The sequence below is a fragment of the Antechinus flavipes genome, chromosome 3 (genome assembly GCF_016432865.1).
Source record: "Antechinus flavipes isolate AdamAnt ecotype Samford, QLD, Australia chromosome 3, AdamAnt_v2, whole genome shotgun sequence".
Taxonomy (NCBI): domain Eukaryota; kingdom Metazoa; phylum Chordata; class Mammalia; order Dasyuromorphia; family Dasyuridae; genus Antechinus; species Antechinus flavipes.
Genome location: NC_067400.1, coordinates 586427405 through 586569040, shown reverse-complemented (window position 1 = coordinate 586569040; position 141636 = coordinate 586427405). Strand labels below are relative to the sequence as shown.

General features: G+C 49.1%; 3 protein-coding genes across 4 annotated transcripts; all 3 read right to left on the bottom strand.

Moving 5' to 3' along the window:
• Positions 1 to 12899: 12899 nt before the first annotated feature.
• Positions 12900 to 21629, bottom strand: TAS1R2 (taste 1 receptor member 2). The gene is made up of 6 exons (XM_051990837.1): positions 21379 to 21629; positions 20023 to 20323; positions 18947 to 19720; positions 16576 to 16788; positions 15872 to 15992; positions 12900 to 13828 (listed from the first exon to the last, which is right to left on the bottom strand). Exons 1-6 carry the CDS (start codon positions 21627 to 21629, stop codon positions 12900 to 12902), a joined length of 2589 nt encoding a protein of 862 aa, XP_051846797.1.
• A 13686-nt stretch (positions 21630 to 35315) lies between these two features.
• Positions 35316 to 66391, bottom strand: ALDH4A1 (aldehyde dehydrogenase 4 family member A1). The gene is made up of 15 exons (XM_051988370.1): positions 66277 to 66391; positions 59748 to 59841; positions 51380 to 51472; positions 48523 to 48570; positions 48092 to 48247; positions 46176 to 46325; positions 46020 to 46094; positions 44824 to 45011; positions 42826 to 42899; positions 41827 to 42023; positions 41227 to 41274; positions 40255 to 40407; positions 38899 to 39020; positions 38145 to 38263; positions 35316 to 37442 (listed from the first exon to the last, which is right to left on the bottom strand). The coding sequence occupies exons 1-15, from the start codon at positions 66333 to 66335 to the stop codon at positions 37330 to 37332; spliced, it is 1689 nt and encodes a 562-aa protein (XP_051844330.1). The 5' UTR covers positions 66336 to 66391; the 3' UTR covers positions 35316 to 37329.
• Positions 66392 to 80247: 13856 nt separating this feature from the next.
• On the bottom strand, positions 80248 to 135505 carry IFFO2 (intermediate filament family orphan 2). 2 transcript variants are annotated; one of them, XM_051988371.1, is made up of 9 exons: positions 134832 to 135505; positions 97623 to 97683; positions 95951 to 96046; positions 93490 to 93630; positions 91351 to 91490; positions 86858 to 86978; positions 86373 to 86465; positions 85827 to 85957; positions 80248 to 84994 (listed from the first exon to the last, which is right to left on the bottom strand). In XM_051988371.1, the coding sequence occupies exons 1-9, from the start codon at positions 135488 to 135490 to the stop codon at positions 84889 to 84891; spliced, it is 1548 nt and encodes a 515-aa protein (XP_051844331.1). In that variant the 5' UTR covers positions 135491 to 135505; the 3' UTR covers positions 80248 to 84888. The 2 variants fall into 2 exon arrangements, with proteins under 2 accessions (XP_051844331.1, XP_051844332.1); XM_051988372.1 differs by lacking the exon at positions 93490 to 93630.
• Between the last annotated feature and the right edge of the window lie 6131 nt (positions 135506 to 141636).

The following is a 141636-nucleotide window of genomic DNA, read 5'->3' as shown; positions in this document are numbered from 1 at the left end:
GGCTGCTCTGAGAAGGGAAGTTCAGAAGAAGGGTGAGTTTGAAAGGGAAAGATTATGCGTTCTGGTCATGTCAAAAAAAATGGCATCATGTAGAGTTATACATAACTGAAAAAATAACAAAATATCGAGAGGGAGAGACAGACAGACAGACAGAGACAGATAGAGAGACAGGCAGATAGAGACAGAGAGAGACAGACAGACAGAGAGACAGAGAGACACAGACAGACAGAGACAGATAGAGAGACAGACAGAGACAGACAGACAGATAGACAGAGAGAGATAGACAGATAGACAGAGACAGACAGACAGAGACAGAGACAGAGAGACAGAGACAAAGACAGAGAGACAGACACAGAGACAGAGAGAGAGAGAGAGACAAAGACAGAGACAGACAGACAGACAGAGAGAGAGACAGAGACAGAGACAGACAGACAGAGAGACAGAGACAGACAGAGAGAGAGACAGAGACAGAGAGACAGAAAGACGAAGACAGAGACAGATAGACAGACAGAGACAGAGAGAGAGACAGACAGAGAGAGAAAGAGAGGGGGGGAGAGAGATGCCTATGAAATATTCACTTTGAAAGATGCAATGAGTGGCTCATGATCCAAGGTTAGAGAGAGGCCATTGAAACCATGGGCACTGATAAAGTCATCAGTGAAAGAAAGAAGAGGAAAAAAGGAGAGGCTGCAGGAGAGAGCTTGGGCTGGCTTCCTACCTGTTCTTCCTCTGGAACACCAAATTAAGGATGTATGTCAACCTCTGTCTTGCAAATATTATCAGATTTGAATGGTGCAGTTGCTTGAAATGCTTTTCCCCCCTCCTTTTTGTATTCTTTGTTAAAAGAAATGCTTTGCTGGGGAAGGGAAGGAGGAGGAATGCATGCAGAAATGAAGGCGATGTAAAAAAAGAAAGATATCAATGGAATTGTGAAATGTAAAAATCAGCCATATTTTTATATTGTTTTAAGGTTTACAAAATGCTTTCTTTCCCATAATCCTATTTGTCACGGAGTATCGTTACTTCCATTTTACAGAGAGAAATCCAAGACTCTGAGGAGGCAAGTAGTTTGCCTGTGGTGTCCCAAATAGTAAGGCAAGATTTGAATCCAAGTCCCTTGTCCTTAAGTATTATGTTCTGAATCCTATGACATGTTACCTGGAAGAAAGACTCTTCACCAGACTCCAGGATATTCCGATTAGGGAACCCCCACAGAACTCTTAGGAGGTAAGGAAGAGGAAGTCCCACCTCAGACTATGGGGAATAACCTTATGGATCTTGTTACCACAAGATGGAGTCCAGGCCAAAAGCATAAATCAATTCAATAAGAGTTCAGAGAAATGCGTGATGATGGATCTGTATTTTATTATTAAAGGAAGCTCAGCAGGTTTGGCCCACATCCCCATCTGGAATGCCTTGCTCCCCTCAGCTCTCTACTCCCAAGGCCAGCTGAAGTCCCATGTCCTCGGACGATAGCTTTCGGGTCAGAAGAACTAGTATTCTAATTCCTGCTCTGCTTCTGACTGCCTGGGAGAACTTGAACAAATATTCCCCTCCTCTTCACCTCGGTTCCTTTTCTATAAAATAGGATAATTTCTGAGATCCTTTCCAGTTCTTAATCTATGACCCTACACTGGCCCCTTCTAGGCAAGGGAGCTAATAGGAAGTGTAATTTTTCCCAGCTGGCAGCGAGCACTGAAGGATGATGGGAGGCAAAAGCTATGAGGATGGGGGGAGAATCTGGGAATTTTGGAACTTTGCTGAGAAGAGAGGCTGGGGCTGCAGAAAAAGGGCAGTGGCCAACCACCGGCCAGGTGAAGGACAGTGCTTCCCCCAAACTGAGACTCCAGCAGCCCTCTCTGGCTCACTGACCAGCTGAAGGGATGATGGGCCAGGACAGAATATTGTTGGTTCCTCTGGATGTGATGGCTACAGGCAACTGGTGAATTTATCCCTATTTCCTCCTCCCCTTCCCCTGTCTGCCATCATAACTAGCTCGCTGACATCTTACCCCTTAAAGCTTGAATTTTATCTCCAGACAAAAATGAGCTGATCTTCATTACATTTTTATTTTTATTATTTTTTTTTACTTTTGCCTTAAAGGAGCTGACCATGCAATTAGGGAAGGATAAAAGAGAATCTATTACTCCTAGATTTAACTACAAGCCCATAGGGAAGTGTATTCTCTCTGTCTCTGTTTCTGTGTTTCTGTCTGTCTTTGTCACTGTGTGTGTGTCTCCCTGACTGTTTCTGTGTCTTTGTCTTTGTCTCTCTCCATGTGTCTCCCTGTCTCTGTTTCTGTGTCTCTGTTTGTCTCTTTCTGTGTCTCCCTGTCTATCTTTATCTCTTTCTGTGTCTCTCTCTCTCTGTGTCTCCCTGTCTGTTTCTCTGTGGCTGTCTGTCTGTCTGACTGCCTCTGTGTGTTGGGAGGGAGGATTCTCCACAAAAGGGACCTTCACTATTATCCTAAGTGCCATCACCTCCCTGTATCTGGCACATTTTTGTTGTTCAGTCATTTTTCAGTTGTCTTCCTCTTTGTGATTCCATTTGAGGTTTTCTTGACAAGGATACCGGAGCAGTTTGTCATTCCCTCCTTCGGCACCTTTGCCTTAATGGAGGCAAACAGGGTTTGTGACTTGCCCCGGGTCACACAGCTGGCAAGTGTCTGAATTCACAAAGATGTCTTCCTGATTCCCAGCCCCGAGCTCTTTCCGTTGTAGCAGTAGCTGCCCTTGCTCAGCCCTTAGGGTTTAAAATCTGCTTGTCGAATAACTGACCTTCCAAGGGGCAATTTCTTTATCTTTAAAATGCGTGAGCTGGATTAGGTCATCGCTAAGGTCATTTTAAGCTCCAGATTTTTGATCAAAATATTAATGTGAACTTGGGCTCCATTAAATGGATCATAGATGCCAGAATGAGGAAGAGGAAGTCCCCCTGTCCTCTGCCTCAGTAGACCTCTCTGGAGCATCTTGCTCTGCTCTAAGGACACTGATAAGCTAGTAGCATTCAGAGCATGTCTTGTACCTATGTGGTCTGAGGATTAGATAAAGATTAGATATTGGATCAGTGGAAAGACCACTGGGTCTGGAGTCAGGAGGATCTGAGTTCAAATGCAGCTTCAGCTACCAGCTGAGTGACATGGACAAGTCATTTAACTTTGCCTCTGTTACCTCATCTGTAAAATGAGCTGGAACAGGAAATTACAGTATTTTTGCCAAGGAAACTTCAAATGGGGTCAAAGCATGACTGAACACACACACACACACACACACACACACACACACACACACCTTGGAGGAAACTCCAGAGGGACATGGTACCTCTCTCTTTTCCCATCAGACAGACTTCCAACTAGCATTTACTGAGTGTCTCCTCTTTTCCAGACATTGTGCTCAGCACTCTGGATACAAAAAAAGCAAACAATGATAATTCTCCAAGAATTCAGTTAAATGGGGAAAATGCTATTTTGTAAACAACTCTGTACGAACAAGCAAAGGGGCAGATCTGGAAGGAAGATGCTGAAATTAATGAGGACGGGAGAAGAGTTCTCGAAGCAGATGGGCCGTTAGCTGAAAGGTGAGGGAAGGCGGGGAAGGCAGAAGGGAGAGATGAGAAGGGAGAGAATTCGGGGGGCGGGGCGGGAAAGGCCAAAGAAAATGCCTCGTCACAGATGGAGTTTTCAAGGAACATCTGAGAGGCCAAAGTCACTAGATCACAGAGGATGTGGAGGGCATGGAAGGTCTAAGAAGACTGGAGAGGTAGGAAAGGGCCAAGTTAGGAAGAGCATAAAAAGCCAGATAGATGATTTTTCTATTTCATTCCTGGAGTTAAGAGGGAGCCAATGTGAAGGGTCATCATCTAGAGGAAGAAATCATTCTTTTTGGTCTCAGAGGGCTGAGTGAGTAGAAACAATGGGTATAAGTGACAAAAAGGTAAACTGAGACTAAAATGTCAAGAAAAATTGACCAAGAAGGAGAGCTGCCTGGAGAGGCCAGGGGTCCCATCCTTGGAAGTCCTTAAGCAGAGGCTGGATGACTCATTGTCAATGATGTTACAGAGAGAGTTCCTTTTGGGTATAGATTAAGCTATATGGCTCTGGGGTCTTCTCCAGTTCTAAAATTCTATGCTCTTCTTCTCCCCCCCAGAAGATTTTTTTATTAAAGTTTTTTTATTTTTCAAAACATATGCATGAACAATTCTTCAACATCAGCCTTTGCAAAATCCTGTGTTCCAGTTTTCTCTCCCTTTCCCCACACCCTCTCTTAGATGGCAAGTTGTCCAATACAGGTTAAACAGGGTAGAAATATATGTTAAATCCAATATATGCATACACATTGATACAATTATCGTATTGCACAAGAAAAAAAGAGAAAAGCAAAATAAAATGCAAGCAAACAACAACAAAGAGTGAGAATGCTATGTTGTGTTCCACACTCAATTCCCACAGTCCTCCCAGAGAGAGGACTCTCTCTGGGTGTAGATGGCTCTCTTCATCACTGAACTGGTTTGAAAAATCTCATTGCTGGAGAGGGCCTCATCCATCAGAACTGATCATCCTATAGTCTTCTTATTGCTGTGTACAATGTTCTCCTGGTCCTGCTCATTTCACTCAGCATCAGTCCCTGTAAGTCTCTCCAGACCTCTCTAAAATCATCCTGTTGGTCATTTCTTTCTCTTTTTAAAAAAATCTTAATAGCTTTTTATTGACAAGTTTTATTTGACGAGTTATATGCATGGGTAATTTTACAGCACTGACAATTGCCAAACCTTCTGTTCCAACTTTTCCCCTCCTTCCCCCACCCCCTCCCCCAGATGTCAGGTTGACCAATACATGTTAAGTATGTTAAAGTATAAATTAAATACAAAATAATTATACATGTCCAAGCTGTTATTTTGCTGTGTGAAAAGAATCAGACTCTGAAATATTATACATTGTTAGTCATTTCTTACCGAACAATAATATTCCATAATATTCATACACCACAATTTACCCAGCCATTCTCCAATTGATGAGCATCCATTCGTTTTCCAGCTTCTAGCCATTACAAACAGGGCTGCCACAAACATTTTGGCACAGGTGGGTCCTTTTCCCTTCTTTAGTATCTCTTTGGACATAAGCCCAGTAGTAATACTGCTGGGTCAAAGGATAGGTACACTTTGATAACTTTTTGAGCACAGTTCCAAATTGTTCTCCAGAATGGCTGGATGTGTTCACAATTCCACCAACAATGCATCAGCATCCCAGTTTTCCCACATCCCCTCCAACATTCGTCATTATCTTTTCCTGTCATTCTAGCCAATCTGAGAGGTGTGTAGTGGTGCCTCAGAGTTGTCTTAATTTGTATTTCGCTGGTCGATAGTGATTTGGAACACTTTATCATATGACTAGAAATGGTTTCAATTTCTTCATCTGAGAATTGTCTGTTCATAACCTTTGACCATTTATCAATTGGAGGATGGCTTGATTTCTTATAAATCTAAGTTAATTCTCTATATATTTTGGAAATTAGGCCTTTATCAGAGCCTTTGACTGTAAAAATATTTTCCTAGTTTATTGCTTCCAGAAGATTTTCCTGAGCATCCCAGTTCACCATGTTCTTTCCTACTTTCAGGCCTTAGTTTGGGTTCTGAGTATTAGAGATGGAAGTGAAGCAGGCTTTGGGAGCCAAGGAATAACAATAGCCATAATTAATAGTAATAATAATACCATTTCAATTTTCAATCAGGCTTTAAGTCTTTTAAACCATTTTCCATAGATGATAGATTTGATCCCCACAACAGAAGGCCTGAGGATTTAGAGATAGAAAGACTATAAGAAGTCACATGATTATAGTCTCCTTCTCCTCACCTTTACATCATGAAATCCTTAGTTGCTTTCAAGGCTCAATATAGACCTTTCCTGATTCCTCCTAAATATTAGCGCCCCTTATTTAACTGCCCCTCCCAAAACGTTTACTGTATGTGTGCTTCTATATATTTTGGGTTATCTATTTATGTACATGCCATTTCCCCTAATAGGATGTAATCTCCTTAAAGTCGGGAATTCTTTCCTCATCTACGTTGTTATATCCCCAGCTCCTTTCATGGTACCAGACACTTAGTAGACACTTAATAAATGCTTGGTGATTTAGATTGAACTGAGGTTGACAAATAAGGAAACTGAGTCCCAGTGGTTGAGCCATTAGCTTTCAAGATGGTGTTCCTAGGCTCTCTCTGGAGTCCTCAAGTGGATTCCTGCAGTAATTTGTATTCTTTTCAAAGTGGAAGAGATGACTTTTGAATTAAGTATATTTGTGGGGAAGATAGTACCTGTCTCTAGTCATTAGTAAAGACTGTTGTCAAGATGGAATCTCATGGATTTATTTGTTTCAAGATGGCGGTCAGCCCAAAAAAGGTAAAACACTTTACTAAAGGCTTGGAGAAATCCATGATGATGAATATGCAATAGGAACATTGAAGGCTCAGCAGGTTTGATCTGCAATTTAGGATGTAGGACTGGAAGATCCCACAGATTATATTTAACGCATCCCCTTTTTTTACTGAGAAGGAAACCAAGACTGAGAGAGGAGAAACTTGTGTCTCACAGGCTGGATCATAAAATAATAAGATTTATTTTTAAAGCTGCAAAGCTATCCAGGCTAACCTCCACCCATCATTTTACAGATGAAGAAACTAAGTCCCAAAGGAGAAGAGACTTACCCAAACTCATTTAGGTAATGAGTAAAAGAGCTGGGATTAAAACCTGAGTCATCTGGCTCCGTATTTGGTGAGTGTCCGTACCAATACACCCATGTGGAAGGCTCTGCTCCCTCCTTTCATTTATTTGTTTCCTTCAAGGGCATGGGCTTCCATTTTTAGATTCCAACAACGTTCTCTTTGGAAGTTCAAGGAGGCAATGATTGTGGATAAGAAACAGCAGCAGCTGGAAAAAAAAACAGTTCTTCACCCCCAAATTCCAACCCCAATCCCAGAGATCTTGGGGACAATGTTTGAGAAGAATGCTTTGGAAAGCTGTTCTTTTAAAGACATCTTCTTCTGTTCGGTTCTGCAAACATATATTGTATCTAGGATATACTGCAACATATCCAGCATATATAGGACTGCTTGCCATCTAGGGGAGGGGGTGGAGGGAGGCAGGGGAAAAATCGGAACAGAAACGAGTGCAAGGGATAATGCTGTAAAAAAAAATTACCCTGGCATGGATTCTGTCAATATAAAGTAATTATTAAATAAAAATTAAAAAAAAGAAAGAAAGAAAGAGGGAATGCAGAAGAAAAAAAAAAGACATCTTCTTTTAACTCCCTGTGCCCAGGACAAGGGTGAGGGCATCCACTTTGGGAAGCACTCTGCAGATGGTAAATTAGTGATTTTTTGTTATGATTGTTATTGTTATTTCATTACTATTATTTTGCTGCCATTACCCTCATTCTCATTCTTTTCAAATGGATATAGACCTTAAATGCAAGCTACTGTCCTACCATTTTTTTTATGTTTTGTGCATAGTGGATCATTCTGCAAGTGGATACTATTTTTTATTTATAATTGTTATCATTTTGTTATTATTGCCATGTAATTTTGCCAAATACTATCTTTCTCTTCACCTGGGACTCCACTTTTATCTGTGTATAGAAGATAAAAGAATCCAACTAGGGGCAACTAGGTGGTGCAGTGGATAGAGCCCCAGCCCTAAGGTCAAGAATACCTGAGTTTAAATCTGGTCTCAGACACTTAACACTTCCTAGCTGTGTGACCCTGGGCAAGTCACTTAACCCCAATTGCCTCAGCAAGAAAAAAAAAGAATTCAACTATCTATTTTAGAAGCCCAGGTGGCAGAGGCACATTGAGATCTCAAAAGACCTGAGAATTTTCATGCACTGTTAGCTCCCATGGCATTGCTACCAAGAATGGAGAGTATGTGATAGCTCCATTCTACTCTGCCCTTGTCAGATTTTGTATGAAGTGCTGTGTTCCATTCTGGATGTCATGGCTTAGGAAGGTCACTGATAAGTTAGATACCGGCTTCTTGAACTATGGTTCACTGCCCCATATGGGGTCTTGTAACTAAAACTGGGGGTTGCAAAATTATGATTTATGAGGAGTAAATTTTTGACTTGTATACCTATTTTATATACCTGGGATCATGTAGAAATTTTGGGGGTGAAAAAGGGTCATGTGTGTTGGAATCTTTACAAATTGTTAAGCCATTAGAGTTGATAGAGACAATAATTATCTAATTTAGCATGTTTCAGTATCACTGATCTGATCTTACAAGGAGATGTTTGGGGCCAGAACCTGAAACAAGTTATTAAGTAGAACTAATTGATACAATGCTTGTGTTCACACCTTTAGAGAGCTCATATAAGCAAGAAGTATTTAAGTACTCATTGAGAATTCACAAGTATGAGAGATTCACAAACTAAACTTTGTAACTTTGTGAATTCACACCTCCCTTGAAGCTCTTAAGGCCAGAGAGCACTCTGGGAGAAAACCCATAATCCCATTCTCTCAGAAGAGTCATATATAAGCCCACTTAAGGGAGTTCAGCTGAATTTAGATTGAGAGGGGAGCATCAAGTGTGTTCAGCCAGAAGCCCTCTCAGAGGCAAGACAGATTCACCTTTGTGCTGGCTGGAGGCTGAAGAAAGCAGAGGCAGAAGCAAAGGACAAAGCTGCAAGAGCTCTTAGAACTAAGCAGAAAGATAGACCTCTAAGAAAAAGTAACCGGGCTATTTTGGAAGGAGAAAATAAACATTTGCATTTTTACCAGCTGGCTGCATTTTGGGTGATTATTATTCTTAACTGAAATTAAGGCTGCCTCCAAGAAACCTCCCCAAGAAACCTGCTTTCTCCCAGAGAGAACTATTATATTATTTTAACGAAGAGAAAAACACCACAATGTGTAGGAAAAGTTTAAGAAGCCGTGAGCTTCTTAAATGTCCAGAGAAAGGCAGCCAGTAAGGTCATATAATGAAGTAGGGATATTTAATCTAGAGAAGAGAAGACTCAAGGGAAGCATCATAGATCTGTTCAAATATTTGAAAGGCTGCCTTATGGACCTCGAAGAGCAGAACCAGTAACAATGGGTATAAGTTGCTAAAAGACCAAAGTAGACTGATGTCGGGAAAATCTTCCTAATGATTAGAGCTGCCCAAAAGAGAAGAGCCCTATGAATGTTGTATAGCACCCACAACATTCCAGGTCCTGTGCTAAACACTTTATAAATTGCCTTTGATCTGCACAAAAACCTTGGGAAGTAGGTGCTGTTATTACCCTTACTTTATAGGTGAGGAAACCAAGGCAGGCAGAGGTTAAGTAATTTAGCCAACTTCAGTACCACCTAGTTGCCTTTCCATTCTTTCTGTTGTTTGCTTACATTTTTGATTTTCTTCCCAAATTATTTTTACCTTTCTAAATCTGATTTTTCTTGTGCAACAAGAGAACTATATAATTATGTACACATTAAAAAAAAGAATATAAACTGCTTGAGGGCAGGAATTGTTGTTTCTGCTGTTTTATCCCTAGAATTTCTATCCCTAGAAATCCTTGTATGTGTATAAGCTTCTTAAGGGCAGAGATTATCTTTCCAATTGTATTTTTATTCCCAGTCCTTAACACAATAACTGAAATATAGTGTTTAATAACTGCTTGTTGCCTTGATTTTACGAGACTTCTGTCACCAAGATGTCTAGAGAGGGATTTGTGTTATGAAGTAGGACTTCTGAGGAAGGGACACTTAGAGTGAAATCACAAATCCTTGAAGTATCCCAAAAGATGATTCATTATTGCCACTGTGATAATTATGGTTGTTGCTGTTGTTAATTTTCCTGGGAGTCTTTCAGTTATAGGCCAGAGCTTTCAAGGGTGACCTGTACCCAAGATATACCTAGGAAATGCTACTTCATCTCAATGTTAGTCCGGGTCAGGGAGGATAAAAATTGAGTGCCTGAAGAGCTTTGTCCTTTCAGGCAAGGCCAGACAGGTGATGTCTTCTGCATTATCCGAGGTCTGCTACTATGGTTTCCTTCCAGCATAACTAAGAATTGCCTCAGTGGTTCATTCCTCCTCTCGCCCTCTCCCTATGGCTTCTATGTCCCTATGAGGATCACAGCTTTTGAGAAAGACAGTCATAAGACTAATTAACAGTGCTTAGAATGTCCTTTGGACAGTTCCTCTGGATTTCCAAAGAATGAAGGTGGCCCAAAGGATGGACAAGGGCAGAAACCAATCCCCAAGAGCCAGCATCCCACATATCACACACTTCTTAGATCAGTTAACTGCCCTTAGCCTCTGAGAAAAACAAAAAGAGGAAATTCATTTCTATAACAGCAAGTGAGATTCAAGCTAGACATGAGAAGCAACTTTCTGTTTTTCAATTCTACATTTAAATGTACTTGGAAAGAGAATCCCTTCCAGTTGTAACAGTTGGTTACAATAATTGGCTCATTTTAAGTTTAGGAGGCTCTTAAGATCCACTTAATCCTCTCCTGTTTGCCTTTGGGAAGTTTATTTTAAGTGAAAAAAAAAAATCTAAACTGTTCTGAGACCCCAGTTAGGAAAATTCTTATTTAGGCTAGAGGTTGGGTTCTCTGTCTAACCCTATCTCTATATCTATCTTTATTTGACCTCTTTGTAGCTGAGACAAAATTCAATTTATTTGAAGTTTATGAGCAATGAAACAGCAACTATTCCTGCATATAAGCAGGAACTGGGAAGCTATGCTGAAGAAAGAGCTGTCCTTGGGATTTCCTTTAATGGGGGTACTCCTCTCATCTCTTCTCTGCTACCTCTATTCCATTTGTTCTAACCCCTCCAATTCAGGCACTGAGAATCTTCTTTCTACTCCCCAATCCTGACATAACTTTTCCCTTTTCTACAGATTGCTTAGGACCCATTTTGCTCACTGACTGACTTTGATCCATTTAAAAAGGTACACAGGCCCTGTTCATATTCAATGTCATCCAATCAAAAGCCTCCTCAAGGCATCAGGCCAAAAAGGATGCTTCTGATCCCTCCTTTACCCAAAGAGAGCTTAAACAACAGCATAAACACAGGTCTGTTTGACAAGCATTTATTACATGTCTTTTTCAAGATCAGGACTGTACAAATCACTCTTTAAAGAGAAGACAAGGCCTCCGTCCTCTAGAAGTTTGGGAGAGAGACCAATATACAAGTTACCAAAGCAAACTCTACAGCTTTTCCACCTTTATTTTTTTTTATTATTATTATTTTTTTAATTTTTTTTAATAGATTTTCCACCTTTAAATAAAGCAACAACAAGAGTTTGCATTCAAGAGCGCTTTTAAGATCTTTTAAGCACTAATTATCACCTTAGATCTTTTTGATTACAGGAAAGGATGTCCTACAATCTGCTTCTACTGACTTGAGAGAGCTGATGATTAAATTTTCAATGTGACCATTTACACCTCAGCAAGCTACAAACTAAGGTCTGAGGTATGGTTTTGCTGATTTTTTAAATTTAAATTGATGGAGAAAATATTAATAACATAGATTAAAATTTTAAAGTACGTCACGTGCATGTTTGTTTGCTTTTTTTTAGGGAGCCAGTTCATTAAACATTTACCGGCACACCCTTAGCTACAATATACCCTGGGAAGGGAGACTCCCTACCTGTGAAATGTGGAAGACCCTTAGCCACCCTGCCCATCTTGGAAGCCTTGATGGAAAGCAGAAGGGAAAGGTTCCCTACCTGTAAAACGTGGAGGTTGGATTAGGTTCCTTTTAGCTCTAGGGCCTATGAGCCCTGACTAGATCATTTAAAGAACCCTCCAGTTTGGTTAACTATAAAGTGTCACCGCCCACCCCCATCACCAGCCGGCAGTTTGGCCAGCCCCATTTAATGAAAGTCCCAAAGAGCCCAGGGTCCTCAAAGTTCAAAGTTCATCTCCTTATGAGAATGGCACTTTGCTCTACGTCACTGATGGACCATGGATCTTCTCTAGGGCATCCACGGCCAACCAGTTTCCACTTGAAGACCTCCAGTGATAGGGGACTCACTAGCGCCAAAATTAGCCCATATTTGGACTCTTCCTCCGAGACTAATTGGGAGAAAGGGAGTGTTAGTGCACAAGAGGATGGTTTTGATGAAATTTGAATAGGGAAAAGGAGGTTTAAGAGTTAAAGGAGGGGCAACTAGGAGGCGCAGTGGATAGAGCGCCAGCCCGGAAGTCAGGAGGACCTGAGTTTAAATGTGACCTCAAACACTTAACACTTCCTGGCTGTGTGACCCTGGGCAAGTCACTTGACCCCAATTGCCTCAGCAAAAAAAAAAAAAAAAAAAAATGCTTCCTATCTTAAGGGGGGGATGGGGGGTGGGGGGGAACGGAGGGGAGGGAGAAAAATTGGAACTCAAATTTTTATATAAAAAATAAATATGTAGGGGCAGCTAGGGGGCGCAGTAGATAGAGCGCCAGCCCGGAAGTCAGACACTTCACACTTCCTGGCTGTGTGATCCTGGGCTTCACTTTACCCCAATTACCTCAGGAAAAAAAAAAATTTAAAGCGTTAAAGGAAGATGAGGTCATTCCTAACCCTCCGGGAAAGGTCCGGGAGCACACAAGCCTGCGCAGAGCACGCCCCGGCGTTAAGGGCTTCCTGCCCCCCTGGCCCGTCCCTCTGGTCCCGCCCCCGGTTCCATCCCTCTGGCCCTGCCCCCCGGCCCGTCCCTCTGGCCCCGTCCCCCGGCCCATCCCTCTGGCCCCGCCCTCTGCCCCCATCCCTCTGGCCCCGCCCCCTGTCCCATCCCTCTGGCCCCGCCCTGGCCCCGCCCCCTGCCCCATCCCTCTGGCCCCGCCCCTGCCCCGTCCCTCTGGTCCCGCCCCCGGCCCACCCCCTCTGGCCCCGCCCCCTGTCCCGTCCCTCTGGCCCCGCCCCCCCGCCAGCCTACTCCTTCCTCATGGTGTAGCCCTGGATCACGCTGTTGAAGTAGGCCGCCGTGTTGCGCTCGGGGTAGAAGAGGATCATGTAGCACTTGGGCCCGAAGTAGCCCACGCTGACGCCCAGCAGGTTGACCACGGTGACGGCCATGTCGAAGATGGTGACCAGGACGCCCTGGTAGACGGACATGAAGGTGCAGAGGAAGACGGAGGAGACGAAGTAGAAGGTCATGCTGAGCGTGATGAACTTGGCCTCGTTGTAGTTGGTGGGCAGCTCCTTGCCCATGTAGGAGAAGCCGAAGCCCAGGACGGAGAGCACCAGGTCCAGGCTGGTGTTGAGCAGCAGGGCCCGGCCGTAGTGGCCGTTGCAGTTGAGCATCATGACGCGGGCGTCGTCGGGGTCGTAGCGCACCGTGAGGCTGGTGGGCGTGAGCAGGACGTTGGCCGTGACGATGGCCGCCTTGAGCAGCGCGAGCAGCCCCACCGACACGTAGGGCCCGCGGTAGCGCACCCAGCAGCTGTAGGCGCGCGGCAGCCGGCGCGCCATCTTGAAGACGCAGACGATCTGGAAGGAGCGCACCGTGATGCAGGCCATGCAGACCGTGAAGCACAGGTTGAAGAGCACCTGGCGGCAGAGGCAGGTGGGCACCGAGGGCCGGCCCACGTACACGGGCACCGCGCCGTAGGCCACCAGCAGCGGCGTCAGCATGAGGAAGCACATGCGGCCCCCCGCCGAGCGCACCACGGGCGTCTGGAAGTGCGCGCAGAAGATGGCCAGCGCGCCCAGCGTGCCCAGGAAGCCGAGGCCCGCCAGCAGCGCCACCAAGATGGTGGCCGGCTCCCGCCACTCCAGGAAGCGCAGGTGCCTCCGGAAGCAGTGCGTGTCCCCCTCCTCGGACCACTCGTTCTGGGGGCAGGACTGGCATTCATAGTCATCTGCAGGGAGCAGGTTGGGGCGAGAGAAGAGTGAGTGCCTTGTCCCAAAGTTGGCCCCTGCCCGTGGGGTGGGCGGTGCCCGACCACGCCCTCACAAATCCCCCTTCTACCGGGGCCCCCACTTCTGCTTCTGCCCCTGCAGCTCCTCGCGGCCCACCTGGCCAGCTGCCGTCCTGCTGCTCTCCCCAGGGCTCACCCTCCGGGTCTGTTACACACACACACATTCATGCAAACGCATGGGAATACATGCGTGCTCAGCATTGCACACGCATGCAAACATAATTGTACAATGCACACACTGTCACACATACACATGTGAGAATACGTGTGTGCAATCACACTGCAAACACATGCACAAAAGCCTGAACACTTATGTAATCACACACGTGCACACGCATAAACACATGCACACCAAAATGCATGTGCACAATATACACATGCACACACTCATGCACACATGAGAATGTATGTATTACACAAGGATACACGTGTGCTCACTCATGCAAACACATGGAGATGCCTCATGCTCACATCTGTGCACACAGAAGCACACATTCATACATTCATGTTTCATGCAACCACACATATATGTACATGAGAACACATGCATAATCACACACATGCACATGTAAACACGTGCACACATAAGATACTATGCCCACGCTCATGCACACATGGGTTAGCTCATGCAAACATGTACACATACACAATGCACCCCCATGCAAACACACTGAGAAAACCTGTATATTCACACATGTGCTCACTCATGTACACGCGTCCTCCCCCCGCCCCCAATCTCTGTTCCTCTTGCTTCCTTTTGCTTTTCCATCCTTCCAAGCCAAGCTTCCATTCTGCCTCCTCTGGGAATACTTTCTGGGCTTTCTAAAACCCACCATGAGCTCCCCTTTCCCTGATTTCCCCAAGGACTCACTGTCTATACTGATTAAGCATGGCGGCCATAGTGTACAGTGGAAAGAGGACTGAGCCTGGTGTCAGGAGAACTGGGCCCAGTTCCTTGGACAGTCACTCACCATTGGTCCTTTTGACCCCTGGCCTTCAGTTTTCTTGTCTGTAAAATGGGGCTGATACTACCTGTACTACCTACTTCTTAGGGCTGTTGTGAAGAAAGTATCAGGGAAACCACACGGGATTGTAGAAAGGGGAGGCTCTTCTTCATAAACGATAATTCTTTGAGTCTCAGAATTTTCCACGTAAAATGGGGCTAGCCTCTGCCCAGCTGACAGTCACATTATAACCTACTTCATCTAGTTATGACAAGGCTCCCATGGGCCCGCAGATAGGAAAGGGGCTGGATAACAAAAATGATAAGTATTTTTTATCATATCATGATCTCTGAACCCTTTCTTCCTCTGTAGAGTGGGCACAATAATGCTTTGGCTCCCTAGCTCTCAGGGTGGCTTTGTAGAAAGTTTCTAGGAAACTAAGAAGTGTCAGGTGACTGTTGTCTTCACTGAGAGGGGTCTGGGGGCCAGCTGGAGGAGGAGTTTGGACAAATTCCCACTGGCCTCTGGGCTGATTTCCATTGCATAACGCTCCCCATTTTAATGACGTGAAAGCTGGAGCAGGAAAAGTAGAAGTGCAGGAGAAGAAGAAATGGGGGCCTGGAAACTGTCCTAGTGATCGCGGTCTGGGGAAAGCACTTGGGACATAGCTCTCCTGCTCCTGCACTGATTCCGGCCTTCTGGGCTGTGGATGCTCTCAGATAGGCAATAGGACGCCAGCCCACCTTCCCCTCGCCATCCCCCAGCCTGTCAGAGGCAGCTGGGAGGGCTGAGACTGGTGCTTTCATCCACAACTTCAGGAGGCTTCCTCCTATGGCTCCATGTGCCCGCAGGTAAAACCCAGCTTCAGGCTCATCCCATCCCTGCACCCTCCTACCAATGCAGCTGAGAGGGGCCCGCCCTTGGGGCTCTGGTCTGAGGGCCTGGCTCACTGTGCCCTGCCTGGGTGTGGCCCGCTGGGCTAGCCTGGCCATCTGGAGCAGGAGCCTCTGGGATGGTGGGGGCAGCAACAGGCTCCTACCTGATTGGTTGAGGTAGGTCCCAGCAGGACAGTTGATACACTCAAAGCAGCAAATGTGCAGCCCCATGGGCTTCTTCCGCTGACCCTGCTGACAGCTGTTGGAGCAGACAGAGAAGGGAGCCTGAAAGAAGGAGAGCCGGGGTCCTGAGCCACCCTGCTGGAGTTCTCCTCTTCCACCCTTCCTACACTGAGTGGAGACCTTCATCACCTGGACTACTGTGAGGCTCTGATTTCTCTGTCCCCAGTCTCTCCCTTCCTCAACCCAGCCATCTTTCACATATTTATAATCATCCCACTATACATCTCTGACCATGTCACTTCCTGCTCAAATACTGTCTATAGCTCCCTATTGTCAATATGTTGAGCACCTGTACAATCCCTCTTTGCTAGCCTTTATTTAATACTCTATCTCTTCATGAGCTCTACACTCCAGCCAAACCGAACCATTAGCTTTTCCCCAATCTCAGCCTGCCCTAGCCCCCTACCCAAGCCTCCATCTCTCAACTTCCTTGTCCCTGAAGGTCGTGTCTGTCCCCCATAGATTGCCTCTTTTAGAATGTACAATGGAACCTGGGCAAAATCTTCCAGTTTTCTCTCTTAACAAAAAGCAGGGTTCTGACTAGATTATCCCCAAAGCCCCTCTCACTTGTCTGTGGGCCAGGTCCCCAGGCACCCTCACACGTCCAGTCTCCCCCAGAGCTGACCGAGTTGTTGGGGGTGTTCCAAGAGATGTTGGTAGCCACGTTGGACAAGTTCTGCTGGGCTGGATTGTAGAAGGCGATTCTTTCAAAAGGATTGTGACCCTCATCCCATTGCCACTGAATGATCTCCAAGCCCATGGGTGGATCCCCATTCTTGTCAAAGTAGATCCTGTGGCCCAATAGGGTGAAGTTCACCTTCCGAATCTCCTGAAGCAACTAGGCCGGGGAAAAGCCAAGAGCAAGAATGGGCCAGTGAGCACAAGGAAGGATAGCCCAGTGCTCTGTCCCATCCCCATGTCCCAGGGTCTGGATCAGTCGGTCAAAAAGCATTTATTCAGCACTTATTTATGTGCCAGATATTCAAAGAAAGCTGAAGAGACTATACCTTCCCCCACGGAGATCCTAATAAAATAATACTATATAATAATAAACACACACTATTACAGTAAAAAGAACATTGGGTTGGGGGTCAGAGGTTTCAAAGAGAAGGGACATCATGGCCCTGCTCCTTCAAGGATAGGAGGCTCCAGGAATGTATCTTTAAATCCAACACAAGAGAATATCCTAACTATATGAGGACACTAGAAGGAGTTACCAAAGAATAAAAGGGACACGTGTAATTTTGGATGCTCCCTTCTCTTGACCTCAGTTTCCCCATCTGCAGGTCAGCCCTACTTGGTTTGCCCACCCTCCTCTTCTTCTGTTGCCAAACAAATATTCCAAAATACAACTCTGATGTCCCTTCCACTCTACTAAAAAAAAAAAAAAAATTTCCAAATGCATCTACTTTCCTTAGCTTGGCACTGAAGGCCCTTCCCAATCTGGTCCACCTACCTTTCCAGGCTTATTTATAGTTCTCTACTCACCTACCCCCCTAGTCCACTCACATTGATAACGGTCCCTTGTGTGTGGCTGCCCATCTCCTAATTTAGCATCTCTGCACCATGTGGAGTTCCATGTCTGGGGTGAATCACATTTCCTCCTCATCTCTGTCTCATTCCCAACTTTTCCTGATTCCCTCCATTACTATCCCCTCCCTTCTAAAATTATTTTGTGTCGTTCATTCATTTTACATCTCCAACTCTCCAAGTCCCCGTTTGGGGTTTTCTGGGCAAAGCTACTAGAGTGTTTGCCATTTCCTTCCCTAGCTCATTTTATGGTTGAGGAAACTGAGGAAAACCAGATCACTTACCCATGATCACAAAGCCAGCCAGTGAGGTCAGATTGGAATTCAGGCCCCAGGGCAGGTTCAAGAAAGCAGCCATGGTAGCAGAGGCCACAATCCCTCAAAGGCAACGGAGCCAATAAGCTAGATTTGTTGCTGCCTGATTCTGATGATAATCCTGGGTGCTTTTATTAGCCCTACTTCACAACCTACTGTTTTGTGTTTCATTTATGATTTCTTGAAATAGAGCTTTGGACAAACCAGGCTCTGAGAAAGTCCTTTGGGATTCAAGTGGAGCTTCTTGAGCCTCTTAAACCCAAACCCCTGGCTCTCAGCCATTGGCCAACAGTAGGCCCCAGGCCAAGCTTCACCCGCTCACTGTTCAGGTTGGGATGGCTTTGAATGAGTGTGAATAGCGATTGTTTCTACTCTGGACAAAGGGTCTTCTCCTCCTGGACTGATTTTTTTTTTGTTTCTGAGTAAGCAAACTAGGCCGTGTTTTTACCCAGACTGGAATCTCTGAATGAATATCGCCTCAAAGAAGCAGAGACCTGTGAAAGTCATCAGCTTAGAAAGGCCCAGGCCCCCCTGCACTCAGAGCCATCTCTGGTCATCCTGATCTATACTTTACCACTGGACGCAGATGGCTCTGAAGGGGAAAGTGAAGCTGGTGACTGCACAGCCCCTCCCACCCCCACTCGCATCCAAGTCAAGACATCACCCTCCCGATGTCATTGGTCCCCTCTGAGGAGGAAGGACGAACTACAGGGGCTACTACAACAATTTTACAGAGAGGGAAACTGAGGAAGAAAAAGGCTAAATGATTTTCCTGGGGTCACCCGGTTAGTAAGCGTCTAAATCAGGATTCAGATTCAGGTTTTCTGGCCTCCAAATCCGACACTCCATCCCCTGCACAGCCCTGTGGGTCAGACTTATTGCTACCAGAGATAATAGTTCACATTTGTAGGAAACTTTGAGGTGGGCGGGACAATTTCCTTATATGTAAGGTACCGTAAAGGTAAATGCTGATATTTCCCCTGTTTTGTAAATGAGGAAACCGAGGCTACAAGAGAGGGAGTGACTTTCCCAGCATCACAGGACTAGAGACGCGGGTCCCTGAGACAGGATTTGGGCTCAGCCTTCCCCACGGGTAGCCCCCCTCGCTGCCGGGAAGGTGCGTCCGTCCCTGCCCTCCGAGAGCCGGCTCACCTTCCAGGGGTACACCGTGTCCTTGGCGCAGCTGGTAGCGTTGCAGCCGAGCAGGCGGTGCAGAGCGTGGGCCACGGTGTAGACGGCCGAGTAGACGTTGTAGGCCACGCGGTCCCCAGAGCGGGTGAGGATGGCGCTGTAGGACTGCAGGGTGTCCGGGCAGGTGTCACACTCCTGGTTGCAGGTGGGCCCCGAGCGCTTCTTGTCCGTCGCCGGCCTCCCCGCGGGGGTCCGCCGCACCCTGAAGTCGCTGAAGCCCGGGATGGGGATGTTCTGGGTGCTGATGCCCAGGAAGGTCCCGATTTGCTGGATGCGGGAGATGCCGTGGATGACGGGGTCGATGGACCAGGACTCGGAGGCGATCCACACGTAGCCCGCGACGTTCTGGGAGATGGCCTCCTCGAAGAAGTCATAGAGCGCCAGATCCAGGGACAGCACCACCACCACCTTGGCGGAGCTGTTCTGGATCTTGTCCACTATGGTCTGCAGCCTCCTCTTCTCCGAGGGCAGCAGCGTCTGGTTGCCCAGGGGGACAGGGAGGGACTCCTGGAAGGCCACGCAGATTTTCTGCCCCTCCAGCTTCTCGTTGAAGAGCTGGCTGTTCTCCCGGCCGTAGTCGTCGCTGCTCGCGATGACGATCACCCAGTTCCAGCCGAAGTGGGTTATGAGCTGGATCATGGCCTTGATCTGGTGCTCCCCACTGGGGATGGTGCGGAATAGAGCCGGGAACCGGCTGTTGTCCCGAAACTCGTCGCTGATGGCGCTGTAGGTGATCTGCGAGGGCGAAGAAGAGCTGCCCTCATCGTCCCTGACGGGAGCAGTGAGAGCAGCCGAGAAGCAGGAGGGGAAACCTGGAGGTCTCCGGCTCAACCCTCCCGATTTACAGGCCCAGGGATGTTCAGGGACCAAGCAACGCAGCTCAAGCCTCAGACTTTTACAGATGAGGAAACCGAGGCTCAGAAGGGTTAACTGGTTTCCCAGGGTCCTAAAGCTAGTAGGCGTCTGAGGTCGGATCGGAAGTCAGGCCTTCCTGAGTCAGGTCCAATGTCGCGGTCCTAGGGAGAAAGCCCGCTCACCTGCGGAAGGAGGAAGAGGGAGAGGAGGTTGCTGACGGTGATGACAGACTCGGAGGTGTCAGGGCCGATGACGGCCACCACCCGGGGCTCGTAGCTGCTGTAGTCCTGCTGGATGGGCAGGTTGAAGTTCTCCTTGGCCAGGAAGTAGAGGACAGGCTGGATGTTGTTCGTGACGTAACACACGTCCACAATCTCGTAGCCCAGCGAGACCCCGGGCAGCAGGCGGCTGTCGTTATTAATCTCTTCCACGGCGAAGCGCATGGCCTGCATCAGATTGTAGCCCAGCACCTTGACGTCGTAGCTGAGGGCAGGGGCAGCCGCGGGGATGCGGGGAGACAGACAGAGAAGAGACAAAGAGGAGACAAGACAGAAAGATAAAGAGAGACCCAGAAAGAGAGGAGATGGATGATAGAGACAGGCAGAGAGACGGGAACAAAAAGACAAAGAGACAGAAGGAAAAAGAAAGAGGGAGAAAGATAAACAGAGAGAGAGGGAAGAGACAAAAAGAAAAGCAGGAAGAGGAGAAGGAGGAGGAGGGAAGGAGGAGGAAAAGGAGAAGGAAAAGAAGAAAAGAAAAGAAGAAAGGAGGAGGAGGAGACATACAGAAAGAAGACAAAGACAGAGACAGAAAGACAAGCAGAGAGAAAAAAGAGAGACAGAGAAAAAGAAACAGAAAGAAAAAGAGAGAGAAAAGAAGAACAACAAGGAGGAGGAAGACAGAGACAGAGAGAGGGAAAAAGAGACAAAGACAGAGAGAAAAGAGAAAGATTGAAAAAAAGAGAGCGGTTGAGAGAAAGAAGTTGGATCAACCCATTCTTACTTTCTATTGTAAAATGAATACAGTACTCAGAGCACCAGCTATCGGAGGAATTCTGGCTTTTTTTTTAAATCAAATCCATACTCCCCACTAAGACCCCCATCCTTATTTTCCTTGTTCTCATCCCCATCCTCACTTCCACCATCCCCATCCCTGGCCCCATCTCCACCTTCACGTCAACACTGAACTCCACTTTTATTATTACTATCAGCACTCTGACCATCGAGGACTCTCACCCTTCTTCCCATCACCATCTCCTCCTTCATGATCCCCATTTTCACCATCAGCATCACTCTCACCACTTTGCTCCCACTTTTTGCCAGTTCTGTCCCCCTCACTGCTACCACAACCAGCACTTCCAGGCCTCTCTCCCTCACATTCCCATTACCACCATTGTCACTTTCACAGCAGTCACTCACCATCATCAGGACACCCCAGTGATCAATCGCCATCATCCACATTCCCATCAGCTCTCTCCTGATGCTTCTGGTGCCCATCCCCACCACTGTTACCTCTGCCCCCCCCTCACATGCACTCACTCTTTGCACCGGGGCACCTGCATATAATTGAGATGAGATATGCCCTTGACGTTGGCATGGAGGGTGAACAATCCCCCCAGGAGGTAGTCCCCAGCCAGATGGAAATCAGAACTGTCCCGGACCTCCACAGGCATCACCAGGAGGAGAGGGAGCATCCAGGAGACAGTGGTCCCCATGGGTCTGTCCTGTTCTTCCTCGCCACCTTCTGTACCTAAACGGGGTCCAGGTGCCTCTGACTGGGACGGCCCCATCCTCTCTTTATTTGAACAGCCTCTAAGAAGTGGCATTTACATAGTCATGGAAGAAAGAGAATAAGCGGGTGGGGCCTGGACAAGAAAGGGGAACTAGTCTGGGATGGGAAAGCAAGGAACTTCCCAAGACCCGGAGTCATGGACATGATTGTGCTGAGGATGAAGGGGTCAGTGCCAGGAAGGGAGGGGGAAACTAATCTGTCTTTGAGAATGTATATGCTTCTGGGAGAGAGATAAAGAGAACAAGAGATGAATTCTGACTGGGATGTTTTCTTTATTCTATAGAATCTCAGGGGCTGGAAGAGAGAATGTCAGAGCTGGGCAAGCCCTTCTTACGACCCAGGATGGCAGAGCCGAGAAGCCCCTTAGAGCCAGGATGTCAGAGCCCCTTAGAACTTAGAATATGGGCCCTTAGAATAGAAAAAAAAAAAAAAACTAGGCTAGGGCCTTAAAGATCATTTAATCCAATTTCCTCAGTGACAGGGGTGAGGTTCAGGGAGGACAAATGATTTTCCCAACATCTCCAGGCAAGGCCCACTTATTCTGGAGAAGAATGTCCTCTGTGAGAAGAGACTTGCACACTTCCCAAGTCTTCCCTGAATGAGCCCCAGGTTCAAAAGGAATCAGTCTGGACAGCCAAAGCGGGAGATAATTCTCTTTTCCTCTTCCCCCATTGGAGGGGGACACAGGGCCTGCGGTCTCGCTCTCCATATCCCGGCACCCAGCAGAAGTCCTTCTACATCCAGCAGGAGCCTAAGAAATGCTTGTTCACTGCAAGTGGAATCTCAGAGGTGGCCAGGCTGAGAACGCTGCAGCTTGTCTGTCTCCAAACACTGATCACCTCCCTCCAGCCTCCAGCAGCCAGCGGAAGACCCTCAGTCTGGGGGAGGTGAGGAAGGGCCCGTGACTGCAGCCGTCGCCCTGATCACGGGCCAGCAGAAGCATGTTTCTGGGCAGCTGTGGGTCTGATGCCCATGAGAGTGAAAGCTCTGGGAGGGCAGGAGCCAGGATCACAGATTTGTGAGCTCACTTGGTGCCCTCTTCATTTCCCAAACTCAGGAAACATGACCTAATGCCTCAAGTTAGCAAGTGACCCCTAAAGTAGCTTTCAATCCGTGATCCAAAATTGCAAACCAGAATTCAAGCCCAGCCACGCCTGGTGCTGCCATCGATTCTAAAATGAGGGAAACTTAGAAAACTCCCCGACTCTGTCCTTGCGGTGAACGAGACCTGCCACAAGATGGCGCCATTTACTCCAGCCTGGGCACAATGGCCCCAGCCCAGACTTATAACCATGGCAGAAGTGGAAGGGCTTTTAGGAGATTTTGAGTCCAATGACCTCATTTTACAGATGGGTAAACTGAGGCCCAGCCAGACGAAGAGAATCGCCAAAGTCAAACAGGTGAACCGGGGCTCACATCTTTCCAAGAAGGCAAAGAGCTTTGGATCCATTTCATAGAATCAAAATGTCAGAGCTGAACCTTAGAATAGAACTTTACTCCACCCAGAGACCCCCGGCTCTGACATCCTGGGTTCTAAGGGTCCCCCCAGCTCTGACATCCTGGATTCTAAGGGCCCTCCCAGCTCTGAAATTCCCTGTTCTAAGGGCCCTTCCAGCTCTAACCTCCCGGGTTCTAAGGGCCCTCCCAGCTCTGACCTCCTGGGTTCTAAGGGTCCTCCCAGCTCTGACCTCCTGGGTTCTAAGGACACCTTCCAGCTCTGACATCCCATTTTCTAATATAGGGACTAAAACTTTAGAAATCACTAGCCCAGCTTCCAGTTTTACAGATAATGATTGTTCATTGGTTTAGTGCAATTTGCAATTGCTGTAAGACTTTAGAGAAAGGGAGATTCCTCCAGCATGGGATGATCCAGGAAAGTTACCTGAGGCAGGCAGGACCAAAGCTGGACTTTCAGGATTTATTGTTCTAGCTGGTGATCACAGACCTGCAGGAGGGTACCAGGAAAATCCAGGGGAAGCCCAACTCATAAAAACGAGCAGAGGGAGTACCCAATGGGGATATGACTGTATGAATTCTGACTCTGCCACCTTTTAGCTGTGGGATGTTTAACTCTTCCTAAGTCTCATCTTTTTTTTGAGAGAATTGGACTAAATGGTCCCTGAGATTCCTTCCAATCAATCAATAAGTCAATCGACAAATATTTGCTTGGAGATATTAGTATTGCACAAAGAATGAAACAAGCCCTACTAAAAGTTCTTCCAGCTCTGAAATCCTGTGCTCTAACACTTGCTCGCAGAAAGGTAAGTTAGTTTTTCTCACTTGTGTTTAGCTTGGTATTGTTTCGTTTTATATTTTGTTTGCTTTTTTAATGGAGGTGATGTGGAGGATGGTTGCTTCAGCAATGGTCCTGAGAACTGCCTTTGAGAACTTACAAAACACTTCCCTTCCAGCCGACCCTCTGGCCCATCATCCTGGCCCCGGTAGCCAATCCAACTCCATAGGCAAACAGTTGCACCTGGAGGCCTCTGTCCTCCGGTTGCCAGGCAACAGAAAGTCAATGCAAAGTGATGGGGAAAGAGGAAGGGGGCGGGGTGCTGAGCCAGGGAAATGTGGGGGTTTGAAAAAGCCAAACCATTTGCCTAAGGATTTGTTTGTCAAGATACTAACGGGAAAGAATTTTTTCCTGTTTATTTTTAGCAAAAGGCAGTTTGGGGTGAAGAAAGGAGATAGTAGCCATGAGCACATGATGAGAAGATGGGACTCATTGAAAAAAAAAAAAAAACCAACAACAACCCTGATGTTGGGAAAGATTGAAGCAAAAGGAGAAGGGACAGCAGGGGATGAGATGGAGCGATGGTGTCATGGATACAGTGAATGTGGACAGATTTGGGGAGACAGTGAAGGATAGAACAGCGTGGAGCTCCAGGCTAATTACTGATCAGCCACAAACAAAGCCACCTTCAGTGTCAGACTGTGGGACTGCAAACCTTGACAGGAGGGTCCATCAGAGTGCATAGAGAGGAGCAAAGGGTCCCAGCTCTTACCTTCTCCTACCACCCCAAGCATCATATTCATTTTATGTAGAATTGGAAGGGAGCTTTTCGAGAGTTTATAGTCCATCCCCCCCTCCACAAAGCCTTGAAGGATTGGAGGCTGAAAAAGAAGTATAGATCTTCATTGGATCCTCAATGGCACCAGCTGGGAGTTGGGAGGGAGTCCAGAGACCCAAACCTGAAACGCTCTCCCACTCTACAACACAGAAGAGAACACCTCCAATGTGGAGTAAAGGGCTCTCTCCCAAAGCAGCTCAATCCACTCTAATCATTAAGGCAGTTTCCCTCACATTGATCCTAAACCTGTTTTTACACTACAATTCATTATGGCTCTGGAGCCAAGCAAAAGAGCATGGAGCTAAGAGCTGGGAGCTGGGAGCTGAAAGGGAAGATGGTGTGTCTTGTACAAGAAACAGCATGAAGTCAATGTCCCTAAATTGTAGAGCACTCAGAAGAAGATCACATCAAGCCTTGAATGTGGCCATCCCTCCCCTTCCTTGCCATTAAGACTGAAATTGGGTTTTAAAAAGGAGCCCAGAAAAAAGTCTTGGAGCTTTTTGGACGATGGATTGGAGAGGGGGAAAACTTGAGGCAAGAACACCTGGGAGGAATTATCTCTTTCCTCCTCATCTCTCGCTTCTGGCTTCCCTAAATCCCAAATATAATCCCATCTTCTACAGGAAGCTTTTCTTGATCTCCATGAATTCTAGTGCCTTCCCTCTGTTGATTATCTCCAATTTATCCCAGTTGTCTGCTTGTTGTCTCCCTTATTAGAATATAAGCAGAGACTGTCTTTAAACTTTCTTTGCACCCCCAGTGCTCAGTATGTACCTGGCACATAGTAGGCGCTTAATAAATGTTTGTTGATCAATTGATTTCCCCTATCCTTGCAGACCTCTCTCCAAGACCCCTCCTGTACTTTATTTTTTCATCCTTCTTCCAACTCTCCAGAAGCCTGTGTCATGTGGTTAACCATTCACTAGTAAATGGCCCTGATCTCTCTTCCATGACTGATTAGTCCATTAGAATACAAGAATAAATAGGAAGTGATTCTCTGTACAAAGGTAGATTTGAGTTTTATGGGAGGAAAACTATATCAATAAAATATGTTGAGTTTTAAGAATATAATAATAAGCCCAGTAGAGTATAAGCTCTATGAAGGCAGGTACTATTTCATTTTTGTCTTTTTTTATGCCCAGAATCTAATGCAATGCCTTATACAATGTGGTAATAAATAGCCTTAATTTTTTGTTAATTTTTAATATTTGAAATATAAACATTAAAAAATTTAAAATAAATATTAGTAAATATTTGTTAAGTTAAATCAGATTGGATTCAGAAGAGAGTTTAAATTTAAGAAGTAAACAGCTAGTTAAGAGCTAGCTTAACTCTGAGAATAGGAAGTGAGTTTCTGGATTGTGGCTTAAAATACTCAGATAAATTCCTGGACTAAGGGCACTTAACAAGGGCTGATAAGATAATATTTGTCTGTAGTGTTATAAATCTAATCAAGTGGATGTAAAACAGAAAAGAAAGAGAAAGGAAAAAAATGAGCCCTTATATGTCCAACAAAGGGCAGCTAGGTGGTGTAGTGGACTGGGAATCAGGCAGATTCATCTTGAGTTCAAAACTGGCCTCAGACACTTAGAAGCTGTGTGATCCTGGGCAAGTCACTTCACCCTCTTTGTCTCAGTTTCCTCATCTGTCAGATGAGCTAGAGAAGGAAATGGCAAACCACCTCAATATGTTTGCCCAGAAATCCCAAATGGGGTCACAAAGACTCAAACAGGACAAATTGACTAAACAGTAACAATATTTCCAACAAGTTAGATCCTAGCTTCTTACACTGTGGTTCATAATCTCATATGGGGTCTTATAACCAAAAGTGGGGGTTGCAAAACTATGATTTATTATCAGTAAATGTTTGGTTTATATATCTATTTTATATGTTTACATATCTGGGATCATGTAAAAATTTCTTTGGTGAAAAGAAAGCTTAAGTGAAAAAAGTTTAAGAAGCCCTGAACTAATTATCAGCCAAAAAAAAAAAAAATGGGAAGAATAACAGCTGAAATATTCAGAAATTCACAGATATAAAATCTAAGAAATGAGTCAGGATTTCCTATGGCCTCAACTGTCTAGATACAATTCACAAAGTATGATAACAAGTCCAATGAATTCTAGAATCAGAGCTAGAGCTGGAAGGGCCCTTAGATACCATAGAGTTCAATTTCCCCATTTTACAGATGAGGAAACTGAGACCCAGAGAAGAAAAATTCCAGAGCTGAGATTAAAACTTAGTTCCAGTGATTCCAAGCTTATCATTCTCTTTTCACTTCAACCTGCCTTCGTCTATAAAAATCTTTTTCTCAACCACATTATCTTCCTCTTCCTGATATTCCAGAGACATTACTTCTTTCCATTGGATTCACTAAAGACCATTGGGTACAAGATCCAGTTTGTCTAGATGTCCTTCAAGCTCTTCTTGTGGAAAAAATGGAGGAGTCCGGTCTAGAGGGGAAGGGGATACAGTTAGTGAATGCAGAAGTGGTTGAACAACCAGGTCTCAAGAGTAGTTGCTAATGGTTCCATGTCAGCTTGGAAGATCTCCAATGGAATGCTTGGCCCTAAGCCACTGAACATTTTTATCAATGATCTGGAGGGTGGGGGGGAGCACATAGATGACCTACTTATCCAATTTGCAGCATGGGAAAGAAATCTGGGACACAAATCTGGAAAGAATAGCTAACAGATTAGATGACAGAATTAGTATTTGAAAATATCTTAACGGGCTAGAACAATGGTGTCACACTGAAATAAGAATGGAGACCGTTAAATCATACATAAGGATCCATGCGAGCCACGTATTGCCTTAGAAACTACCATTTATTTATTACTTTTTTTAAAAAAATGAATACATCAATACGAAATCAGATAGGAATTACGTTTTAATCTGAGGTTCTCACTTGGGGGTGTCATGGACAGCACTGGGTCAGAGTATTAGGTCAAATTGAATGAGTTAAAAATAAATTAGGGACTCAAGGTTTTGCACATGGGTTTTTTTAAATGAGTTTCATAAGTATAAAATGGAAAAAGAGGAGGAGTGTTTTGGAAATATTTTTTCTCTGAAAAAACTGAATTCTACTGAACCATATGTTCAATCTCAGTGCAATATGACAATCTTAATCTGCATCAAAGGAGACATAATATTTAAAAACAAACTATGATGGCTTGGTAGAACAGCTAGGTGGCACCATAATGGATAAAGTGCCAGGCCGAGAATTAGGAAGATTCAAATCTGACTTCAGACACTTCCTAGCTGTGTGACTTTGGCCAAATCACTTAACCCTATTTAATCTCAGTTTTTTCACCTGTCAAATGAGCTGGAGAGGGAAAGGCAAACCCCTCCAGTACCTTTGCCAAGAAAAGCCCAAATGGGGTCACAAAGAGCTGGCCAAGACTAAAAAGACTAAACGACAGGAACAACTCTACTCCTGTCAGACCACATCTGAAATACTGAGTTCAGGGCCGAGCTTAGAGAGTGTCCAGGGGAAAGCAACCCACAGACAAAGGGGCCTTGAGCTCCTCAGTAGAAGCAAGAGTGCTCATTTAGCCTGGAAAAGGGAAGGTCCAGCAGCAACATGGTGACTGAAAAGCTTACACTGCCAAAAAGATTAAACTTGTTTCCCCTGACCCTGGTTGGCAGACCTGGGTGTAATAATTGGAAGTTATAAGGAAGGCAGTACAATACAGGAAAAAGAGAACCAGATCCAGCATCAAAAGACTTGAATTCAAATCCTCCTTCTGATGGTTGCTATCTGTGTGACTTGAACAAGATCCTTAATCTTCCCTTGCTCTGTTTCTTTATCTGTAAAATGAAGATCTTGGATCAGATGGCCTTCTTGACACTATGGTCTGCTAGTGATTGGTCCCCAAATGGGAAGGGCTGCACCAGGAGATGGCAAGTTCCTTGTTACTAGGAACGTTCAGATAGAAGCTGGATCAAGTTCTCATTAGGGAGGCTACAAAGGGGTCTTATGTCCCACTCATCTGTTATACTAGACTAGACATGTCCCCCACACAGTTGCCTGAACAAAATTAAAGTGGAAGCATTTAACAAAATTAATAGATAGTAAAATACAGGTCATAGTATCACATTTTAAAACTAAGACAATATGCCACCCTAGGGATCCTTATGTACAGATTAGCAACCCCTATTCCTACTGGGTAAAATGGTACCAAATGATCTCACTCTTCCTGTTCTGACATCCCAGGTTCTAAGAACCCTCCCAGCTCTGACCTCCTGGGTTCTAAGAGCCCTCCCAGCTCTGACCTTCTGGGTTCTAAGGGCCCTCCCAGCTCTGATATTCTGTGTTCTAAAATTCTTCCAACTCTGACACTATGGGTGTAGGATCTCTCTCAGCTCTAACATTCCTTATTCTAAGAGTTCTTCCAGCTCTAAAATTCCCAGTTCTGCCATTCTGTGATCTAAGGCCTTCTCAGACATTCTTTGTCCCAAGGTCTCTCCAAGCTAACATTCTATTTCTCTTCCAACTTCTAAGTTGCTTCCCAGTCCTAAGTCCTATTTTTTGCCTGTTGATCTCTTCAAAGACAGTACTTTAAAAGACCACTTTGGAAGCAAAGTGGAGGAAAAATGGGAGGGAAGATAGGCATGAGACCAAAAAGCCAATTAGGGAGTTACTTAGTGATAAACCAGACAAGAATGATGAGCAGCTGAACTCTGGAGGATGTCCTGTGAGTGTAGAGAAATGGATAGATGCAGTGACTGTGGGGGAAGATTGACAAGACTTAGCAACTGCTTATAGGGTGGCATGGGATGAGGAAGAATAAGAAGTCAAGCATGGTTCTGAATTGGTAAATCTGGATAGTAAATCTAGAAGGATGGTCATAGTCTCAACAAAAATAAAGAACTTGGCTCTGGAAGAAAGTTGGGTTTGGAGGGAAAGAACGAGTTCAGCTTTGGACAGGTCGAGTTCAAGATGCCTATGGAAGATCTGGTTTGGGATGTTCTCTAGCTGCTCATGTTGAGGGACAGGAACTCAGGAGAGAAGCCAGGGCTGGAGATCTGGAAATTATATTCCTGTTGGTAATGGTTGAAGTCAAGGAGATTGCTAAATGAGAAGAAGGGAAGGGGAAGAAGAGAGGAGCTCAGGACAGAGATTTGGAGGAGTCCCAGAATTAGGAGCTGGATTTGTATGAATCTAGCCGAGGAGACTCAGGAAAGGTCAGGAGTGTAAGGGGAGAATCAGGACAGAATAATGCCATGAAAACCCACAGAGGAGATGGTATCAAAGAGAAAAGTTTAGGGGCACTTGTGTCAAATGATCCCGAGTTCGAGAAGTATGACATTGATGTTCCCCAATTGATAAATGGTCAAAGGATATAAACAGACAATATTCAGATAACAAAATTAAAGATATCCATAGTCATATGAAAAAAATGCTCTAAATGACTATTGATCAGAGAAATGCAGAGAAATTAAAACAATTCTGAGGTACCACCTCTCACCTCTCAGATTGGCTAAGATGACAGGAAAAGATGATAAATGTTGGAGAGGTGTGGGAAAACTAGGTCACTAATACATCGATGGTAGAATTGTGAAATGATCTAGAAACTGGAAATTGAATGGATGCCCATCAATTAGAGAATGGCTGGGTAAATTGTGGTATATGAATGTTATGGAATATTATTGTTCTGTAAGAAATGACCAGCAGGATGAATACAGAGAGGTTTGAAGAGACTTACATGAACTGATGCTAAGTGAAATGAGCAGAACCAGGAGATCATCATATACTTTGACAACGATATTGTATGAAGATGTATTCTGATGGAAGTGGATTTCTTTGACAGAGACCTAACTGAGTTTTAATTGATAAATGATGGACAGAAGCAGCTACACCCAAAGAAAGAACACTGGGAAATGAATGCATTTGCATTTTTGTTTTTCTTCCCGGATTATTTTTACCTTCTGAATCCAATTCTCCCTGTGCAACAAGAAAACTGTTCGGTTCTGCAAACATATATTGTATCTAGGATATACTGCAACATATCTAACATATATAGGACTGCTTGCCATCTAGGGGAGGGGGTGGAGGAAGGGAGGGGAAAAATCGGAACAGAAGCGAGTGCAAGGGATAATGTAAAAAAAAATTACCCTGGCATGGATTCTGTCAATATAAAGTTATTATTAAATAAAATTAAATTAAAAAAAAAGAATTGTGAAATGATCTAACCATTCTGGAGAGCAATCTGGAACTGTGACCAAAGAGCTATCAAACTATGCATGTCCTTTGACCCACAGGGACATTACTGGGTCTGTATCCTGAGGAAATCACAAGAGAGGGAAAAGGAACACATATGCAAAAATGTTTGTATGAACTCTTTTTGTGGTAGTAAAGAATTGGAAAATGAGTGGATGTCCCTCAATTGGGGAATGGCTGAACAAGTTGTGTTGTATGAAGGTGAGGAAATATTGTTCTATAAAAAATGATAAACAAGCTGATTTTAGAAAGGCCGGGAAAAATTTACATGAACTGATGCTGAGCAAAACAAGCAGAATCAGGAATACACTGTATACAATAATAGCAAGAATGTGCGATGATCATCTATGAAAGATTTGGTTCTTCTCAGTAGTTCAGCAATCCCAATAGACTTTGGACAGAAAATGCCATCTGCATCCAGAAAAACAATTAAAGAGACTAAATGTAAATCAACACATGCTGTGTTCACTTTTTTTTTTTCTGTTTTGTTTTTCCCTCCCATGGTTTTTCCCTTTTGTTCTATTTTTCTCTTCCAATGTGATCCATAAAGTATTATGTGTATTAAATGTATATTTAAAATAATTAATTGAAAGAAGAAAAGAAAAAACAAGTATGCCATTGAAAAAAGGTTATCAGATTTGGCAACTAAAAGATTACTAAGAACTTTGGAGAAAGAAATTGCAAAGGTTTGAGTGGATGGGAGGAGAGAAAAGTATCGAAAAGTATAGATAGGTTTTTCTAGAAGTTGGGCTGATAAAAGGAAGAGCGACATAAGATATTAATTTGAAGACATGATAGAATCAATTCAAGATAAACTTTAAGGATGAGGGAGACCTGATTGCAGGTAGATATCAGGGAAATTGTCAGGATATAAAAAGGTTGCTAATGAGAGAAAAACCTCATCAACTCCCATAGGATCAATTATCATTTCTCTGCAGATTTTCATTTTCAGTCCTAACTTCTCTCTTGAGCTGCCATCTACCATCACCAATTGCATCTCAAACTGGATAACCTTTTGGTCATCAAGGGCACCACTATTTCAGCCCTCCCAAGTTCATCAAATCTCATTTCTATCTCTAGTCCACATCCTTTTCTCCATTCATAGTCACTCAACTGGACAAATGCAATGGTCTCTTTGGTCTCTTTATCTTGTTTCTTCCATTCCTTCTGCACCCTCCATATAGCTAAGAAAGACATCATCAGTTCCCATAGGCTTAATAATTATCCAAAATGATTTAACCAAAGCAAGGTCTATCACCCACACTCACAAACACTATTAACCTCTAAAATCAAATATAAACTCTTTCTTTTGACCTTTAAAACCTTTCAAATTCTGACCCCTTGCTTTATATTTACAGAGTGAGTGCAAAGAGCAATTGTTTCTGATCTGGCCGGAAACTCTAAACGTCTCCTCCCAGTTTGATTTTTTTTTTTTTTTGAGTAGGTAAAATAGGCCATTTTTTTTGGTCTCATTTCTTACTTAGTTTTAAATCATTGAATGGGTGTTGCCTGAGACAAACTGAAACCTGGGAAAGACCTTAGCTTAAAAAAGCCACAGTCTCCCATTGCATCTGGGGGCATCTTCAGTTATATCTTTCCACTGGATTCAGATGACTGGAGGCTATTGACCTTGCCCAGGTTTTTGCCTCATTTAAAACCAATTCACTTGTAAGTCAAGACATCACCCTCCTGATGTCAGTGGTCCTCTTCAAGAATGAAGGATGAACAACAATCTGTATCTCCATGTAGCTACTCTGATCTGCTGGCTGTTCCTCCCAGGACACTTCAAGCCTTGGGCCTCAGGCCTGGAATATAATGTTCTCCTTTTGCACCTCTTCAAATCTCTGGTTTTCCTTCAAAAATCAGATCATCAGCTTCTGCAGAAAGCCCCTCCCAATCTCCCAGCTGCCAGTCTTCCCATCCAAGATCCATTTGTATCTGCTTTGTATGTAAGTGCCCATATACAAACACATCATGTCCTTTTTACAATGCAAACCCCTTGAGGACAGGAATGCTTGTTTATTTTGTCTTCATGTCCCTGATGCTTAGCACAGTCCCTGGTATATTTGTGCAGTTAAGTCATTTCACTCAAACTCAACTCTTCCTGGCACCATTGGGGGTTTTCTTGGTAAAGAGACTGGAGTGCTTTGCCATTTCCTTCTCCAGTTCATTTGACAGATAAGGAAACTGATAAGTGAAGTGATTTGCACAAGGTCACAAAGCTAGTAAGTAAATGTCTGAAACCAGATTTGAAGCCTTAAAGATGAGTTTTCCTGATTCTTTGAACTGTGCTCTATTTGTCAGCTTGGTATATATTAGATGTTTTTGATTATCTATGGAGTCAATTTGCAGGATATAAGTCAAAAGGTGTGGGATTTTTTTTCTAGTTTTAACAATTGCAGCATTTAAGTGGTGTAGTAGAATGTCAGCCTTGGAGAAAGGAAAACCTTCCTTTGACTCTCTCTGAGACTCATCTGTGAAACAAGAATATCAATAACATCTACCTCTCAAGATCATTGCAAAAATCAAATCAAATAAATATAATTTTCAAACTTTAAAGTATCATATAAATGTGAACTTTTATCATTTTGTAACATAGTCAAGCAAAACAAAACAAGATCTCAGTGTGTCTGACTATAAGTTTTGGCAGTTCAGAGTCCCCTTTTATTAGAGATCTTTGGGCAAAGGAAGGATTCTACCGCAAAAAAACAGATGGGCGTTGAGTTCCATCCAATCTCTGTGATCCTCAAGCCTTCCCTGCTCTTGCTGGGCCCCAGTTCCGAAGAATCACTCTGGCCATCCCTCCTGAAAGAAGCTGATGCAGGTGCCCCCTTCATTTCCTTACAGGAGCCCCGCCTGTCATGGTCATGAGGCGTGACAGTTGCAGCAGAAACACCCTTTATAGTCAAATGGTCCTTGCCCAGGCCCCCTCAGCTGAAGTAGGAAAATGAAGAGACTCCTTTGGTTTTAGGAACCTGGAGGTTTACTTTATAGACCATGCAAAGTGGCTGTCACACTAGGACTGCTTTCCAGGAGGTCGGGACGGAGAGATTGGGTCCCCTCCAAATAGACACTTGCCTATGGTAAGAACAAAGACCAGAGCGGGAACTAGCGATGGGCAAACGTTCACCCAGAAAAGCCCACATCCTCGCTGAACGTTAAAAGGCAACTTTGGAGAAAAACAGCAGCCAAGATCATTGGGAAAATTGTTTTAGGCTCAGCTCTGCTAGGGGACCAACAGTCACTGAATAGGGTTCCAGATCCCTCTAGAAGGGAAGTCTGACTGCTGGAACCAAGATGCCACCAAGTTCTGAGATTCTATATGACTGTGGAGGAGTAACTGAACCTATCCAGATGTTTCCTCATCCCTAAACAGAGGCTGAATTAGATCAAGACCCTCCCACCCCTGACATCCTGGGTTCTAAGGGCCCTCCCAGCTCTGACCTCCTGGGTTCTAAGAACCCTCCCAGCTCTGACCTCCTGGGTTCTAAGGGACCTCCCAGCTCTGACCTCCTGGGTTCTAAGGGTCTTTCCAGCTCTGACATCCGGGTTTTAAAGGCCCTCCCAGCTCTAACCTCCTGGGTTCTAAGAACCCTCCCAGCTCTGACCTCCTGGGTTCTAAGGGACCTCCCAGGTTCTAAGGGTCCTTCCAGCTCTGACATCCGGGTTTTAAAGGTCCTCCCAGCTCTGACCTCCTGGGTTCTAAGAACCCTCCCAGCTCTGACCTCCTGGGTTCTAAGGGACCTCCCAGTTCTGACCTCCTGGGTTCTAAGGGCCCTCCCAGCTCTAACCTCCTGGGTTCTAAGGGCCCTCCCAGCTCCGACCTCCCGCTCCTCCTCCCCCCCAGCTCTGACACCCTGTGCTCTAAGGGCCCTCCCAGCTCTGACATCCCACTAAGCCAATTGTCCTCAAAAATTTTTTGTTACAGTTTAAAAAATTTTGCCATTAGGAATACAGTTTTTAGACTGGAAAGAATGTGACAAATTGGGAGAAGTTGTCTATTTTCCCTTTTTTAGGAGCAAATTTTTTTCTTTATGGCTAATTGTAATATCCAGACTAACTTTCTGGAGGATTTCTGGATGGGCCTTTGTCTTTAGGTGATGAAGTTAGGAGAGGCACCATGAGCTGGTCAAAAATGGAGTCTGGAGCCTTCTCTGTGTCTGAGAGACTCTTGTGTGTCCTTTCAGCCCTTAAAATACTTCAGTGCAACTGAGCATATGCAACCATTACATCATCCTATCACATTAAGTATATGTTTAAAGAACCATTACCTCATAATTAGTAGTGCTTAACTACAAGCAGCCTACTGTTGATTCAAGTACACCTTTTCAGAGTTCCTGCCCTCTACAGCTAATGTTTTTGAGGATGGTGTATATATGTAATAGACAATTTTATGTTTTTGTTTTAACATTTTTATTTTTCCCAATTACATGTAAAATGTATTTTTTAGTTTTTAAAATTCTGAGTTCCAGATTGTCTCCGTTCCTCGTCACCCCCCGCATTGAGAAGGTCCATGTGAAGTTGTACAAAACAATTCCATAGAAGTTATATTGCAAAGGAAAATATATCTACACCCCATCCCACCTCCCCAAAAATCTTCAAGAAAAAAAAATTATGCTTCAGTTTGTATTCAGACACAGCCAGTTCTCTCTCTGGGTATGGATGGCATTTTTTATTCTATCTTTCAAAGTAGTTTTGGATCATTGTAACAATGTGACCACAATGATGATGAATAAATACAAATGTTACTAGAATGTTTTAAAGTGTGCAATAACAACTAAGTCTCCCGGGCCACCCTCTGACAACCACTCTCCCAGTTCTGAGTCCTACACCGTCCAAAAGGTTCCTGCTTCCTCCCACAGGGACCTTCTCTGCTTTAGATGGGCTCTGAGGGCCAGCCCTGAAGGAGGGAGCGGGCAGCTCTGCCTCACAAGTGCGCGCCTCCAGGAGGGCTCTCATAAACACCCAGATTTTATTAAGCAGCGGGAAGCGTCCAGCACAAACCCAGGTTCTAAGCCGCAGTCCAGAACCAAGCCAAGGCTCTTCTTCCACTCCATCTCCACCACAGAAAAACACCTCCTCGGACCGAAGCAAGAACCACAGGAGTCCCTGCTCCCTGGGGGCTGGCGTGACCCGCAGGCCGACTTGTGCTAGGGAGGCGATCCCAGAACGGCCAACAAGGATGCTGTGTTCTCAGCCTCCGGAGGACACCAAAACCAGCCGTTCTGTTGACTCCCACTGCACCTCCAAGAGCAAAGTAGCCCAAAAGCCAAATCAGATCTCAGGATCCACTCACTGCCCAGGACCCCACTCTGACCTCACGTGGGACCCCATCAAGTGGGGGACCAACTGGTGACATCAGATGGATCCAGGCTAACTGGGTAACTGAGTGGTGAGGAAACCAAGGCACAGAGAGATGGAAGTGCTATCCCCAGGCTCAGCCGAGTGCCTGCATTTGGAAGTCAGGGCATTCCAAGGGCAACAGGCATACGAGTGGGAGCCCAAGGGGGTGGGCCAACTCCCCGTAGACACAATACAGGCTTCTCCATCCCCAGGGGAGCGTGCTTCAGGGCCAGAGGTGGCTGGAACTGGCATCCTTGGAAGGGCTGCCACCAGGAGCCCAGGGGACCCGAGCTAAACTCCAGCCACCACGAGATGGGGCACAAGGCTGTACCCACACAGGTCCTGCTCCCACCCTCCCACCCTCCCCACCAAACCAGAGGAGAGAGAAGGAAGGAGGAGGAAGCCAGCTGAACCCCTTAGGCTATTTCCTAGTCTGGACCCAGCCTGCCACCAAAGTGCCTGAAAGGGCAGATCCTGGGCCCTGGTACCGTCCGACTGGGCTGAGGTAGACTAGGAAGGGCCTTCAGAGAGCGAGGAAGGAGGCTCTATATTTACCAACAGAGAAACAGGCTCCATATGTGAGAGGAAAAGACCCAAGAGGGAGAAACAAGGCAAGTGGGTCACCATCACTAAGAACCATTAGTTAAAGGTGAATTTCTGAGATGAAGGAGGGAAAGGGGAGCCTTCCCCTTCAGTTCTTAAGGCTCTGGTGAGAATTCAGTGACAGCCCTTAAGCGGTAAGAGAAGTTAAGTCTACGTCTGCCCTGGAGGACAAAATCCTGTGGGTGGAATAGGGATGTGCAAAAAGCGTCCGATCAGGGGCAGAACAGGACAATCCATCCCCAGGTGTCTCGTTCCAGATGCTGCCCAACCCCTCATGCATGACGGGGGCCTCCTCGGCCTGAGCTAGGAGAACTGGCGGGCACTGAGAGCATGTGAGCACGGACATCACCACCCCAGAGCTGAGCCCTGCCCTAGGGCTGGGAGGTGGGGGAGAAGGAACAGTGCGGGCAGACTAGTAGTCAGTAGTTGGGACGGATGGGGAGCGGGTCCCCAAGGCTCACTGCATGTAGGAATACTTCCAGTCCCCGAGAGGAGCGTGGGTCTCCTTGATGACCTGGGGTGAGGTCCAGCGAAGGATGTAATGAGGGCCACCTGGCTTGTCGTTTGTGCCTGTTTAAAGAGAGAAGGCTTTCAGAAGAAAACGTGGAACCAAGAGGCATCGATGTTAGGGGCTGATGGAGGTGACTAAGGCCCAGCTGGGGTTCCAGGCACAGCTCTGCCCTCACTGGGAGGGTCAGGAGGCTCGTGGGGTGCTTGACTTGAACTGCTGAGGATAAAATGATCCAAGTGAACGCTCTCTTGGGGAGGGACCACTTGAGCATGAAAAGGGAAGAATCACCCAAGTAAGGGCGGGGGGGAACCAAGAGGAGAGAGGAAGGGACGGATCAAATGTTAGAGATCCAGGAAACAGGAGGGCAGCATCTGGAACAGGAGTGGGTTAAACTGGAACAAGACAATGACAAGCCAAGAACGGCTAGTCAGGGCTTCTTGGAGGCAGTGTCAGAGACCAAACACACAGGGTAGAAAAGTTCAAAGATTTGGACTCAGCTCAAGCCTGGCTCTTACACACACACACTTCTACATACTTGAGCTTCTTCATCTATAAAATGAAGCTGCACGTGATTTCTGAGACTGACAAAGTCTGAAAGAACTTGTGTTCAAAAGGTCAGCTCTGACCTCCCGGGTTCTAAGGGCCCTCTCAGCTCTGACCTCCTGGGTTCTAAAGTCCCCCAACCCTGATCTCCCATGTTCTAAGGACTCTCCCGGCTCTGCCATTCTTTGCCCCCTCTTCTTCAGCTCACAGGGGCTCACCTGATGCCCGGGAGCCCCCAAAGGGCTGCTGAGCCACCACTGAGCCCGTGGACTTGTCATTGATGTAAAAGTTGCCAGCTGCATTCCTCAGCATTTCTGTGGCCTCCCGAATGACGTTCCTTCCAGAAGAAGAAAGGAAGAAAGTGGACAATCAGCCCAACCCACGTGTCCCCTTCTCTCAGCCCTGGGCTCAGGAGGAAGCTCCCAAAGGGGTCCTACAGATCCTCTGCTCCAAGTGAGCCACCTCTCATCCTCCTTCCTTTGGCCAAAACAAAAGAGGTAAGGGCCACAGGAATTAATAACAACTCCAGCAACCAGTGTCAACGAGGGAGGAACTTTCCCCAAAGGGGAAGAACAAACAGTCCCCTGCTCACTGCAGAAATGGGGAGGGGGGAAGAAGCCCCTCACCCAACCTGAGAGTCCCTTTCAACTCCCTAGCGGCCTCTCCCCACTCCCCCACCTCCTCAATAGGAGAACACTTCGTGGCTAGTCCTGTTGTCATGGAGCAAAATGTCTGGGACGGGGCCAGCCTAGAACATCCACAGGATGTCACTGAGCTCGGCTGTTCTAAAGCCTCCCCTTTTGGTTCCTCCTAGCTCTGACATTCAAGGCTTCTAAGAGCCAGGAGCAAGATCTCAGGAGGACAGATGGGTGACTGGGGTGTGTTCTATCTGGCACCAGAGCCAACTCTCTCCTAGGGGCCAAGCAAACACAGGGAAGATGGTCCTGGTCCGGCCCAAGCCGGCCCACTCACTTATCCTGAGCAAACACTGCCCCTGTGAGGCCATAGGGGGAAGTGCTGTCCACCAACTGCAGAGTCTTCTTGTACTGGCCTTCTGGGTACACGTAAACTGTCAGGATGGGCCCGAAGATCTCCTGAGAAGGAAGAGGTGGCCAGGGTCAGGGGGAAGCGGGAAGGGGCAAGGGGGGAAAAAGGGGGGGGATTGAGCATGGACCCGTGCCTCCAGGCTCCCCAAAGCAGGAATGGCCCCAAATCTTTCCTAAATCCTCCCGAGCCAGGTTCAGGTCACCCCAGCCTACAGTCACCCAACCCAGTGGGCAGAGACTCTAATCATCATCATTTATATCCTCCTTAGCCACCTACAGCTGGAGCCAAAGGCCATCCCCAAGACTGCTTGGAAGAATGCCCACAGAGTGACTCTGGGCAAGTCCCTTGTTCTAATATACACTTCTACAATCGGAAAGCAGAGACAGAACCAGCTCTGACCTCCTGGGTTCTAAGGACCCTCCCAGCTCTGACCTCCTGGGTTCTAAGGGCCCTCCCAGCTCTGATATTCTGGGTTCTAAGGGCCCTCCCAGCTCTGATATTCTGGGTTCTAAGGGCCCTCCCAGTTCTGATATTCTGGGTTCTAAGGGCCCTCCCAGCCCTGACCTCCTGGGTTCTAAAAGCCCTCCCAGCCCTGACCTCCTGGGTTCTAAGGGCCCTCCCGGCTCTGACCTCCTGGGTTCTAAAAGCCCTCCCAGCTCTGATGTTCTGGGTTCTAACATTGCCAATTTTTTGATTCCAGGGGTCCCGACTCCCAACTAGTCTCCAGGGCTAGGAGAGTATATGCTCTTCCCCCATTCTCCTGCAATCCCACTGTGCCTGAGAAAGGCCCTTGGTGTGGAATGAGCCAGGCCAGGCTCCTTTGGGGCAGCTGAGCCGTGTAGACACGACTTGTGGCTCGGTCCCTTCCTGGTGCTCTTGGCTCCTTTGGGTCCATCTCCTACTTGTTCAATGGGGCCACTGGAGTCCTCCAAGCCTCCTCCTATCCTGTCACAGCAGACCTAGGACTCTTGTCTGAGGGGCGGCTCCCTCTGTAACAAAGAGCTGGTGGGGAGTCTGGCCCAGAAGAGTTGAGAACAAGCACCTTCCCCCTTCACTGCAGAGGGCGGGCAGAATCTCCGTCCTTGGCTACAACTGGCTCTGACTTCTCTGACTTACTAGCAGGACGTCAAAAGGCCGGACAAAGGCAGGTAACACCAGGCCCTCAGAGGCCCTTCCCTCCGGAGGCCTCAGTTTCCCCAAGGTACGAAGAAACGGGAGCTCTGTCCCAGCCTCCGCCTGCCCGCCCCCTGGTGTTCCCAGGCCCAGGCCCTCCCTACCCACCTCCTTCATGATGGGGTCTTTCGGGTCCTTGCTCTCCACGATGCAGGGCTGGACAAAGTAGCCCACGGAGTCATCACACTGGCCCCCAGCCAGGATGCTGAGGTTGGGGGAGGACCGGGCGTGCTCCAGCCACTTCTTAATGCGACCAAAAGACTGGGAAGAAACAAAAGTTCGGGAGGCTGGGGCTGGGAGGCTGCTCTCCCTGGGGCCGCAGACCATGCAGGGCTCCACAGGCTGTGGCCCAGCTGCAGCCTCAGGGAGAGGCTCTTTAGACCCTCCGCTCTTCCCCGTGCTGGCCAAAGCCAAGGCTCCCTCGCCTCCCCCTGCTGTGAGGCTTGGGGTCAACCTGCCAGAGGCGAACATCCAGTAAGAACTTAATAAATGCTTGTGGACCCCTGGTGACTCGCAGTTCTGAAGGCTGGGGAGGACGGTAGGTGCCTTCTCACTCCTCCTACTCAGGGCGGTCACACTGCCTGCCTTCCGGGGGGCCCCTTGCTGTGTCCCCTCAGCTACCCAGGAAGCGCCTGCCCCTCCCCTCCTGCCCCTCACCTAGGAGCCCGAAGCTGGGAGCTCTGGGGGAAGGGCTGTTTTCTATTTGCCCTCTCAGTGCTACACCCAAAGAGTAAGGCAAAAAGGCCCTTTTCTCTGCCCATCAAAGGGGGCCCTGTGACCCCCGCAGGTTAAGGGCTCCCTGAGGACAAGGGCCATCTCCCCTCTCAGACTGGAAGGGGTTCTCCCAGCTCTGTCCTCCTGGGTTCTAAGGACCCTCCCAGCTCTGTCCTCCTGGGTTCTAAGGACCCTCCCAGCTCTGACCTCCTGGGTTCTAAGGGCCCTCCCAGCTCTGACTGGGGCCAATGTGCCCATCACTACCCTCCAAGCCCAGAGACGGGAAGGCAGGACAGACCTCCAGGCCAGACCAGAAGCTGGCCCAAAGCCCCGACCCCGGCCCCTGGAGGAAACAAGGCTTCTTACCTTGGCGTCAATGACAGCTGAGAAGAATGTCCCAAAGTCCTCCACAGGCTAGAGGGGGGCCAAGGGAAAGGAGAAAATCACGTCACTGGGGAGCCCGAGGTCGTGAGCTCTCCCAGCCTCGGCCCTGCTGGCGCCCCAGGCCCAGCAAAGCCCCAGAGAAGGAGCAGAGAGGGGCCTGGGCCGGGGAAAAGGCGGGCGCTTCTCCCATGTCCTCCCTGGGGGATGGAAGAGTAACACTCTCCACGGCATGGCCAGCGGTTCAGGAGCTGGCCTGTGACACGGGGCCATCTCTGAAGGGCGTGGGGGCCACTTGGCCTGGGGGAGGCTGGTCCTTGGAAATTAAGCGCCCCAGCCCCCCGTGGGCCCGAACTCAACGTCTCGTGGTCATCAGTCACTCCTGAGCACGGGCTGGGAACTACTGAGACCTCCCGGGCCCTCGAGTCACAGGCTGCCTTTCTAGGGCAGGAAACCAGAGGCCACCACAGTCAAAGGGGCTAGCCAGAGGTCCCCGGGGGAAGGGGCAGAACCCCGGCTGTGGGGGCAAGAGCTCCCCGAGGTACAGCCTGAGCCCAGGAGCCCACGGACAGAGGGGCCGCTCACATCTCCCACTCGGATCCGGCTGTGCTCCTCCAGGAGCTTATCTTTGATCTTGGGCCACAGCGAGTCCGGAACGTAGAGGCGGGAGCAGGCCGAACACTTCTGACCGCCATACTCGAAGGCGGAGCGCAGCGTCCCGCTCACCACACTGGCCACATCTGCCGAGCTGTGGACGAAATGGAAGTTCTTCCCGCCGCACTCTGGGGGAAAGGGAGGGGGAGAAAAGGTGAGGGACCCTCGAGCCAGAGGAAGGAAGGCTGCCCCTGGGGGATCTCAAGGTCCTGTTAGAGATAAGATTAAGGAAGGGCCAGAGGACTTTGGAGTGGAAGGGACCAGAGAAAGCTGAAGCTTTCAAAGGGAATGAAAATGGGAATCTGAATCAGGCGCAGACCCCAAATCCCCTGTAGCATACAACCTCTGGGACCTGGGTGCATGAGACTCTTCTCTCACACTTATCAGGAACAAATGGCCTAACAGGGATGCACCCAACAGAGATTTTCTAAAGATCAGAGAAGACCTCAAAGAACAGAGAATGTCAGAGCTGGGAGGACCCTTAGAACCCAGGAGGTCAGAACTGGGAGGGCCCTTAGAACCCAGGATGTCAGAGCTGGGAGGGTCCTTAGAACCCAGAAGGTCAGAGCCGGGAGGACCCTTAGAACCCAGGAGGTCAGAACTGGGAGGGCCCTTAGAACCCAGGATGTCAGAGCTGGGAGGGTCCTTAGAACCCGGGATGTCAGAGCTGGGAGGGTCCTTAGAACCCGGGATGTCAGAGCTGGGAGGGTCCTTAGAACCCAGGAGGTCAGACCTGGGAGGGCCCTTAGAACCCGGGATGTCAGAGCTAGGAGGGTCCTTAGAACCCGGGATGTCAGAGCTGGGAGGGTCCTTAGAACCCGGGATGTCAGAGCTGGGAGGGTCCTTAGAACCCAGGATGTCAGAGCTGGGAGGGCCCTTAGAACCCAAGAGGTCAGAGCTGGGAGGGATGCTAAGCTGGGGCAGCCTTACCTCCTGCCAAACGTGGGAAGGTGTGATAACGATCCAGGTTGTTTGCCACCTGCTTCCATAGATGTTTAAAAGTCCTGAAAGAGTCACAGGGGAAGGTCAGGAAGGCCCTGCCGCTTTAGAGACGAGCTAGCAGTCCCCTCAGCCGGGCGGGCCCCGCACCAGGAGCCCCCTCAGAGAGGAGGGCTCAGCATGGCAGCCGGGGCAGAAGGAGGGTTTCGATGGCAGGGGATGGGCAGCAGGGCCTCCGGGGAGTGGGTCTCCAGCCCTGCATCGACAAGGCCTGCGGCTCCTCCTCCCCTGGGCCTGCAGTGTGACCAACCCTAGTGGCACCAGACAATAAAAATGCTAATCGCCTCCTCGCAGGTGACACAGCGCCTAATACTAATTTATGGCTTTCCTACCTCGGAGTCCCGACACTCATCAAAGCATGGCAGAAGCCCGCCTTGCCCGCTCCCCTCCTTAATAGGCTGGTGCCTGTGGGGGCAGAAGCGAGGACTTCTGGAAAACAGCCCTCTTCAGCAATTCTGCCCATGGGAGCTGGGCACATCCTCCCCGGGGGAGGGACCGGCCCGAGACCAGGACAGCCAAGAATATCACAGAACGTCAGGGCCAGGAGAGATCCGAGAGTGTGGGGAGTCAGAACGGACTGCGCCAAACCAGGGCTGGCAGGGGGCCTGAAGATGTAGTCTGAGCCCCTCATTTTAGAGTCAGCTGAGGCTCGGGGAGCCCCCCTGCCCTGAGACGGCTGACCCCTGAACTCAGGCCCCTGATTCCTCGCTTGTATCAGCTCCCCACTGCTGGGGGCCGGCTCTGGCTGCTTAGGAAGGGACAAGCTGGGGGAGCCGAGAGGCCCCCAAAGCGCAGAAAAGGAGACACAAAATTCCAGCAGCAAGAGCCCTGGGCAGGGGGCCAGGAAGAGCCGAGTCCAAAGCCAGCCCCAGATACTTTCTAGCTGGGTGACTGGGCCAGTCCCTTCTCCTGTTAGCCCGGGAGAACCAATATCAGTGCCAAGGAAACCCCACGGCCAGAGGCCCAGGGTCAGGGAGTAGGAGACGGCCGACAGAACTGAGCAGCCACAGGAAGCGGTGCCCTGCGGACCCCAAAGCCCTGAACAGAGGCTAGGGAAGAAGTTCGGGTCACACCCTGAGCCTCAGTGTCCTCATCTGCATAAGGGCATCCCAAGCATGCTCCCTCTTTCCCAGGGAGAGAGCCGCTCTGCAAACTCCCCAGCAGGATCACTCCTGGAGGCCCCCCTGCAGCCAGGGGAAGGGGCAGAGCGCTGGACAGGCCGGAACACGGGGGGCCCAAGCAGGTCAGCAGCCCCAGCAATGGCGGCCTCCCGCAGGCAGATTGGGGCCTGCTCCAACCCCTGTGGGGAACAGGGATTGCCTTTACGCTGACCCAAAAGGCCCCCTGAATGAATACCCCAACGGCGGAAGCTCACCCTCACCTTATGAAGGCTCTGTGGAGACGTTCCTCCTCACGGCAGACCTCCCTCTGCCTCTCCTCAGCTCCCCTGGGGCCCAGCAGGAGCCCCCTCCCGCCTCCCACAGGATGCTCCCAGAGCCCGGGACCGCCCTCTGTCCCACCAGTGCCCTGCTGTGCTCAGGGCACTCTCCAGACGGCCGCTGTCGCTCCTGGGGCACCGAGTCGTGGGCACGGGGCACCAGACACGGCCAGGCCAGGGCGGCGGCCCATGCACTGCTACCTTCCATTCTGTTTGTCTGGTTTTGGGTTTGGGGGGTTTTCTGAGGTCATTGGGGTTCAGGGACTTGTCCAGAGTCACACAGCCAGGAAGCGTTAAGTGTCTGAGGACGGCTGAGGAGGAGGTCCTTCTCACTCGAGCGCCGGCGCTCTGTGCCCTCCGGCCGCCCCTCCACCTCCCCATTCTGGACACTGCTCCCCCCTCCAACTTCCAGGGCCCATTCTCTCCGACTCTGGTCAGCCGCGCTTGGAGGCTCCTCCCTGGCTGCCCTCCCCGGACCCCGTCAGACTTACGGCACGCTCCCGGTGAAGTTGAGCCCACAGAAGTGCTCCGAGCTGGTGACCGTGTCCCCAAAGACGGGCCCGTCGGCTGGGACAAACTGGATGATGTTTGGAGGGAGGCCGGCCTCTCGGAGGACTTTGTAGACGGCGTAGCTGGCCAGCATGGCTGTGTCGCTGGGCTTCCACATCACCACGTTGCCCTGGGGATAATTGCAGCCCCCGTCTCAGGACTGTTGTGAGGACCAAAGGAGACGAGGCTTCCACAGTGCCCAGCCTGGTACCCAGCACCCAGTGGTGCCACATAAACGCTGTGATTCTGCTGAGAGGACCAGACTCGCCACGAAGTGCAGACCGGCCCTCTCACTCTCCTTTCCTGCTTTCACCCAAGCACAAGGTCCTTGGAGTCCCGGCTCCTCCCCTCCAAGGACCTAGCACGGGGTCTCCTAAAGGAAGCGAACTTCTGGAAGTGGCCAAAACCTCTCAGAGACTCCGTCCTTTCCTCTGTAAAAAGTCTAGGCTGAGACCCTTCCAGCTCTGGGCCTCGCATCCTTTGACCCTTCCCGGAAATCCCTTCCAACCCATTTGATTCCTACTTCTCTCTAGACATCCTCATTAGAAGTTCCTGATTCTAATCACATTAAAAACGCCACAGAATCTTGGATTAACCCAACTCTTGTAGACTGTGTTTCCATTTGGGGGTTTGGGGGAGAGAAAAGGGGACAGAATAAGCACTTACAGTAGACCTACTATGTGCCAGCACTGTGCTAAGCACTTTAGGAAATCTCACTTAATCTCCCAACACCTGCTGAGGTAGATGCTGTCATTATTTCCATTTTACCAGGTGAAGAAACGGAGGCAGGCAGTTATGTGACTTGCCAAGGATTACAGAGCTAATGCATGTCTGAAGCTGCTTGAATTCAGGCCTTCTTGACTCCAGGCCTGGGCAAGCCTAGAACCGTCATTCTTATAGTCTCCCCTGTTAGACTAGAAACCCCTCAAGGGCAAGGACCGGCCTCTGCCTTTCTCTGTGCTCCCTGGCCTTTGCCAGACGCCCAGCTCACAATGATAAATGCTTGTGGAAAACAATCAAAAGATGCTGACCAAGCCTGATTCCAAAGAAGGGACAGGAGAAAACCCTTTTGCCCCCACCCGCCCCTGGACCCCTTCTGGCAGAGGGGATGGGGGCCCCGGGACCTCTCTGCACTCACCATCAAGGCCGGAGCCCCAGCCAGGTTGCCTCCAATCGCCGTGAAGTTAAAGGGAGAGACAGCTGCCACAAAGCCCTGCGGGAGAGGGGGCCAGGGAGTCACACTGCTGTCGGGGCAGGCGGGGGGCCCCCTCCCGGCTCCACCCCTCTGACCTACCTCCAGGCCTCGGTAGACCACCCGGTTGGTGCTGGGAGGCACGCTGATGAGCTCTTCGCCCTCCAGCTCCATGGCAAACTTGGCGTTGAACCTGAAGAAGTCAATGAGCTCAGCAGCGGCGTCGATCTCAGCCTGGATCACGGTCTTGCCCTGGAAGGAACCCCACAAGGTGAGAGATGCGTCTCAGCAGCACGGTCAGCACCGAGCACGGCCGGGATGGCAGAGGTGGCTCACCGACGTGGGAAGTCCCCCAAATGCTCCTGCGCCTCCGGGTGGGAGCAGGTGAGCGCCTTATACCCCCTTAGGTCCCTGGCTGATAGCCGGTACCACGTCCCCCTGTCCAACCTGAGGGAAGCCAGCGTGGGGATACTCCTCGCTCCACCCACTTGTGCCCCTGCTGACCGGCTTTGCTTATTTTAGCTTATGCGTCATGTGCCAATCGATGGAAGGAGTCCACACTTGGTACAACCCTTCCAGTGTCCGGACATCCAGCCATACAAAAGTCAGTCCCTGGAAGGAGGCGACACATGAGATCGTGGGGAAGATCTGAGGTCCACAGGGACCCTGGCTCTGTGATGATCCCCAGGGCCGCCTGACTTAGCTCCAACAAGCTGCAGCATGAGCATCAGCCCCGTCTCAGCAGACGAGGGTCCCGAGGCCATCGAGGTCCCAAGGACCAGAAGGCTGCCCTCAGCCGGGGAGGAGGGGAACATCCGCTCCATGCCCACGGCTGTGAGGCGCTTAGGGCGGCACGAAGACACCAAGGTCACATCTGTCCTGCCGAGGGTCTTCAATGACTTTGTCCATCTCTGCCTCCAATCCCCATGTCCGCAGCTTCCTAAGGAACCCTAAGGAGCTAAGGAAGCTCCAAGAAGAGAGACGACAGCCGATCTTTCCCAAAGTTCTCAGAGCTCTCAGCTAGGGCCCAGAAGGCTGGGGCCAGTGAGGTCCAGGTCCTGGCAGGCCCTCCAAGAATGGAAAGCCCGGGCAAGGACCTGGCGACAGGCCTGAGTATGGGGAGCTTCCTCACCAAAGGCTGGTCACCGTGACCCACAGAAAGCACCTCCTGAGGCACAGAGGGCTGCGATGTGGCCTAGGCCAGAGATATCCCTTTTGGGGTTGTGCAACAAGGGGAAGGCGCCCAGACAACACCTGAAGGAAACCAGGGTGTTGGGCCTGGGTTTGGGAGGCGGGGACCACCCTGTCTGTCTTCAGGTTGTCTGAAGGACTAGTCCGGTTCTGCTTGGGCCCAGAGGGCACAATCAGGCAAATCTCACAGTCAAAGCAGCCCCAAAGCTATTTCGGGAAGGACCGATGTTGGAGGGCCCTATTGGGGAGGGGGATCCTAGAGGGGAGACTCTCATTTCACGTATCGGGGGAGGGAGAAGGGAGTTTGCAGCTCTGACACTAGGGTGGCTCTTCCTTGTCAAGCGGCTCTCTCTCAATGAGTAGTGAAGAATCCTCCATCAATAAGCCCTTCCCACATGCCCCATAAGGTCTTGCTGCCCAGAGGCTCTAACTCCCTCTAACTCTAACAGGGGGTTGTGACACCAGACAGGCGGGAACACAGGCGTGAAGAGAAGCTGGGGGCTGGTCACAAGCTTCTGCCCGGCCAAGCCCTGAGGAAACATGCTCACTGCCTTCTTCCTGAGGGTGGCAGCGCATGGGCGTATCGGCTTTGAGGAACTATTTTTTCCCTTTCTTTTTAAATCTTTGCTACAAGGGATGGATCATTAGACAGAGAGAAAAGGGCCATGTTCAGAAATGAAAGCGAAGTTAAAAGACACCAACAGAAATTTTTAAAGAGGAGGAAATAATATTTTCTCTTTCCTTGAGCCAGAGGTGCCTATTCTTGGGAGCACATCAACCCCTCCTTCCCCAACACTCTATAGTTCAAATAAATGCCCATTTCTCACCTGCCCAACCATGGTCTTGGCAAGGATCTCTGCCCTCCGGGGGCCACTCAGAATGTCTGCGGCTTTCAAAAAGATCTGGGCCCGATCCGAGATGGGCCGCAGGTCCCACTCCTTCCGGGCAGCTAGGGCAGCCTCAATAGCTTTATTGAGGAGGGCCTGGAAAAGTCAGAGGAAAGTGGGTGATACTCCTGCCTGGGGTTAGGGGCAAGAATCCTGCTGCCCTCCCAAGGAACCAAAGCCCCTTGGAGCACGGGTGGGGTGGTGAGGACTCCCATGGGTGAGGCGTCCCTTTTCCCCCACTATTGGGACTGCCTTTACCCTGAAGGATCCCACAGGAGGAGGAAGCAGAAAAGGTCCTTACTGAAGTTCCCACACCACAATATTCAGGGCTTGGGGGGACAGAATAAAAGCGAGAGAGCAGAGGTACCCACCTTGTCGGCATAGCAGTATTTGGCCACCTTGTGTCCATGGTTAAAAGGCTGCAGAGAAAGAATACTCCCCATCACAGACAGCCCTCTGGGTCCCCACTATTCTGAGGATTTCACGTATTTAATCTTGCCACCAGTGACATTCCCATCATTCCTGACGGCAGTGACAGTCACAGAATGTGGGACTGGAAGGAACCTGGGGGGATGGGAGCAGCTCACTTCATCCTCAAGTCACCCTCCTCCCACAAGCAGCTTTAAGTGACAGGGAGAGAAGGGCTCTGATGGGCACTGCCAAGGCATCAGTTCCTTCTCCCTCCCCAGCCTCCCCTCATTCTGAGCCAAGGCCTCCCTATTACTCTGACCTACACTGGACTTAGTCCTCATGGTTCCCCTGGCCCAAAAGAGCCGGATGGGCCCAGAATTTCTCCCAATCCTCCCCCTACCCCATTCCCAAGGACCTCACTCACTTTCTCTGAGGGTTAGCTCCCACCAACCTACACGTGCAGACAATCAAGAAACCAAGAGATCGTAGGCGAAAGCCCCAGAGCACCAGGAGGGAAGCCCGCCAGCAGCCCCGAGACCCTCCATAACTTGGCTCTGCTGACACCCCCTGGGTGAGGCACTAGGGAGCCAGAATCCCTGCCCTCTGGGAGCTGGGGCCCCGAAGCAGCTCGAGCAACGGCACTCTCTTTTCTAGGTCACAAAACCAGAGGGCTCAGGCTGGACGGTGCCTCGGAGCTCAGCTAGGTCATCCCCCTTGTACAGGGGAGGATGCTGCGGGCTAGAGGGGATGGCCTCCCCAAGGTCACCTGGGACTCAAACCCAGCCCAGTTCTACTAAAGCCCCTATCGAGCACTTACTCTGTGCTCAGCCCAGAGTGACAGGGGGCGGCCATGGAAGTCAGGAAGGTCAAGGCTCAAGTCCCCCCCATGTGAGCCTGGGCAGGACTTCCAAGACCAGAAGCAGAGGAAGGGCCCCCTCCCCTCGCCTCCCCGCCAGGAGGCCGGGCCCCCAGACATGGGACCAAATCCAGCCTGCTCAAGGTCCAGCACGCAGGCAGATCTCTGAACCCCCCCACTGTGCCCAGAGGGCGGTCAGCCAGTGAGAGCAATCTGCAGCTGGGACACAGTCCCTACTTTACCAATGAAAACACTGAAGCTCCAAAACCAGAAGCAACCTAACCGAGTCCTGCACGGAGAGCACGGCCCCTGCCTCGGCTCCTGCCTTTTGGTGGAAGAAGCCCAGACCCAGCTCCCCCAACTCTCAGCCTTCCACCTGTGTCTGCTGCCCAATGGGAAAGCGGGGGAGAAGTAAGGGGGAAGAAAAGGAAGAGGGGGGAGGGGGAAAGGGATTGGGGAAAGAAAAGGATGAGGGGGAGGGGGGAAGGGGTTGGGGGGAGAAAAAGGGAAGAGGAAAATGAAAAGCTGGGGAGGGGGCCCATCCTTCCACTCTCCCTAAGCTACGCACATACGCACACCCATCTCTGGAACACAGAGCTGGTGCCCCATTCAGAGCGAGCTCATCCTCAAGCCTCGGGAGGCAGGTGGCCTACAGGTCGTAGCCCCAAGGGCCTGCTACTGACTGCAGAGGGGCCCCTGCAGACAGCTCTCTATGGCCCCAAACTCCCCCACTTCTGCGACAAGCAGAGCCCTGCAAGCCTTCCTTTCCAGTTCCCAAATATCTCTCCGCTGCGCTTGTCTCCTGTTTTAAGCGGACTGGAGCCCCTTCTATCCTGTGAAGCAGATCAATGAGCACTATTAGGCACCACTCTGAGACAGGCATCAGGTGCTCAGCACCCTAGGCCCTCCTTCTCTATCTCGGGGCCTGTTTGTCCTTCCCTGTCCTTCCAAGCCCAGCTTCGCTACCACTTTCTGTATTTGGGGGCTGGAGGTTTGATTCTAGGCCTCCTCTCTCACCCTGAAGGGCAGCAGCCATTGGGTGGCCTGACCCCACAGGGAGAGCACAAAAACTTGGCCCTGCTGTTCCCAAACTGGGCTCCCCGGGCAGCCAGCTCTCCGCTCCCCCACCATCCTGGTGCTGGCCCTTGAGTGCAGACACCCACCTGGCTCGGCACTCCCCAGCTCCAGACTCCAGCAGGCTTTCCCAGGAAGCTCTCTTGGATTTTAAACCTGCCACCAATTCTAATGGATTCTACCCCTGATGCCCAGCCCCCTCAGGCCAGACCGGGAGCTCCGGGACAGCGGGAGCCTTCTCTTAGCCCACCTGATCACTGCTCCAAAGCAGACACCGGGCAGATGCTAACCCTAAGAGGCTTATTAGAAGGTAAGCTCCCCGAGGCAGAGAGCAGCTCCCCGAGGCAGAGAGCAGCTCCCCGAGGCAGAGAGCAGCTCCCCAAGGCAGAGAGCCGCTCCCCGAGGCAGAGAGCCGCTCCCCGAGGCAGAGAGCAGCTCCCCTTTGCATCCGCCTTCTAAGGACTTGGCCCACGGACAAGACCTCAAAGCCCGTTCTGCCCACTCCTTGCCCTCGGCTTCCCTGGGGGGAGAGCTTCCTTTGCAGGGATTTCCCGGAAGGGCCCGGTGACCAGGAGCACCCCCTCCCAGCCCCAGGCGTCTCCTCCCCACATCGGATCCTGGGGCCTGGCTGAGCCACACTCACCCCTCCGGAGTCACTGAGTGATGGCTCACGTTCCTAAGGCTTGAGAAGTGAAGCTGTGGGCCACGAGGAGCGCTGCGGGACCAGCATCCTCCATCCCCCCAGAAGTCACCTCGCCCCAGCAAAGGCCAGAGAAACGTCTCTCCAGAGCCAGAGATGGGCTCGGAGGGAGACGCCAGAGCCCGCTGGGAAGGCTTCAGGAGGCCAGCTCCAGCGGCCATCCCAGGCCCAGCCCACGAGCACTCACCGAGACCTGGTAGTGCACGTCTGAGGTCCACACCTCTTCATCCCCAATGACACATGGAATGGCTTCTGTCTTATTCTTCAGGTCCTTCAAGGCCTAAGTGGGGAAGCACGAGTGTGAACAAAGCAAACCCATCCTTCCTGGGTCAGACACCAGGTCTCTCCACTCCCTCCCAACAAATACAGAAAGCTCTCAACGGCGGGGTCCAACGGTGGGACCAAAAGCAGCTTGGGCCAGTGGCAAGCTCAGCTCACGGAGACAGTCCTGGGCCACCTACAATACGAGAAGATCAGACAGACTTTTCCAGGGGGAGGAACGCCCGGGCCAACAGGGACATAGATCAGAGGTGCAAGAGTCCATCAATTTTAACTTTTTCCGATTACAAACTGAACCCCAAAAAAGGGAAATGCTGAAAGCTAGTGGCTGGACCAGGACCTGAACCTCAGGACCCCAGACTTTCCATCCAATGGGCCTAAGTAGGCCAGGAGTAAAGGGCTAGAAGGGTCAATCAATGACGAGGGGAGCCCTGAAACTCTCTCTTGGACTTTGGAGGGAAAGCTTGGGAACTCCCTCAGAGAAGCTCTCCCATGAGAGACCCGCCCCAGGGAAGCAAGATAAAGTGGTTTTCGTTCTGTTATCTGGGTGGGACTGGTTGAGTTTGAAATTAGCCCAGAGACACTCTTTCTACTCCAAGATTTTCTATTCTGATTCCAGCTCAAACTGCTCCCAGCCCCCACCAAGACCTGCCCCCAGCTTCTAGCTTAGGCTTCCATTATAAAGAGACAACTTGGGCCTCACTCCTTGCAGAGGACCTAACATGCCATGCCAAGGAACCTCTCTCTCCCCTTGGCATAAGCTGCAACCCTCTGCCCGCTGAAATGACATTCTCCCTCAGCATTACTCCCTCTCTCTCTCTCCTATTTCCCTAACAAGACCTTATTCACTTTCTCTGCTAGGATAGGATTTTTCTGCTAAAAACTTTAGATCCCTCTGTCAGGACCTTGCGACCAAGGAATTCAGCCTTTCTATTCAAGCATAGCAAAGGCTGACTTCCCAATGCCAGTCTAGTTTTTCGGGTTCGTAAATTCCTTAAGAAGGACCTGCGCTCGCCAGAAGGGGATTCCTACAACTCCCTGCCCTGCGCCGAACCTCATCATTTGGGGACACAACCCTGAGCCTCTTCATTTGGTCATTTCCTGATCACCGGGAATCGAGGGGAGCTGAACCTCATCATCCTGACTCCAACAAACGTCAGAAGAGCTTAGGCTAGGTAAGAGAAAGGAGAATGAAGTGAGCCTCCAAGAACATTGGGAGGGAGGTACAGAGAAAGGTTCACAGGATGACCGGGCACAGAAGGGAGGAGGGTGCAATCACTATCTCTGACGGGAGCCATGAAATAGATGAGCTCCACTTGAGCACAAGACAGACCTTCTCACCAAAAAAGTGATTCACTACAAGAGGGAAACTCAGATCCTGAAGTCTGATGATGAGCAGGCAACCCTCCAGCTTGGACAGGATTGAACCCGCCTTACACAGATGCTGAGGGCTGCAGGGAACCTCCTAGAGGCCCACCCCCCAACCAGGGAATTGCAGAAAAAAGGATGGAGCTTTCTTCTGTAAGGACTAACAATGACAGCGCCCATTTCTGGAGCATTCTTAGTTTATAATATTTTCAGATCAGTTTCTCTCAACTTACATGTGGAATGGGCTCCAACAGTTTGGAAAACAATCAGCAAGCATCTATCCAAAGTCCACACTGTTCAGGCCCTGTGCCAGATAACAGGGACATACGGACAAAAGAGAAACATCTCTTGCCCTCCAGGCACTGTTTGATTAACTGGAGTGGATTTCTCCATATTAATAAGGGCAGCTTGGGCCTTCAGGGCTCCTGACCAGCCCACAATTAATCAGCAAGAATCTATTATGTCTCCACTATGTGTCAAGCACTCTGCTAAGCCACCAAAGACACAGAACCTATATAAAATCTAACAAATCTAAATTTTAAAATCTACTAGCTCCCAAACTTGACCCTATAAAAGAGAAGAAAAAATTTATCTCCTTCCCCTTTTGAAGAGATGGAGAACTAAAAGGATAAAATGTGGTTTATATGATCATTTACATTCAACTGCTTCTCTTCTTATCCTAGATGCATTAATGTTGTTTATGCAAAAGTTTTGCAGTTTCATGTAATCAAATTTAATAATTTTAACTTTTGTAATTGCTACTAACCTTTGTTGCTTAAGAACACATCTATTTCTTATAGCAATGAGGGATAAATGATTTACTTCTTTTATTTTTTTTTCCTTAATCTGATTATTAAGGTCACCACAACTTGTAGTGTTGGTCTAATCCTAATTTCTGCCAAACTGATTTCCAATATTCCCAGCAGCTTTTATCAAATAAAAGAGTTTTTTCTTAGGTAATTTATGTTCTCCACTTTATCCAACAATTGAGATACTAAGTTCCACTGTTTCTTATTCTCTCATATTTAGTTTGTTCCATTGGTCTCTCTATTTTTTAACCAAACCAGATGTTTTGATGACTGCTGCTTCATAATCTAGAGTGAGGTCTATAAGTGCTATTCCCCTTTTGTTCTTTTTTTCATAATTTCCCTTGATAGTCTAGATCTTTTATTTTTCTAAATTAATTTTGTTATTATTTTATCAAGTTCCAAAAAGTATTCCCTTGGTACTTTGTTATAGCATTAAAATATAAATTAATCTTGGAATGTTACAAGATTAAGGCTGGTGGTTTGGGGACTACAATAACAGCTTCCCCTTAATGGAAGATATGGTTTATAGAATGGATGGAAACTATTGTTATAAGATTAAGCCTGTAAGATGACAAGAAAAGGTAACAATAAATATTGGAGAAGATGTGGGAAAACTGGGACACTAATACATGTTGGTAAAGTTGTGAATTGATATAACCATTCTGGAAAGCAATATGGAAATAAGTCCAAAGGACTACCAAACTGTGCATACCCTTTGATCCAGCAGTGAGTGCCTCTGTATCCCAAAGAGATCATAAAAAAGGGAAAGGGACCCACATGTGCCAAAAATGTTTGTAGCAGCCCTTTTTGTAGTGGTAAGGAACTGGAAACTGAGTGGACACCTATCATTGGAGAGTGGGTAAATAAAATGTGAATGTTAATAGAATATTACTGTTCTATAAGAAACAATCAGCAGGATGATTTCACAAAGGCCTAAAGAGACTTACATGAACTGATGCTGAGTAAAGTGAACAGAACCAAGAGAATATTGTACACAGCAACAATAAGATTATGTGATGATCAGTCATGATGGATGTGACTCTTTTCAAAAATGAAATGATTCAGGCCAATTCCAATAGATTTGTAATGAAGAAAGCCATCTGCACCCAGACAGAGGACTATGGGAACTAAGTGTGGATCACAACATAGCATTTTCACTTTTGTTGTGGTTTGCTTGCTTTTTGTTTTCTTCTTCATTCCCCACCCCCCTTTCTGATCTGATTTTTCTTGTGCAGCATAATTGTAGAAATACATATAAAAGAACTGTACACGTTTAACATAAATCAACAGGAGGGAGAAAAAATTTGCAAGGGTGAATGCTGAAAACTATCTTCACATACATTTTGAAAAAAAAAAAATAGGCCTGATGGTTTTGAGGCTTTCATAACAAGTTTCCCCTTAAGGAAGGAAAAGCTATAAACTTATAGAACATACTCATGAAAAAAAAAAAAAAACCACTAATTTTTTGAAGGTTAATTCAGCTCTATCTCCTGAATAATAATTTGTCTAGCAGATCATTTTTTTTCCTGAGATGCAAACCTCCCCCCCCCCAAAAAAAAAAAATAGTATTTTGTCTATAGTCAGCTTGTTTTTCTGCCTGATAATAAACTCCCTAAAATAATACTTTGCCCTGATCCAATGTGCAATTTGGCCAGCTCCAAGGACATCCAAAGTCCTCTCAGAAAGGTACTTTGAAGCACACCTCCTTCTTGGAGCACTCCCTTTCTGCTGAATGGACTTGGGTCTCTGTGCTCCCAATTCAGTACTGCACTAATGAATTATATTGTTAGTGTATATATCTGAATTGTTTGTTAGATTTCCCTTTCTCCTTCCTCCTCTTCCACACTGCTTGCAGTAAAGCTTTGCATTGAATTAAAATCCATCATTTTACAAGTTGTTCTCAGGATCCAAAGTCAAAAAGGGATTGTTTTCACAGCTGTCTGTGGCTGGCCCACTGTTCTTTCCTTAAACTTAAATGAAGTACCCAGACAAGTACTTTACTACTGACAGCCATATCTGCTGCGGAATAGGCAACTGCAAACCCAGTTATAGAAAATAAAAGTCAATAAGGGAACCCTAAGTACTGTCAGGAAGGACTCCTTTATGCCAGAGTACTATCTGAAAACATGGAAGTATCATTTTTTTTTATAATATTGGGATGGCCTCGCCATTAGTACTGAATATTCCTACAGCTAGTTAAAAATTTTTTTTAATTTCTTTAAGGAACATTGTGTAATTAAAGCAATATAAATCTTTGGTTTATTTTGGAAGGTTGATCCCCAAATACTTTGTGCATTTTGTAACTACTTAGAATGAGATTTCTCTACTTTTGCTTCTTAAGTTCCATTATTTGGTTTTTGGCTGTTGATTTTTGAGGGTTTATTTTGCAAACTGCATCTATGCTAAAGAATTAACTGTCTCAATTAGTATCTTTGATGATTTCCTAAAATTTCCCAGCTAAACCATCATATCACTGGCAAATAAGGATAGATTTATTTTCTCTTTATCTACTCTCATTTCTTTAATTCTCTTGTTTTGTCTTACTGCTGTTGCTAACATTTCTGGAACTACATTCAACAATGTAGGAAGAGTGGGCAATTTTGCTTCATGCCTATATTTATTGGGAAAAGTTCTGGCATTTTCCCATTGCATGTGATGCTTGCTTTTGATTTAAATAGATGCTATTCATGATATTTTTTAAAGGTCATCTATACTTATTTTTTGGTAGAATTTTTAGCATAAAAGAAAATTACTTTGTCAAAAAACTTTTCCTGCATCTACTGAAATGATGATGTGATTTTAGCTGTTTGGGTTTTTGAGGCTGAGTCATCGTTGGAAACCTGGTATAAATCCTATTTGGTTGTAATGATTTTTTTGATAAACTGATGTAGTCTGACAAAATTTTCTTTAAAAATTTTGCATCTGAGTAAAATGAGCAGAACCAGGAGATCATTATATACCTCAACAACGATACTGTTTGAGGATGTATTCTGATGGAAGTGGATCTCTTCGATAAAGAGAGCTTTAATGGATCAAAGATGGACAGGAGCAGCTACACCCAGAGAAAGAACACTGGAAATGAATATAAACTGCTTGCATTTTTGTTTTTCTTCCCGGGTTATTTATACCTTCTGAATTCAATTGTCCCTGTGCAACAAGAAAACTGTTCAGTTCTGCACACATATATTGTACTAGGATATACTGCAACCCATTCAACATGTAAAGGACTGCTTGCCATCTGGGGGAAGGGGTGGAGGGAGGGAGGGGAAAAATCGGAACAGAAGTGAATGCAAGGGATAATGCTGTAAAAAATTACCCTGGCATGCGTTCTATCAATAAAAAGTTATTAAAAATAAATAAAAATAAAAATTTTGCATCAATATTTATTAAATTATGTTGACCTATACTTTTCCTTCTATGTTTCATCTTTCCCTGCTTTAGATTATTTGAACAGTATTTGTCTCATAAAAGGATTCTTGGAGGGTACTCAATTTTTGAGAACTATTTCACAAATAGATTGTATCAAGATCAGGAGGTATTTTCTTCATAATTTCTTTACAGTAAGATCTTTTTTTTTTCTCTAAGAGTATTTAAAATCTCTATCTGGCCTTCTGGTAGTATGAGTATTTTACATTTTTGAAGGAATGTTGTAAGTTTCATTAGCATATAATCATACATAATATGCTCTGATAATTTTTATTTCATCTTGTTCATTTGTCATTTTATTGATTTAATTTTCGGTTCTTTTCTTAATCATCTTTGGCTATAGGTTTATCTGTTGTATTAGTTTTTTTAAAGAATTAATTTTTACGGGGACAGTGATGCATTGTTGGTGGAGTTGTGAACAAACCCAACCATTCTGGAGAGCAATCTAGAATTATGCCAAAAAGTTATCAAACTGTGCATACCCTTTGATCCAGCAGTGTTTCTATTGGGCTTATACCCCAAAGAGATACTAAAAAAGGGAAAGGGACCTGCATGTGCCAAAATGTTTGTAGCAGCCCTGTTTGTAGTGGCTAGAAACTGGAAGATGAATGGATGCCCATCAATTGGAGAATGGCTGGGTAAATTGTGGTATATGAATGTTATGGAATATTATTGCTCTGTAAGGAATGACCAGCAGGATGAATACAGAGAGGCTTGGAGAGACCTACATGGACTGATGCTAAGTGAGATGAGCAGAACCAGGAGATCATTATACACTTCGACAACGATATTGTATGAGGATGTATTCTGATGGAAGTGAATTTCTATGACAAAGAGACCTAATTGAGTTTCAATGGATAAATGATGGACAGAAACAGCTACACCCAAAGAAGGAACACTGGGAAACGAATGTGAACTATTTGCATTTTTGACTTTCTTCCTGAGTTATTTTTACCTTCTGAATCCAATTCTCCCTGTGCAACAAGAGAACTGTTCGGTTCTGCAAACATATATTGTATCTAGGATATACTGCAACATATTTAACATTTATAGGACTGCTTGCCATCTTGGGGGGGGGGGGGGGTGGAGGGAGGGAGGGGAAAAAAAATCGAAACATAAGCGAGTGCAAGGGATAATGTTGTAAAAAATTACCCTGGCATGGATTCTGTCAATACAAAGTTATTATTAAATAAAATAAAATTTAAATTAAAAAAAAAAAAGAATTAATTTTTAGTTTTATCATTCCTAAGGGGCTTTTTTGTTTCTGATTTATTTTTCCTCTACTGTCACTATTTCGTCTTTTGTATTTATCTGAGTCTTATTTGTTGGCTTCAGTTAATTAATTCTTTCTTTTTTATTTTGTTAGTATGTTAATAGAGATATTATCTTTTTCTTGAGGACTTCTTTAGTTGCACCCAAAAAATTTTGGTACATTATTTCATTCTTATTATTTTCTTTTACATAATGATTGTTTCTGTGATTTGTTTTTTGATTCACTTTAAGATTTCATTGTTAAATCTCCATTTGGATCTGTTTTTTTGTTTATGAAAGGACATAGTAACCATTTCTGTATTTTTAAATTTGTTTCTATCATGCTCTACTGTGCTCTAAGACATGATCAATTTTGGTAAAAGTTTCATGTGGTAGTGAAAAACACAATCTGAACAAAATATTATCTTTTGCTGGCCTATTTGGGAGATGCCATAAGTCTTTTAACCCTTGTTTCTGCAGCAATTTGATTACTACTGTATTTTCTCTTTGGTTTTATCGTTCTGTTAGCCTTATCCAAGACAGTGAGGGATACTGAAGTCTTTATGGCTTCCTGTATTTCAGTTAGCATTTCCCTAATAAATCTAGATAAGAAATTTGAAGAATATATTTTAATTACTGATATTGGTTTGCAATATAGTTCCCTTGTTTATCCCTTTTTATTTTTTTATTAGTTGTTTTTGCTTGTCAGATAGCATAACAGCAATTCCTGCTTTTTTAGATCCACTTGAAACATAGTAATTTATTTTCCATCCCTTCAGTTTTATTTTGTGCAAGTCTTTGTTTTAAAAATGTGTTTCTTTTCAGCAACAGACAGTAGGAGTTTGTTTTCTTATTTGTCACTTTTTTCATTTTGTAGGACTGCTTAATATATTCATATTTAAAGTTATGAGAGTTAGGTTTATATTTTCCTCTATGTTGTTGTATTGATTCTGTAAGGAAAATGCTTTGCCAATCACTGACTTTGCAAAGCAGTAGGTTGTAGAGGAAAGTGTATTTGGTTTGAAGTTGGAAGATTTGGATTCAAATTCCATCTCTGCCACCTTGGACAAATCACTTAACCACTGGATTTAAATATTCTTCATTTGTATAAATTTGTATAAAAAGGGATGGGACTATAGGATCCTAGTTTCCTTCCAGCTCTCCATCTCAGATTCTATGAGGTAAGACATGCATATAGGATCAGCAGCCTTTTGCAGATAGGAAAACAGTCACTTGAGCTGGGTCACTCAGTCAATGTTAGACTTGCTATTGAGCTTGGTCCGGGTCCTTCTGGCTCTAGAACCGGAATTCTATATGGCCCATACTTCCATAATGCAGGGTATTGTGATTTAGGGAGCAGCATCCTTCTCTCCCTCCTATCTTTAATCTGCAAACCCCCCTCCCCCCCTCCCCCACACATACCTGCTGCAGGGCGGTTCGCTCAGGGCTGCCTGGGGTGAACGCCAAGACAGGTTCATTGGTCACCTTCACAGAGGCAGCGCGCTGCCATGCAAGCCTGAGACAAAAGGACAGAAGATAAGATCAATAGTGCTCCTCTGGATCAGCCCAGGACCCTGTCAGACAGAGGAAACGAATGGTCTGGAGCCATCGTCCAGGCACCTATCCAAACCCTAATGACTTAGGACTGCAGCACGGCTGGAGACCTGGGCTTGGATCCCCATTCTACTAACAGCCTGCTATCCAGCATCATACAGATCATTTCACCAGCCTGGGCCTCAACTTCCACATCTGAAAAGAGCTGGACCAGAGGATTTCTAAGGATTGGACCAGACTCTGATAGTCTCTACCCAAAGGTGCCCCTTCCCACAGCTCTGATAGTCTCCACGCTATGGTCCTGTCTAGCTTTGCTACTGGATTCTATGGCTCTTCCCATCTCTTGATAGTCTCTGCTCTATGGTTCCTGAAATCCTCTGCCCCCTGATGAATGCAGGGTGGACGTGCATGGACTTAGTGACAAATGAGGAATCCAGAGTGGAGGGTGTGGGCCTGAGAGTAAAGCATTAAATGGCGGGAAGCCAAGGCTATCTTTGGAATCGGAAACATTTGATCCTATGGCTTTATAGTCACAGAATGGCAAAAATTCTGGAAGAGAACAGAACAGAAAACATCAGTGACAAGGGACCTTAGGACACACATTAGAACGCTGCCAGAAGACAACCGCATCGAGGGCAGACTAGTGACAGAGCGGCCATTGCTTGCTGTCTAGGAGGGCCTAAAGTAAAAAGCAGGGTGCCTGTGAGGAGCACAAAGAGACGAGGGTGGAGGGAGGTACTAAGTCCTAGAAGGAGGCTTTGAGTCAAGCCTTTGTAAAGCTCCCTTTGACCTGTTCCAGGGACCCAGGAGAGCGAGTCTGGATCCCGCTGACATCTCTGGACTAGTTACTCCAGAGTTCTAGGAGATTACACCACACCCTGCCCCACAGCCAGTGTTGCCAGGCAAACAGCAGAGGAACTAGAACTGGTTTCCCAAGAAATCAGAAAAGGACTGGGGAGGCCGTTTTCCTTCAGGGGCCAGGCTCCTTCCACTCAACAAAATAAGCAAGTGGGGAGGAAGGGCCTTTAAAATGCAGCCCACACACCACAGACCATCAGAAGATAATGGGCCCATCAAGTCTGACTCCTTTGTTTTACAGATAGGGCCTAAGAGGCTCAAAGAGCCAGGGAGCGGGTGGCAGAGTCCAGGCCCAGGAATAACCCAGCCCAGTGGGTTCATCAGGAGGCTCAGGACACAAGACACTTAAAGGGAAACAGATCTTGGCCCACATTTAAGCCAATATCCTAGTTTGGGCCAAGAGGGGAGAAGCAATTTGCTTAGAACCACCTATCCATAACAATGGCAATCACAATGGCTCACATTTTTGCGGTACTTTAAGGTTAGCAAAGTACTGTACAAGCATGTCTCATGCAACCTTCCCAAAAACCCTGGTTATAATCATCTTTATTTTACAGAGGGAAGTGACTGGCCCACAATCCCCCAAATGCAGAGATTTACAAAAACAGGACAGGACAAGGCCAGAGGCAAGTTCAGGCTGCTCCCCAGGAGAAGAAGTTTACTCATTGGCTCAAAAGGCCCAGCTCAGCAGTAAGATGGGAGAGAGGGCCTAACATCCTAGGAAAGCGGCCAGCAGGAGAGTTCAAAGAGCAAGGGGAGCAAGGAGAGGAGCCTGCGTGGAGGGGCCCATGGGGAGAAAGGGGGGACTTTCCAGGACTCCTGCAATGATCTTGGACAGAGAGCAGGAAGAATCTAGGCGGCACACTCCCTGAAAGAGGTGATTCCTACCTTGGGATTGCCTGAAGACCACCTGGGAAATCCCCAAGCAGTCTTTACAGTCCCTTCCGCCAAGGAAAAATGCCTGTCTGAGACTTGGAGTATGAATTTACTGAGACAAAACCCTGATCTCAGAGCACTCATCTGAGCCACCTGGGGCTTACAATCCAAGAGGCAGTCCCTGGCCACACCTTAGACAAGTCACCTGCCTTTTTCCTCTATAAACAGAGAGGGCTAGCTTTGGAGTACAAGGAGCTGGGTGCGAATGCAGACTCTGCCATTTACTACGTGGGTAATGAACGAGATGAGGTGAGATCTTTCAAGACAGTTGTGAAATTCGAGTAAGGATTCATCTACTTCAGAGTTTGAGTAGGCCTGAAGGACTTTGAAGATTGAGTCAAGAGCATACCTAAATCCCCTTCCTGCTGTCCTCTCATGACATCATTTTCTCCCTATTTCAGACAAATATGGGCAACTATGTACTTATTGGTCAAGTTCAATTTCTTGAGTAGTTCCCTAGTTTAGAATGTGAGATCCTCAGCCAATGAGGATGAAGGTCAGCGGTGGGAGGGGATATCTGCATTAGGGATTAAAGAGTTAACCTTGCCCCCAGGAGGTACTTCCACCTTTCCATCATCTGTTCCACTCCCTTCTCTCCAATGTATAATAAACTTTGCTTTGCTTCTAGAGATCTCTCCAGCTTTTTTTTTTTTTTTATTAAATGGTGACCCCCTCACCATTTCTGAGACACACAGTAATCAAGGGCAACTTTCTTCTCTAAAACAAGGAGGCTAGATCACATTCGTTCTAAACTCTTTTCTGGTTTCAAATCTATGATTTACAAGGTTGTTCTAAGGCTCTGCACTCCCGCAAACCATAAAATGCTTCCAAAATATCAGCAGATCTTATTGATTCCATCTTTCCTCTTGGACCCCTTAGTTCACAAACACAGAATACAAGTAAAACTGTGTATCTGCTTGAGGAGCACTGGAGAACATTCTGTACCAAAGTTTTCTGCTGGGCAAAGGGAACTTTTTGTAATTTAGCTTTTTAAAAATTCCTCTTACATTTTACATAGTAACAGCAAGATTGGGTGATGATCAACTATGACAGACTCAGCTCCTCAGCAACTCGGTGATCCAAGACAATTCCAACAGACTTGGAAAATGTCAATCACATCCAAGGAGAAAACTATGGAGACTGAATGTGGATTGAAGCACAGTATTTTCATCTTTTTTTGGTTTCTTCTTCCTCATAGTTTTTGGTCTGATTTTTCTTGAAGATGAAAAATTTGGAAATATGTGTGGATTACACATGTTTAACCTATATCAGAAGCAGGATTAGGGCAAGAAAAGGTCAGTGAATTCTGTGGGAGCTGACCACAGAATCCTAGACTTTCAGAGCAATGTCTCCATGTCTGAATAATAATGCTCCACTAGAACACAGCCCTCAACTCATCACCCCACCTTTGCTGGAAGACTTCCAGGAAGCTCATTATGCTGGGGAGAGAGGGAAGAAAGGGGTTTCTGCAGCTTACTCAGACTTGACTTGAATCCTATCAGGCCTCCCACGCTTCCGAGCTAGGTTTCCTATTAGGAGCTGTTATCTAGGCCCTGGATAAAGCAAAGCTGACCTTATCTGGAAGATAACAGAATGAAGATAGGAGTGTCAGGGAGGTAAAGGGGAAAGTGCAGAGGAGATGAATCACCAATCCCAGGCTCAACTGAGAGTGCTTAAACCAAGATTAACAAATGCTGACAGGAGTGGAGGGGGGGGGGGGGGCCCTCTTAACTTTCTCAGGCGTCATTTTTTAGTCAGTTTAACAAAAATGATTCATGGAGAGAGCAGCTGGATGGTGTAGTAGATGGAGCACCGGCCCTGGAGTCAAGAGTTCAAATCCAATCAGACACTTAATATTGGCTATGTGAATATGGGCAAGTCACTTAACCCCAACTGCTTCATAAATAAATTAAAATAAATGAAGTTATATATAAAGCACAGTGTTGGAGCCAGATCTAAACAACTACTCAAGGGTATAGACCCTGTCATTTCACTTTAGAGATAAGGAAACTGAGCCTCTATGAGTCTGGACAGATACCTAAAACTCCAACCATGGATGAGCCAGAACAGAGAACAGAATTCGGGGCTCGGAATCCAAAGTCCTGGGTTTGCTTCTCTCCTCAGCTTTTCAGTAGAGCATCCCTTGTTAACAGGGCTAATTACAATGCCCCATTTTCACCAGGAAGGGAAATCCACCAGTATCTCTAACCCCAAGAAAGAATGGCTGTCTTACTGGAAGATAAATCAATGTTTCAAATTCATAGAATGCATGATATCAGTTTGATTTTCCTGACTCCAAATTCTATGTGACTCTAAGCAAGTCACTTAACCCCCACCTGCCTGTCCCCACTCCTATTCCCTCTGGATAATAAAAGTACCTACCTACCAGGGTTATTGTGAGGTTCAAATGACTTAAGTGTAAAATGCTTAGCAGGGTGCCCTTCACCTAGTAGGTACTATATTACAGCTAATGATAATATTATACTTGTATTTACATGTGTTATATATTAACAGTATTAGCTACTATTATTATATTCTAGAATATCAGAACTTGGAAAAGCCTTAGAATAAAGATTACTGCAATAGGGGCCAAGGAGAAAGTTTATTTGTTTGAAACCATTTTTAGCCCCAACTGGATGAGTATGATTTAGCCCAGAATTCCTAGTCTGGGAGCAGCCTTAGAAAGCAGAATGAAAATGTTTGAAGGGGCTTAAGTCAATTGAGAACATTGCAGTTCAGAAGTTAAGTACCTTGACTTAAAGGACTTCCCAAACACAGAGAATGTTATCGAAGCAAAGCCTTTTTTTTTTTTTTTTAAATATATATATAACTTTTTATTGACAGAAGCCATGCCAGGGTAATTTTTTTACAACATTATCCCTTGCACTAGCTTCCATTCCGATTTTTCCCCTCTCTCCCTCCATCCCCTCCCCTAGATGGCAAGCAGTCCTATATATGTTAAATATGTCGAAGCAAAGTCTTTATAGGCTCTCAGCTTCAGATTCTTCATTTGTAAAGCACCTATCTCCAAGGTTACTGGGAGGATCAAGAGATAGGTATGTTATGTATGTCACATGAGGCAAGAGGCAACATAAAAGCTATATAAATGTTATCACTCAAGTCCTTGGGGTAGTGGGAAGAGCTCAAGATTTGCAGAGAAGTAACAGTAGATAATTCACTTAATCTCACTGGACCAAAAAATCTGTAAAATGAGGAAGTTCTATGCAAAGAACTACCCCTTCCAGTTCTAAATCCCATCAAACCTCATTCTACAGATTCAGAAAACTGAGGCCCACTGAGGGAGTGTCTGCCTGGAAGCAGCTGCTCTGGTTCACATAGGAGGCAGAGATACTGATTAAGTCTGGGTAACAGCTCAGCACTGTGGCAGCACTGTGGCATTACGGACAGGAAGGGACTGACCTGAAAGAGAAGAGTCCAAAGGGAAGGGGAAAGATGACAGAGACAGCTAAGATGGTGGGAGGAAGAGATGGCTCTAATATTTGAAAGAAACAGAACATATGGTAACTGAGAAAAATGGATGCACCCAGAAAGGCTCAGAGCACAAGTTCTGCTGGGGGGAAAGGATTCCATTTTGGGGCTTGGGCACATGCCGGGGGGCTAGCCTTCAACCTCAAGAGAGAAAAAATCCAGACCCAGAAGATTTTTCTAGAGGAAGGTTCTAAAGGAATTTCTTGATGGGAGAAGAGTCGGGGGAAATAAGGGTGACTCTAAAATATTCAGTGGGTGGAGAGAAATTATTTCCTAAGGAAAAATAGGCTGGGATAAGGGGGTGTCTCTCTGAAACTTCAAGGATGCTTAGCCACTTTTGTCATGGACCCCTCTGACCACCCAGTGAATGCCTCCGAATGTTTTTAAATGCAAGGGATTACAAAGGAAATCAGGTATGCCAAAAGTTACCAAAACATTTTTTAAACCAAGTTTGAAAATGCCCAGATGAGAACCGCCTATCCCAAAGGATCCATTGGGTGGAAGAGAAATACAGGGATGAGTGCGAGCGAGTGTATGGGAATGCTTAGGGGGAGTTCCTCTGAGAGGGAAGGGGTCTCAGGGATCCAACTGCGGGGATGGCCCTGAGAGAGGAAATGAAGTTAAAGGATCCAATAGATGGAGAGAAGGGAACCACTCCTTAAGGGGAAAACACAGTTGGTGGGGTTTGGGACGGGGCCTAGAAGAGGATCAGGAGGTTCTAAAAGGGAGGTCCTGAGGGTACAAAGGGGGGAGCAATCCTGAAGCTCCAGCCCCTAACTTGCAGAGGGGAAGGGGGTCCTGAGGGGGGAGAAGAGGGCTCTAAGACTCCAGTAGGAGAGGGGTCCTGAGGCTCCGGGAGAAGAGGGTCCTGAGATTCCACGGGGGGAAGGGCCCTGAGGCGCTAGTAGGTGGGGGAGGGGGGTCCTGAAGCTTTAGTAAGAGAGGGGTCCTGAGGCTCCGGTGGGTGAGAGGGGTCCTGAGACTTCGAGGGGAAGGGTATCTTAAATGCCGCGGGAGAGGGTCCTGAGGCTCCCAGGGGCTTCTAGGGGCGGGGAGGGAGGAGCCCGGGGGGCAGAGAAGGGGAGTCCCTGCCTATCCCGGGCCGCACACTCACCCCGCCTGCCAGGGGCCGGAGAGCAGGGCGTGGCGGAGCCGGGGAAGGAGCGGCAGCATGTTGGGCTCTCTCCGGCGGCTGAGCGACGGAAACGGCACTAGCAGAAGCAGGAGCGAGAAACCTCTAAAGCCCCTAAGCCCCGAGCCCCGCCCGGCCCCGCCCGGCCCACACCACCGAGGAGAGAGGAGAGGGGAACTCGGGAACTCGGCCATTGCGGCCATTCGTTCCACTCCACCAACACCCGAGCCTCCTTCGTAATCTGGCTCACACAAAAAGCTAAATACTGAAAAGCTGTCTCAAACACTCCGTGGGTCCCGAAGACGCCGCGCCACGCAAAAGACCCTCCCACCTCCACCCCTAGACCCCTCTTGGTTCAGCCCGACCTGAGAGTGGGAACAGAGCAAAGAGAAGGCGTGAATACTGCCGGCCAATGAGAGCGACACGGGAAGCCTCGGACCAATCAGAAACTCCACTCATATAGCGGCCTTCTCGGCTATGGGAGGGGGCAAATGTAGGCCAATGGGAAAGCTAGGGATTCCCACGTGCGGGAGGAAGTGAGTCTGAAGCCAGGTCTCGTGCCGAGTTCCTGAGATGCGGTGTCAAGGTTGGGGCAAGATGCTGGACTTCTCTCATCTGGACCCGACCTTTGGAGTGCTCGGAGAGTCTGCCCTCTGGGGTGTGACCAGGGAAAGGCCTGGAATTTGCCCGGGCTTTGACCCACCGCAAGCGGTCATTTGACCATCTCCCTGCCTCCGGGCGAGTTGCCACGGCTTTCCCACTATCTCCCTCCATTCCCTTTTTTTTTTTTTTTTTTTAAATAACTTTTTATTGACAGAACCCGTGCCAGGGTAATTTTTTACAACATTATCCCTTGCACTCACTTCTGTTCCGATTTTTCCCCTCCCTCCCTCCACCCCCTCCCCCAGATGGCAAGCAATCCTTTACATGTTGAATAGGTTACAGTATATCCTGGATACAATATATGTTTGCAGAACCGAACAGTTCTCTTGTTGCACTGGGAGAATTGGATTCAGAAGGTATAAATAACCCAGGAAGAAAACAAAAATGCAAGCAGTTTATATTCATTTCCCAGTGTTCTTTCTTTGTCCGTCTTTGATCAATTGAAACTGAATTAGCTCTCTTTATCGAAGAGATCCACTTCCATCAGAATACATCCTCAAACAGTATCGTTGTTGAGGTATATAATGATCTCCTGGTTCTGCTCATTTCGCTTAGCATCAGTTCATGTAAGTCTCCAGTCTCTTTCCTTAAAGAGCCCCAAGGACTTCCATATCTACCCCTAAGGAGACCTGGGTATTTTATCAGATCTAGGAGTGACCCCATCAATTCTTTCAGCCCAGGCTTGGGAAAAAGAGAAAGAATAAAGGCAAAATACCTGTTGGGAGATTATTATAAGTACTACCAGGTAGAAGGTGCTAAGCCTCTGAACCTGGACGGTTACTGGGAGAGAGAAAAGACCTAAAAGGTGTGGAAAGATGATAATTAACAAATTTTGGATGTGGGGATTAAAAAGAAAAGGTCATCCATGACCTTTCATTTTTTTTGAATCTTGACAAGTCTGGAAGGATGGTGGTATGGTGGACTGAAGGGGATGGTAGACTTTACTGGTCTTTTCTACTTAACATTTAATTTCCTGCTTTTTTCTCCAATTTATCTTTTCTATCTCCTTTGTACATAGTGTACTTAGCTGTTATCTCCATTATTACACTATGAGCTTTGAAGGCAGGAACTGTTTTTTGTTTTTCTTTTTATCCTCTGCATTTAACACAGTGCCTACTTTCCCCTATACTGTGTAAATTTTGGGGGGATAAATATCCTCTATTTGTTGTGAATTTTTGAAATTATAGCATATTACTATATTATGTTGTTATGAATTATATCATATTATCCCTAGTAATATAAGTGGCACAGTGGATAAATCACTGAGCCTGGACTCAGGAATACTCATCTTCCTGAGTTCAAATCTAGCCTCAAACATTCACTAGCTGTGTAATTCTGGGCAAGTCATTTCACCCCTGTTTGCCTCAATTTCCTTATCTGTGAAAAGGAAATGGCAAACTACTCCAGTATCTCTGCCAAGAAAACCCCAATTGGGATCACAAAGAGTTGGACTGGGGGGGGTGGGGGGAAACATTAAAAGTATATGTGATGTATAGGACTGCTTGCCATCTGGGGGAGGGGTGCAGGGAGGGAGGGAAAAACCTGCCAGGGGAAGGGATGGAGGGAAGGAGGGGAAAAGTTGGAACAAAAGGATTTGCAACTGTCAATGCTGAAAAATTACCTATGCATATATCTTGTAAATAAAAAGCTTAATAATTTTTAAAAAAGGAAAAAAAAAAGAAAGTAAGCTCCTTGAGGACTGAAAAATAAAATAAAATAAAAGTATATGTGAAAGCAGACAGCCTCTAACTCTATCTAGCTTATAGTAAAAGCCTAGTAAATATTTGTTGATTGAATGAGAAAGGAACTTAAAAGTCATCTAGTCCATCATTTTCATGCGTTTTAACTTTTAAAATACATTGATATTGATACATTTTATCTGTACATGTTAGCTATTTCCCATCCTGCCTTCAACATCACTTTCCCTTGTGACAAAGAAAACCAATTAAGCAAAAACATTGGTTACAGTAACTTCATCTGATAGTGTATATAATATTCCATCCTAGCAGTCCCTACCTTAATGCCATGAGGGAGGATATAAGCGTGGTAACTTCTTCAGTATCATTTTCCATACTCAAAAGTTGAAATTCCTTTTAATAATTTTTATTTTATTTACATTGGTCATCATTTTTAGTATGTTCTCCTTAATTCACTTCACAGCCAGTCCTCATTTTTTCTTTTTTGGAGGCAATTTTGTTTAAATGACTTGCCAATAAGATGACAGAAAAAGATGACGTGGGATGGGGATGTTGGAAAACTGGGACACTAATATCAATTATCAATTCTGATGGACAGGGCCCTCTTCAACAATGAGATGATTCAGGCCAGTTCCGATGGTCTTGTGATGAAGAGAGCCATCTACACACAGAGAAAGAATTATGGGAACTGAGTGTGGATCACAGCATAGTATTTTCACCTTTTTTAGTTGTTGCTTGCTTGTATTTTGTTGTCTTTCTCATTCCCCCCCCCCTTTTTTTTGATCTGATTTTTCTTGTGCAGCATAATATTTGTGGAAATATGTATAGAAGAATTACACATATTTAACATATATTGGATTACTTGTCTAGGAGAGAGTGTGGGGGGAAGGGAGGGGAAAATTTAGAACACAAGATTTTGTAAGAGTGAATGTTGAAAATTACCCATGCATATATTTTGAAAATAAAAGGCTTTAATTTAAAAAAGAAAGAAAAACGGGTTGTTCAATTTTTTTTTAAGTGACTTGCCAAAAATCCGTGTTAGTTAAGCCTCTGAGGACAGATTTGACAGTCTCCTCATTTTACATAGGAAGAAAATGAAGCCTGAAGAAAAATAACACAAGTTCCATTCTAGAGAAGCTGTTTGTGGTTTTTGGCAGGGCAGCCAGAGAGAAATATTCAGAGGGCAGTTAGCAATGACATTTGGGGGAAGAGAGTAAAGCATATATATATTTAGTAGTAAGCTGTAAAGAAGAGATAATTAAATGTATGGAATCAGGTAAGATAACCAAGGGAGAGAATAGAGAGAGAGAAATGGGTTCCAGACAGAGCTTTAAGTTGTATACTTCCCTTTTAATCTTGTGTTGTTTTTGTTTGTGCAAAAACTTTTTAATTTAATATAATCAAAGTTGTCCATTTTGCATAAATTGCATACTTGTATACTTGCATAATTGCATAAATTCCTCCCTTCTCCAGAGATCCCTAGTTCTCCTAATTTGCTTATGGTATCATCCTTTAAACTCAAATCATATATTCATTTTGACCTTATTTTGGTATGGAGTGTGAGATGTAGATAAATAATGAGTTTCTTACATAATATTTTCCAATTTTTCCAGAAATTTTTGTGAGATTGTCAGCTCTTATCCCAGAAGCTAGAGTTTGGGGGGTTATCAAATACTAGATTACTATAGTTATTGATTATGTCACAATCTATTCCATTTATCTACCACTCTATTTCTTAGCCAGTACCACATGGTTTTGATGAATAGAATTTTAGATCTGGTACTGCTAGTGATGAAGTGCCAGAATTGAAGGTAAGAGATCCCCTTTGGTGGATGTCGCAGATTCCTTGCAAAAGAATTCACAAACCCAAAGTATGTGGCAAAAGGAGATTTATTTGTACTAAGAAGATAGCTTTCCTAGTGGGCAAAGAATATGGTTAGGATGATTTTGCAGAAATTGGTTTACACTGAGAAAAAAATATCTTCATCAGTGGGCCAAGTTCAGAAAAGCAAATAGCTCCTGATTAGGAATTAGCAAAGGTGGGTTAAGAAAACACTGCTAAGAAGACAGCTTTCTTAGTGGATAAACTCTTGATTTGGAATCTGGCAAAGATTCATTGGGGTTCAGAATCATCTTTTATTAGCCCTCTGAGGTTTAGGGCTTCAAATCAATTCAAAATTGAATGAGATTACTTAACTGGGAGTTTGAGCTACTCAAAAGGATGTTGACTATGCCCCCTTCCCCGCCCCCCCCCCCCTTGGAAAGTTCCGATCGGACAGATTCCTTATCATGAATGGGTGTGGCCCCTCCCAGAGGTTGGGACATCCTTGGTCCAACCAAAGGTTAAAGAGGACACAATTTACATCATTAGGCAACCATGTTTTTTTTATTTTTTTTTCATTAATTCCTTTGATATTCTTGCCCTTTTGTTCTTCCAGATGGATTTTGTTATTATTTTTTGTAGTTCTATACAATAATTTTTGGGCAGTTTCATTGGTATGGCACTGAACAAGCAGACCGATTTAGGTAGAAATGTCATTGTGTTGAGGAGAAAAACACCTTAACAAAATTAGCCCCCTCCCCCCCCCCACCCCGTCAGTGTTGTGGGTTTGGTGAATGAATTCACACACTCTGTCTCCAAGTTAAGGCACAAAGATTTATTATGCTGCTTGACAGCAGGCTGAAGTTCTGAAGGAGTTTAGCAAAGGGGCAGAAGCAAGAAGAAATTACCCTGCTGCTAGGCAGAGGGGTAATTCCAGGGGAATCTAGGGAAGAAACTTTAAGCAAAAAGGCAGAAGCAAGGAGATAAGTGTGAATGCCAGTTGAAGTGAGCTAAAGTTCCAAGGGAATCTAGAAGAGAGTCAGAATCAGGGAGATAACTTTATGGAAAAGAGAAACAAAGATTGAATTACTGGTATTGGCCAGCATTGTTGTGGCACTGAAGACTGAAGACTAGGTAGCCTCAGAGCTTTAGGGGCAGCTAGCAATGTTTTTGCCACTCTCAAGACCAGGTTCACAGGAATAACCTTAGGAAGAACCTAGCCACTTTCTCTCCCTCATTTTTTTTTAAGCCCTGTAGAAAATTTTTATTTTGGAGATTTTTTTAAACAATTTTTTAATTATTAAAGATTTTTATTTTTAAAACATATACATGGATATTTTCAACATTCACCCTTGCAAAACCTTGTGTTCCGATTTCTTTTCTCCCTTTCCCCCACCTCCTCCCCTAGATGACAATTAATTCGATATATGTTAAACATGTGCAATTCTTCTATACATATTTCCACAAATATCATGCTGCATAAGAAAAATTCAGATCAAAAAGGAAAACAAGAAAGAAAACAAAATGCAAGCAAAGAATCACAAAAAGAGTGACAATGTTTTGTGCTTCACACTCAGTCCCCCCACAGTCCTCTTTCTGGATACAGATGGTTCTCTCCATCACAAGACCATTGGAACTGGCCTGAATCATCTCATTGAGGAAAAGAGCCAGGTCTGTCAGAATTGATCATCACATAATTTTGCTGTTGCTGTGTATAATGATCTCCTGGTTCTGCTCATTTCACATAGCATCAGTTCATATAGGTCTCTCCTGGCCTCTCTGAAATCATCTTGCTGATCATTTCTTATAGAACACTATAACATCCATATGCCATAATTCATCCACTCTCCAACTGATGGGCGTCCATTTGGTTTCCAATTTCTTGCCACTACAAAAAGGGCTGCCACAAACATTTTTGCACCTCTTTATTTCCTCCCCAAGCAATCCAAACCCCAATTCAAAAGAATAGGGAGGGGGAAAAATTATCTTGGAAAAAGTGGAAGATATCACCAACAATAAAAAAGCTATGATGAGGCAGATCTGTTTAATTGTTTGACCAGTGAAAATAGGTTTCCCAAGGGATTGGAGGATATTTATTCCAACGTGAATAGTTTGGCTTAATCCAAAAAGAAATTTCCCCTGGCTGGCCTCTGAGATTAGAAATTGGCCTGAGGATGTTTGAAACTACCCAGAAGGGGGAAAGGGTACATCCTTTTTTTTTTTTTTTTTTTAGCAAAGTCTTGTTCTTAAGAGCTGTATGAGGGAGTAGAAGAGTCTGGGAGTTGAGGAATCAAAGATGCCATGGTTAGAGGCAAACAGGCAGCATCATGGACAGCTGAATCTGCAAGCCTGTTTCCCTTGGCCTGAAGTGAATCCCCTTTCTGGTGTCCTTTAGAAAACATAACAGAAACCTAAGTCCACCGACAGCTTACAGTAATTGCAGAATTTCTCCAAAATCCCCTTTCTTTCCATATAGTCCCATGAGTATGCAAGATATGAAAGGTATATTTGGAGTCAGTATAGATATTCATTGTCATTCCTTTCCCCATTGTTAAAGCTCTGGGAGTGCAGAATTTGGTCCTCTGGGCAGAGGTATTAGGGAAACAGAATAACCTGCTTTATTTATTTATTTGTTTGCTTGTTTATTTATTTATTATATTACATATTGCATATATACTATATTATATATATATATGTATATTATGTATGTATTTTATTCCATTATTTATTTAAACCCCGTTTAAATCAGGTAGTGCTAACACTGGGCAGAGTCAGTTTAGCTTTTTTTGAAGTCTGTTCCGGGAGTGACAAAATCACCTGCTTCCTCTGTCAGTGAACAGGAAGTGGGAGTTAATTCATGGCCCAAATACACAATGAACTGATTGGCCAAGTGGGCCTTAGACATAGCAGCAGCCAGAGAAGCCTCTCAATGTGAGCTGCAGATAATGAGGCTGCAATTAAGCAACTACAGGTTTTTTAAATCTTTAGCCAGTACCTCTCCAAATGTACCTGGAGGTCCAAGAAGAGAAACTTGGGTCCCCAATTTCACCATTAAGTCAAGTCCCAACAAGGGGGTAGAACAGGAGATGATAAAGAAAAGAATGTTTGAATAATAGGCTTCCAAACTGGCAAGGCAGAGAGGTCTCAAAACAGTTCCTTTCAAATCCCATCACCTTAAGAGAGAAGAGCCGGTGGAGCTAGACAGGGCAGGACAGAAAACGAGGCTTCCACAAAGTCTAAGAGAAATTCAGTGGACTTACCTGCCCCATCCAAAGTTACCCTGGGTTCAGTCATCGAAGGAACAAGGGGGAGCCTGGCCCAACCCTGGGCATCGTCATTCTGATCCTGAGTAGACCAGAAGAGGAGCATTGAATAGTGCTAGCTCAATTCCACTGTGGGCAGTCTCTTTTTCTGTGTCTCTTTATTTGCACTGGTTGCACTTAGAGCATTAGTCTATTTTGTTTTGTTTTTTTTCTGAGAATAGTTTCAAGACCAATGGTCCTGGCACATCTGAGGCACAAACCCCTAAGTTTCCCCATGTGGCAACAGCAAAAATTTGAGCTTATTCTCTGATCCTCACCCTATCTTTGTTCTCCTTTGCCTCAGTTTTGTTAGAAATACACTTTTGATGCTGAAAATCAGGCATCAAGGAAAATTTATTAAAGAAGAATCTTAAGGAATCTTAACTTTTTTTAAATTAAAGCTTTTTATTTTCAAAACACATGCATAGATAATTTTTCAATACTAACTCTAGCAAAACGTTGTGTTCGAATTTTCCCCTGTTGTGCCACAGTTCTCTTTTAATTGTCCTTACCCAGTTTCCCTAAATGTTCTGCCTCAGTTTCCCTAATTGTTCTGCCTCAATCCCCTTAATTGTAAACCCCAGCTCTGGTTCATGAAGACTGATATAACTCAGAGCTATTTGCTCTAAGGTTATAAATTGTCAATGTGTAAACTCAGAAAGGGGGAAAGACATTCTGTCTCTAGCCAGACATTTTCTTAATGTCCCAGTTAGTAAGAATTTGTGTTACTACCCAGAAACCTTTCAGAACCCAATTGATGGTTCCTGCCTGGAGATTCCAGCTCACCACAGTTTGGACTCCACCCCCCTGCCTTTGTTTAGCTATTGTGTATAAATATGTCATTAAGAACTCAAGCTGGATGCTGGATTCTTGGAGATGATCATCTCATTCAGCCCTGAGACCAAACCCTGGATCCATTTGGTCCCAGTAAATCTCTCCCTTTCAAATAAAATATTAAAAATTCTCTAATCTCTATCTTGCCTCAGTTTCTCCGGCCATCACACCCCCCCTCCTTCCCCTAGATGACAAGTAATCCAATATTTGTTAAACATAGTAAAAATATCTGGTAAATCCAACAAATGCTAAATATTTATATAATTATCTTACTGCACAAGAAAAATCAAATCAAAAAGGGAAAAAAAATGAGAAAGAAAATAAAATTCAAGCAAACAACAAAAAAAGAAGTGAAAATGCTGTGTTGTGGTCCACACTCAGTTCCCACAGTCCTCTCTCTGGGTGTAGATGGCTCTCTTCATCACCTTCTTAAAGCTTCTGGCCAAAAGTGGGCTTTGCTCCTTTTCAGGAAGAGGGAGCACTGAGCCCAGAAGTGGGAGAAGCTTTATGAGTGTTAGTTCGGCACAGTCCCTCCCTTCAGAGAGTGGATTGGTCCGTTCCCTCCTGGGTTACAATCTTTCCGATATGTCACTATAAGTTTCCCCCTGAATATGTATAAGCATGTTCCCCCTCCCTCATCACACATCCCAGGTTAAAAATGGCAGCAAACTCCTACCAGGTATGTTGTTCAATATTCAGTTGGCCTATTAAGCAGGTGCAATAGTGATTTGGTCAAGTCAGATCATTGAGCCCAACTAGTGGGTCTAGATTGCTATTATCTTAAGCTTGTGGTTTTCTCAAAATCATAAGACTCTTTCTGATTGGCTGAATCCACCTGTGCCTTCCTAGCTCTCCAATTCCTTATGTGCTCAAGGTTTCTATTAATCCCTTAATTGTTCTGTGGAATCTTAACCTTCCTTAACCTCTCACTTTAGGAAAACCTCTTGGTCAGTGATACCCACTGTACTCCACTACCTCAATGCTTACAATGCTCTGTGGAAACCCATCTTTTCAGTATTTCCCACAGTTTGTACCCTATTATTAAAAACTCCAAATGTCTGGGGAGTTTGAATACCCAAGGCTAGCTTCTGCAGCTTCCTCCGAATGTCTGGGGCAGACGGATTAATAAAATGCATTCTGGGGACAGTGGTCCCCTTTGGAGAAGTGGGATCCAGACTAATGTATTTCTGTAGAGCCTCTAAAAGGCACCCCTGAAAGAGGGGAAGATTTTCCTCAGCTCCTTGGGTAGCTTCTTTAAGTTTTTCATCATTCTTCATGCCTTCAATGATGCAAATTAAAAAATGATCCATTCTCTCTCTGTCTCTGCTTCCTTTCTGATAATCCCACACAGGGTCTGATTCTGGGACAGCAATAAGCCCCTGAGGAGGTATCTATCAAAGAAGGAGGATTTAGCTATATCATCTCCAAACCTCTGGGCTAGATCCTAGATTCTCTTTTTCTCCTTTATAATGATGTTAGCATCTCCCCAGATAAGATCAAATTGGAGAGATATGGCCCTAAAGTTCTCAATATATCTAGTAGGGTCTTGAACAACATGAGGTGAGATCTTTCAAGACAGTTGTGAAAATCGAATAAGGCTTCATCTACTTCAGAGTTTGAATAGGCCTGAAGGACTTTGAAGATTGAGTCAAGGGCATACTTAAGTCCCCTTCCTGCTGTCCTCCCATGACAACATTTTCTCCCTATTTCAGTCAAATATGGGCAACTATGTACTTATCGGTCAAGTTCAATTTCTTGGGTAGTTCCTGTGTTTAGAATGTAAGATCCTCAGCCAATAAGGATGAGGGTCAGTGGTGGGAGGGGGTATTTGTATTAGGAATTAAAAGTGTTGACCCTCCCTTCGATTGTCTGCTCAAGGGGTTGGAGGCCCTTCTCAAGAGAAAGTATAATCTTTGCTTTGCTTCTAGAGATCTCTCCAGCTTTTTTTATTAAATGGTGATTCCTCACCATTTCTGAACCACACAGTCTCAAAGTAACAGCCAAGATTTTCCTTAATCTGGGAAAGTTCAGACATTGGAAAAGGCACATGGGCCCCGAGTGTTCCACTCAGAGAGTCTGCTACTTCTCTCAATGGACAGAGTTTAGAAGGGGGCTGAATCAGGATCCCTAAAGAGAGAAAAAGAGATCCTGCTCCTTATGGAGGAGAGTTTGAGGGGGTGCCATAAAACTGAGAGGTTTCAGATTCTTACTTAATAGGTGAGGGTCCGGGCGAAGGGTACTGAGTTATAGAAATATTGCTGGACATGAGGTTCAGACCTTGATAGGAGGATGGAGTGGAAAGGGCTTACCTTAACAAAGAGCATAAAATTTGGGGGAACAAAAGGGGTCCCATACTGGGTGCCAAAAATGTTGAGAAGACACTTTAACAAGATTAGCCTCCCCCCCCAACTCAGTGTCCTGGATTAGGTGAAATCCTAATCACTCAGTCTCCAAGTTAAGGGGCAAAGATAACATGATGTTTGACAGCAGGCTGAAGTTCCAAAGGAGTTTAGCAAAGAAGCAGAAGCAGGAAGAAATGACCCTACTACTGGATAGGACGGAGGGCTAAGGGAAATCTAGCAGTCACAATCAGGGAGATAACTTTATGGAAAAGAGAAACAAAGATTAGGTTGATGTGCTAATATTAGGGTACAATTGAGGAATGGGAGGGGTGGGATAGTTCCCATCATTGAGTTACTAATAGAATCAATCCTGAATTATTGCTACTGGCCAGCATTATTTGTGGCATTCAAGTCAGGTAGCCTGGGAGCTTCTGGGGCAGCCTGCCTGATTTGTGTTACTCTCATTCCCTACTCTATTGAGCTCAAGGCCATTCACCTGGACCTCCTCTTCCCTCCTCCCACAATCTTGCCACCTCCTCTTGGCAGGTAAACACTAAGTTTACCTTGGGTAAACACTAAGTGCCTTAGTATCTCTTTCTCTTTCAGGAAGGCCCCTTATTCCTTCTCTCTCTCAGCCCTCCTCTTCTTCCTCCTCTTTCCCCTGTACCTTTCTCTTTTTCCTTCTTTTCTTTCTCCTCTGACCTTCAACTTTTCTCTTTTTCCCTTTCTCCACTCCTCTTCCTCTCCAAATATGCTCAAATTTCTACCAGCCTTAAAATCAAGCCTCTAAAACCTTCCATTGACCCTCTCCAAGAGGGGTGAGAAACCCTAAGGTTATTCCAGGCCTTGGGAGCAGCACAAACCATACAGGCTGCCCCAGAAGGAAGGAGTTGGGGTGGAAATGTGGGCTAGAGAGAGCTGCCTTGGGTGGTGTAATGGGAAATCAGACAGAAAAATAAAAGGGAAAGATGGAGATGGGAAGACATGGATGTGACTGAGAGCGAGCCAGCCTAGCAGGGTCCTTATGTGACTTCCTAGAGCAGCACACCGGATCAGAATCCAGAACGTAGATGAGAGGGATTCTCATGGGACAAACCTCCAGAGAGACTTCTTAAAATGGAGACAAGCCAATTTTGGGGTCCAACCTGGAGACAGGATGGGAAGGGGAATCATTTCTTAGAGGACGCTGGAGAGTGAGACTTTTATTCTGAAGAAGTAAAATATTTAGGACAGGACCAATCCCTAAGGCTTTCTTGGGTGGGGGACCCAATGACCTTTGGATCAGGACCCACGGAGGTAGAAAGACGGATCAGTGGGGATTCTGGACCCAAAGCTCATCTGTCCAAAAAGAAATGGGACATCTCTTTCAGAGGGAGCTAGTCCTTGACTTCCTTATCCCTACGAGTTCCGGGCCTAGGTTTGTTTTTCTTCCTAGGATCATCCTCTGTAAGATTGTGGTTTCAACCTAGGCTTTGTGAATGAGACTTTGCACTGACAAATTGAGCTATAGCTAAAATAGCTATAGGTGTTCAGTTGTCTTGGAGGAATATTCCCCTCCGGTTCCCCACCAACTCTTAATGAGCATTTAAGTACTTCTTTTAAGGAGATAATGGCTTTGGGAATTTAGATAACAGAATTCTCTTATCCAAGAGTATCTGCTTATGTAGCAATTCTCTTGGGAAAATTTAAGCGTTTTTATTTACTAATATTCTTATATTTCTGGGATAGACTTCTGAGTTTAGAATGTAAGCCTGGATTCTCCCAGACAATGGAAAAAAAGATGGGGAGGGGGCAGCTTCTAGGCAATATAATCTTGTGTTCTGCAGTTTGTATCTTGCACTTCTCCACTAACACCTTGCCTATTGGGAGTTGCCCTTTCTAAAGAAATCATAATCCCTTTTTTTGTTTTTTCTTACCTTGAGAGTCTCTGTTTTTGTCATTACTACTGTCCCACACAGGGTGGGGGAGGGACAGGAAGAAGAGTAGAGGAAATCCAGGGCTAAGATATGTAAATAAAGGTTTTATTTTTCTAAAGACAAAAAAAAAAATCATTGTGCCAATGAGGAAACTGAGCCATGGGGAGACTGTGACTTATCCAAGTTCTCACAGGCAGCAAGTAGCAATAAGAAGATTTGACTCTAGATCCTGGTTCCAAATTCAGCATTTTTATTTTCTAGGGATAGAAGCTTGGGAGAGGAGAAGAGAAATAAAAAGGAATAGAGGGGAGAAGGAACAGAGAAGAAAGGAGACAGAGATGGAGAAAGAGGAAGGGGGGATACATACATACATATGTGTGTATTTGTGGTGTGTATATATCTATATGTATGAGAAATGGGGCATTTATTAGGTTTTCAAAGTTATGAAATTTAAATTGGAGAAATGAAATAACTTAGAAAACTGAAACCCACAAGAACATTAAGGGATAATCAAGGATGGAGCTTATCTTTCCCAATAGAATATAAGCTCCTTGAGAACAGGGGTGAGGGGTGGAGACTCATGTCCAGTAACATCCAATTGATGGGGAATCAGGGGAGGGACTTGTACTTCAGGACAGGAAATAAAACGATGCGGTGGGAGTCCCACAGGTTTGTGTGTGTCTACTTGCCTAGGTACCCCTTGTTGCGAGAGGGTAAAATAAATCTTTCCTGCATTCTAGGAGTCGGTGGAGTTCCTGGGAAGATATTTTGTTTCTTAAATTACCTTCTCACAGAGGAAGATGTTATATAAAGGGGCAGCTGGAAATGAGATGTGGGAGAGAGGAGAATGGCCAAGAAGACTTGGGGTGCCCTGCTACCTGACTCAGTAGCCAGAAGGCTCACACTTGAGCTGTTGGGGGGCCATCATAGTACTTTCTGGAGAGGAGACTTTAGTGGGGGGTATGCAGTATGTTGTGTGAGGCAGTCAATACTTAAGTGGGGGAGACTGGGCCACCCAGCTAGTTAGGGCCAGAGCAGGATTTGAACCCAGATTCTGCCACAAGACACCTCGAAGAAGGCTCCTGGCAGGCCAACTTGGCCCCGCTCTGGAGCTAATTTCTGGGAATGGCACCAGGTGAGAGTATGGAGAGCTCTTGAGAGAAGAAACCATCTTTGGCTCCTTTGTATTCCCAGTGGCTAGCACATAGTAGGTGATTAACAAATGTTTATTAACCTATTAATGGACTGGTAGGTGATTAATAAATGTTTATTAATCTCTCATTGGACTGAACTGAATCAGAGCTTGTCCACCGTGGCCAATCCTTCCCAGCAGGCCCTACTTTAGGCCTCTAGGCCAAAACAATCAAACATCAGCAGTTCTAAGACATCTCACTTTATTTAAAAGAAGCTAATATACAGAATATAAAGGGCACAATTATTTACAACAATACAGTAAACAGGCTGGTTTTCAATGGGGTCAGTAGTCTGTTTGAATGAATAGAAAATAAAATAAAAACAAACCAGGACACTCTAGGACCCCATGGGGTAGGGGGAGTTGGAGGGGAACCCCAAGTCCCTCTCTGTAAATAAATATTCCTTTGGGGCTAAGGTTTCGAACTACATTTAAATACCAGGGGTTCCAATACCAGGGACAGGCGCAGGGAGTTTCAATACTATTTTTTTCTCTCTCTGAGAGGCCAGGAGGGGCAGGAATACACTGATCTGTCCAGACTCTGATTTCTTGCAATAAGAAGAGATCAGACCTGCTCCTTCATCCAAGTGCTGCATCCAAACTGCCCCTCTAACCTAGATGTCCCACTCTGGAAAACTTGCTTGGGTTCCATTCTGGGCAAACTTAGAACTGACTTTAACAACTCGGCCCCTGCCCATTCCCTGCCATCCATCCCTCCATAATGGTACTCCTCCAAATCTACTCTTTCCCTGCTCTGCTCAGGACCCTTCTCCCTCAGGCTAGAGAAAGAGGCTGCTCCAAAACCTGCCTTCCTACTCCCTCTGTCTTCCACCCTAATCTGGACTAAGTAGAAAGCCTTTCCCCTACCTCCAGATAGACCTCTTCTTAAAATGGAGACAAGCCACTTTGGGGGTCCAACCTACAGGCAGGACGGGAAGGGGAATCACTTCTTAAAGGATGCTGGAGAGAGAGACTTGTATTCTGAAGAAGTAAAATGTTTAGGACAGGACTAATCCCTAAGGCTTTCTTGGGTTGGGGACCCAATGACCTTTGGATCAGGACCCTCGGGGGTAGAAAGAGGGATCAGTGGGCATCCTGGACCCAAAGCCCATCTTTCCAAAAAGAAATGTTTTAGAAATGGGACATCTCTTTCAGGGGGAGCTCGTCCTTGACTTCCTTATCCCTATGAGCATCCCTTTAGTCCCAGGCCTAGGAAGGGGCAGATTCAAGATGTCTGGTCCTATTTAGCCCTGCTCACTATCCAGAGAAAACTGGACTGCCTTGAACAAAGTCACCAAGTAGCTGTCAGCAGGACGGGGATTCTTGGCTCCCGGGCCCTCGCTCTGAACGCCCCTGCTTCCTCACTGACCCACGGATGTCAGAGAAGGAAGGGGAGACTGGAGAGAGACAGAGCAGAAACAAGCCGGAGCACCCAGGCTCCCTTCAGAAGGCTCTGTACCGCTCGGAGCCGCGAGTCAGCCCACAAACCTCTCCCTTTGTCAAAACAGATGAGTGGGTCTCCTGTTTCATAAATAGAGTACATTAAGCGGCAGTTACACTCACTCTTTTTCTTTGCCTTCCCCCCAGCCCGCCCACCTGCAACCACCTCAGTTCATTACTTTCCTTCCATTCATTGAGCTATCGTTGTGTCTGTGAGCTCACCGTGGGAGCACACACACAGTCCCCTGCCTCTATCTTTGAACACTTTGGATGAAAAATTGGCCAATGGAAAACACAAGGAATTCCCAGGGGAATTCTGCCAGCCTCCCCTCCGCTACCCTCTCCCCAACCCCCTCAGTGATTACGTATGACGGTATCCGTCCTCTTTGCCATTAAGTAAAAACAACAACCCCCCTCCCCCAATCCCTGTTTTCTCTCTCCCCCCACCCCTGCCCCCAAACCCAAAACAAGTGATGGAGGGAAAGAGGTGTGAATAGGAACCCTTCTAAAATACCGGCATCAATATGACGCCGTGCCTAGAAATAGAAAAACGAGTAAGTATTTACAACTTTACAAAGGAAGGACTGGGTAGTTCCAATGCGGGCCCAGCGCTGGCCCTAACAGTGGTGAGTTGGGGGGAGCAGGAGGAGAGCTGGGACAATTCCTGGAAAGCCACGGGCTCGGGAAAAGGAGGCTTGCGACGATTCGGAGCTGGACTTAAATCAGGCTAAGGCCCAGAAACCAGATCTGCTGGGAGTTCCCAGAAGGCCACACATTCATCCAGAGGGTCTCCTGCCAGCCGGACCCACAGATTGCTCTCCGACCAGAAGCCAGCCTGGGGGATGAGCTCTGCACAAAGATGGCCGGCTCCTCATAACCCAGTCATTCACCATCCCACAGAACCCACAGAAAGAAACCACCCGGGCCTACAAAAGCCGAAATAATACCATCAGACACCAGTCACCATGGCAACTACCACAGCTGCCCTCAAATACTTATACTATCAGTCTTAACTCTAAAGATATGTCACCTTCCCATCACCTGGAATATAATGCCCAGAAAAGGGGTTATGGGTGCTTCTGGGACACAGCATGCCATACAAAGGGATGGCGGCCTCCCCGAAGGGAATCGGCCGCCGGCTCTCTGCCCGTTCTTGCCCTATGGTTCTGAGAAACAGAAAAGGAAGCTCAGGGAGACAGATGTGCCCTGGGGGATCATCAAACCCCAGTCTTGGGGGTCTACAGAAAGAAAAGGACCTTGGCGGGGAGAGGGGGATGTGCAGGCATCGGCTGGACATCTCCCAGCCTGGAGGGAGTGGAGAGTTCTTCATAGCAGCCGAGGATGAAGCCCACAGGGCTCTGCTACCCTTTGGTTAAAATTAAAATAGAACGGATGGTTCCATGTAGGACGTGTGTTTGAACCCTGTTGTCTAAAAATACAGAGAGAGAGACAGTGTGGGGATGAGCAGGAGGGCCCTGCTGGCCCCCAAGCCACTGCACCCAGAAGGCTCATGAGCAGACCCTGCTTTGGCTAGTCAGAGCTACTGGGGACATGAGCTGGGGCACCTCTGGGCCAACTGGGGGGCCAGGATGTCCCCCCACCAACAAAATGATGACAAAGGCCACTGAGGTCTGAGAAATTAGAAATGGTCACACAAACACTTTCTTTTTCCATATATATATATATATATATAATCTATAATATGTATATTATATACAGAATGGCAACAAAAAAAATAGGAAAAGGGAAAAAAGTCCCCTTTGGGGAATGAGGTGGTTTCCATAGGGTTCCTGCTGGTCCCCTGCAGTAGGAAAATGCGGGGAAAGATGAGCTCCTTGGAAGAAGAAATGGAAGAGCCCCGTGAGAGCTCTGAGTGGCCTCCTGGCTTGGTGGGATAAGGGGCAGGGGTACCTGGCCGGCCCTTCACCATCCCTAACTTAAGCAAGGTGCTCCTTGGTCCTCCAGGGGGAGCCCAGGAGTCAAATAAAAGTCCACTTGTAGTGCACCCTTTTTGTAAAGTCTATTTGGGGGCTGGCAAGGGGCTGAGAGGCTAATGCGTCGTGGCAACCCCATCCCAGGCCCAAATGCCTCCCCCTCGGTCAGTCAGTATCATAGTGCAGAGGCTCTATCTCATAAATGGCGGTGGGCATGCAAGAGATACCCCTGGTGGGGCTTCCCAGGACCCTCCCTCCCTGGTCTCCTGGCCGTGGCCACAGCCTGGCCGGGGATGGAAAGCAAGACGGCGCCCTTGTCTGTCAAGGGGGGAGAAGCGACCCGGGACAGTGGAGGGCGGGAGCCGCGCCGGCCCGACCCCCTTCCGTGGCTCCTATTGCTCCCCACCCACCACACTATTTGAGGGAGGCTCGGCCTCCGCGGACTTTCAGCAACAGCTCAGCTCACCATCTCCCCGCGCCGTTTTACCGGAGAACAAACTGAGGCCGAGAGAAGGGAAGGACTCTGTCTAGGTCAGCATCCCTGGAAGCAAAGTCCCAGCTAAGCCTTTGGGGCACATGGAGAGATCGCCTTCAGCCTCTCTCCCGGTCCAGAGAAAAACCCAAGGTGGGGGCAGGGAGAGGGAAATATTTATATATCCCATATATAAATAAGGCGAGCTCTTTTTTTTTTTTTTTTTTTTGCATAGTAGTTTGAACACAGTGTCAATCCTCCCCTTCCGCAGCTTCCCTCATGACTAGTTTTTTTTTTTTTTTTTATTTGGGCTGAGAAAAAAATAAAGGGGTGGGGGCATTTTCCCCTCTCTTCCTCCTTCCCCCAAACACTTCAAGCACAGATCCTTTCTTCCACAGAAAGTGTCTGGGCGACCCCCCCTTTCTTTGCAGGGGATCTGGGAGCCAAGGCCCCCTTTCCCTCCCCAGGAGGGGTCAGGGGCCGATGGGGAGGGGTCAGGGGCCGGTGGGGCGGGGCGGGCCCGGGCAGGTAAGGAGTCCTGCCAATCAGAGCAGCAGGTGGGAGGGTACCGAACGCCACCTGTGCCATCCGGGGTCTGGCCACCCCTCTGGTAACTGAATATAAAAACCAGCTCGGAAGAGTTCTTTAAGCGGCTCAGCTTAAGGGGAAAGGCACAATTAACACCGTATCTCGGACAGAGTTCGCATTTGTAGTGTAGAATAGAAATTGACAGCACCAATCCTCGGGTGGGGGCGGTGGGCGAGTGGATGGAGGAGGAGGAGGGTGGCGGGCAGTGGCGGTGGGCGGCGGAGGGAAGCAGCAGTCCGCAGAAGCCCCGGGTGGGGCGTGGGGGGAGGGAGAGTGGCGGAAGTCCTCCAGGGCGTGGTCAGTGTTGGCTCCCTCGTCCCCCCAGGTCTCCCGGGGTGGGGAGGAGGTCCCCGCGCTCCCCCCAGCTCTCCAGGCACCCTCCCCAAGGTTCATCAGCTGACCATCGGCTCCACTTCCGCGTCTCTCTCAAACTCGTCCTGGGTCTCATCTGTGCTTCCCGAGTCGCTGCTGGCCATGGAGCTGGGGGACGGCGAGTTCCTGCGAGAGAAGGGAGGGGGCAAGAATTAGGCCGGGGTCTGGGGTTAGGGGCTGGGGGAGCAACCTCAGGGTCCCAGCATTCAGATCTGGAAGGGCCCTCAGAGGGCCAGCCCCTCATCTTAGGCCCAGCGAGGGACGGTCACTGCCAGACTCCGGACTCCCGGTCTAGACTCTTTCTTTGCTTAGGCAAGATTAGGACCTCTAACGTATACACATTTTAGCCATGGAGCGTCAGGTCCAGAGTCAGAGGGACCGGAGTAAAAACGTTTCCCAGTGTGTGACCCTGGGCGAATCACTTCACCCCTTTGCCTCAATTTGCCCATCCGTAAAATGAGCTAGAGAAGGAAATGGCAAATTACTCCAGCACCTCTGCCAAGAAAGCCCCATGGAGACTCACAACAACAAAAAGCAGCCAAGGAGCCCCAGCTCTGCCTGAAAGGAATCCCCCAGGTCTGCCTTCCAGTCTGCCTCCCAACGGCAGGGGGGCTCCCCACCTCTCGGATCTTTGTGGTTGGAGGTTGCTTAAATGTCCTTCTTTGCCATTACACCCACTGCCCAAGGTCCAACCCCCCGGGGCTATCTCACTGTCCTCAGCTCTGGATGTCCGACATGTGGGACACAGAGGCCAGCTCTGCTGACCCACAGGAGCACGCATCCCCCTCCTCCTGCAAGCGGTCCTCCCCTCCTGAAGGCCCCCAGCCTCTGCCCCCTTTCTGGCTGGCTCCAGTTGGAGCGAGGAGCTCTGGGCAGCCGGGGAAGGGGAGGGTCTCCCAAAGTCCTGAAAACGCTGCCCACAGGGCAGGGAGGCTGGTGGCAGTGGCTGCGGACCCACCTGTCGGCAGAGCCTTTGATGAGGCGGCGGCAAGTCTCCATCTGGACATCCAGGCCCCTCTTCATGCTACACATCTCCATGTATTCGTGCAAGTGACGGTTCATGTCACTCTTGGCTGTGGCTAGTTCCAACTAGAAGGGAAAAAAGCAACATGTTCTTGCAATGATCTGAGAAGCTGAGGATGGGTTTATTAGGCTGATGGGTAAAAGGAGAGCGCCTGCCTGCCTCCGACACCAGTTCTGGTCAGTTATTATTAATCATCGTCTATCAAAGAAGCTGCCGCCGACTGGCCTGGCCCACTCCCCTCACTACTCAGTGCAGACTAGTTTACCCTTGTGTACGTGCTCACAGAGCACTTACACAGAGTCTTCTGAATGTGTCTCTCCCCGCCTCCCCGGATGGGTTATCAGGTTGGACAGAACCCCAGCCACCGCCTGCTTCCGCACCACCTCCCAAAACTGCCAACCACAGACCCCGAGTGGACAAGCCACCCCCCAACTGCCACCTGTGGGCCATCAGGACAAAGAAGTTCTTCCCAGCACTCACCTCAATCTGTCCTATCGTCTCCTGGTACTCCTTGTCTCTCGTCTTGAAGAAGGACTCAGTTTCGTGAATCAAGTTGCCCAAATTTTCCTCTTGCTAAGAAGATAAAACCAAACAATCAGGTTTAGCTAATTGGGGGGAGGAATAGAAGGGTTCTGTGGGGTCCTAGAGTCGTGATCCATGAGATGAGACAAACCATGAGAACTAGGCGGAGTCTTAGAACAAAGGATGTCAGAGCTGGGAGGCCCTTAGAACCCAGGAGGTCAGAGCTGGGAGGCCCTTATCACCCAGGAGGTCAGAGCTGGGAGAGCCTTTAGAACCCAGGAAGTCAGAGCTGGGAGGACCCTTAGAACCCAGGAGATCAGAGCTGGGAAGTGTCACAGAGATCCTGCCATGTGCCTCCCCTGAACATCTGCCTTCCCCAGGTTAGCCTTATACAGAAGGGGTGACTAGGAGTAGGGAATGGCTGAGGCCGTGCCCTTGCTCACCTCTCCTTGCAGGTCAATGGACGGGTTGCAGTTGGTAAAGTCCTCCCAGAGCAGCAGGGTATCCTCGTTCTCCTCCCACGTGAGACTGTCACAATCGTCATCAAAGTCAAAGGTCTCTCTCCTGTGGGGGGCAGGGGAACAACAGAAGAGAGGTCAGCAAGGAAAGACACTGGCTCCCTGGAGGAGGGATAGGGTCAACAGGCTTCAGGGCCCAGACACTAGTGACTCTCTCCCCGGCCTTAATCCTTCAAAGGGGCAGCGTGGTGGAGAGGGCACTGGGCCTGGAATCAGAAAGACGGAAGTTCCAGCCTTGGATATTTATGAATGTCACTTAACCTTGAATTGCTTCAGTTATCTTAACTGTAAAATGGGGATAATAATATCTAGTTTACAAGGTTATTGAATGAAATAATATCTGTAAGTATTTAGTTCAGTGCCTGGTACTTCGTAGGAGCATAATAAATGCTTGTTTCCTTCCCTTCACTGAATCACAGAATTTTATTTTATTGCTGGCAGAAAGTTTGGAATACAGAATGATAAAATACCAGTTGAAGAGCCCTTAGAACTCAGGAGGTCAGAGCTGGGAGGGCCCTTAGCAATGATCTATTCCAGTCCCCACCTTTAATAGATAAAGAAAATAAGATCCATGATTTTGCAGACACTACCCTTCAGAAAATCTGTGGCAGAGCCAGTGTTAGGTGTCAGTGCCCCGATGTCTTTTCCATGTCACTCCCAAAGTTCCTTTGACTATCATTAAATATTACATTGTCCTGGGACTTGAGGACAGAACAGGGCTAAATTTTCCCAGTTTACTGAGAAGCAGGTCTCTGTAATGCTGGGAAAACTGTTTCTTTCAGGGAACTTTTCCAGGGAATAAACAGGAGAGGGGATATGGGACAGTTGAAGAGCCAGACTTCAGGACTAGTCAAAACCTGGAGGCAATTCCCAACTGTGCCTCCAGATGTCTCTGTAAATACAGGGACTGGGGCCTGGTTCTAAGTGAGGGAGCGGGCAGGCGGGAGCCTAGAAGGTCTCTGCCCTAGAGAGTGCCTCCCTGTCCCCCTTCCCCCTTCACTTCCTTTGGAGTGTCTGCTCCCAGTGAAACTAGAGCTGGAAGGGAGGTCAGGGCCCCTAGGCAGGACTCCGGGTGTTTGGCAGGAAGAGGGTGACCTTCTCTGGGAGCTTCTTCCCCCCCACATATAGTCAGCCTAAGCCCGGCCCTTTCCCACATCGACAGTATCTGTGCTTGGGAACCAAACTAACTGATTTTAATCAGAACAAAACCAGAGTGCTGATGGGTAGGGAAAGCTCAGTGCCCCAGTGGAGTTTGCGCTGAGGATGCAGCTGATAAATGGCGATGGAGCTGGAGCTGGTTGGTGGGGAGGGGTCCTGAAGAGGGTGTGGTCTGGCTGGCTGGTCTTCCACCCTGGGAAGGGTGGCCTTCTTTTTTTAAGGGGCCCTTTCTGTTTTCAAAAGTTTTATCCCCATCTTGTACTTTTATTTCCCATTCACATTTGTTTTGCCTCCTACCAAATGAGCCGTCCCCCAAAATAAAGAGAAATGGCAGAAAACTAGTGAGCTTGTGCCCACGAGGCACCCACCTCGGCCTGGCTTATTTCACTCTTTTATTCTCTGGCACATATTAGGTGCTTAGCAAATACCTATCGATCAAGCCCTTCTTTCACTGTAGGCCATGTGCAGGATGGCTTATCTGAATTTAATTTGGGGGGTTGGTGGGAGGTTTGATGCCAGCTTGAGGTGAGGAGGAAAATAAATGAATTTTAGTTCACTGAAAAAATTAAATAAAAATAAGGATGTACAAAAATGTGATGTACAACTAGAAAGCATCCATGATTTTTTTTTAAATGAAAATAAAATTGTGCAAGGGGTTTCTTTAGAACTGAGAACAAATGGAAGCAGAGGAGCTAGAAAAAGGGTGACTTTGGGAGCAAGGACATGCACTTCTGGTCTTGGCTTTGTCATTAATGGCTGTGTGACCTGAAAGAAGTCACTTTCCCTTGATGAGAAGGCCTCTAAGAAAGCTTCTATCTTGGACCTACTGCGTGCCAGGTTTCCAGTCCCTTCCGCAGAGTGGGAAGAGTTGGGGAGAGCCTTGAAAGTCAGGCACAATATTCACAAGAAGTGTCCTGCTGGGAACCCACATTCCTGAAACTCTGCTCTTATTGGAAATATAGAACAGAGCCTACCGGAAAAGCAAGCTATAATGGACAGGCCTTAGAAGCAGTTTGACCCTGGGTTTGAATCCTTCTTGTATGACCTCTGAGGGAAGGGAAAGGAACAAAAATTCATTAAGCACCTACTATGTGCCAGGCACTGTGCTAAGCACTTTATAACTATTACCCTTTGATCCTCACAATAACTCTAGGAGGTAGGCGCTGTTATCGTGCCCATTTTACAGAGGAGGAAACTGAGGCAAACCAAGATTAAGTGACTGGCTCAGGGTTACACAGCTGGTGGGTGTCTCAGACTGGATTTGAGTTCTGGCCTTCCTAACTCCAAGCCCATAAGACCACTTAGCAACCCTTTGTGGGGCCTCGGTCTCATCTGTATAATGGGCACAGTAGGAAATTCAGATAAAGTGATGGGAGGCCTGGTGTTCTGCAGATATTGGGGGACACTATTCTCTTTTGCCCAGTTCAGAGACGTCAATAAGGAGTCATGGTCTTTAGACCTGGGCCCCTGAGGGCACTGATCCAGCTGCTGGAGTCAAGAGAGGAGGAGAACAGGCTGGTGGGCTAGGGGAGACAGGATCTTGCTCTGCTTTAGCAGTGGAGAGTCTTCCTCAGGCCCCTTAGGACCCTTTCGCAGTCCCCTCCCCTCAGCTGAGCAGAGGTCACAGCCTGCAGACCAGAAAGGGGCGGGGGAGGCCAGACACAGCCCCCTGGTTTCCTCCCAGAAGGCTAGAGGAGTGAGCAGCTCCAGCCTGGCCTGGAAAAGAAATCAGGGGTAGGATGGATGAAGGTGGGTCAGGATTCAGAGTATGGTTCCTTTCATTGGGATGTAGGCTGGCAACGTAATGGACAGGAGAAGGTTGCCTTGGGTTCCACCTCTGACTACGCCATTTAGCCTTCGCCTTGCCCCCAACTCTGGTCAGCCACCGGGGAAGGGGCAGAGGGAGAGAGCCAGAGGCCTGCAGGTCAGTTCCCGAGGCACTTTACCACCAGCCCTTCCCCACCAAAGGAAGCTGCTGTAGATAAGGGGGGATTCTCCACAGGCCCAGAACGGCCCATAAATACCCCATTGTCTCCACCCCTGCCCGTAGAAGCCCCAGTCTGCTGCTGAACAATCCAGCCCTTTTCTGGGGTTCCGTAAGTCATCAGAAATGTCTTCCCAGGACAATCCTGGAGCAGGAAAATCCTGCTGTCCCCTGAGGCCGAGCACTTCCTCCCTCCCCTCCTTTCAGTCTCCGCTTCCTCTCCCCAAGATTCCGGGGAAGGGAAGGAGAGCCCAGAGTAGTCACCATCACAATGATTATGAATAATCGCCTACATCCCAGTGAAAGGAAACATGAGCGCATGGGACAGACAGCCTGGGAGTGGCTAGGGGATCCGAGGGCAGGCTCGCAGGGAGCCCAGAGCCCAGGATGATCCGGACAGGCAGAGTGCTGGAGTGAGGACTCCTGCTCTCGCGCGGTCTCTGTCCGTCTCTTTCTCTCCCCCGCCTCCCTCTATCTCTCCCCATCTCCCTCCAAGCCCACAGGAGGCCTTTCTAGAACACCTCGCTTGTTTAGGAATCTCCCATTGTGTTCTTCACAGTTTATATCTCTTAGGATCCTAGGTCTACACTTAGATGAGATCTCAGAGCCCACACAGTCCAGAGATTCTTTACCTGGAGGATCATACACTTAAAAAAAAAATCTATTTCAATATCAGGGCTGTCTTTGTGTTCCCTTGAATTTAATTTTATTAATTTGAAAATGTTCTTCAGATCCAGTCAGAGGGGGCTGAGACATAAAAATGTCAATTCTGCCACAATTGAATCCAAATCTCTCATTTTATAGGGGGGGAAACCGAGGCCCAGGGAGGTTAGTAACTGGCAGCAGACTTCTTTACCTGAAAACAATACACCCTGCCTCCCTTTCTAAAAAGTAAATGTAACACAACCTGGCCTGCTGCTCTTTAGGGCTCCTAAAAGGCTTCCTTCACAACGGCTGAAACATCATCATGCCCATTTTACAGATGAGGAAGCCAAGGATCTGCTTGGGGTTAGGCAGGAGGAAGCAATGGAGCTGGGATTTCAGTCACAAGTTTCCAAGCTGGGAAACTGAGTCCCAGGGCATCCAAGTGCCTGTCCCAGGGTCACGTACCTGGGTTTCATTCTGGAGGGGATGGGAAGGCAGGACCCCAGCTCTAGAGCTGGTCACCTTGTCCAACCCTCTTATTTTACAAAGGAGGAAACTAAGACCCAGGGGATCAAGACCGTGAAGCCAGGCTTCTTCCCCATGAACCCCACCTCCTTCCGCAGATACTCACAGCTGGTTGAACATTCGCTTCATTTCATCCGTGATGTTCATGGAGCTGACCTCATCGTCCGACAGCCGGGTGACCTCCCCGTCCTGCTCAGAAACGTCGTCCTCGGAGGTTACCTTACGGTCCTTCTTCTTGGATGCTACCTGAACCAGGGAAGGAAGTGAGAAGGGAGGGGTGACTGGAGGGCTCTGCCGGGGTAGAGAAGGTGCGGGAGGACTGGGAAAGATGGGAGAGGGGGCTGCTCCCCCACGGGGCAATGGATGTAAGCGATTGGGGCCAGCCATGGCCAGGGCCAAGCGTAAGAGCTCACTACAAAGCGGGCAGACATCAGCAAAGAGCGTGAGGGGAAGGAAGGCCAGCACGGCAGAAACCCCCATCCCATCCTCTCTGGGAGGCCCGCTGTCTACAAGAGAGCTCGCTGAGGCTGCCGTCCCTAAGGGGAACGGCAGGAGACAAGCCAGGCCGGGCAAGATCCAGAGCCCACAGAAAAAAGCCCCTCCACATTTCCTGGGGTCCTCAGACAGACATGCAGACAGGAGGTGGGGGGATACACACAGAGCTCACACACAAGCATGGAGACACGAACAGAGGAGCCGGCCTTTGCCCCTTTAAATTGCCTCCACGGGCTCAGTGGTGAGGGGAGTAAACTCCCCCCGCCCTGACTCCCTCCAAATTCAGTCACACACTCAAAAGCAACAGCGCATCCTTGCCCCCTGAAATCAAGCAAGAGCCAGACCAAGATTCCCATGTCGAAAAGAGCAGCTTCCCCCAAGCCGCCATAAGCTATGAGAAGGCCGCAAGCTGTCCAGCGGTCTGAGGTTGCCCAAAAGGCCATCAGCCCCTCTCTCCCTCTCTCCTATACTCATACACCCCCTTACACACACATACACACGTATTAGTGTCTGAGTTAGGTCACTTGGGCCTGGAGCTACGCTTGCTCGGGGAGGAGACAGATCGATTCAAGCCAAAGGACTGGGTTCTTCCCACTAGGTCAGCCATGCTTAGCCCTGGCCCTTGGGTAAGAGTCCCAAAATGGCCGGAAGAGGACCCAGCGCCGGAAACTAACCAGCTCCAGCAGTTCTATTATCAGGCAGCCAATAACACTAAGAGCAACTGGGAAGCCAACACGGGCTCAGAAGGCAAGAATCATGGACTGGAAGTCAGAAGCCCCAGACCTGGGTCCCAGCCATCATTATCTGGATGGCCTGAAGCAGGGGGACACAGAGCAAAGGGATCCTGGTTTAGAGTCCAGAAACCTGAGTTCAAATGCTCACTGCCTTTGCGGACTGGCCACAGCATTGGGCTCAGTTTCTTCATTTAGATGAAAGGGAGCTGGTCTGGTTGTTCCCTAAGGCTCCTTTCTGATCTCAATCTATGGTCCTAAGTCGCTTCTCCATTCAAGGTCTCAGTTCCCTCCTCTGTCAAATGAGAACACTGAACTAGATCACCACCACATTCTGTTCTAGCTGTAAATCTATGATTCTAAAATCCTACAGCCTTTTTGTCTGTTCTAGCTTTAAATTTATGATTCTAACATCCTATGGCCTTTCTGTCCGTTCTAGCTTTAAATTTATGATTCTAAAATCCTACGGCCTTTCTGTCGGTTCTAGCTTTAAATTTATGATTCTAAAATCCTATAGCTTTTCTGTCTGTTCTAGCTTTAAATCTATGATTCTAAAATCCCACAGCCTTTCTCCTCACTGGCTCAGTCGCCTTGCTGTAAAATGACGGGGAGGATTTCACAAAACAGCAGAATCTGTAACTGAGTGTGGACCAGACAAGGACAAAGCAGCAGAGCTGTGAGGCCGTTGGAATGCTACCTCTCAGGGAAATGGGGAGAAAAGGACAGGATTCAAGAGGGGATGTTCATTCTCAGCCAGACTGGTTCCGACATCCTGAGGTCTCTGCTAGCCCCAAGAGCACAGACTGGCCATCAAGGAACTGGGTCCATTCTGTTTCATCTCTAGTGAAAGCATTCCCCTTCTCTGAGACTCGGTTTGTCATTTGTCAGAATGAGGGGGGGGGGTCCGAGGGGCTCCTTCCACCGGAGCTCTGGATCCTAAGTCACTTTCTGGAGACAGGGTAGGGCCGGGGCTGGGCGCTGGTTGTGGTGGGGGGTGGGAGGTGGGAGGCCCTGTTCACCTGAAAGATCTTGGACACGTCTTCCGAGTTCCGCTGCTGTGCGACATCGCACAGCTTGGCCGTGATATCGATTCGCCGGCAGATATCCATGTCCACCTTCATGGCCTTCTCTTGGATCTTTGTGTCCAGGTCTGTCATGGGCTGCAGGGAGGACAGCATGGGGGTTACATGAGTTGGGGGTGAGAGAGAGGGTAAGAGGCTGGCAGGGGGAAGCTCTGGCAGGGGCTTATCCCCACCTCACAGAACTCCTTTCCCAGCCTTGTGGGTGGGTGAATGGTGGGTGAGGAGGTCCTTGGGACGAGGGTAGGATTACCACCCTGGAGCCTGTGGGAGAACCTCATCTCTTCCAAGCCTTCACAAGAGTCCCTGGAAACTCTGTCCTGTGATGTGGCCTCAAGGGGTTGTGCCTGGCTGGACCTAAGGCCTCCCACCCTGCTCCAAGGCAACCCTCAAGGGCTTCACATTTCTCAGCCAGAGGGCTATGATCCTGGTTAAAGACTGGGAGCCATCTTCTCTCCCAGCAGCTATCCAGAGACTGTGAGTTGTGTTAATTAAAAAAAAAAAAAACCAACAACAAGAACAAGAACGAGTCCAAACCTATTCAAAGACCGCCACTCTCCCCCCACTCCCACCAAGGCAGCCTCCATCTCACTCAGAGCCCCAAGAGACTGGGGACTCATTGCCCATGCACAAACCCAAGGCACTGCCCCCACCCAGACATCCCTGGTGGCCCAGGCAGCCCAAGATAGGGCCTGCCCCAGAACACTAGGATGGGCTTTGAGCTCCATCCCTGTCACGAGGGCCTGCCCCAGAACATCAGCACGGGCTTTGAGCTCCATCCCTGTCACGAGGGCCTGCCCCAGAACATCAGCACGGGCTTTGAGCTCCATCCCTGTCATGAGGGCCTGTCCCAAAACACCAGCACGGGCTTTGAGCTCCATCCCTGTCATGAGGGCCTGCCCCAGAACACCAGCACGGGCTTTGAGCCTCCATCCCTGCCATGAAGGCCTGCCCCAGAACACCAGCACGGGCTTTGAGCTCCATCCCTGTCATGAGGGCCTGCCCCAGAACACCAGCACGGGCTTTGAGCTCCATCCCTGTCATGAGGGCCTGCCCCATACTTTAATTCTGCACTCAGAGGCCTGGAGCTGACTTCTCGTTGCTTGAGCATTCATCGCATGAAGCTTTGGTAGGACCAGCTCTCCCCAAAAGGACTGTCCCAGAGTTCCCCAGAGAAAGTAAATTTGGGGACCTAGTAGGAGGATTATTACCAGGCTTCCTTTCTTAAGAACAGGAGGGGAAGGGGCTTCCCTTTACATAGAAGGTTCTCTGAAGGGGGAAGCATGAAGCATGGGAAAAACCATTTCCTTTCCTGATGCTTGGACTCAAGATATGGCTTTTTCTACTTTGTCCACAGCAGAAAACCAAAAGCCTCTGCTCACAATATCCCCCCACATCTGGATTACCCAGTTTCTCTTTTTGCTTTTCTACCCATTCTTCAAAATCCAATTCAAATGCCACCTCCTCCAAGATCTCCTGGTCAATAAAGATCTTCTCTCTCAGATCTCCCATAACATTTTATTATGCATCTAAGGCTTTGATGGGCTTTTTCCATTTGTGATTTATTCCCCTTCTAGATGGTAAGCTCCATGAGGAAGGGAATGAATCTGTCTCCTAGTTCAGAGAATAGGATAGCCTTTTTTTAGAATAAATATGTCCTGTCTGGAGCCAGATTGTAGACCAGGGTAGTCAGAGGTGAGGAGACAGAAAAAAGTCTCCCCAGCCTGGGAAAAGAAGATGCTTCTTGAAATAACTCCCTGGAGCCACAATGGCTCCTTGTCCCCAGACAGACCCCACAGACTTTCAGGGGACTCAAGTCAGAGTTCCAGTCAAGTATTGCCATCCTACAGTTGAAAAAGGAAGTAGAAAGTTCAAGACTCAGTCAAAGCTGAGGGAGAAGGAAGGATGGGTCACAGGCCAGCTCTTCTTTTCCCCTTCCATGGAAGGGGGACAGCAGCTTAGATCACAACAATTCTACCAAACAGGCCCCTGGGCCCAAAACCACATGTGTCCCCTCAACTGGAGGGCTTCTCTACTGAAAACACCCTAATCAATCACTCCATCAGAAGGAGCTCTCAAGGCCATGAGTTAAAAGCAGCAGATGAATGCATCTCTACACAGACCAAATAGGAAGGGGGGGAGAAGAAGGGAAAGGGATGGGCTGAGGGGACAAGAGGAGGAGGGCAGGGCAAATGAATGGTCTCTGATGCATCTGTCATCAAGTCAAACGCAGCCAGGATACTAACTATGAAGCAGTGCCCACGACCGGACCGGACGGATGGACAGTCTGATCCTGGCGGTGAATGAAGCCGTCTGCATGATGGGGTGGGGGAGGAAGGGAGGGTCATGCCGCCCAGGATGGAAGGGCAGGGGCGAGGCGAGGGGAGGGAACAGCACTTACATCACTCATCAGCCCCTTAAACACCACCAGCTCAGCCTTCAGCCGCTCGATCTTCTCATTCATCTCCTCCTGGATGGCTTCTGCCTCCTGGGCCGCCTGGAATCCGGGTGGGGATGAGAGAGGGGAGGGGAAGGGGAAGGAGATGGCAATAATTAAGGAGGTTCTGACCAATGAAGGGGAGCAGAACCAGCTGGAAGGAATAGAGAGCCACCTCCATCCCAGCAAGGAGGCTTCCCCTGAGCATGCACCCGGGGAAGGCTCGGCCCAGCTACATGACAGGCCAGCTCCCCCTATTCTGGGGCTCTATCAGGGCAACTGCCATGATAACATGAATAAACTCTACAATCCTACAATAGGGTAAGGTTTAACAAGCACCTTCCTTAGAACCAACTGGCAAGGGAAGAAATGCCTATTCTTGTTTGCTGTGTTCCCAAGTTAGCTGGGGAGCCCTTGACCCTAGTAGGGCCTGGCCTTCTGTTTGTTAGTCCATCCCTGGGCTTTAGCAGAGGGCCTGCCAAAGGAGATGCTTAAAAAATGTTGATTGGAAATTGGATTATTGGATTGGGATGGATTGTTCTCTTTTTATAAGTGAGGAAAGAAGGCTCCTAGAGGGGTCATTCAGCTAATCAGGGCCCAGTCTTGAAATCAAGTTTTTTGATTGTAAAACCAGTGGTCCATGGTACCCACATTGTCTTTCAAATGGGAGTCAGTGGAACTAGAGAATTAAGGGGAGAGGGTGAGAGGCAACTCTCTCCTCCTGGTTTAGAGTCAGGTTTAGTGGGAAATCCTTCTGTTAGCAAGGAATACTTGCTCTCTCTCTCTCTCTCTCTCTCTCTCTCTCTCTCTCCCCTCCCTCTCTCTTTCTCTGCTTGTCTTTCTCTCCATCTTTCTATCCATTTCCTTTTTCTTTATTTTTTCTCTTCCATCTTTCTTTCCTTTCTTTCTCTTTCCCCCTTTCTCTCCCCTCCCTCTCCCCTTTCTCTTCTCTTCTCTTCTCTCTCTCTCTATCTATCTCTCTGTGTGTCTGTCTCTGTCTCTCTGAGGTATGTTAGCTTCATTTTTCATACAGAGAAAGCAAGGCCTGAAAGATATGGTCACATAAATGGTAAGACTAGTGTTCAATTTTTTAAAAGAGGCCTCTACCCTGGAAGCCTATTGATTAAACCTCACAGGTGAGGCCCTGAGCTCTGAAGGAAAGGCCAGGGGTTTGAGAAGGGCAGAGAGAACTTTCCTTAAAGACAAAAATGACCCCAGCCTTGGGGCATGGCTTGGTACCTGGAAGAAATGATCCTCCAAGAACTAATTGAAAGATAGTCAGAGCTGAAAGGATACAATCTAAGAGATCTGGGCACACCCTCTAATTTACAGATGGGGAGACTGAGCCCCACAGAGTTCCACAGCAGCAGGTTATAAAATCATAACCCAGATCTCGACGCTCAGTAAGAAGGACATTCTCATCAGCATGTGCATTATGGGTGAGCCAGGTGAAAACCTTTCCAGTTCTCCAAGAACAAAATAAACCAGGAATAAAATAGAGCAAAAGAATCCCAGCCTCCTAATCTGGTTACAGCCAGCTCTCTGCTCCTATCCCCAAAATACAGGAGGGGTCTTTGTTTCCCCTTCCCCACAGGGTACCACACCATCATTTTGGGCTGTTTCATGAGGCTCTTACCTCTTGGAGTGTCTCTACCATGGTCTCCAGGTGCATGCGCTTGGCCAGCTCCTCCTCCCATCTGAAAGAGACAGAGATCATTAGGTTATTATTGTTGTTGTTGTTGAGACAGAGACCACCAGGTTATTATCATTCTTGTTGTTATGAGGGCCACAGCAGAGTCCGGTGAAAAGGTCTGACTTTGGAATCTGATGCCTCGAATTCGGATCCTAACTACGTGATCTCGGGCAGGTCCCTGTGGGGCTCAGTCCCCAAAATGAAGGGGTTAAAACTGGATGATTTTTAGGCCCCTTCCAGCTCCCATCCCAAAATCTCTCAGCTTTGTGAGAAGTCCCGGCTCCCCAGCAAAAAGATCTAATAAATGCTTGTTGACTGACTGACTGATGGACATCTGGCTGCTTTAATTTAATCGTCACAACTCACAGTCCCACAAGTGCTTTCAGAGAGAAGCCCGTGGGGGGCGTAGTATGAGTATTGTTGCCGCCCAGAGGTTAAGTGCCTTGTTCAAATTCACAAAGTTTTAAAATGTCAGAATCGACACTAGAACCCTGGTCTTCTGACTCTCACACCAGCGCTCTCATCCACTGCAGCACGACCGATCAAGGAGTCAAAGTCATTCATTCAATAAGCATTTATTAGATGCCTCCAGTGTGCCAGATACTGGGCAAGGGGCTTGGGGATCCAAACACAGAAACAAGGTCCTTGTCCTCAAAGATATCACCAGCTCTTCTGTCTCCCTCCCCTCTGGTATTTGAGTCATGGCAACAAGCGTTTATTAATCGCCTGCTGAGTACCACACACTGTGCTGGGTCCTGGGAATCCATAGACAAAAGGGAGCTCACCCCAGCCCTCGAGGAGCTGGCATCCATTTGCTCATGTGACGCTCAGTGATGCCCATTTTACATGAGGAAGGGGCTAAGTGATGTATGCAGAGGTACTCCCAAGGCTGGGTTCTAAGGCAGGCCTTCCTGCCCCCTGCTGCTTCAGCCCTGAAGGTGGGAGCCGGGAAGGCTTCTCGTGGGGCTCCTGGAGGGCGGAGGGCTGGGATTCAAGAATCCCTTCCAGAAGGGTCTGGCCTCCAAGAGGGATCTGGGGGGGCAGGGAACGTGCCAGAAATCTGGCCTCTCTCCTGCATCCCTAGCCTGGATTCGGGACCTGGCTTTAGGCTCGGGCCCTGGGCTCCGCACAGTGGTGCTCCCCCGAGAATGCCCTTGAACTAGAGCCCCTTCCAGAATCCGGAGCTGCTGTTGTGGCCTCCGGGGGAGAAGCCAGGAGCCCGGGGGTACAATTACAGGGCAGGGCCCGGCCCCTGCAGCGTAGGAGGCCTCCCTTGGAGGAGAAATTCCTTCATTCCTTCCCTTGAGTTCTGCCCTGCAGAGCCCGGGATGGCAGAGACCCCCAGACCGGAGGGGGCGCCCGGGAGCTGGCCTTTAAGTGGCTCAATCGGGGTGTTTGGCTTGGACTTTTGGCTAATATACCAGCATCCTCCGCTCTGCCTAGTGAGGGAGACGGAGAAGGCAGCCGGTCGACATTTGCTTCCACTCCACTCTCTCTCTCTCTTTCTCTTTTAAAGTTGTCACTGGGGAGGGTTAAAAATAGGACAAAGGGAAGGAATGGACCAGCCTGGGAAGATGCAATCACGTCATTGACTTTTTGGAAGCAAGTGTTTGTGCTCACACACACACACACACACACACACACACACACACACACACACACACTCTCTCTCTCTCTCACACACACTCTCACACACACACACACTCTCACACACTCACACACACACTCTCACACACACTCTCACACACTCACACACACACTCACACACACACTCACACACACACACTCACTCATACACACACTCACACACTCTCACACACACTCACACACTCTCACACACACACACACACACTCACTCACACACACACTCTCTCTCTCTCACACACACACACTCACTCACACACTCACTCACACACACACAAACACACTCACACACGCACACACTCACTCACACACTCACACACACACGCCGGGGAACACTCCTCCTTCCCTCCCCCCAGGAGGAGCCGGGGCCCGGGACGTCGGCCAGTGCTTCTCCGTCTGTGTGTCTGGCAGGGTTCGGGCCGGGAGGGGGCCATCTGGGGCCAGGCCTAAGGGGCCTGCACGGGAAGCTGGCGGCCCACACTTCTCTGAGGAGCCCGAGGGTCAGAGCTGGGGGAGGCCCTCAGGACACAGGACAGGGACAGGGAAGACCCTCGGGGCCGGGCTGGGGGGCTGAGAGGAACTGCAGAGTCTGAGGGGTGGGAGAGACCCTGGAACAGAGGCCGTCAGAGCTGCGGCGAAGCTGGTTCTGATGGGGAGGGACAGAGAGGCCCCTCGTGAGAAGGAACAGCCCAGGCTTACACAGCAAGGAGAAGCTGAGGCAGCAGAGACAAATCTAAACTTAGAGCTGGAAGGGACCTTCGGGATGACCCAGAAGTTAACTGTCCCTGCCCAGAGGAAAAGAAACCGGAGAGTGAGAGCACAGAGAGGCCTCAGCCGGGGTCGCACAGCCAGTCACGGTGGGGGGTCTGCCTACGGAGCCTGAGCACTGGACCCCCTGCATGGAGCGGCCCTAGGAAAGAAGGGAGCGTGCAGGGGAGCTTGCCCCAGGTGGGGAGGGGGGACGGCATCGTCTCGTGCTGGAGCTGAATCATGGCTCCTTCTGGCCCAGACCCGCTGCTTTTGGGAGACAGCCTGGACAGGTCACCGAGGACAGAGACCCCTGGTCTGCAGCGGTGGTCAGTCTGGCCTCCGAGGGGCTGCTGGGGACCTGTCCGTCCTCCAGGGTCCGGCTTCTCCCTCTGCTGCAGAAGGAGTCCGGCACAGGGTGCCCAGAGAGGGGGCACAAGGCTATTTCAGGCCGTGGGAGGGAAGGCGGCGCTCCACAAACCCAGAGTCCGTCCCTTCTCATCTGCGAATTCCAGCACTGTGTGAGGGAGGCTGGACAACATAGGAAACCCCATTTAACAGATGAGGAAGCGGCGCCTCAGAGAGGCTCAAAGAGCTGTGGAAGGGAGACATTCGCACTGGAAGAGGGGCCTCGGAGCCGAGCGCTGACTGGGACGGAGGGACCGGAGCTTGTGGACATTCAGAGGGCACGAAGAGCATTCCAGCAGAAACCACTGCGCCGAGCCCCTAGTGGGCAAGAATAATTAATCACAGTGGGAAGCTACCAGGTGGTGACTGCAGACTGCCCCAGGTAAACGCTCCCAGACCAGCTCCCAGCCTCAGGGTCCCCGAGCCTTCCTGACCAATCCCCCGCGGGGTACCAGAGCAAGAGAGACCCTGAACAGAGACTGAGCTGGAAAGGATCGCAGAACGTAGAAGATGTCAGAGCTGGGAGGACCCTTAGAACAACAACAACAACAACCCAAAAAAAGCCCAGAGATGGAGAGAATTTAAGGAAGAAGAAATGAGGAAACAGAGAGGGGCATCGCACAGTGGTTATTGGCAAGGCAAAGGGGGGCCCAGGTGTTCTGCCCTCAGACCGCGTGGTCCCGGGTACCGCACTAAACCAGGACAGACGATGTTTCAGAGTGCTGGTGAAAGGCATTTCCGGCTCTAAATCCAGGCTGGGTTTAGTCTGGTTTCCAGCGGCCAGAAGATATCAGGAAGAACTCCTCTGCCCTATCTGGGGTCAAATCAGCTTCTCAGGGCAAGCCTGCTGTCTTTGGGAGACCTGGCTATCTCCCCCCCACAACTTTCCCCCCGCTTTTCAGAGACGTGAAAGGGAACTCCTTATTTCAGGCATCGGCGGCAAAGAAACGCTGACATTGTGGGGCTGGTCAGGCGTGCTCCTCTGGCCCGCTTTGGTCTCCCCGGACAGCCCGGCTGAGACACAATTTCCTCACAAGTCCCGTCTGGGCCACAGCTCCCTACACGGCCTGGGCTCCAAAGGGAGCTCACCAGGGAGAGACAAGCAGGGGGTGGAAAAGAGCTTTGGGCTGAGAGCCAGGAGATGGGCTTCAAGTTCCAGCTTTGCCCCCAAAAGGGCCATGCTGAGCAAACTGCCTCCCCTCTGAGCCTCCAACGCCCTTTGTGTCAACCTCGATTGGACTATCAATACCGAGGGATACTCCTGGTGGTGAATGAAAGATTCTGAATGTCTTGGAGGCTGCAAACTTTTACAAGCTGATGTTTCCTCTTCCTTCCCTGGTTCCAGGCTTCTCCCTGGCTCCTCTTAGCAGTCTCTCTATTCAAAGCTCCAGCAACAATCTTAACAGGTGCCTAGTGTAGTAGATCTTGGGGATTACTGGACTAAATAATTCTCGAAGATTTCTCCCATTTCCAACACTTTGAGCTCCCTCCCAGCTCTAATAGTCTAGATTCTGAGCTCCCTCACGGCTCTAATATTCTAGGTTCCGAGCTCCCTTCCAACTCTAATAGTCTAGGTTCTGAGCTCCCTCCCATCTCTAATAGTCTAGGTTCTGAGCTCCCTCCCGGCTCTAATAGTCTAGGTTCTGAGCTCCCTCCTGGCTCTAATAGTCTAGGTTCTGAGCTCCCTCCCATCTCTAATAGTCTAGGTTCTGAGCTCCCTCCCATCTCTAATAGTCTAGGTTCTGAGCTCCCTTCCAACTCTAACATTCTAGGTTCTGAGCTCCCTCCCATCTCTAATAGCCTAGGTTCTGAGCTCCCTTCCAACTCTAACATTCTAGGTTCTGAGCTCCCTCTCGGCTCTAATATTCTGAGCTCCTTCCGAGTTTGGAAGAAAGATTTGGGTTCAAATCCTCAGATGCTTATTCATTGTGTGAGCCTGGATAGGTTATTATTTATTCTCTCTGGCTCTCATTTTCATCTACAAATGGAAGGTGTTGGATTTTGTGACCTTTCCAACTCAATCTATCACCCTCTGGTTCTTTCCTAAGGATCTCTTCCAGTTCTGGCATTCTCTGTTCTAAGGGCTCATTCTGTGATTCTGTGACCAGGATGGCAAAAAGAAACATTCACAGTTGACACAAGGACACGTTGGGAGGGCCCATCTGATGCTTTGCTATCTCTCTTGTCCAACAGTGCCCTCGCCACGCCTCTGTCTGGGACGGTAGCTGATGGACAGATGACCCTTGGAGTTATCCTATTAGAAAGTGAGGGAAGGGAATAACGGGCTAATCCAATAAGAAGATAACCGGATGTTTAAGGACAAGGTAACCAAGGAATCCATGGTTCCTCTATCCTCTATCTCACTTGCAGTCAAAGGGCTTCTTTCTCCCCAGGTCAGCAATGAAACACATTATCTTAATTCTCTCCAACATACCCAATGCAAGAAGAAAATTGAATCTTTTCATTTCATAGACAAGACCATGAGGCAGGAGAAAGGGGAGCAATTAATTAACTTAAGTTGGTGTGATTTTCTTGGCTCTTTGGCCGGGGGTCAAGTTTAGGCCCTGAATCACAGAGTCGGCTTCCAAGTCAGTGAATCCAAACACTTTTAAGTATATCCCTATTGTTCTCACTTCTCTCCAACTTATTTCATCTAAAGGCTAATATCAGCCAATTTCTCCTCGGTTCCCAGGACTGTTAAGATTTGTGTTTTTCCTTTCCAAACCAAGCCTCCCTAACAGGGCCAGTGCTCATCCCATTCCAGAGAGAGGGAGGCAGGGAGGGTATCAGGCCAAGTAGCAATCCAAATTTGGCTTGGTCTCCTCCACGATGGCCAGGAGCTGCATTAGGCTAATGGTGGTGCTGCTCGACTCTTGCCCAGTCATGTCAGCCACCAGCAGGGCCAGTGCGTCCTGAAGGTCCTCCAGCCTCCGTTCCTAAAGGGACACCCAGCCCTTCTCTCAAGCTCCCCCTTTCAGAGAGGCCATGGATTTTCTAGAAGAAAGTAATTTCAATGCCATCTAGTTCATTTTCTCGATTTTCTAGATGAGGAAGTGAAGGTCCAGTAAGTCATTTGCCCCTGGTCACACAAGCAGGAAGTCAGAGCTAAGATTCAAACCCAAGTCCTTCTAGCTCCTTTTACTGGGCCCGTTGCCTCTCACTCTCTGCTAGTACAGATTGTGAACTCTGGATGTTTCCTCACCCTGGATGACTTACACCCATGTCTTTCTATCAGTTCTTTAGAGGATCCGCCTCAAAGTTCCCGGGGCGTCCCTCTGCCCTCTGCCTGGGTGTCACTCTTGGGCTCTCCAAATGCCCTCCTTTGTTCTCCCAGCAGGACGACCCTCCCACCTTCTTTTAAGGTCACAGTCTCTGAAAACACGGCGCTGCCCCCTTCTCAGCCCCTGCAAGCCCTTCGGTCCTGCAGTTGTGATTCCTTGGAAGCTGTGATATTTCTGTGATTCATACCCAGAGGAGTAGGAGGCCGGTGGGCTGCAGAACACCCCGGAAGCCAGGCTGCTCTTTAATGCTCTGAAAAGCCTTCCTGCTGCCAATTTGTGAACAGTAATTCTCTCCTGGGGATGTTGGGGAGTAAGGGGGGTGGCAGGCTCCGTTGGGAACGGGGGCTCGAGGAACAGTGACTTGGGGACATGGAAGAGACAAAAATCTCAGACAACAGCTCCTACTCCCTTAGGGTTCTGCTCCACTGTGGGAGCCAAAGCTGAGGGGGCTCAGAGACTATTTCATGCCCCTCCAGCTCCAATGTTCTAAGCCCTAAGTGTTCTTAAGGGTTCTAAACCCTAACATTTTAAGCTCTAAGACCTCGGCTCCCTTCTAAGGTCTCTTCCAGACCTACCATTACATATTCTTCCCAGCTCTGAAGGTCTACGTTCTGAGCATCCTTCTAGCTCACTATTTAATGGCCCCTCTACCTTGAGTCCCTTCTAAGGTCTCTTCCAGACTTACCATTACATATTCTTCCCAGCTCTGAGGACCTACATTCCGAGCTCCCTTCTAGCTCACATTCTACAATTTTATCATTTCCAGGACCATTGCCACCCATTCCCACAAGGCTTCCAATGTCCTTAAAAACCAACCAACTCAGGCCCTGGTCTGAAGAAAGCTCTTCTCAGGCAGGATCCCTGATACAGTAACTCCTTTGGGGAGAAAGATCAGAAGTCAGGAGCTTCTTCCTCTTTCCCCGCCCCCCATCTCCCACTGCCCTACAAGGCCTAGAGCAGGAATAGGAAAAAATGGAGAAATCTTTTCCAGGCGTCCCACAGCTCCCCAAGCTTGGGGGAGGGGAAGTAAAGGGCTCAGGAATGTGGAGGTCAATAATGCAGCAGGGAAATGACTCTGCAAAGCTGGCTGGGTCACTGCTTGGCCAGCCTTCAGGTCCGCTGGCTGGCTGGCTGCTGAGCTCCTGGGAGATGGTCCCCCTGCCCATGGAGACCCTCTGCCCAAGGGGCTCTGGTGCTCCTTTGCCAGAAACCCACAGGAAGGGCGACTTGGAGTGGCTTCTATCTCTGCCCACAAGCAGATGTGGCTACCTTGCATTCCAAACCCTGCCTGTCACCATCCCCGTCTGGGACTGATAAGCCCGGGCCTTCCTCTCCTTCCCTTCCTCCTCCTCCTGGGAGATGGCAGCCTTCCTTCTACAGCCCCCCCTCTGAGATCCCTCACACACAAGCCCGTTCCCCTCCCCCCGAAACAGCCCTCTGTGCCTCCATGAGACATGTTCTGGAGGGAAGAGGCTGACAAAGCACAGCGGCTGAGGCGAGGAAATCCATGAAGTCATCCCGATTGACTCATGCATTTTTCACATCCGGCTCACCAAGAGCTCCAGGAATCACAGGGACCCCAGGCCAGTAGCACCAGGGCAGAGAGACTTAAAGAGCCTCAGCTGGGCCTGGCCCCCAGAGCTGTTCCCCTGGGGATCAGCCATCCCGCAGAGGGAAGACTGGTTTGGAGTTAGAACATTTGAGTTTGGGCCTAGTCCCGGTTATTGCCCCTGTGACTTTACACAAGCCGTTTTATTACCTCAGACCTCAGTTTCCCCATCTGTAAAGTGGTAAGCCGGGAGCAAGATCAGGAGCTCTTAACATGAGGTGTGTGAAAATGTTTTTTAAAATATTTACATAACTGTAGTTTGCTAGAATTGGCTTCCTTCCTAATTCTATGTATTTTACTTTTTTGCATTTCAAAACATTCCTACAGAGGTTTCCTTAGCCTGTGGATACCAAAAGGGTTAGCTAATAACCCCTCATGTGGATGAACTCATCTGGATGCGTCCTGAAATTCTGCATTCTAACTTTCTTAACTATGTTGTGTTCTTTGGGGATCCCACGTTCTCCTTTTATGGGAGGCAAAGACTCTGAAAAGCTGGAATTTCCTGTTTCTAAGCAGAAATTTTCTGCTTCCCTCTCCTCCAAACACATCCCCCCCTCCCCTGCTCTGATCTTCCAAGCTAGGCAAACAGGGTCTGCAAACGATCCTCACCAGGGTGCAGGAAGGGACAAAGGCAGCTCCTCCCCCACCGGCCCTGTCTGGGCCAGAGACACCCCTGGGCCTCCCTCTTCCTTTATTCTGACTTCTCCCAGCTGGAGACACAGATCCAGCCCACTTAGAGGCCGCTCGGTCCAGATCCGGCCCACTTAGAGGCCACTCGGTACGGATCTGGCCTCTAATAGAGGCCGCTTGGTCCGGATCCGGCCTCTAATAGAGGTCGTTCAGTCCGGATCCGGCCCACTTAGAGGCCGTTCGATCCGGATCCGGCCCACTTAGAGGCCGCTCGATCCGGATCCGGCCCACTTAGAGGCCGCTCGGTCCGGATCCGGCCCACTTAGAGGCTGCTCAGTCTGCACTGGGTCCACGGAGGTGAAGGTCAGGCTTTCTAAGAACATGATCCCCCTCTTCCTGTTTACCCCTGAGTGTGTGATGGGCTAAGGCTGGAGCTTCCCCAGCTTCTTCCAAAGTACAATCACCTCCTTTCCCACCAACAATGTCTAACACGTGTGCCTTTCTTTTAGCAAGTCCCCAGTGGGCCAAACACAAAACTCTCCCCTCCGTCCCATGACAGTAGCGCCCGAGCGGAGTTGGCCGGGGGCCCGGGATCACTACTTCTCTCGTCAAGGGACTAGAAACTGGCACTTGGACATTGCATCGTCTGAAGCACTTTTATCTCCTCTATCCCCTTGTAATGGGAGTAACAGTTAGCACTTACTAAGTGCCAGGCGCTGGGCTAAGGGCTTTACAAATAATATCTCACGGATACTCAGCCGTCCTGGGAGGCAGGAACTGTTATTATCCTCATTTTACAGATGAGGAAACTGAGGCAGGCAGAAGTCACGAGGTTTGCCCAAGTCACACAGTGACTGCAGAGACCACCCTGGAAATCAGTGCTTCCTAAATCCAACCCCAGCCCTCCGGATTGTAGATCTAACATTCTAGGTTCTGCGGCGGAGCAGAGGTAAAGAATTAGAACTCAAAGTCTCATTGTTCTGGTCTGTCCAACCTCCTGGGCATTGAAAAATTCTTAGATGTGGCTGGGGATACAGCCATAGGAACCCAGGAGGTCAGAGCTGGGAGGGTCCTTAGAACATGGATGTTAGAGTTGGGAGGGTTCTTAGAACCCAGGAAGTCAGAGCCAGGAGAGCCCTTAGAACCAGGAGGTCAGAGCTGGGAGGAATCTACTCTGAGTAGAACATCACTTTACAGGTGAGGATGAACACTGAAGGCAGAGGAAAAGTGATTTGATGATCTTCTAGCAGGAGAGACAGAACTAGAACCCCAAATTCCTGAATCCAGTTCAAGGATCTTAAGATGGGAAGAACTACCCAAAGAGTGCGTGGGCCCCTTAAAACTGCCAAGCAAACATGGGAAACTGTAACTCGGGCCTGGTTTGGGGACCTCCGGGAGGGGAGGGGTAAGGGGGGCAGAGGCAGGGGCTGACGGTTTTCCCCTGGCGGGCTCCTCGGTGCGCACCCTTCCCTCGTTTCGGGAACTCATCATCCTGCTGGGCTCCCATGCTGGGTGTGCCACAGGGAGGCCGGTGGGAGGGAGCCCGATGGCGTGTCGGAGCCCATCGACTCTGGCAGGGCGCTCAGGCTAATCCCTCTGCCTCTGCCGTGCCCAGCTCTGGTTTTCCACGCGCCTCCTGACCCACAGCTGACAGGGATGGGCCTTGGATACCTCTGCCCCTGGCAGGCCCCGTGAGGGAGGTCGGACCTGGGGGTCTCTGGGCCCCTTTGCAGGCCTTTGATCTAAAACTTCTACCCTGATGATGATCCTCTGCTCCCACCTGGTCTCTGGAGCCAGGCTCCCCCTTGCCCACTCTAAATGTAATGTCCAGGACTGAGCCTGCCCTAAGGAGAGACCTGCACACAGAGGGGCTCAGAGCCCCCTCCCCCAGGCGCTCGGCTGCTTCTTCAGCCCCTGAAGGGAGGCCGGGCCGGCACTGCTTACAAAGCGGGACGGGCCGTTCTCCACATGTTTCCCGCGTGTTAACCCCAGGAAACTCATCCTGTCGGGAGCAGGCGTCAGATGGGGGGCTCTGAGCTTACTCCCCCAGGCCCCACCGAGGCCGTTCTGAGCCCTTCTAGCCGCCACATTCTGTGCTCTGAGGGGGGCTCTCTGAGCTAACTGGCAACAGCAAAGCAACTCGTTCTCATCAACTTTTCTCTTCTGGGGGGGAAGCAAAGCCCCAGAGGCTAAAACCCGGCAACCAGCCCCGGCCCAGGGCTGAGAGAGGGAACACGGAACTCTGGCCTTCAATAGCCTGGAAAGGAAACCAGACCAATGGGACCAGGCTCTGCCATTTGTGGAGTTGGCTCAGCGCCCCCTCCCCCCGCCCCCCAGAAGCTGCTCTCCTTGCTTCCTCCAGGAAGGCCCCGGGACAGGAGACTGAGCTCCGAAGCACCATGGAATGACCTGCTGCCCAGCCCTCTCACACCCAGCTCCTGAGCCACTCGCTGAAGGAAATGGAAATTAAATGCCAACTGATTGTCTCTGTGGAGGCGGCATTAATTTAATACAAACGCTCAACCGGGGCAGCAGATTCCATTACAGTCAGCCCTAATGGAACAGGCAGAACGCTTATGACAGTAACCACAGAGGGCCAGAAACTTGGGAGCACTCCCCCATACACACGGCCACTGAGTCCTCCTGTGGGGTCTCCATTTGGCCTGAGGTTCTCTCTGTCTCTAACATCGTTCTAGCATCCTGGGTTCTAAGGGGCCCTCCCAGCTCCTTCCTTCTGGGTTCTAAGAGCCCTCCCAGCTCTGACCTCCTGGGTTCTAAGGGCCCTCCCAGCTCTGACCTCCCGGGTTCTAAGGGCCCTCCCAGCTCTGACCTCCCGGGTTCTAAGGGCCCTCCCAGCTCTGACATCCTGGGTTCTAAGGGCCCTCCCAGCTCTGACCTCCCGGGTTCTAAGGGCCCTCCCAGCCCTGACCTCCTGTGTTCTAAGGGCCCTCCCAGCCCTGACCTCCTGTGTTCTAAGAGCCCTCCCAGCTCTGACCTCCTGGGTTCTAAGGGCCCTCCCAGCCCTGACCTCCTGTGTTCTAAGGGCCCTCCCAGCTCTGACCTCCCGGGTTCTAAGGGCCCTCCCAGCCCTGACCTCCTGTGTTCTAAGGGCCCTCCCAGCTCTGACATCCCGGGTTCTAAGGGCCCTCCCAGCTCTGACCTCCGGGGTTCTAAGGGTCTCCCCACCTGGGTTCTAAGGCAATAGTCCTCAACCTTTTGGCGAATGAAGTCCAGCACTGTGTTTTCATCACTGTGGGGAGCTCTAGGGGAAAGTGTACACGTCTAACTTGCCTTCAGCACCCCGTAGAGACAGAGATACCAGGCCCAGATTTCAGTTGGTACCTGGACAAAGAGAGGAGGGGGGTTTGGGGCCGAGGAGCAAGGCCTGGGCAGGGAGTCCCCACCTCTGCCCAGTCCTTCCTCCCCACAGCCAGTGAATGCTGAGGGGAATGAGCACTTCTCAGCACTTGGAGATCCCCAGGAAAGGGAGTGTGGCAGCTCGCATCCCTGGCAGCCCGAGCCAGCTGGTGCTAATGGCTCACCCTGGCTCAGAGGAGTTCAAAGCTTTTCCTCCGAGGCAGGCTTAGCTGAACAATGAGGCCTTTGAGAAGCCCACACCCCCCCACCCCCACCAGCTCACACTGGGACTAATTAGAAGCCTTTGTAGCCTGGGAGGTTGGACAGGTAGAGGAGGTTTTCTCAGGCTCTATAATTGGGCACTTAGCCCAGTAAAGAAGGCACAGGATGCCCCCCCCAAGCGCCCCCAGCCACCTCCAATGTTAGGAGCCTGAGCCCAAATGCCCAAGATGGCAGCCAGGGGTGGGAAGGCCATGTGGGAGACAGAGGAGCAGCTCTGGAACTCGAACTTTCCCTCTTCCCGAGTTCCAAACTCCCAGCTCTCACAGGCTACTGGGTTCTAAAGCCCTTTCCACCTCTGACATTTCTCCAGGGTTCTAAGGCTCCCCTAGGTCTGACATTCTACCAGCTCTGGCAGTCTACAAGCCAAAGTCCATCCCCAGTGGGTCATTCTGGGTTCTAAGGACCCCCTCCCAGCTCTCTGCTTGTTTGATCTCTGGCAGAAAGGGCTGCCAGCCCCTCATAAATCCCAACAAAACAGTTTCTTTTTGATCCCCTCATTAACAAGCAATTACTGAGCACTTGCCACTTGCCAAGTGCTTGGGGATCACCATTGGTGACACCCTTGGAGGAAATGCTGAATCCAGGGACGCCCATAATTAGGGGGACACTCCCGCTCCTCAGCAGTTCCCTCCTCCGGGAGCACATGTGCACCTTGCCCACACCCAAGCAGGGCCCTGCCAATTTTAAATGGGGTCAGTGCAGCAGAGAAGGAAAGTTAACCAGCATCCCACAGTGAGCCGGAGGAGGAAAGGAGGAACTTGGGGTCAGATCCCAGGCCCGATGGATGCCCAGTACCCGGTGCCCGGCGTCTCAGGGCAAACCCCTGCCCTTTGTAGCCCTCAGTTTCATTTTCTGTCGGACAGGGGGAGAACGGAACTCGATAATCTCCTCCCTAGAGGTGCCTCTGGTTCAGGAACCTGCCCCCCACCTCTCCGGTGATTTGTGGCCTGGAAGGCGCAGGAGCCTCCTCCAGAGAACACAGCCATGGGGCTTTGGGACCCAGAAGGGAAACCTTTCCAGTTCTCCAACCTTTGCTATTTCCAAGCTGCCGTCTCAGCTCTGAGGTTAACCAGAATTCAAGGCTGCAGCTCCAGGGTTTTTTAAGGCATTATTATTTCTTTTTAGAGCAGCCTCCCTCGGAGCTGAAGGAAGGAAAGTCTATTTTGTGAGTGGGTTGCTTTGTTTTGTCTCAGTCTTCCTCCTGTGGATCCCCTGTTAGACTGAATGGCTAACTCTGCGGATTAAACACCGCCCTTCGCCAGTTTTGAGGCAGAATAGCTCGATTCATGCTGGAAAACGCAGCACAGATTTGGGATCAGAGGAGCTAGCTCTGAATTCTGACTCCTCCACGTACTTCCTGAGGGAACCTGGGAGAGTCACTTAAAACTGTCCAGGACTCAGTTTTCTCCTCTGTAAAATGGGGGGGGGGTAGGAAAGGGGTGGCCTAGATGATGACCTTTTCAGATCCCTTCCAACTCTGAATCTAAATTCTGTGATTGCCCCCCTGAGCCTAGGAGCTCACTCAGAGCAAGAGCTGGGTGGCCTACAGAGGGGCCCCTCCCCGCTCACGCTCCCCAGATCTGGGATGGGGAGGACTGTTCTTTCTTCCCCCCACCTTTCTCCCCACTTTCTCTGCTCCCCACCCCCCACAAGGCCAACATACATGCAGTTCTCTGACATTTGTGCCAACTGACTGAACCCCCTGCTTCATTACTTAGAAGGGAAAGGCCAGAGAACATGGGGGGGGGGTCACTCCTTCCCCTCCTGAACCCCCTTCCCCCAAGCACTCAGCAGTGATCCAGGAGGGGTCTTAACTTAGCTTAACTTTCCTTACAGCATGAATGGGGAGTCATCCCCAGGCACACTTAACCTTCCAGCTCTTATCAGCAAGCAGGGAGGAAGCTGGCCCCAAGCCTGCTCCTCTCCCCTCCCCCACTCGGAAGCTCAACAAAGCTAAACATTCTAACAGCTGGTTTGGCAAGCAGACACTTGGACTCAAAAGCACCCTTGGTTCTTGAGGTTTTAGAGAAGGTCAGAGCCCGGCAGGCCCTTAGAACTTCTCCCTTAGAAGGAAGAAAATGGGGGGAGGCACAGAGAATATTGAATGGGAAGGAGGGCCCTTAGAACCTGGGATGTCAGAGCTGGAGGGCCCTTAGAACCCGGGATGTCAGAGCTGGGAGGGCCCTTAGAACTTAGGATGTCAGAGCTGGGAGGGACCTCAGAACCCGATGTCAGAGCTGGGGTTGGGGGGAGTCCTTAGAATGATGAATGTTCCAGAATATCAGAGCTAAAAGGGGCATTAGGGATCATTTAGAACAACCGCTTCATTGTAGAGAGGTAGTAAACTGAGGCTTATAGAGGGAAAGGAGCTTGTCTAGATAAAAAGTAGCTGTCTGAGACTTTCATCTTCCCCTCCATGATTCAAATTTAACAGGCTCATGAAATATTGGCAACCCAGAAGTCACAGTTAAAGTGAGCTGAGAACACAGTAAGGCACTAAACTAACTAAACTAAACAAAGATGCTTTAGGCAACTGAGTCCTTCCACAAGGTTGGCTGCAGCTTGGGTTTGCTCCCTTCTGCTCTCTGAGCCTCTGTTTTCCTTGCTGTTAAATGGGGATAATCTCCCTCAATCTCCCTGCTTCACAGGGCCGTTGGATGAGGAATTCTAACATTCCCGGCTCCGGTAAATCATTATCCCGATTATCCTCGGTGCCTCCCTCCAGTTTTCACGGCTGGCCTAGATCAGAAAGGCCCTGAGAAGCCAAGGAGAGAGCAGCTAATGAGGCACAGCCGGGCGCTGCCGGCGGAGGCAGGGAGGCGGTCGGCTGCCAGGCCTGCAGATCGCAGACATTGTCAGATGAGGTCACTGCCTTGGATGGTTTTGCTTAGTTTTGTTTTTTGGTTTTTTTTTTACTTCTGTCACAAGGGGAGGAGTCAGTCTGGAGGGGCGGAGTGACCGCTATAACAGGAAAAAAATGCCTCTTTCTTTTTAATATTTTTTTTTTTAAAAGGAAAGAACGAGCAGAAGTCATCCAGGCCTTGGCCTCCAGGCTCCCCCTTTCCCCAGGAGATGGCCCGTCCCCCTGTCCCCCCCAGTTGTCACTGTGTTTACAGAAAACTTTAGGGGGAACTCTACTCCTTGACTGCAGAGCCTATTTTGGACAGCTAATGGGTGGTTTGGGTCCCTGGGCTGTTTATGTTGCTGCCATAAACAAAGGCACCCTGCAATTGGGAACACTCAGGCTAATCCCTCCACTGGGGCCTCCCTCAGGGCAGTCCTTCGCCCTGAGAAAACTCTGGGTCCCCAGAGACCCAGCACCTCATTCCCAGCTGCCTCGGTGGCCTCCCATCCAATCCACACACTACTCTGCTCAACGATCTTCAGGGGCTCCTACTGACAGACAAGTTAAAAAAATCAAACTCCTGGGAAGGTAGCCTAGTAGAACAGAAATACTGTGAGGCTTAAAAGTCAAGAGGGATCTAGATTCAAGTCCTGGCTCATATTTAAGTAAGTTGTACAACCAGGGGGCAAGTCATTTAATTATTTTCACTATTTTCAACCTCAGTTTCTTTATTTGTAAAGTGGGGGCAAGAGGGACCCCTGAGTTCACAAATTTAGATCTGGAAATTACCTTCAAACCAACTCTAACCTCATGTTTTTAATGAGAAAACTCATCAAAGGCCTAAGGAAATGCCCCGACCTTTTGTCCGAGGTCACTAAGGTAAGATGTGGAATGACCCTGGTAGAACCCACGTGCCATACTTGGGAGAACTGAAAGAGAGAACATCCATAAAACGCTTCACTAGCTCAAAGCCCCCCTGCAGTGGCTACTCTTCCTCTTCGCCACCATCTGAGGCTGTCTCCAACCTGGGGCCATCGTTCGGCTTTCATAGACACTTTTCCCAGAGTACTCTACTCTTTAGTCAAACTGGACTGCCCAGGGACGCCCAGAACAAGCCCCATCCTCTCCTGCTGCTTCCTATTCGTGCACTTTTCTCCCTTCCCCTTTATCCAATTATTCCATATCTTTAGAGCCCAATTCAAACCCCATTCCTGGGAAGTCCCCATTGATTGCCCCCCCCCCCCAGCCCCACCACTTCCTAGCTGGGCGACCCTGAGGAAACTATTGTAACTTTCTGACTCTCCGCTTCCTCATCAATAAAAAGAAAGACGATAATAGTTTACAACTTTCCAGGGTTGCTGGGAGGAAGGAGCTCAGTAAGCCTGAAAGGGCCATAGAAATAGGGAGATCGGGATGGGATCTAGGGTTTCACTGGGACAGGGAACTCCCAGGGGAGGAAATTCCTTCTGCCCCTTGCAGTCTGAGCCGCCTAGGGCATCTGCCCAGGATTACAGAAGCACTAAACGTCGGCAAGACTCGAACCCAGGTCTTCTCGCCTTCGTGGCTGGCTCTCTGGCCGTGGCACCGCGCCCCCCCAGAACCCCGTACAGAAGTCAGCAATCAGTGTCTAATGTGTCAGTTGGCTTGCACTGGGTTCATTCTCACAAGTAATGGCCCAAGGTCTTCCCAACCATGAGTCAACCCTTCAAGTGCTCCTGACGGGGTAACCTGTCCAATGGCTTCCCAGCCTCCTCTCTCCAGATGTGGGGGAGCACCCATCTGGCGAAAGGCAAGGGCGTGAGTCACTCTCCCTGGCACGGTCTCCAAACCCCCGGCACCCAGAAGCCACCGTGCTGGTTCGTCAGGAACGTCCCCCACCCACGAGAGGGTGTCTCCCACGGCCCCTTCCACTCCCGAGTCTCCTCGTGGCGGAAACAAAGACAGGCCTCATTTCCATAGTCCTGGACGGCTTACAAGGGGCTCACCCCACAGCCCAGAGGGAGATTGTGCCCATTTTACAGAGGAGGAAGCTGAAGCCCGGGGAGGGAAGCACTTTGCATCTCTTGTGACTCCCCCGACCCTGCGAGGTTCAGCCTCCTTACAGCAGAGGAAACTGAGGCTCGGAAAGATGAAGTGACCGGCTCACAGCCAGAATCTGAACTCCAGCCCCCCGGCTCCAAAAGCCCTCGCTCCCCACCGCATCAGCCTACTTTAGCGCTAGAATCTCGCATCTCCCATTTTGCAGATGAAGAGACTGATGCAGACAGTGAAGTGATTTGTCTCCAGAGTTGGGAGCTGAGCCCGCTTCCTGGACTTTAGATTCAGTTGTTCTTTATCGCCCCAGTCCTTAAGCCAAGTAAATCCCTTAGATCCTGGCCTTAGGTGTTTCCCAAGGTCCCCCAGGTCCCGGATGAGATCATCCATCTGCTTTAAAGCCCCTTCCCTGGCCCCACCCTCCAGCCTCAGCCCCTCCCACACAGGCTGGCACACCTCCACTCTGGCCAGCAGTCCTTTATCTCTGTCTCTCTCCCCCTGAGACAACCAGGTTAAGTGACTCGCCCAGGGTCACACAGCCAGGAAGTGCTCAGGGCTGGGCTCTCTCCACTGCGCCCCCTAGCTGCCCCTGACGGTCCATTTCTCTGTCTCTCTTTCCCCTGAGACAATGGGGTTAAGTGACTCGCCCAGGGTCACACAGCCAGGAAGTGCTCAGGGCTGGGCTCTCTCCACTGCGCCCCCTAGCTGCCCCTGACGGTCCATTTCTCTGTCTCTCTCCCCCTGAGACAATGGGGTTAAGTGACTCGCCCAGGGTCACACAGCCAGGAAGTGCTCAGGGCTGGGCTCTCTCCACTGCGCCCCCTAGCTGCCCCTGACGGTCCATTTCCTCTGTCTCTCTTTCCCCTGAGACATGGGGTTAATTGACTCGCCCAGGGTCACACAGCCAGGAAGTGCTCAGGGCTGGGCTCTCTCCACTGCGCCCCCTAGCTGCCCCTGACGGTCCATTTCTCTGTCTCTCTCCCCCTGAGACAATGGGGTTAAGTGACTCGCCCAGGGTCACACAGCCAGGAAGTGCTCAGGGCTGGCGCTCTAACCACTGCGCCCCCTAGCTGCCCCTGACGGTCCATTTCTCTGTCTCTCTCCCCCTGAGACAATGGGGTTAAGTGACTCGCCCAGGGTCACACAGCCAGGAAGTGCTCAGGGCTGGCGCTCTAACCACTGCGCCCCCTAGCTGCCCCTGACGGTCCATTTCTCTGTCTCTCTCCCCCTGAGACAATGGGGTTAAGTGACTCGCCCAGGGTCACACAGCCAGGAAGCGCTCAGGGCTGGGCTCTCTCCACTGCGCCCCCTAGCTGCCCCTGATGGTCCATTTCCTCTGTCTCTCTCCCCCTGAGACAATGGGGTTAAGTGACTTGCCCAGGGTCACACAGCCAGGAAGCGCTCAGGGCTGGGCTCTCTCCACTGCGCCCCCTAGCTGCCCCTGACGGTCCATTTTCAAGGGGTGAGCCCCGCCTCCCCATTCATGGAGGCCAGGGCAGAAGAAGCACTAGAAAGGGCAGCCTGGGAAGCCCCGCGCTGCCGCCCGCCCTTGTGTGTTACGCTGTAATTGTCATAACTGGAGGTGAAACACGCCAGACTCCTGACTCCCGGAACAGGTAATTAGGCCGGTAATCGCCTGCTCCAAGCGGAGGGGATTAGCTGACTAAACACTGCTCAAGGGAACAGACTCATTATTTAATATCAGCCTCATGTTGTGGCCCAGGCAAAACACTAAACTTTACATGGAAAGGGGGCGTGGCTGCCCTCCCCTCCGCTGGGTGGGGCTGCCCCCAGTCCCCTTCAGGGCCCGGCTGGGGGGGGAAGCACCTCCTGGTCGGCCGAGGTCCCGGGAAGGCCGCAGGATGGGCGGGCAAGGCCCAGGGCCAGCCGCTGCCCATCCCGCGGCTGCCCCACGCCGCCTCCCCCAGGCCCGCGGGGACTCTGTCCGGGGGCCAGGGCGCTGTTCGGCCCCTGAGAACCAGCCTGCTTCTGACATCAGGGAGGCTCAGCCAGGTTAGCTGCGCAGGGGACGTTCGGGCCACAACAACATTCCAAATTGGCCTTCTGAGTTTTAGCGGGAGGCTGGAGAGAGGACAGAGAGAATGCCTTCACTGCAGCTATCGGGCTCTCATTGAGCCTCAGTTTACATATCTGTAAAATGGGAATAACAGCACGTCCCCAGGAGGATCAAATGAGATAATATTTTAAAAGCATTTTGCAAAGCCTTAAAGCGCTATATAAGAGCTAGTTGTTATTAAATCTATGCTCCCCCACCCGCCCAGCAAAGTTTAGGAGGGTTCGTGAAGGGAAGGAATGAGGGATAAACAAGGAGGACAAATATGGACCCTGGCAGAGATGAGCCGGGAATACGCGCGGTTCTTCTGTGACATAGCTTTTCTTTTCTTGCTGGAGACGCTTACTTCCTTCTGAGACCTGATCCTCTGGTCCCTTGATGAATGGGTCTAGACTCACCCCTGATGTCAGCGTCAATAGGAACAGGGAAGGGCGGGGGGGAAGAAAGATGGCCGCGTTCCTTCCTCGCCCGTGCTGAGCCAAAAGGGAACATGTCGCCCGATGAGATGAGACTGACTCGGAGCCGAGGAATGGGACCGGGGGCCTCGAGGATCACCCGGATCTGGGCCTCTCGAGGGCCTGAGCCTGGACCGCCACGAACTTTTTGTGCTCGGTTCCATCAGCAGTACTAAACGGAGAATGATGGACTAAAGAGAGAGAGCAGGGTGGAAGGGACAGTGCCCTGAACTTGGAGTCAGAAAGAGCTGAGGTCAAATCCTGCTGTAGACAATTACTAGTTCTACCTCCCTATGACTTTCAGTCTCTTCCTCTGCAACATGGGGGCCATAACAGCTCACAGATGATTTTCAGAATCAGTGAGATAACTCGTAGAAAGCATTTTCTCAATCCACAAGCATTTATTGATCACCTACTAGGTACCATGAACCGTGCTAAGTGCTGGATACGCAAAGATGAGAGCTGTCAGCTATTATTAATATTATTAAGGTGGTTGATGATATTATCAAGAGACTGCATGCTATAGAAGAGAGAGAGCTAGCTAGAACCAGGAAGCCCTGGGTTCAAGTCCCAGCTCTGGCTTCTACTGGTCATATGACCTTGTGTGGGTCTCTAGATAACTCTTTAACACTAAATGGCAGGAGGCACTTCATAAGTGGTTGTTCAACTGAAATAAATTTGTTGAATAGTGGTCAGAAAACAGCAGAAGGAGCATTGAACTTAGAGCCACACAGTACCTTGCTTTTTTGCATCTCCTCACTCCCTGAGTTCCCTTAAAAGCAAAGTCGCTTTAGCTCCAGTGAGCCTCAGTTTCCTTTTTTGGAAAATGAAGGAAGTTGGACTAGATCCCGGCTTTTTAAACCATGGATCTCGACCCCATATGAAGCCTTGTAACTGAATGAGGGATTGGGTGTGAAATTAGGATTACCAGTAAATGTTTGATTTGTGTACCTATTTTATATACATGGGGTCATGTAAAATGTCTCAAGTGTATGAAAAGGTCACCATTGGGAAAAGTTTAAGAAGCCCACGACTAGACGGTCTCTACAATCTCTACGAGCCCAGGAAGATATGGGCAGATCCCAAATTATACTTGAGAAACAAAATGAGGGCTGAAGGCCTGAGCTCGGGGACATTGTGCCTCCAGCTTCAGGCCTCTTCCTGGAGCCCTGGGTGAAACCTTCTCCCTCCCGCCCCCTCCTCCCAAAAAGCTACTGAGGCACAATCGCTTCTCTCCACTGCCCTTCTCCTTGGGACAGATGGGAGCGGTGTCCTCGACCAGGGGGCCAGCTGGCCCGAGCACGTTGTGGGCCAGAAGGGGCCACGCCATCCCATGCCAGCTGGGGAAGCAGGCCCTGCTCGTTCCGCCGGGGCACTTAACCCCTCCCCAGCCTGGACCAACAGCCTCTTGCTAAGGTATCCAATGACTTTGGCAAGTCTGCCACCTCACAGGCCTTACTTTTCTTAATCCAACTATTTCAAAGCAACAAACATTAATTAAATGTCTACTATGTGTCCCTACTCTGAAGGGGCACAATAGACACAAAGGTAAAAAATTCAAGATAATCGCCGCCTCTATTATATTCTTCATTATATTGTGAGGAAGGGAGGAACATGCTCAGATGTGTATCTTGGGAAGGAGGGAAGAGGCAGGAAGAAAATGGAGGCAGAGAGAAACCAGAGACACACTGGAGAAGGGAGGAGAGGGGCCCAGTTAAGAAAACTCGGAGACTGTTTGGCTATTGGGGTAGAGGAGGGAATAATGGGACCCGTGGAAGCAAATGAGAGCGTTAAGGAGAAAATACTGCATGAGAAAGGGGCAGAATCCTGGTGGGAAGTGGTTAATAATTTATCTGTAAAACAGAGATAAAAGGCCTTCCCTGGCCTGGGTGGGGAGGGGGCGGAGATGCCCGGGGACCCTAAGGCAGCACATTCCCGGCTGCCAACTACTGCAGCTCACCCAGCGGGCTCTGAGCTCTGCTGCTGGGGTCAGGAAGCCTGGGTCCGAAGGTCAGCCCAGACACTGGCGGGACAAGCCGCTCGGCCACCGCGAGGTCGGTTTCCTCCTCTGTGACATTTGACTTGCAGTTTGGAGATTCTGTGACCTTTGACCAGTTTGGAGATTATGACCTTTGACCTCTGGCTGTTAAGAAGAGGAAGGGGATGCTCCCAGGTCTCCGGGCCTAGCGTGCCAGGGAAGCCGAGGGGCAGGCCGGGGTCCCCGGATGCCGGTATCGCTCAGGGAGGCTCGCCACCACACGGCACCGGCTGGACCCGGGGCAGACGAGGCCTCTGAATGAGACTCCCCCAGTGACCCTGCCCCCTCCCAGGCCGTGAGTCCGAGAGCCGGGCTTCAGTGACCGTCCCATCCCCGGCCCAGAAGATGGGGCCGTGGCCAGGGAAAAGCCTCAATGTGGAGGCTCGGCCTGGGGGACCCTCCCCAGCGCCCAGGAAACACGGAGGAAGGACCGGCCTCTGTCTCCGGGAATGGCCCTGGATTGTCAGGAATCTGCCGGCCCCAGCACGGGGCTCCCCAGGAGCAGGGCATGGGGAGGGGGAGGCTACATTCCGAAAAGCCGAACGGGGCGGGACGGAGCCGGCCACACTTCTCCACACCTGTTGGAGAGGGGCCGGTCAAGGGGGGAGGATAAAAAAGCATCCAATTTAGGCCCTGTCAGGGAAAATGTCCGGCAATAACAGCTGCCCCAAAGTGGGACGGACGGCCTGGGAGGTGGCCGGGCTAAAGGGGAGGCAGGGAAGAGGGGGCTCTCATGGGGGCCTTCAAGCTGGGGTGAGATTCCCTGACTAAAGAACCACAGAATGTCAGGGCTGGGAGAGCCCTTAGAACCCGGGATGTCAGGGCTGGGAGGGCCCTTAGAACCCAGGAGGTCAGAGCTGGGAGGGCCCTTAGAACCCGGGAGGTCAGAGCTGGGAGGGCCCTAGAACCCAGGAGGTCAGAGCTGGGAGGGCCCTTAGAACCCAATGTCAGAGCTGGGAGGGCCCTTAGAACCCAGGAGGTCAGAGCTGGGAGGGCCCTTAGAACCCAGGAGGTCAGAGCTGGGAGGGCCCTTAGAACCCAGGAGGTCAGAGCTGGGAGGGCCCTTAGAACCCGGGATGTCAGGGCTGGGAGGGCCCTTAGAACCCGGGATGTCAGGGCTGGGAGGGCCCTTGCAGGAGTCAGGAGCGCTAAAAGGAGAGCCCGGCTGTTGGCGACCCTCACACGGCTCCCCCCGGGATGGGGCAGGTCTGACAATCCCCATTTTACAGGAAGAGAAAGCGAGGCTGGTGACTAATCTGTGCAGAGCTAAAGTTTGCAGAAAGGCTTCGCTCCCCCTGCCAGGTGGGCAGCACAAGCACAGCAACAGGCCGTATTATAGAGTAACTGGGGCTTTGAAAAGGAAGGGGCCTGATAGGGCCACGAGGCTAATTCACAGGTTTACGGTTCTGGTCATAAAACAGGGGGTGAGTGGCTGTGACTCCTCCCCGAGGGCTTCAGGCGGCCGGGGGATGGGGAACGCTCTGGTTCAGGCCCAGCCGGCCGTGGGGGGGCTGCCCACCTCAGGGCCCCATCCTTAGCCACGAGCCGGGCCCCGCTCCAGCGCGTGGAAGCTTCTCGCACGCACCCCTTCATCTCTGGCCACGCCAGCTTTGCACCAGCCGCCCCCAGGCCCGGCCTTTTGGTCTCCGTGATTTCCTTCTACGCTCGTCCCTGTTCCCGGGGGACCCCGAGCCCTGCCCACCAGGCCCACAGCAGGTGCAGCCTCTCCTGCCCCTCCTGAAGGTCGGCTCACATTCCTCCCAGAATACCAGCCGCCCTCATCCCTCTGGCCTCCCTGCCCTGCCCGGGCCCACCTCGGGCACCCAGCACTCTCACACCCAGGCACACACGCCCCAGAGGAGGGTCGCCCAGGGACGGAGCCGCTGCTTCCAGCTCAAAGGCAGGGAAAGTGGCCGAGAAATCCAGCCGCCCAGAGTGGGACAGACCCCCGGGCGGAGGGTCCCCCTCGCTGCAGACAGAGGCCGAAATCCTCGGCGACCCGAGACTGGAGACCCCAGAGGCCCAACAGCCAAACCCCTCATGCACAGAGGAGGAACCGAGCTCCCGACACCCAAGGAGCAAGATGGGGAGACAGCCTCTGGCTCCAAGGGCCCCACCCCGCAATGTGATGGGCAGAGTTGGGGCCACACGCAGCCCGGTTCTGTCCGACCCAGAGGCCTCGCGCGTCCCAGAAGCTCATTTGTGCGGGGCCGAGGCGGGAGTGTGTCCCCCTCCTGCACGAGGGGAGAGAGGGGCAGAGGAGGAGCCCGAATGCCCGGCCGGGTTCTGCAGTAGCTTTAATAGCTCCACTTCCCTTCTGGGGGACTAAGTCAGGTGGAAGTCAGCCGCCAGCACAAAACGGCCTTTGTCTGACAGGCGAAATATTAAACCGAGACCGGTCTGTAGAGGAATTCAGGAAAAACAGTATTACGGCCTGGTTTTAAGATGGGTCTGATCCCCAAAAGACCCCAAGCAGTTCACACACATCTGGTCCCCTTCACTCCCTCTCTCCCACTTCTCACTTGACAGGGAAGGAGACTGAGGCTCGAGGCACTTACACAGCTTACCCAGCAGTGAGAGCCCAGTCACAGTTTGGTTTTTTGGTTCAGTGTCAAATTCTGAGAAATTCTGACATAATTGCTAAGGGCCCCCCAGCTCTGACATCCTGTGTCCTAAGGGCTCTCTCAGCTCTGACCTCCTGGGTTCTAAGGGCCCTCCCAGCTCTGACATTCTGTGTTCTAAGGGCCCCCAGCTCTGACCTCCTGGGTTCTAAGGGCCCCCCAGCTTTGACATTATGTGTTCTAAGTGCCCCCAGCTCTGACATCCTGTGTCCTAAGGGCCCCCCAGCCCTGACATCCTGAGTTCTCAGGGCCTTCCCAGCCCTGACATCCTGAGTTCTAAGGGCCCCCTAGCTCTGACACCCTGGCAACTGTGATATTCTGTGATCTAAGGGACCCCCGGCTCTGACATTTCATGTTTTAATGTTCCTTCTAACTCAGACATTCTGTGTTAAGCTTCCATTCAATCTCTCCGAGTCTCATTTCTCCCATTAATAAAACCAAGCAACTTCCCAGAATGCTGTTAAAGCAAGCGAGTTGTAATCCTTAAAGCATTCCCCCATAAGTCAGTATCATGCTGCTTCCCCAGCCCACCTCTCCCCCTCCCCTCCATCTGAGGTCTGGCTCCAAAGGAGCCGGCAGCCCTCATTATCAGGGCTAATAGGGAGATAAACTCAAGACAGACAAAAAGCTGGACTCTGTCCCATTCTCTGGCAATCCCCAGTTTATGAGCTGAGGCTTGAAGAGCTTGTGCACTAGAGGCTACTTCCAACCCCACGCCAGGGCCAACGGCTCCCAAAAAGGAAGAGGCTCAGCTCCAGAAGACCCTTTTTGGGAAGCTCTGTCTGAAACGGGGGCTCGGTGCCATTCCAGGGGCTAGGAAGGCAGAAGCCAGGGGGCTTGGGTTCAAACTTCCCTCTGTCCTGAGCTCACAGTGTGATCCTGGACAAGTCGGTCTCCCTCTCTGAGCCCATCTCATCATTTGTAAAATGAAAGGGTTAAACCGGATGATCTCCACAATCCTTTGCAGCTTTAAAAAGTTTATCACATTCTGAAGGTCCAAGTGGCCCAAAACAAACTTCCCCTTATGACAATTTTTCTAAACAAAGACTGAAAAAGAGCATATAAAGTAGAAGAAAATAAAGGAGGAAGACTGAGTGGGAGATCTTTGAAAAGGAGAAACCCCTTATCCGGGATAGGAAAGTGAGACTCAGTTTCCTCACCAATAGAATGAAGACAATAATTCTGGAATTACTCACCTCACAGGACAAAGCACAGGGAAAGTGCTGGAGGCAGAGGAACAGTTATTAGGGCTGGGGATGACCTTTGCCTGAAAGCAAGGGAAAGGACTCTCTGCCTACTGAGGTCACTGCCAGCCTTCTCATTCCAGGGGCCCGAATAGGGGAGAAGAGAAAACTCTCTGTCTCAGAGAGGCAGAAGGAGCCCCAGAGGCCATCTAGGTCAGTCCTCCCACTTTACAGATGAGGAAACTGAGACCCACAAGTCAGGGGACTTGCCCAGGGGCCCACAAATGGCACCAATTTCACCAAGCTCAGTGGAGGCCCCTGCCTGGGACATCTGTGTTCCATCTCTCCTCGCGCAGCGGCCGTTCTCCTCTAAGATCTCCAGACTGATCTTGTATGTACTGACCAAAACGTGCCTTTTCCTCCAATCAGAAAGTAAGCTCCTTGAGGGCAGGGGCCATTTTGTTTGGCTGCCTTTGGAGCCTGACACCTAGTAACAAATACCTATCAACCCACCTATCTGCGTCTTTAAGTACAAAATAGAGGAAAGAATGAGAAAATAGAAAGAAAAACGAGGGAAGAAGGGAGGGAGAGAGTGGGGGGGGGGGGGGAGGAACAAAATTAAAGGGAAGTGGAATGCAGAAAGGGATGGAAGAGGAGACCAGGAACCAGGCTGGGGAGCCCAGCCCTCACCTTTTTATTTCCAGGTCAGTGAGAGCCGGTGCTCACCTGACTCCCCCGCCACACACACCCTCCCTGTGATTACACACAAACCCAGGCTGGAAACACTATAAATAAACCCCTGCTCCAGTTCCCTCCAATGCCCAGCACAGGGCGGAGGACGCCGCTTCTGGGTTGGAGCTGCTTTCTGCCATTCCTGCCATTGCACCACTGACCCAGTGCTGGGGACGAGCTGCCCGGAACCTCCCCGGACCATGGCCGATGGGAGGGGGCCGGCTGAGCTCGGGGAGCCTCTCGGGGCTCAGGCTGGGCTCCCAGACAGGCCCTGCCCGGACTCGACGTGCCACCGGGACGAGTCAGTTTTGAGGTTGTTTCCTCTTCTGTCTCCATCAGCAGGTTCCTAGGATCTTCTTTAGTTTCAATAGTGGATACTCTAAGGGCCTCTGTTCATTCTCTGATCAGAAGGAACCCTCGAGTTCTGTCATTCTGTGTTCTAAAGGTTCTTTGAGCTTTCAGGGTCTGTTCTTTGCCCAGAAAGCACGAGGGGTGTTTCTCACTCCTCAAGGCCCAGGATTCTCCTAGTCCAGCCTGGGCCCCCATCCCTCGGACTGGCCTGGAACAAGAGAGGAAACAGCTGCTCTTTGGGAGGGGGAGATTCCAACTTACTAACTCCCACAGCAGCCTGGGAAATTAAAGAGGACTATTCAGTCGCTCCCCTCCCCCAAGGAAGCAAGCAGGAGGCCCCGGGCCAAGCCCAGCCTTAAATAATCCCAGTAATAAAAAATGGCAATCAAGAAAGCAGGAGGGCTATCTGAGTGCGGGGCTCGCTCTGGATGGCCGCTCCCATTGGCCCATCAGGCAGTCTGAGCACGTGCCAGCCGCTGAGCAAGCACTTTCTCAAGGAGGGCTCCAGAAGCAGCCCCTCCGGCCCCTTCCTCAAATCCCATCCCGGCGCTCCTCTCCAGAAACAGGCCCCCTCCTCTGGGATCTGTTCTGGAGAGATGTTATTCCAGAGTCACAATCCCCGCCAGGTGTCTGCAGTGCACACACAGTTGGGAGTTGGGAGGGAGCATGGCCAGTGACCAGAGTCACGGAGCTGGAGTCTCAAGGCCGGAATCAGATCCCAGCGCTGCTCAGTCATTCGCTGTGTGACCTCGGCCAAGTCATCTCCTCTCGCACCCCCGTCTCCACAAAACGGAGATGACACCCGGGGTACCGTCCCCCAGCACCCGAAGGAAAAGAAATAGTACCTGCGAAAGCAATTGCCGGCTCTCCCTGCTATGCACAATAACTGACGCCTCACTTTAACTCAACAAAACACTTACTGGCGTGTGCCCGTGTTCCCTGAGGGTCTGTCATGGTGAGGGGAAGGGGACGACAGAGAAAGGCGCTTACACCTTTTTGTTTGTTCAAATGAGACCTGAGTGCAAAACCCTGCACGCCAACAGGCGATTCGGGGGATGTTAGAGGAGCAAATGTAGTGTCTGGGGATTCGTCGTTTACTCAGGGCAAGAAGAGAGGAAGAAGGGCTGGAAATTTTCCTACCAGGAAGGCTGGGGGAGGTATCAGCCCTAAAAGGCCCCTTCCAGCTTTGACATCCTGATATGTTCTAACATTCCATGTTCTAAAGCCCTTTCCAGCTTTGACATCCTATGTTCTAAGTTCTCTTCTAGCTTTGGCAGCCTATGTTCTAACATTCTATGTTCTAAGGTCCCTTTCAGCTTTGGTATCCTATGTTCTAATATTCCATATTCTAAATTCCCTCCCAGCTCTGACATTCTATGTTCTAACATATTCTAACATTCCATGTTCTAAAGCCCCTTCCAGCTTTGACATCCTATGTTCTAACATTCCATGTTCTAAAGTCCCTTTCAGCTTTTCATGACCTCTGAGGTCTTCCCTCCAGCTCCAAATCCTGAAACCAAAGAATCAAATAGAGCTAGTGCATAAATAGATGGTGGAAATCTGGTGTCTGATTCAGACAGCTTTTTGTTATAGTGAATAGAGTCCTGGACCTGAAGTCAAAAAGACCTGAGTTCAAATCTCATCTCAGATACCTCCTATGTGACCCTGCGCAAATCAATTAGCCTCCATTTGCCTCAGTTTCCTTATCTGTAAAATGGGGATAATTAATACCACCAATTTCTCAGGATTGTTGTGAGAATCAAATGAGATAAACATGCAAAAACTCCTTTGCAAGCCTCAGAAGTATTATAAAACTGTTAGCTCTTATTAGCTACTACTCTTTAAAAAATTGAAGTTCAGGGCTGGAGCTGAGGGAGTCATCCCTATTGTTCCAGAAGTGGGAATGGAATCACAGCAGCCCATAAGTGACCCTGCGTTCAGAGCAAAGAGCAGAGGCCCAGGACCTTTGGAGCAAAATCACAGCTCACGGGTGGAGTCGGGGCCATCAGAAAGGCAGGAGGAGCAAAATGATGTCATCCAGGTGTCGAATATAACAGAGGATTTAGAAGAATGAGGAGCTAAGAAAAGATCATTGGGACTGACCAGGAAATTTAAACATTAAAAAAAGTCCCTGATTTTTATCACGGTGCTGAACGTGGGATCTTTGGGAAAGATAAGCTACCAGTGGACACACCCGTTGTTTTTGTATTTGCCCAAAGACAAGTACAAATTAGCCGGGCACTTCCTCCCGGTACAACAAAGGAAGAGACATTCCCCCAAAGGCTGGTACCAATTGGTAGATTACCTCAATGACTGGCTGGGTTTTTCTCTTCTCCCCGTGACTCTGCTACAGATGAGGAGGCTGCCTATGGAGGCCTAAATGGTTTCTCTGTGTTCATTCAATTCCCCTAAATTAGACCCAAACTTTGAGAGATGAGCCTCAGCCTGAGCAATCTCTCCAACCCTCGATGTCCCTGGGGAAACACCAGAAGAGCTAAAAACAGAGGGAGAGAAAGGCGTGGGAGGGGGTGGAAGGAATAGGAGAAGCAGAGGGACAGGAGGAGATACATCTTCTGACACTGTTTGAAGGCCTTTCTGGGCTCTGACTTTCTGGGTTCTGAGGCCCTCCCAGTTCTGACTTTGTGGATTCTAAGGGTTGTTCTAGCTCTGATATCCTGTGTTCTAAGGGCCCTCCCAGTTCTGACTTTGTGGATTCTAAGGGTTGTTCTAGCTCTGATATCCTGTGTTCTAAGGGCCCTCCAGTTCTGACTTTCTGGGTTCTGACATTCCAGTGTCTAACATTCTCTACTCTAATGTGCCAGTGCCTTTGAACTATGTTCAAAGATCCCTTTCCCAGTTCTGACATCCTAAGTCAGAAGACAGTGTCCAGCTCTGACATTATATGATTCCCCAAACTAATTATGAATCTTACAATTGGAGAACATAGAACTTTGCTTTGCAGGCCCTTGGGAATTTCTGATTCGGATTAAGGCCCGAGACCAGATGCTAGTCTCCAGTCTTTAAGAACACTATGTGTCCCTGGGCAAAATACTGCCCCTTAGGGGGTCTCAATTTCCCAACAGAAAATTTATTTGTCCTCTAAGATCTTTTAAAAACCTGGTACTCAAGAAGTCCCTCCCAGCTACCTCTTCTTCCCTATCCTGGCCAACTGCTTCCAGCGAGGCTACCCTAGCCAAGGCTTCTGGGGGGAGAGATGGGCTTCTGTTGACATGGCTTCCCCACTGAACCACGGCCTGGCCTGTTTGGGGGGAAACCTGGAGGCCTGGCCATTCCCTAGCTGCCGGGATTCATTCCTATATTTTAAAAAGAGATCTGGGAAGGCTTTCTCCACATAGCAGCCCCCTCCCTACACAGCCCCAGAGAGGGACTCCAAAGAGCCCTGGGGACGGGCTGGCTCCCTTTGTAGGCCGCTGCTCAGTCCCTCTGGACCTTTGGGTTCTCTCTCTGGAAAAGGCAAGGACATGACTTCTAAGGTCCCTTCAGCCTCTCAGTCATTCAACAAACAGCTCAGGGTCCCATTCTTGGAATGCAAGCTTACGGGTGGGGAGATAGACTTTTCATTAGATAAAGCACAAAGTCCTTACAGGTACTCGAGCCTCTCCCTGTTAACTGGGGAGACAGTCCTGAATCGCCAGGCGTGAAGCCTCAGCCGGCACTGCCACACGCCCCACCAAGCTCCAGCCCTGTCTCGGCCTTTTGCTACCGTGGGACAGCTTGGAAAAATCACTCCTCCCTCTCCGAGTCTCAGTCTCCTCCTCTGTAAAATGGGGACAATGATACTTGCTTTGCCAAACTCCCGGGTCCCTCAGCCCTCTTAGAACTATGTGATGTGCGTCATCAGCGTTACCCGGGAGTCCAGCTGTTATCAGATACATGGCAAGCTCCACTGTCTCCTGTTCAAATTCGTGGCCAGGGAAAAGCTAACCCAGCAGGGCAGCAGAAGTGGACGCCCGCTCCGGGTGGCCAAGGCAGGTGGGTGCCAGCCAAAGAACTCCCGGGGGCCGAGAGCCCCCTAGAGAAGCCCAGAGCCAGTCACCCCAGAGGGGCACAGAGAGTTAACTGCAGTTTCTAGCTGCATGACAACCATCCACCCGCTCTTTGTGTTTGAGAAGCAACAGAGAGAAACCACATCCTGCTCAAGGCCAGAATGAAGAGGCTTGTACCAGCAGGGGAGACCATGTCACCAGAGAGGTGTCGGGAGGTCCGGGTGAGACCTAACTCTGCCATTAACTCACTGTGTGACAAAGGAGCCCTGAGCACGTCACAGCTCCCTGAGCTTCAGCAAACTCATCTGAGAAATGGGTTAGAAAAGAGCTCTCTGAGGCCCTTCCAGCTCTGACATCCTGAGTTCTAAGGACCATCCAGCTTTGACATCCCGGGTTCTAAGGTCCTTGTAGCTCTGATATTCTATGTTCTAAGGGCCTTCCAGCTCTGACATCCTGGGTTCTAAAGTCCTTGTAGCTCTGATATTCTATGTTCTAAGGGCCTTCCAGCTTTGACATCCCGGGTTCTAAGGTCCTTGTAGCTCTGATATTCTATGTTCTAAGGGCCTTCCAGCTCTGACATCCTGGGTTCTAAGGTCCTTGTAGCTCTGATATTCTATGTTCTAAGGACCCTCCAGCTGTGACATCCTGGGTTCTAAGGTCCTTGTAGCTCTGATATTCTATGTTCTAAGGACCCTCCAGCTCTGACATCCTGGGTTCTAAGGGCCCTCCCAGCTGTGACAACCTGGGTTCTAAGGGCCCTCCCAGCTCTGACATCCTGTGTTCTAAGGGCCCTCCCAGTTGTGACATCCTGGGTTCTAAGGTCCCTTCCAGCTCTGGTGGTCTGTATTTTAAGGACCTTATGAGCTCTGACATTTTATGCATTTTATGAGTTCCTTTTTCCTGCAAAGGATCTTCTTCCCCTTGTCTTATCCCAGCTCCCAATCCATCCCATCATCCCTCACATTCCAATTTGGGATTCTGGTCATCATATCTCACTTTACAAAGTGCTCTAGGGCTACACCATTTAGGACACGCATTATTGCCGCTTCACAAATTATGGACAGTGACTTGCCCAGAGTCTCAAAGGCCAGTGAATGGCAGAGCTGAGCCCTCCTGAGCTCAGGCCGCCGAGAGAGCAGAGAGGTCAGAAGTGGTCAAGCACAGGATGCAACGTCCCCGTTCCCCTCCTTTACTGCCTTGGGTCCTCTGCCCTGAAAGGCAGCAGAGTGTACACACAGGCCATCGGTCCTGGGAGGCGGGAAGACTGAGTTTAAACCGACTGGCACGGCCGTTCTGATCAGGGTAGAAAGGAACCGTAAACACTACACGTTACAACCCGAAAGAATCTACCTGTTAGCTTCCATCTCTTGGGCCTTGGGCCATCCTCCCCCTCCCCTCCTTCCCCTCTTCTCGCCTTGACCTTTTTCACAGCCTCCCAAAGGTTCTCCCAGGAGAGAACACAACCGGCTGGGACGGGGAATGCAGAGGCAAGTCACTGAAGCAACACAGAAGCGGGGCAGAGGAGCCCCAGAGAGAGGAAACAGGCCCAGCTCATCTGCTGGGAGCCAGAGGAATGGATCGCCCCTGTTCCAAGCTGAGGATCCCTGCCAGAGACACCTCCAACCCCGGAATACAACAGAGAATAGCGGGGCCGGAAGAGACCTCACTGCTTATAACCTATGGGCTCGGGGCAAATCCCTTCTTCTTCCCTAGGGACACAGAGCCGGTACTGAAACCCAGGACTCTGGAGGCAAAGCTACTCCCCAAAGTGAGAGCAGAGACATGGGCACTAGGGGGTAGCAATCCGGGGGGGCTGCCTTCCAGGCACCTGATCTAGCCCCTGTCAAGGCCAAGGGAAGCCCCCTAAGTGGCAGAGCTTCCTCCTCCCATCACCAGGGCCGTCCGGGGACAGGGCCACCCAAGGGGGACGGCTCTCCATCCACCCTCCACAACATAATGTCTCCCTGTCCCGTCCTAGACTAGGGGCTGTGGCTGAAAGGGGATGCACAAGCCCGTGCTTGTGCCTTGAAGACCCCCTGACCACTCACCTCCATCTGGGCCCTGCAAAGGGAACCTTCCCTAGCCAGGTTTGGGACCCAGGGACAATGAATATCATTCTCCACATTTGGCAAGGGGGGAAACTGAGACCCATTGAGAGGAAGCAACCTGTTTAAGGGTGAATGCAAGTCACAGAATGGGCTTCAGACACAAGTTTTCCAGGGGTATGACAACAATTAGAGGGACAGGAACTGGCCCTATGACATTACTGGTACAGGGGGCAATGCAGATTGGGAGGGGCATCTGGGTGGCAAAGCACAGAGAGCACTAGCCTTAGAGTGAGGAAGATCTGAGTTCCAATCCAGCCTCAGATCCTTACTAGCTGTGTGAGCCTGGATAAGTCCCTTCACCTCAACTGCTTCCCCCCAAATCAAACAAGAATGGTCTTAGAGAGGTGCTTTGGCAATGTGATGTTCAGTGAAGACCAAGGTGTCACAAAGCCATTCTGCATCAGAAGCCAGTTCACTAGGCCACACTGCCGTAATGACAATGATAATTAATGTTTCTATATAGTGCTTTAAGTCAAATGTTTTATATAGATTATCTTATCTGACTATAGGAACAGCTTTGGAGTCCAGGTGCTATTATTATCCCCACTTTACAGGAAAGGAAATTGAGGCTGGAAGAAATGAAGTGATTTCCAGAGTTTGAACTTGGGTTTTTCCAGGTCCAAGTCCAACAGTCAATGCGCTCTGTGGGGTCTTTAAAACCTATTTCTGCTACTTCAAAGAAGCCAGACTGTGGGACTCATTGGCTCCCAGAGGTCAATGAGACAGGCTCAGTTTCCAGGCCACCTCCACCCCTTATTCTCATCCCTATGGCGGGGCCAAGGAAACTGTTCCTGAGAAGTTCTCTCCCAGCTTGTGTCTTTGTAGACTTCCCCAGGTTTACAATAAACATGAGCAAGAGTCTGCTATGTACAAAGACTGCGCTCCAGACAGGGGAGATTAAAAAAAGATCAGTAAGACATGACGCCTCCCATCCCTACCCTCATGGAATTTGTAATCTAGTAGGAATTGAGACATAAACTCCATTAACTTCAATATTACATAACCAGTTCCTTATATTGGCGTAAACCAAGTCTGGGGGCTAGGTCATTACCAGCTGCCAGAACTCCAACCTTCTCATCTGAACAGATAGGGAAACTGATACCTAGAAAGGGGAGCCAATATTATTTAGTAGGTTAGTGGCAGCAAACCAAAGCTAAAAACCAGGTTTCTTGACCCAGATCAAACCCACCAGTCCCTTGCATTGAGCTGGTCTTGCCTTCCCTTCCAAGAACACTTGGATTTGACATATAAGTGCTTGGGACATACATCTATAGGTACATGTCCACTAGAATGTAGGTTCTTTGAGAGCAAGGACTTTTATCTTTGTACCCCAGTGCCAGCCCACAGGAAACACTTAATAAATGCTTTTTGACTGGCATCGGATACCTGTAAAGCTCAAATGAACTAACTGTATGAGACTTTTGCAAACCTTGTGTTAGTATTATTACCACCACCTCTCACTGTCATCATTTCTATCTGATTTTGTTCAAAGTGCACACTTTCCAAATCTCCCACTGGAAAGCCCCAGCTCCTTTTAACCCAGTTTGGGTTACTTGGGCCCTGGTAGATGGGGGTTTCTTTTTTGAGCTGGCAGAGGGTACAGGAAATGTTTGTTTTGGTTTCCAAATCTATGCTCAGCGACCTTGTCAATGTTATGGTTTCGATGACCACATTTTTCTGGCAATTTCTTGAATAAAGGCTGATGCCTCATGCAAAACTACTCTGAGCCTGAATTGAGAAAGTCCCCAAAGTATGTGGGGGAGAGAACCAAGGACTTGAGGGGGGCAGTTCTCGGGAATAAGAGCAGCTCTCCCCCTAAGTCACATAATTACAGAACTGGGGACCTAGAAGAGCCCTCAGAGGTGAACCCAAGCTCAGCCCCCAGAGAAATCCAAAAGAAGGTAGGGGCTGGGAGACTTGGGAATGTTTGTCCTTCCTGTCCACCTGTCACATGACTTTGTAACCCCCACCAACCCCTGCCAAATCTCTAATATAGAACCCAAGCAGTGACTGACAGGATGGGTCTTTGGGTGAAAGAAGAATCCATGAGAACATCAGAGCAGAATTAGCTCCTGGAACACTGAATGGGGCGCTAGGAGAGGCCTTGAGACATACAATGTCAGAGACAGGAAGCGTCTTAGAGCCCACGGTGTCAGAACGAGAAAGAGTGGTAATGTTAAATCCCTAAGAAACCTTAGACAATACAATGTTCTAACTTTCAAAGAGCTTAGAAACCATCAAATCCAAATCTCTCCTTTTGTACCCGGGGAAACAAGTCCAGGGAAGTAGGCTGTAAGCTCCTTAACGGTATTACTTTTCCTTATTCTGTCTTGGACTCTTTTCTATGTGCTTTGTCCAAAGCAGGCAAAATTATAACTCATGCTTCTTTGAGTCGGCCCAAAGATTCACATACAGCACAGAGTCTCTTCAGTAAAACCTGAGCTTACCTCAGAGAAAAATAATTCCAAACGCCTAAATACAAGCTACCCTGACAATGATGACATCGCCAAGAAGAGATTTAGCATCCAACCAGAGACACGCAAAAGTATTTGGGCAGACATCGTCGGTACAGAATTCAGAAATACCTTCACACCTCCTCCCATAAAGCATAAACCATCCAGGAAACGGAATCTGGGGTAGGACTACTGAAGGGGTCAGATTTAATAGGAACAAGGCCGTGGAGACTTCATAAAGGTACTCAACCCTCCAGCCATCTCATTCCAGCTCTCAGTATCCCCAAAGCACTTGGCCCCATGCCTTGCCCTCTTGGCAAAAACAGACCATCTCTGGACTATTAGCTCCCTGATATCCCTGGGAGGACTCAAACAAGCCGGTGGACACCTTTGCTTTGGAGGAATCAACAGGAAAACTTCCAAAAAGGAAGTCATTCCCCAATTTAAAAAAAAAAAAAAAAGCAGTAAGACAATCGCCGCTTTGGACCTTTGGGGGAGAGGAAATAGACAAGAAATGAGGAAGACTCCCATAGCCCTCTCGTCACCCAGCAGCACCCACGTCTCAGGCATTCCAACACCATGCCAAAGGTTGACATCATCCCCACTCCCTGGGTGCCAGAGTGTCGTAATGTTGCCCAATGCCCCTTGTAAGGTTGGGTATAGTTTTTTTCTATATCCTAAGTACCCAAGTCCAAAGAAAATACACACAGCAAAGCCCAAACACAACAGAAGCCGGTAGCATGATGACACTGGCACTGGGATCCACGTCGGGAGGCTGCCACCAAACCGGTCGCTTCTTAATGAGGTCTAGGGCCTGTTTCCCCATTAACCAATCCCCCACCAACAGGGAGGAGACTACTTCCCCAAAGGGGTCAGGGAAACCAGACCATAGCCAAATTCTCCAAATATTTGGGGTGGGGAGAGGATGGAGGGAATCCTACTCTCTCAGTGGACTGTATAAGCTACCTGAGGTATCCCTGGCTTACTCTGCCCAATCTCTCCAGACTGCAGGGAAGAGGTTCCAGGGGCTCAGGCCCCTTTTGGAGAAGTGAGAGTCTCGGGGAATAACCTACCCCAACTGTGATATACTTAGAAGAATCAGAAGAAAGACTTTCTGCAGTCTCACCCCAGAGAGACCGGATAAGGATGGGAAATGGCACTCCCTCCCTTGCAAACTCAGGTGCAGAGGCCTGGGCCAAATGGTACACCTTTATAAATATAAATCAGAAAAGTTAGGGAGCGTCTCAGAGAGGGATGGATCTCACTGAAAGCCTATAATCAAAGCACTCCCAAAGCCATATGGCACTGTGACCACTGGAACCCGAGCCGCAAGCTCTTCCGGTGGGGGACAGAAGGGAGGAAGATGAGGAACAGGAGGGGATCTATAAAATACATAGGAAGAAGATGGAGGGAGAACAAAGGAGAGAAATTTCTACTTTCATCCAGCAGACAGAGAAATCTTTATCGACTGGAAAAGACTGTCAACTGGGCTCTAACCAGGAAGTAATCTCAGCTTTCCTTTCCACTCCTCCCCCCAAGCTGGGGGGATAACGGGCTGGAGAAGCCAGCAGCAGCTGGGCACTGCAGGCCGGGGAGCCGGGTGCCCATCCTCTGAAGTCAATCTGTCTTGCTACTTGGGAGAGCGGGGACTCCATGCCTTTCTCCCCCATGCCTTTCTCCCCCATGCCCTCCTCTTTCTGCCAGAGTAAGTTTTTGTCTTCACTGAACCCTGGCGAAGGGAGGCTAAAGCCAGCATGAATGGAGAGGTTTAAAGAGCTTTGTTTGAAAGGATCCTTTAAAGCAGCCCCACGTTTCCCAAGGCCATACTTCTGCACTGTTAATGGAGGAGGCCTTTTAGGCCTAGTCAGCTAGCCCTGAAACCATCGGGTCCAGCTCCAGCCCGACTCCTCCAGGTAGGGGGAGGCTCACCCACCCACCAGACTGGGGCACCTGGGGAAGGGCGAACCCCTTGGTTTTGGGCCCCTGAGCATCACCAGTGCTTTAAGAGATGTCTGCTTTGTCCAGGGCCACACTAAGTGCTTCACAATGCAAGCTTTTTAGAAGGGTTAGTCATCTCGGCAGCGACGGTCCCTAAGCACTTAGACAGCACCTACTACGCGCCAGGCACTGGGCAAGCCCTGGGGACACTAAGAAAGGCAGAAGCCGGCCCCTGCTCTGCGGGAGCTCCCGGCCCGGGGGTGGGTCATGTCTCCCCCCGGGATGGGGGTGGGGTAGGTCATGTCCCCCCCGGATGGGGCAGGGGCGGGGGGAGGCGTTCGCTACGTGACTCACTTCTTCTTGTACTCGTCCCGCTCGCGCTTCACCTTGGCCAGCACGTTGTAGAGGGCCCGGATCTCGGGGGTGATGGTATCGATCTGCACGCCCACGCCGTCCGGGTGCACCCAGGACACGCCGGGGCCCTGCACGGTCTCCACGCCGCCGCCTCCCGTGCGCCGGACCTGCGTGTAGCTCCAGATGGTGCCCGGCAGGCGGCTGTAATGCTGGGGGTGCGAGCCGCCGGCGCCCGGAGGCACGTTGCCGTTGGCGCCGATCGGCGGCGGCGGCTGCGGCTGGGGCTGCGGGCCGGCGGCTCGGGCCAGGGCCAGGGCGAGCTCGGGGCCCGTCTGCACCGCCTGCTCTCGGGAGAAGGTTTTATACCGCAGCCGGCGCTCGCGCTCGCTCTGCTGCTGCTCCAGCTGCTTCTCCAGCAGCCGGTTGCGCCGCTCTAGCTCGTGTACCTTGGCCAGGAAGCAGCGGAAACGCACGTTGAGCCCCTTCAGCAGGTAGATGTTGGAGCCCAGGTCGTCCCGCAGCGCGGCGGTCACGGGAGACGGCCCGGGCCCCGCGCCACCACCGCCTCCGGCTCCCCCGCCGCCCGGGCCGCCGCCGCCGCCGCCGCCCGGGCAACCGAAGGCCAGCGCCATCTCGCCGAACAGCAGCGAGTTCATCATGCGCCGGCTGCGGGGCTCGGGGACCCCGCGGCGCGGCTCCAGGGCCGGCTCCAGATGCGGCTCCAGCTCCGCGGAGGGCTCCCGGCGGGGCCGGGCCAGTGGAGATGCCGGATCCAGGGCCAGGAGGGGCGGCGCGCGGGCACCAGGAATCTGGGGGGAGGGCGCTGCGCCGAGATGCTCCGGCCCAGTTGTGGCGGAGCGCAGACAGAGGCCGGACACCCGGGGGCCGTCGCCGCCGCTGCTTCTGCCGCTACTGCTGCTGCTGCTACGGAGAGGGGGCAGGGCGCGGAACTGCGGCTCCGGCGGGGGCCACTCCCGGGGCTGTCACCAACACTGTGGAGGCGCCGCCGCGACCGCACGGGAAAGGGTTTCGCTCGGCCCCGCCCCCTCCCGCAGCGAGACCCGCCCTCTGCAGAACCAGGCCCCGCCTCTCCCTCGCCAGCCCCGCCCCGTTCCCGGTCTCCCGCTGCGGTTTCTCTGGGGCACCGCGCTCTGCCCGCCCTTTGGAGGCATTAGGCCGACACCCCGTCCCACCCTCGGAGCCAGAAGCCACGCCTATACTTTAAATAATGCATCTAAGCCACGCCCATTCACTAAGCCCGCAGCGTGTGGTCCCGCCCCCGCCCCGCCCTCCCCGCGACTGTCCGCAGAGTCTGTCCCGCCCTCCCGCCGGCTTGGCCCCGCCCCCCTCCCGCTCTCCGGGCCAGTCGCCGGCTTGCAGTTTTTCTGCCCGGGGACACCGACCGCAAGGCTGCGTCTTGGACCCTGCCGCCTCGGCGGCCGCAGGGGCGGCTCTCTCGGCTCTCTTAAAGGGACCGACCCCCTAAAATCACTGGATGATCTACTTAACTCTCCCCAGGGAACTCTCGCTTCCTCCCAGCAAAAGAACAAAAAAAATTCTTGTAGCTGCAGAGGCTTCTCCCCAGGAAGTCTGCACGTGCTTTCATTCATTCACTCCGCAGATATTTATTAAACGCTTGCTGGGCGTAGGGCCCTGCGGCAGGCTCAGGCAGCTTCTGCAAGGCTTCTCTCGCCGGGCCGCCCAGCGTGGGGGAGATTCTGCAGAGGCTGGCCGCTGCTCCCCCCACATCACACCCAGCTCCTGGAGCCCGACGCAAGCAGAATTAGGGCATCTGCATCGCCCCCCCTCCCCTTTGCACGCGCACACGCATGCACACGCACGCACACATTCCCTTTTGGCTTAAAAAGCCCGCTCGTGCCTTCCCATCCCGGGCTGCGCCCATCCCGGACACTCCTTCCACCTGGGTCCGAGACGCCTGCCTAGGGTAGCGGGGGCCTCTGCTTCCCGCCGGGCGATTGGCGCCTCGCAGAGCCCGAATCTGCCGGGGACACGGGAGCGGGCCGGGCTTCAGAACCGGGGACTTCAATCACGCATCCCTCCCCCGGGTGTGACTGGGGCTGGCGGGGTCTGAAATGTGTCTCCGCTCAGGCTGAAGACTTCAATAATCAGCCAGCCCTGGCAGAGACACCGGCCCCACCGAGGGCGAGCCAGCCGAGCTCCTCTTCCGGCTGTTGCTTAACATTGATTCAATTCGATTCAATAAACATTTACTAAATCCCTAGGCCCAGAGAGAGTTGGAGCTGGAAGGAGTCTTCCCAGCCTCGGACGTTAGAACGTCTGCAGGGAACCTTAGAACATAGACTCGAGGGGCTAGAAAAGAACTCAGAACGCGGTGTGGCGATTCCCGTGTTGTGCGGACGGGGAAACTGAGACCTACAGGCTCTCTACCACACCAAATTTCTCACCGTGTAGGGGAGCTCCGAGCGGGGAGAAGAGAGGCTTCCTAGCAAATTCCTCCCAGGGGCTTTCTAAGCCCTTTTCACATTTCTCAGGGTCCCAAACCCACCCCCATCTCTCTCTCTCCCAACAGATGACTCCTCCCCCTTTTCCATGAGACCATATGGCCTTAAATCATCTCAGCTTCCTCCCCAGCCCAAGCCCACCTGTTGCTGCACCCGCTCAAGGTCCCAGAATTCCTCTTTCTCTCTTTCTAGATGGAGTCAGCAGCACCCTGAGGATGAGGAGAAAACTGGCCTTTGCGGGAAATTCGTGCTCAATGCCCAGAAGTGATGAGATTGGGGAAAGTAACAGTTGGAATCGAATATCAAAATGAAGAATTTTCTGGGAGGATCCCTGGACCACAGAACATTAGAACTGGGAGAGCCCTTAGAACACTGAATATCAGAGCTGGGAGGGCTCTTAGAACATGGAATTTCAGAGCTAGACAGGACTTCACAAGTGAGAATATAAGGGCTAGAATACAGAATGTCAGAACCAGAATGGGCCTTAGAACATTAGAATGTCAGAGCTGGGAAGACCCTTAGAACATGGACTATCAGAACTGGAAGGACCCTTAGAAAAATGTCAGAGCTTTAGAATACAGAATGTCTGGGACAGCTAGGTAGTGCAGCGGATAGAGCACCAACCCTGAAGTCAGGAGGACCTGAGTCCAAATCTGGCCTCAGACACTTAACACTTCCTAGCTGTGTGACCCTAGGCATTTAACCCCAATTGCCTCAGCAAAAAGAGTAGAGAAAGAGAGAGAGAGAGAAAGAGAGAGAGAGAGAGAGACAGAGACAGAGACAGAGAGACAGAGAGAGACAGAGACAGACAGAGAGAGAGACAGAGAATACAGAATGACAGAGCTGGGAGGACCCTCAGAACATAGGATGTTAGAGCTGGAAGCGCCCCTTAAACATGGAATAAGGCCCAGGGGTCCTCAAACTTTTTAAAGAGGGGCCAGTTCACTGTCCCTCAGACTGTTGGTGGCCCGACTATAGTAAAAACAAAAACTTTGTTTTGTGGGCCTTTAAATAAAGAAACTTCATAGCCCTGGGTGAGGGGGATAAACGTGCTCAGCTGCCACATTTGGCCCGTGGGCCGTAGTTTGAGGACCCCTGGAATAAGCGATGATTCCTTGTTTACAGAGGAGAAAACATTGTTCTTTATTGATGAGACAAGATGCAAACTTACAAAAACTCAAAAGCTGTTCTAAGGCTACCAAGAGCATTCAATCATGGTCCCATGCAGACTATATCCATCTCAAAGAATCATGTCCAGGGGCTCAGGAAAACTGTCCCTTAACGTACTAGAGCAAGCCTTCCCTTCTCTGGACCTCCATCTTCTCTGCAAAACAAACATTATACTGGTTCCACCCACTCCTAAAGCCACTCATCATTTGAACTAACTCACACAAGGTGGATTACCTCCTGCAGGGTCCTGAGGCTTCAGAAATATTCCTAGTTATTTACTCCCAGGTCCAGCTCAATTCAACACAGTAAATATTAATTAAGTTGTAAGAAAGAGTGCAAATGAACAATGAAGGCCCAAAAGCAATGGGTAATATTTTAAACCTAGAACAGGACGGGAAGTGAAAATTACTTTGGTGAGCACCAGGCAGGGGCAGATGCTTCATTATTCCTTTTCCTTCTTATTCTCCACCCTACCCCCCCCCCCAAAAAAAAAAAAAAAAAAAAAAAGAATTTGGCAAGACTATGGCTTCACTCCATTCAGCTAGGAACACATTGTCTGGCCTCGTGCTCTCAAGACAGCCCCGGGGCAAAAAGCCTGTGTGATTACTGTCAGTCGGCTTGCTTAAACAATTATTCTGGGCGGATTCATCATTCCTTGTCATAGGCGTGTGTTCCCTGGAATCTTGGTGGAGGAGTGGCCCATTCTCCCCACAAATCCAGAGTTAGTTACTAAGTGGGGGTCTTGATACCAGGAAATCTGGGCTCGGGCCCCACTTTGGGTGGTCATTGGTTAGCTGTGTGACCAGGCCACTTCACACACCTGTATGAGGTTGTTTTCTTATCTATGGTAAAATGGGGGCTTGTTAGGAAGGAGATGTTTCTAAACATTAAATACTCAAAAACGGAGGCAGTTTCCTGACTCCTTACCCCAGAATATCTCAATATGATCCATAACTTAGTATATAATGAAATTGCCCGAGCCACACAGATTCAATGAATAGCCATTGGCAGTGGCAGCTTTGAACTCAAGTTTTCCTAATATCCAGCTCCCCACTCTATCCAGCATATATTTGTCTCTCCAAATACATGAGGGGGTGGGGACACACCAGTGATTTTTTTGGTATAAGAAAGTCTCAATGAGACTCAGTGAGGGTGTTTCTTCTACCTATCCAGATTGAAGACTGATTCCTTTTAGAGAGAGACCTGAGACACTCAGGTGATTTGCCCAACATCACAAAGCCAGTATATGTGAGAGGTGAAACCCAAACTTCTCTCTGACTTCAAGATGGATTCTTGATGACCTATACCATTCTGAAGGGAATAGGGTATGTTCCCTGAATACTAGAACTTCTGGTGCTAAATCCACCTTTGGTAGAAATTGTACAATGGCAACATCCCACTAAACCATTTTGGCAGACAAGCTAAACCACGCTGAGGGTAACAGAAGGGTCTCAAACCCTTCAGTGATTTAAGGAGGGTATCTACCCCAAAGCATGTGAAGACTTTCCTTGGAGAAATGGGAGAATAAGAGCAATTTGTTACAATGGCCATGAAGGTGGCTGAAGCGGGTGCTTCCTTAGACATTAAAGATGTCAAGGTCATTCACTGCATCTTGGGCCATCACCAGCCATATTGATTTTTCTCTTGCTACTGAACTTCTATGACTCTGAAACAGAGAGTGAGGTTGATGACTCTGTACAACTCTGCCTCACTTAAATCCAATTGATGTGCTAGTCAAGACATTAAATCATAATGTCATTGATCCTTTTCAAAAATAAATAAAGAGAAAGAAGGGAAGGAGGGAGGAAGGGAGGAAGAAAGAAGGAAGAAGAAAGAAAGAAAGAAGGAAGGAAGGAAAAAAGAAGAAAGAAAAGAAACAGAAAGAGAGAGGAAAGAAAGAAAGAAAGAAAAAAAGAAAGAAAAGAAAAAAGAGAAAGAAAGAAAGAAAGAAAGAAAAAAAGAAAGAAAGAAAGAAAGAAAGAAAGAAAGATTTATATTACTAACTGGATAGCTTCTTTTGTGAAAGCCTTTAAGCCCCAAAACAGCTGCAATGGACTGGGGTAGGATCAGAATAAATGATCTCTTAGGTCCCTTCCAGCTCTGAGATTTGTGATGCTGAGTGTGGAATTTCAGGAAATGAACCAAAACTGAGGTGGGAATCTGTCCTTTCTTTAAGATAAATCCAAGGAGAGCAGGAAGTTCAGCTCATCCATTTCACAGTTGAGGACAGTGAGCCCTAGAGAAGGGGCATGGCTTCCCCAAATTCAAACAGCAGAGCTCCTACCAGCAAGCTGTCCTGGCAGAACAAGATTTCCAAATGAGGTATCCGGACTCCTTTTCCAAGTTCCTTCCTCTTTTCGCTGGCCTCTTTTCTCAGCCTGAGAGCCTCTGAGGCTCTTCATTACCATAATCAGGGCTCATTAATCTCTACACCAAGAAGACCATCCCTCCCTTCTGGGAATTTACAGCCTAAAAGAAACACAGGGACACAGCCAAGCCCTTTTTTCCCTTCTCCATGGCAGAGTAGAAAAACCTTAAACTGAGGTGTGAGAGATGATCAAGGCAGACTGAAATATTTCATCAATGGAGGATCCCTAAAGGTGTCATAAATGTAGTGAAAGATTGGGGAGATTAGAAATAGGAGAGCTATGTTCCAGATACAGATTGGCCTCTGTACCAATAGAGCATTCTTCTTCCTCCTCCCTACTCACACCTTTACGTTCTTCCCCAAACCATTAGCCCAATTCTCAGGTAAAGAGTAAGATGTTTTAAATCCTATATACAAAAGGCTTAGTAATGGGCCTGTGAAAGCCCAGAATAAAAACAGGTAAGAATTTCCCTGTTCCATCTCCCTCCCAGGAACAGGAGATCCAATAGTCTGGGAGAAGACCGTCTCCTGGGAGGTAACTCCACTGAGAACGTGAGTTAAGGATTTTCTGTCCAGAGAAGAGTACTGTGAAAAAATAGAAATCTGCCTGAGAAGATTCCCATTCTGGATAATGGAGCTGTGCCCTGAATTGTCACTGATACAACTTTAAAATGACAGACCAGCAGAAACAACCAGATCAGGTCTGGTGACTTTCTTGCTTTCCATCTTGTATCTGGTGAGGTTGCAGACAGAAATCATAGAATTTTAAATATGGGAGGAACTT

Bases quoted from the DNA above. Each gene is read 5' to 3' on its own strand.
- TAS1R2 (XM_051990837.1), bottom strand. From the start codon at position 21,629: ATGGGGCCGTCCCAGTCAGAGGCACCTGGACCCCGTTTAGGTACAGAA. The intron at 20,324-21,378 runs GTGAGTGCATGT...CCCTGCCCTCAG, and splicing joins CAGGTGCCCCGGTGCAAAGA to CTACGACGTCAAGGTGCTGG. The intron at 15,993-16,575 runs GTCAGCTCTGGG...TCCTTCTTTCAG, and splicing joins GGAACACCCCCAACAACTCG to GCTCCCTTCTCTGTCTGCTC.
- ALDH4A1 (XM_051988370.1), bottom strand. From the start codon at position 66,335: ATGCTGCCGCTCCTTCCCCGGCTCCGCCACGCCCTGCTCTCCGGCCCC. The intron at 41,275-41,826 runs GTGAGCGGCCCC...GCCCCCCTCTAG, and splicing joins GCCGGATCCGAGTGGGAGAT to CCTGTGGAGGACTTTGGGAC. The intron at 39,021-40,254 runs GTGGGTAGGGAG...CTTCCTTCTCAG, and splicing joins AAGACCCCATCATGAAGGAG to GAGATCTTCGGGCCCATCCT.
- IFFO2 (XM_051988371.1), bottom strand. From the start codon at position 135,490: ATGATGAACTCGCTGCTGTTCGGCGAGATGGCGCTGGCCTTCGGTTGC. The intron at 96,047-97,622 runs GTAAGAGCCTCA...CCCGGATTCCAG, and splicing joins TGGTAGAGACACTCCAAGAG to GCGGCCCAGGAGGCAGAAGC. The intron at 91,491-93,489 runs GTGAACAGGGCC...TCCCTGGTTCAG, and splicing joins ACGTGTCCAAGATCTTTCAG to GTAGCATCCAAGAAGAAGGA.